The 144,179-nt window shown below is 41.9% G+C and overlaps 1 protein-coding gene, 1 long non-coding RNA gene and 1 other non-coding gene across 3 annotated transcripts; all 3 read left to right on the top strand.

Annotated features, from left to right (window-relative positions):
* The first annotated feature begins 43,774 nt into the window (after window positions 1–43,774).
* gsg1l2b (gsg1-like 2b) lies at window positions 43,775–136,480 on the top strand. The gene is made up of 5 exons (XM_069929472.1): window positions 43,775–44,287; window positions 45,021–45,068; window positions 59,508–59,660; window positions 127,188–127,299; window positions 130,288–136,480. The coding sequence occupies exons 1-5, from the start codon at window positions 43,999–44,001 to the stop codon at window positions 130,589–130,591; spliced, it is 906 nt and encodes a 301-aa protein (XP_069785573.1). The 5' UTR covers window positions 43,775–43,998; the 3' UTR covers window positions 130,592–136,480.
* Window positions 104,974–120,175, top strand: LOC138759285 (uncharacterized). The gene is made up of 4 exons (XR_011354695.1): window positions 104,974–105,148; window positions 108,773–109,083; window positions 113,977–114,151; window positions 119,978–120,175. It is a non-coding gene; the product is annotated as an uncharacterized lncRNA (long non-coding RNA).
* Window positions 123,524–123,685, top strand: LOC138759645 (U1 spliceosomal RNA). Its single transcript, XR_011355002.1, has one exon. It is a non-coding gene; the product is annotated as a U1 spliceosomal RNA (small nuclear RNA).
* Window positions 136,481–144,179: the final 7,699 nt, after the last annotated feature.

Here is a 144,179-nt window from a genome sequence, read left to right as displayed (position 1 = left end):
CAGTGCCAAAGGAAATGATTTGTGGGAATTGTGCCTTGCAAGTGCACAGAATAATTCAGCATTTTGGCACATCCTTAGTTTGTCCAAAATCACTGCCAACCACATCAAGATGGTGAGAGATTATGGTTAGAAATTAGAATGCTTCAATTCTTCTACAAACTAAAATGTTATGAACCGAGGAATGGTTGAAGCAAGTCGTTACTTGCCTCACAGCTTCAGTCTACGCATTTATTAGTTCACTGCTGACGCCACAGTTGTTGGCAGAATAACTGGAAATGATGAGTCAGGATGGAGGATGGAGATCAAGGACCTGGCTGGATGGTGGCAGAACAATCATCTTCCTCACAGCATCACCAAGACGATTATGACCTTTCGTTTGTCTTAACAAGCATTTCAGATGGATTCATCTATCCATCAGAATAATGGCATGGATACATGCGAACCCTCTGCAGTTTCAGTCGTTAATTTTTGGCATTATTCTGACAACAATGACTATCCTTGACCTGAAACAAAACCTATGTTGATCTGGCTGAATTCCTCACGAGAAATGACCCACCCATTGAAAAGAATTCACTCTTAACATTTCCTGCAGATCCTCCAAATAAATCGAATGCCTGGGTCAGATAGACACATGAATATGCAGCGAATAGAGGAGTATGAAGTATGAAGAGACAAAAGGGATTTCATTTAAGTAGGATATTGTGTTCAGTGACATACTGGAGGACCTATTCCTGTGCTATATTGTTCGACCTTTTATGGGGAGTGGACTGTCTCTTCACTCTTGCGGATGGCACAGTTAACGAGGCAGTAAGTGCAACATTAGAGCACCAGCGACCCAGGTTCGAATCCTGTAAGGAGTTTGTACATTCTCCCTGTGACCTGCATGGGTTTTCTCTGGCTTCTCTAGTTTCCTCCCACCACGCCTCCCAAAATGCAGGGGGTTGGTCGGTTAATTTGGTGTGATTGGGCGGCATGTGTTTCATGAGCTAGAAGGGCCTTCTGCCATGCTGAATCATTAACTTAATAGCTCAGCTGGTGTGAAATAAAAATAGGAAATTCCAGAAACACTGAGCAAGTTGGACAGCATTTATGAAGAGAGAAAAAGAGTTAATGTTTCAGGCCGAAGGCTCTCTCGGGACTGTCTCCAACCTGACACATTAACTTTTATTTTCTCTCCACGGGTGCTGCTCGACTTGCTGAATGTTTCCAAGACTTGATGCTCAGGTTTTCAACAATGGCAGTTTATTTTTGATTTTCATTACGTTGTGAGTGGTTTTTCCTCATGACTTTTGGAATGCATGATCTGACACCAAGCACAGGAAGCCAAGCCTCTATTTGCCAGTTATTATGACTCCATTGAGACAATAAACCTTTGATGCATGAGCTTAGCTAAATGGGCCATCCAACAACTCACTTTTCAATGCAGCGATTTTTATAATAAACTGCTTTGTGGTTCCACGAACATCACTCACTCCTCCATTCGACAGAGGAAGGAAATGTATGAATAAATTATCTATTCATCAGCCTCAGAAAGGAAAACAATTTGGACATGTCATGCATAGGTTGGCAGCATATCATTTAGCTGTTCGATTTCGTAACACCAATAGGTTGATTTTGATGACACTGCACGTAGTCAGTCACTGTGAAGACTTTTTTTTTGCCATGTCCCACAGACATGTTGCATTCCTGTTCTCCTATTTACCACATTGAGACATTTTTCTACTATTTTTCAACCTGCTCAAGTGCAGACATACTTTGCCAGCCCTTGCCCACTATATGAGGAGTTTATCTTCATGTAAGCAAGTACAATGTACGGATGAACCAAAACTGTTATTTTCTGGAGCCAAACAGACTCATCACCAACAATGGCTACAACTGGGCTCTCAGCAGTAAGGAGGCCCAAAACAACCAATTCTGACACCCAGTTTTCAAAGGTTTTATTGAACTGCTTTTAATTTCTAAAGCATTTGAAAACAAAGCTAATTTTTCTTTTCACATTGGCTAATCGGTAAATTGGCGGTCCAACGAACAGGTTCAAAATAGTGTTTTTGCCGTTCTCACTGTTAACCAGTTCTCTGCACCCTTTCACCCTCACCTCCCAGCATCCCAGAGCAAAGGGGCACCTATCCTCCAGCGGTGACGTCCCTTTCACACTGGGCCTACCGGTACTCTGATTCAAAATGAATCAGCAATGATGCACCCTCCATAGGCAGTTCACCCCAAGGCGATTTGACCCCTGCGTGCTCATTCGCGAGCATTCACACTGCCACGTGAACTGGTAGATTGGAGGTTAATTACTGGATTAAAGTGCCAGTGTGGATGGGGCATTTGAAAATGGACAAAATGTGATCAAAATACCAATTTTAAAAAATGGAAATCATTAAAATAAATTATGATGTCAAGGAAGGACACTGCATTTAGCTTCTTGGATGGGGTCAGATGATTGGTCACCATTGCCAATCACTTCTTTTAGTCCAATGTGAATTCATTTCCTGGTGTGGAGCAGAGGGTAGGAAGACAAGATTCACTCGAGGCTGAACTGAGTCCTGAGGTCAGTGATGGACCAGACAGTCCAATTTAGAACCACCAGCTATCCCTCAGCAAGATTCAGTCCATTGGCCATGAATAGTTGTGAGGCTACTTTTAAACAGCTTAAACCATGGTTAGTGCAATGCCTTTACAGCACCAGCGATCAGGACTGGGGTTCGAATCCCGCACTGTCTGTAAGGAGCTGATACGTTCTCCCCGTGTCTGCATGGGTTTCCCCAGGGGCTCCAGTTTCCTGCCACAATTTGAAATGTACCAGAGAGTGTAAGTTAATCAGGTGTAAATTGGGCACCATGGCCTCTTGGACTGAAATGGTCTGTTACCGTAATGCATATCTAAATTTAAAAAAAGATTCAGATTGGGAAAGACCACAAGAGACCACAGAATAAAAATTAAAAGTAAAAACACAGAAAGGCAGAAAGAGCGAAGCACAGAAGTCTACAGAGGCTATGATTGTAGTAAAAAACACAGAAATTCTGGATGAAATCTGCAGGTCTTGCATGCCAATATAAAACGCTAAACCCCCCCTCCCATACTACCCCTAACCCCCGAAGAGAGAAGGAGATTATCAAAAATACATACGTAACCGAATCGACTGCCGTGTAGCCGAAAATCACCACCTGGATGAGATATGAGTTCTAAATCTTCAGACCAACATACTGTAAATATTGGCTCCACATTAAAAAAAAATTTAGCACATAAACTATGTTTTTTTTTTCAAGTGGAATACAAGATCTCAACTCTGTATGCCATTTTTGCATTCCTAAATCCATATCAGATTTCCAAGTCCAATAGAGGAATCTTAAATCTTGAAATTTAACCGATGTTTCAGGCCTAAGGGCTTCTTCAAGGTATGAGAAAAGAAAGCTGGCAGATGCTGAATTAAAAGGGCATGGGGAGGAGTACAGACCAACAGACAAAGAAGTTAATTGGGTATAATATGTGGACAGGAGAGAGGAAAAGTGAGAATTGGTTGGTGGAGGAGGGAGTTGGCCAAGGTGAGAGTTTACGATCGAAGCTTGGTCTTTTCAGCCACCGGGACCAATTTATCGACCTGTGTTGGAGACTCAGTCCTGTGGGACTCCAGGGATGAGGCAGATACACGTGCCCAAGGCTCTGACTGCAAGTCACCAAGGACAGGGTAGGAGTTTGCAATGAAGGATTGGTCCTATTGGCCGTTGGGTCCAGGGTGATAGTTTGCAACAGAGGTTCTGTACAGAGTGGAGAGCCATGTCTGAGGCTCATTCCTCTTGGCCACTGAGCCAATGTGGGGACCCAGAGCAGAGGGTCAGCTCTATAGGCCACTGGCACCAGGGTGCAGGCCTGCATGGGAAGTCGCAGAGGTGGCAGTCTCCAGGAAGACAGGCTTCTGATCCTCGATGGAAACCAAACGAGTGTAGAATTGGCAGATGAAGATGCAGATGATAGAAGAGAAAGTGATGGGGGAAAGGGAAGAAGGCTGAGAGATTCAGAAGAGAATGAAGTGGAGCAGTGATGGGGGAGAGGGCAAAGGGCTAAGAGATTCATATCAAACATTTTGGTACCTTGACCATGAAGTAAACTGTGAGAAGTTTTGTTCTTCTTGTTCATGATTGTTCATCTTGAAGAGGTGGCAGGCATATGAACTCCTCTTCAAGAACTTACAGCTAATCATTGCAGCATTACAAATGGCCAACAATACCTCTCCAAAGATTGTACTTTGATTATGGTGCGAAAAGAACAAATAGCTTTATAGAATCTTAAAAATGTCACCCCAAAACCATGAGTCGTCTTATCCGCCAAGTATAAAATCCGAACCTTAATAGCAAAATCTAAGCACTCCCCCGCTCCAAGTATAAAATCCCACCCGTACCAGCCAAGTCTCAGCGCTCCCCCGTGGGATCCATCTGCCCAGTCCAACTGCTGTCGGCTCTGTACAGGCTTTAAACAGCCTGTTAAAGGAGCTGATGGTTAATAAAATGCAAACTTTTACTGAGTAATTTTCTTTTAAAATATTGTGAATTAGTATATTACATGTGCCTCGCAGCATCACTCGACTGGTCAGCAGTAAGTGTCAGATTTGGGGTAATCTTTTATATAGAGTATCACTCAAAATCTACATTTTAGGTGGAAATTCTGGGGTCATCTTATACAGAGTTGCCTTATACACTGACATATACAGTATTTTGCAGTTCTCCATATCTCTTCATGATTCATGATATTCCTGGCACTATGTGAAGTTGGAATAAAAATGCATCCATCAACTATATAGGTGCTCCTCAACTTACGATGGGGTTATGTTTCAGCAAACTCATCACAAGTCATAAAAGAATACAGGTGTACCTTGTATAACACTGACAGCATTGTATCAGTCCCAACACTGATCCCACTGCCCCGCTCTCCCTAATCAGTGCTGTATCATTCCCAACACTGATCCCACTGCCCCGCTCTCCCTAATCAGTGCTGTATCATTCCCCACACTGATCCCACTGCCCCGCTCTCCCTAATCAGTGCTGTATCATTCCCCACACTGATCCCACTCCCCCGCTCTCCCTAGTCAGTGCTGTGTCAGTCCCCACACTGATCCCACTGCCCCACTCTCCCTAGTCAGTGCTGTGTCAGTCCCCACACTGATCCCACTGCCCCGCTCTCCCTAGTCAGTGCTGTGTCAGTCCCCACACTGATCCCACTGCCCCGCTCTCCCTAGTCAGTGCTGTATCAGTCCCCACACTGATTCCACTGCCCCGCTCTCCCTAATCAGTGCTGTATCATTCCCAACACTGATCCCACAGCCCCGCTCTCCCTAATCAGTGCTGTATCATTCCCCACACTGATCCCACTCCCCCGCTCTCCCTAGTCAGTGCTGTGTCAGTCCCCACACTGATCCCACTGCCCCGCTCTCCCTAGTCAGTGCTGTGTCAGTCCCCACACTGATCCCACTGCCCTGCTCTCCCTAGTCAGTGCTGTGTCAGTCCCCACACTGATTCCACTGCCCCGCTCTTCCTAATCAGTGCTGTATCATTCCCAACACTGATCCCACTGCCCCGCTCTCCCTAATCAGTGCTGTATCATTCCCCACACTGATCCCACTCCCCCGCTCTCCCTAGTCAGTGCTGTGTCAGTCCCCACACTGATCCCGCTGCCCTGCTCTCTCCTGACAGTGCTGTATCATTCCCCACATTAATCCCACTGCCCCGCTCTCCCTAATCAGTGCTGTATCATTCCCCACACTGATCTCACTCCCCCGCTCTCCCTAGTCAGTGCTGTGTCAGTCCCCACACTGATCCCGCTGCCCTGCTCTCTCCTGACAGTGCTGTATCATTCCCCACACTGATTCCACTGCCCTGCCCTCTCCAGTCAGCCCCTGAAAGCTTTCCAACTGAACTAAAAGAAGTGATTGACGAAGGAGGCTACAAAGAACCACCTTAGAGGAATTTTCAACGTTTATTGGAAAAATCAACGATGCTTGCGGTGACCTCACTTTAACATATTACATGAAAGTAAATCGAGAATCACACTATTTTACCATTGTAAACTTTGTAAAATTGAAAGTCGGCCAATGTAAGTAGGGGAGCACTTGTATAGGGCTAACAATTACTTGAGAGTTACAAAAGGTAATTTCAGTCCAAAAATTCCTGTGCCTCAGCCAGATATTCTGATCACGGGCGTGAAGAATGGCGTTAGTGCAAGGATAAGGTCAGCCATGAGGGGTCTATTATATTCTTATTTTTCTTGGCAAATGAATCTGTCTCGGGTCACTTGGGCAAGTTACCAAGGCAACTCAAAACATGCCAAAGAGCAGCTAACATCAGTATAAGCTGGAAGAATTCATATTTTATTACAAATAAAATAAAAATATTTTGAACAAAAAGACTGATATTTCAAAGACTTAAGTCTTAGCATTAACTGACATAGCCAGTTGTGTAAATTGTAGGCCGCTTTCTAATTTGGTGCCGCATATATTTTTTCCCCCAAGGTTAGACATTGGCCCTTTTCATTTTAAATGGCTTTTGTATCAGTAATTTCCAACCTATTACTAATTATTCTGCATCAAGTCATTTTTATCTCTAACTTTGCTCTGGCCTACTTCTTCATTCCTTTAACACTCCGTACTGCCTTTGTAAATATAAATTTCTATTAAAAGGGATGGCTTCCTTTTGTACGGATATCAATTGGAATAAATCACCAACCGTTTGCTTTTTTTTCCTGGGTCAGCCCACAACCTGTACAGATTTTTATCATTTTAATCTTAAAAACGCAAACGGCCACTGAAAAAAAGCACCAATTTTTTGTATCCATTCCAGCTAAGAAATCTTTATTCTCCAGCTATATAAAATGATAGTGAGAAAAGCTCTTGGAAATTTAAAAGAAAAAAAGAGTAAGTGCTGGAAAAAGTGCTGTTTGACCAACTGAGCTTCTCCAGTATTTTTTTTTGAGGAAAATCTTAGCAGGACAGGCCCACCGTGGAGAGAGAAAAAGTTATTGCTTCCGATATAAAAGTCTCAGACCAGAAATCTTGACAGAATAGTCTGTTGTGATGTGTACCAAGATACAGTGTAAATCTTTATATTGTGTACTCTCCAGGGCTGGTCTGAAGGTAATGTATTTACTTATAAACTCAACCCATGCTTCATTACAACAAGAAATTCCAGATAAAGCAACTTTGCAGATTATAGCATTACAGAGGGCAAGTTTAGTTGAACAGTACAAAAGCATCATTGTTTTATAAATAAGAAATTTGTTCAATAGACTGTACAGAATGGAGAAGACCCTTTCCTTTAATCTGTAACTCTTTCCACAGATATTGCTGGGCCTAGTTTTTTAATATTTCATCTTAAAATATCATCTTTAAATAACCTAAAGACTAATAACATGGCTAGACCTTAGAAAATAAAATTTAAATCAAGGACATAATCCTCATTCAGCTTTGACCGTTGATATTTGAAGCACTGTTGATCTTCCACCTTCCTCGACCGTCAAACTCAGAGACGACAGAGAGGATAAGGACAAAAATTATGGGAGGATAATGGAAAAATGACAACGTGTTTCGGAAGACACAGCCTCCATATTATTTGGGAAAAGGCAGAAAAAAAAAGATTTAAATTTGAAAATTTTAAAAATACCAATGTGGGAAATCAGAAACAAAATACTGAACACACACTATAGGTCAGGCATTATCTGTAGAAAGAGAAACAGCATGACTGCTTCAGCTCAAAGACCCTTGATCAGATCTTGGAAAGAGAGGAAAAAATGTTCGTTTTTTGTGGTAGAATACAAAGTCAATTTTTACTCTTCATAAGTTCTGAGGAAAGTTCTTCCATCTGCAATATTAACTATGCTTGCCTTTCTACTGATGCTGCATGAGAATAGACAGTAGGTGATGGAGTAGGCCAAATTGACCCCTCGTGTTTTTCAGATCATCATTCTCTGTCAGTATCCATTCCTTGCCTTATCCCCATAACCTTTAACTCCCCTGCCCACAAGAGCCTTATCTAACTCCCTTTTGAACATATCCAGTGAATCTACCCCTACCACTCTTTGTGGCAAAGCATTCCACAGATCCATACTTCTCTGGGTAAAAAAAATTCTCCTCATCTCTGCCCTAAAGGGCCTTCCCTGTATTCTTAAACTATGTCCCCTAGTCCCAGTCTTTCCTAACATTGGGAACATGTAATCTGAATTCACCCTACCTAGCCCCTTGATAATCTTATATACCTCAATCATGTCACCCCTCATCCTTCTAAACTCCATCACATAGAAGCCCAGTCTTTCTAACCTTTCAGAGTATGTCAACCCTGCCATCCCAGGAACCAACTTTGTAAATCTGCGCTGCACTCCCTCTATAGCAAGTGTGTCCTTCCTTAAATTATGGGACCAGAACTTGTCACAGTATTCCAGGAGAGGTCTCACCAGGGCCCTGTACAACTGGAGGAGGGCAGCTCTGCTCCTATACTCCAATCCCCTCTTTATGAAAGCCAACATGCCATTTACCCTCTTCACAGCTTGCTAAACCTGCATGCTAGCTTTTAGTGACTGGTGTACGTGTCCACACAGATCCCTTTGCACTACCCCACTCCCTAGCTTGACTCCATTTACATTTCCAGCATTTTCTGCTTTTATGTTGCAGGCATAAATTTGATCAATTAAAAACATCTTTGCAGGTATGTGTTGAATTGTCTGCATAGTACACACGACAAAGTTTTTCACTGTATCTTGTAAACAATTCAATGTAGTCAAGATTTCAAATCTGAGGCATTCAGATCTGGACCTTTAACTGTTTCTTCTTTCATTGCTGCAACATGACTTGCCAAGATTTTCCAGCATTTTTATTTTTAATTCAGAATCCCAGAGTCTTCATTCATTATTGTTACAATTTTATTACATGAAAAATATCTTAAATAATCTGGCAGCAGTAAAAGAGCCAAACGTTCATTTGAAATCCCCAAGGGTCAAGCTCCATGTTCAGGATAATTTGGCTTCACATATATATTTCTCCTTGTGATCTTTATCTCAGTTAACAACTAGAAGCTTTATCTCATCTTCTTGTCTTGCTTAGTTTTATTGAATACCTCCAGCCCCGAGGAAGTTTCTTAGGTTTCATAATAATTTGGATTCATTATCTATCAAGTGAAAAATAAGGAAATGAATTAATAACTAATTAAACTGTTGGAGGAAGAGATATTGCTGGAACACAGTGGTGACTACCTTTAAGTAGTGTTAGAATATACAGATACTTTCCCTGTTCTGACCAACCAGTCATATCTCGAAATGGACCCAAGTTGGAAGAATGTTGCCATGGCATGTAGTCCTCATGCTATCAGTCCCCACACTGATCCCACAGTCCTGTGCTCCCCTGACAGCCCACTAAAAGTCCCCACGTGATCCCACTGCCCCATGTTCTCCTCACAGCCCACTATAAGTTCCCAACTGATCCCACTGCCCCGCGCTCTCCTGACAGCCCACTACAAGTCCCCACGTGATCCCACTGCCCCGCGCTCACCTGACAGCCCACTACAAGTCCCCACATGATCCCACTGCCCCACGCTCTCCTGACAGCCCACTACGTTCCCCATGTGATCCCACTGCCCCGCGCTCTCCTGACAGCCTACTACAAGTCCCCACATGATCCCACTGCCCCGCGCTCTTCTGACAGCCCACTACAAGTCCCCACATGATCCCACTGCCCCGCGCTCTCCTGACATCCCACTACGTCCCCACGTGATCCCACTGCCCCACGCTCTCCTGACATCCTGCTGTACTGCATTCTTTTATCCTGAGAACTGAGAGATGCTGTGATGTACGCAATGCCAGGATATTATCTAACGGTCATTAACGTAGGCACGCAGTTGTTAGCACTGGTGAATGCACAACCAAGTTAAATTTTTATATTTACATATACAGTAATTTTTTCTTTATTTTTAAAATATTTATACAGTATTATTTGGTCATATGTATGGATGGTTGAAAGTTGCATTGGTCTTAAGTCGGGGAGCATCTGTACTATAACCTGGAGATTATTTTGACGAGTAATTGAAGAAGCTATAACAATCATGTAAAGATGCATGTTCAAATTCCACCATGGCAGGTGTGAATTTAAATAAGGCTGGAACACATAGCTGCACCAGGGCTGGTTCGGGTAGTTAGGTCTACTCACCAAAGTTCCTCAAAGACCAATCCGGACCACGTGTGACTTCAGATGCGCTTCTCTTTCACATCTGGATCAAGAAGTGGCTCCAATAAGCCAAACATTTGAGATGAAGTGTGATTATTCTGAAGGTGATTCAACTCACAAAGATAAGCGTATACAGAGCCGTTGTCATACCCACACTCCTGTTCGGCTCCGAATCATGGGTCCTCTACCGGCATCACCTACGGCTCCTAGAACGCTTCCACCAGCGTTGTCTCCGCTCCATCCTCAACATCCATTGGAGCGCTTTCATCCCTAACGTCGAAGTACTCGAGATGGCAGAGGTCGACAGCATCGAGTCCACGCTGCTGAAGATCCAGCTGCGCTGGGTGGGTCACGTCTCCAGAATGGAGGACCATCGCCTTCCCAAGATCGTGTTATATGGCGAGCTCTCCACTGGCCACCGTGACAGAGGTGCACCAAAGAAAAGGTACAAGGACTGCCTAAAGAAATCTCTTGGTGCCTGCCACATTGACCACCGCCAGTGGGCTGATATCGCCTCCAACCGTGCATCTTGGCGCCTCACAGTTTGGCGGGCAGCAACCTCCTTTGAAGAAGACCGCAGAGCCCACCTCACTGACAAAAGGCAAAGGAGGAAAAACCCAACACCCAACCCCAACCAACCAATTTTCCCCTGCAGCCGCTGCAACCGTGTCTGCCTGTCCGGCATCGGACTTGTCAGCCACAAACGAGCCTGCAGCTGACGTGGACTTTTACCCCCTCCATAAATCTTCGTCCGCGAAGCCAAGCCAAAGAAGAAGATTCAACTCATGAACCTTTAGCCGCTGATCCTCACCATTTCAAAGCCATCAGAGAATTTAGAGTTGGCAAAATCCATTGGCCTGGTCAGAAATAACCACTTCCTGATTAGATTGAAATAAGACAAGCAGAATAATGGAATTTCTTCCAAAGAATCGCTTTATCTAATTTGATGCCTATTTAATAAATATCATATTCAAACATGCTTTAGAACATTTGTTTGTGTTTGTCAGTTGCATCCAAAGAAAATGAAACAGCATGTTGGGTAACAAAGCAGACAGATAAAATCAAAGTGAGTTGGGGTTCTTGTGATGCCTTAAATGGCAAGGATGTATTATTGGAAGCCTGTTGAAACACCTTAAGCATTGATTGTTTAGCTGTTAATTTCCCTTCAGTTTAAAACAAGTGGCAGTCCACATTTTTCTGTTGTAAGGGTGGGACCACAGAGCTAAAGTCAACAGATACGTTCGGAGACAGAGATAGTTGGTTTTAGAAAGGGCAAGTAATATTGATCTTGGATAATTCAGTGAATCTTTGACTTCAACAGTTCAGTTATTGTTGGTCCCAAGCGGTACAGACACCATTGCTACTGGACAGAAAGAAACACTTAATTTGAGGTCTTTGGCCTTGAGGCAATGAGATACTATTGGCCTTTGGTGTAATAGAAACCATTGACCTTGGGGGGAAAAAAAAATCAGTCAACATGGGTTAGGAACAGTATGGAAGACTGGTCTGGATAACTGCCAAGAGATCTGGGGGACAACATGCACCACCCAAAACCCATGGACTGTTCAGAGCAGCACTAGTACTCTATAACAGGGATCTGTCAGGGATACAGCATAATTCAGCCAGATTTAAAATTGCTATGGGAAAGGACAAAATAAACAAGGAGAAATGTTTTAAATTTCAATTAGATAAGATAGCAAAGGTGCACAAGAAATGGTTACTTTGAGTTAGTATTCAAGGTGGAGATAATAAATATGTCCTCAATGCAGTATTCTAAAAAAAGAAACTTCCTGTGAGTGTTTGGCCACAGGGCCTGTATCTATGACATAGTGTTCAATGGTTTTATGGCTGAGGAAAATAACAGGTTAACCATAATAAGGATGTTTCTACTCAATAGCTGGAGCCCAATGCAGTGGAAGGGGTATGAAGAGCAGAGTAGAACTGAAAAAGAAATTACGAAGGCTCTGCTGGAGGAGTGAAAGGTAACAAATCTTTTGCAAGAATAAACGTAGAAACAGGTTCTCCATCTGGCACAAACTGTGTTGGTCGTTAGGCCACTTTGCACCGAAATGCACCCAATTTGCACCATCTTGCTCATACCACACTTATTACAATTACAACTCAAATTCTACTCATTTGTGATTGCAGCAATACAATCATTTGGCGGACACAGTGATCACGGGGAGCAATCAAAGAGTAATTAATGAAAATCAGATTACAAACCAATAAATCCATAATTAATGTCTCTCGATTTGAAGCTGTTGGATAATTAACCTGATGTGCCAATATAAATAAAAATGGCAACAAAAATAAGAAACAAAATTAGCTTATTTTATTTAATTGGAATCCTGATTGAATTTTCACATCCCCCTACAAAGTGGTCACAGAAATGGTCAATTAAAAAGATCTTTGGAATTCAGAGGTTGCGACATTCCATAAACAGTTGACTCACTGTCTGCGTTTTTCACTACTGTCTCTTATAAAGTCACAGGGTGATTTCAAGTACAAGTGTCTTTCATATTCTCGTTTCACTGCAATCTGAAACTGGTTCTCATCTACAACTTTGAAACAAGAATGACTTTACCTCCATAGTGATTTCCAGATTAAAATAACTCCCTACTCAAAATATTGTTGGCATAGCAGTTAGTGCAATGCTAGCAATGCAGGTTCGAACCCAGTGCTGCTGTCAGGAGTTTGTATTCTCTCGTGACCTGCGTGGGTTTTCTCCAGGTGCTCTGGTTTCATCCCACCTTCCAAAATGTACGGAGTTGGGTGGCACAAGTTTCAATGGCTGGAATTGGCTTCTACCTTGTTGCAAACAATTTTAAATTTATATTTAAATCTTTCATATTTGCCCTCTAACATTTATCAATAATTTAATATCTGTTCCCTCTGGTTAGTATTTGTCCTCAGAGTGGAAACAGCTTCTTTAAATCCAAAAATAGACTTTATTCACAATAAATTATTTACGAAATAAACCGTTTAAAGACTCTTCACAGCTTTAGTGTCATGTCCATACGTTCCCATCTTTCTACATTGTTACATACTCTCTCTCTCCCTCTGTTTACCCCATTCCCACCACTTTGGCAATTTATTGTAAGCAGCTTCTAACTTTCTGCTCTTGCAAAACCTTCTCTGCATCGAAGATCTCCATCAAATCTCTGGCTGACGGCTTAGGTGGGGTGGGGGTAATGGAGTGTATTGTTGGTAGTTCATAGTTCACTCCTTACACACCTTATGCTTAGCTCCTGGCTCTTCCTGATGCATTCAAAGTAATGTTTGCCATCCTTCTCCAGTTTGAGGACATCACAAATCTGTGATTCCAGGAGGCAGAAGGAATGCTGTACTTCTTCCCCGCCCCCCACTCCCGCCACCCCCAACCCCCAACCATTTTTGCCTCAAGCAATAAACTTGCTTTGAGATGACACACTCAGTTCTAAACTCCAGGAGGAATTGTTCAACAAAGTGTAAAGAAGATTCTTTATAATTTTCTTTCTATTGAAGAGTCAAATGGCAATGGTACCTGACACATGAGTGAAGGTGGGGAAATTTTGAACAGTATTGAACAAAACATAAGTTTAGAGTCGGGGATGAGCTTAAAAAAAAAATGACCAATTTCTTCAGTTGCAAAGTGACCTTTTTTTTTTGTTTGGTTTCGTGTGGGTCCCACAGGTTAAATCAGACCAAAGTGGAGGTACAAGCCAAGAAAGACCTCAACAATGAAGACGCTGTTTACATCCGGTACCGCACGGATGGCAGTCTCTTCAATCTGAGGCGCCTGAAAGCTCACACCAAGACACAAGAGAAACTTGTCCGTGAACTACTCTTTGCAGACGATGCCGCTTTAGTTGCCCATTCAGAGCCAGCTCTTCAGCGCTTGACGTCCTGTTTTGCAGAAACTGCCAAAATGTTTGGCCTGGAAGTCAGCCTGAAGAAAACTGAGGTCCTCCATCAGCCAGCTCCCCACCATGACTACCAACCCCCCCACATCTCCATTGGGCACACAAAACTCAAAACGGTCAACCAGTTTACCTATCTCGGCTGCACCATTTCATCAGATGCAAGGATCGACAACGAGATAGACAACAGATAGCGGCTTTGGAAGACTACACAAAAGAGTCTGGAAAAACAACCAAATGAAAAACTGCACAAAGATAAGCGTATACAGAGCCGTTGTCATACCCACACTCCTGCTCGGCTCCGAATCATGGGACCTCTACCACCATCACCTACGGCTCCTAGAACGCTTCCACAAGCGTTGTCTTCGCTCCATCCTCAACATTCATTGGAGCAACTTCATCCCTAACATCGAAGTACTCGAGATGGCAGAGGCCGACAGCATCGAACCCACGCTGTTGAAGATCCAACTGCGCTGGGTAGGTCACGTCTCCAGAATGGAGGACCATCGCCTTCCCAAGATCGTGTTATATGGCGAGCTCTCCACTGGCCACCGAGACAGAGGTGCACCAAAGAAGAGGTACAAGGACTGCCTAAAGAAATCTCTTGGTTCCTGCCACATTGACCACCGCCAGTGGGCTGATATCGCCTCCAACCATGCATCTTGGCGCCTCACAGTTTGGCGGGCAGCAACCTCCTTTGAAGAAGACCGCAGAGCCCACCTCACTGACAAAAGACAAAGGAGGAAAAACCCAACACCCAACCCCAACCAACCAATTTTTCCCTGCAACCGTGCCTGCCTGTCCCGGATCGGACTTGTCAGCCACAAACGAGCCTGCAGCTGACGTGGACATTTACCCCTCCATGAATCTTCGTCCACGAAGCCAAGCCAAAGAAAGAAAGGAGGTACAAAGCACACGTTCATTTCAGGGATTGAAATGGGACAACAGGGTCGATATGTTAGGCAAACCTCTACACACACAATGAACTGGTACATACAATGATCAGGGAAAGATCACTACAATGGCCCCCCCTTGTCTCAGTGGCTCACTGCTCTATGCTACAAGGGTCACTAATTAAACACTCCCAACCCTTTTAACGGTGCACATCTTACCAACAGTTTCTCCAGTGCCCTTCCACATTTCTAGGCCTGGAGTGAAGCAAGGTGGTCCCAAGCTGGCAAAGAGAGAGAACAAAAGGCACATGGCACCTTTATCGTGCTGGAGGGACAAGCCCACATCATTTACTGGGGGCCTATAGCTCAGTGGCAGAAGGGTTAATCTAATTACAACAGCCAATGGCCCAAAGCTAAGTACAGGCAGGCTGGAGAATGCAGTCCAGGTAATTTACCTGTGGCCAGCAGCAAGGTGTGCACTAATAGGTGGGGCGGAACCAAACCTTGATTGACAGCTGGTGTGTCCTCCAACTGGGTTGGGGGCAGTGCTGTCACATGACAGCCACAACTCTTCCCAATGCAACTGCATGTGGAGAATGGGGTAAATTCCAAACCTTAGTTCGTGTTAATATTTGAAATGGAACTTTGATGAATGTGCCACTAATTGAGTGGGGAGGTGGAAGCAAAAAAAAAAAATCTGAGGTCATTTAGGACACAGAGAGACCATTGAGATGATTGATTAGATTTCAACCGAGAAGCAGATTGGATGGGCTCTGCAGGCTTCTTCATTTAACCCTTTGATAATGCATGTCCCATAGCTGGAGCCACACAGGCAAGAAAGCAGGGGGATTTTGAGGATTTCATTGCAGAATACCTTCAGAGGAAAAAGAAACTTTTCAATAAACCTGCAGAATTGATACCTTGCCAAAAAATGGATTCGAAGATACTGTTAGAAATCTGATCGAGAGTGAAAGAAATTGGGTGTATGTACAAATTAGTAGATGTGCAATCCCGGTTAACAGATTTCCAGGTGCAAAATTCTGACTTCTACATTATACAAAGGCATATAGAAAAGCCCAGAAGAGATGAGGCTACAGAGTTTGGAGATTAATTTCCATGTGCTCCACAATCTCGACAAAAATAAGAGATAATTTGAAACTATTTATCTGAGCACCCTTGCCTGATCTTGTCCTGAAAAATAAAGATTTCACTTCTTTGCATCCCACAGTCCTTCTGGATAATTAGTGGGTGTTCTGGGTGAGTGGGGGTGCATTCTGCGATCTGTCTAAATACCTGCAACTGTGTTTGCAAAGCAGTGACTCAGCTTTGCAAACCACAATACCAATACTTTTGACCCCTTTCTCACTCAGAAGCGGAAAAACATCCATGTGTCGGATTTTCCAACTGCAGGATCCTCAAGATTGGCTCTTTAGGTCTTTCTAGTGTTGAGAGGGCAGCGAACTGTGAAGAGACTGTTTTGTCTATTCTTCCCGCTTCCACGAGATTTGTACGTCGGATCTAAAATCAGCCAGAATGCAAAGATTTTCAATTATCCAATTTCCAGGCATTTAACTGTTTCAACTAATCGACAGAAAGACAAAAGAAATGTTCCAGTATTCTTGTATCGCGATTAAAAATTCTCTTTGATATTGTAATAACCATCTGCTCATCTACTCCTGCATTGATTTATTTTCAAATGATCAACATGACTATCAATTAAGGCAGAGCAGACACTAGGCCATTTCACACCGCTGTGTAAAATGAGGATCTGGCAGTGTGAAAATGTCATCCCAGGAAAATTACCCGGGTCCGTGACCCTACCAAAGAGGTCACTTCCCCGGGCCGCCCTCTCTCTGCATTCTGAATCAGCAAATGGCCAAGCAGACAAAGCGTCGTGAAGTCAGCGCTTGCATGCTGCGTCACCAATCAACGAACAAGAAATATGGGGGAGAGGTGTTTGTGCAGTCGAATGGTGGATTGAATTACTTAATTTATTTAGGCATACAGGCATTAGTTTTATTTATTTTTGGCAAAGCCTCGTCCACCATTACTGTGCAATCTGACTTCCAGTCGGATTTCCTGTGACTGAGTAATGCGACACACACTACATCATCACTGGGGGTGAGACACCCCCACCCCCCCTCCCCCCCGTAAATTGCTGGGGAGAGAAAATTACGTGGAAAGGCCCAGGAGGTCCTGCCTTCCCGGGAATTTCACCTGGGTCCAAGTGGGGTCACCACTCACCCAAAATGTGAAAAGGCCTAGTGAGAAGTGAGAAGGTCTGAATAGGTCAGGCAATAGCCCTGAAAAGAATGGATATTCAACCTTTGTTTGTCACTAAGCCGAGAAGGAAAGAGAGTAAACACAAAAAGGAGGAAGGGCTCACGTGGGATAAGACAGTGTTAATCAGGGATTAGATTACAATACAGGAAATGCGACCAATTTCAGCTTTGCAAGTACCACAAATAGTTGGTGGAAAGGTGCATGATGACCTGAACACTGGGGGGACCTCATCATGATAGTTTTGTGGAAGTGTAAATAGTCCTCTAAGAGAGTAGGAGGTGATGCACCTTAATATTCCTTTCATTTTAACGACCCTGCCGGCTTTTGGAAAAAGAATCTCACTGCTCATAGTCAATTTAATTGTGGAATTGACAGGTTTTTTTTTGCACCTCCTAGCCCAAAGGAAAAAAAGAATCTCAGGGCTGTATGTACATTCCAATTATGTATGTAGTCCGACAATAAATCTGACATGATTGCAACAATATAGCAGTAAATTAAATATTTTATTTTCGCTAAGGAAAGGAAGCATCCATAGAAAGAGATTACAGTTAATGTTTCAGGTCCAAGCCCCTTCAGAGTCCTCATGAAGTGCTCAATCTGTTTCTCATTCCACAGATGCTGCCCTGACCAACTGAGTATTTCCAGCATTTGATGGTTCAATTTCACATTTACAGCACATTTTCAAGAAAGCATAAGCCCTAGAGCAAGATACATTCCCATAGGACAGGAAAGCATGAATGATACATTTACTTCCATTCATGAGATTGGCAGGGGGTGGGGGGGGTGTGGGGGGGGAGGGGAAGGAATATGATCAAACAACCACAAGAATGCAAGCCACAGAAACTCAGCTACCCGAACCTCTCCCCAATGAGATGAAATGGGTGTCCCTTGCTCTACTCTATGACTTGTGCCACATTGCCAACTGGCTAGCCAGATTATGAAATGTCTTCAGATCCAAGACCTCAACCTTTGTAAATGTGAGGGAGTTGATCAAATGTTTTCTGGAAGTTTATATCAAACACATCTATTGATGTTGCCCCCATCCCCATTAAATCAACACAGGATCTTTCCAATCAGCTGAAATATTCAACCATTTTAGATTTTATTAAGACTTGAGCTATTTCTTTATCTTTTTTTTTAGGGTAATGTACACCAACCAGGCTGCGGTCTGCTGGAGACTGGCCGAGTATTAATTGAAACTGGGATGCGAGAGGCTACCGAAGGCCCTGTGAAGGGTTCCAGATTGGGTCGGAGGTTTGGATCAGGAGCTTGGGCTGCTAATGGTTGGACTTGCCTTTGTGTGGCTACAGGGGCTGTAGAAGCACTGGAGGTGAATCCGTGGACACACGGTGACTCTGGAGGGGACTCTCTTTCTCTGATTGTAAGAGGTATGTCACCAATTTCTGCTAATGGCAAATCTGTCTGTGTATTAACTTTATCACCATGCAGTGACTTGAATCTTGAAGAGTTCAAATCTTTCCATTCAAGAATTACTCTACCTTACCCTCTTGGCCACCAGTTCAAAGCCTGACATTGTTTATTTTACCCTGAGGATCTGCCCTGGGTGAGTCACCAGGGCATGGAGAGAAGCTCGAACTGATCTACCTCCCCAAAGGGCTATTAGAGTTTGATAGCCCAGGCTACAGAAAATCCTGATGTCTGCACACCACCAAACACTTGTGTAACAGATCTGTGTTAATATTAATCCTTAGTTTAATGTTAAAACTATATTTTATTTCCATGTGGTTTAACAAGTTAGTTTTGGGTGGGTCACTGGGGCACAAAGACATTAGCATTTTAAAAACACATGGTTCTTTGAGATGGAAGACAGAAGCCAGTTAGAGATGAAAATGGCAGCTAATTGATGTTGGTCAAAAATATTGAATGATTAATGATGGTTTTGAGATACTGCAAACGATAGGTGTTATCTCAGAGCATCTGTGTAAATATACAGCTATTTTTCTGTCCATGTAGGCAGACAGGCCAGAACCAGAAGAGAACCATCCAATAAAGTTGATTCACTGAGTAAGTGGACTTAAATGCTTTAGCATATCAGTGTGAAAATACCTTCTGAATACCTTCAGACAGAAATAATGTCACATACCATGTGACATGAGATTTGCCAAAAATATATTATTGAAATCTGAGTCAAGGAAGTTGAAGGAAACTCCCCATTCTGTTCAGATATAGAATTGACCACCTGTAATTTTTCCTGCAAAAGGTGAAAAGCTGCCTGTGTGTTACTCCAAACAAAAAGGGAGATACAGAATAAGTAGATTTCAAAAGAGAAACCTACTTAAGATCAAGAGAACTTTTTCATCATTTGGAAAACAAAGTCTTCATTCAAAAGATTTGATCCTGGGAATGCAGGTATTATCCCTTTGATTCAGAGAATTTTGGATCTGGAGTGATGACCAGGGCCTGAGTTGCTGGAACAGGAGCAAGTTAGATCAGCCTTTCACCTGGACAAGTTGGTGTCGGGCCAAGGAAAATAATTCTCTAAGTAAGATCAAATTATTGAATTTGAGCAAGACGACTGATTTCACTGACGAAAGGAAGTTTTCTTCCTGGTTTCGTCATTTTATGGAGAATTTGAAAATTATTTTGCAAGAATTATGAAATGAGGATAAGAGGGCAAGGGATACAAGTTTATGTTCGTTACCCAGCGATGATGGAAATTGTACTATCAGATGATAAAATTATTTTTTTATAACAGGCATTAGATAATGTGGGAACTCTGCATTTTAATAGGCTGAGTTAATAAGAAGGAATTATTTGGAATGAGGCAATGGACTAGAAAATTGGTAAATCTCTTTTGATGTAATACCTGCGAAGAGTGTTGGAGTCCATCGACCACTGTTCATGGGTTCATTGTGGCAATGAGCCACATCCCGTATGGGGGGGGGGGGTGGTGCTATAAGCACCAATAAGGGGGGGATTTATTTTCTTTTTCTCAGGGTTTCGGGGGATTGAGTGGTTTAGGGGGTGCTCTTTCTTTCTCTTTCTTTTTTTTTCTATTTTTTCTTTTCAACTTGTAAAAGCCATGTATGATTGATTGTAATATAATGTAATTGATTGTATGGCATCTGTAAATAAAATATTGAGATTTAAAAAAAGATTTGATCCTGGGAAGACAGGACTTTTATTATCCCTTTCATAGGTGATACATATACAGCCAGAAGATGGTCACTTCAGCTTGAAGAATATCTCGAGAACAACACATCAAAAGAATTGTGTTAAAAAAGGCCTGAAGATATGATGTTTAAAAGCACTGCATAATTATTTTTGAACTGAAAATTTAAGAGCTTCAAGCAAGATGCTGAAGTTTTAAAATGGACTTTTCAGAGGTTGGGAATTTAATTACACACACAGATTTACATTTGTGAGTAGTGGGATTAAAGTTAGAGATAAGTAAGAAATGTTATGTTATTAATAGTTTAATAAAAACTATTTTTTGACTTTATTATTGTTTGGTAAATTTTCCATGGCTGTTCTAACAAAGTTCTAACAAAATTCCTGAAGTCCCAAACAAAATTAAAAAGGTTGTTAGTTTGCAATGCTTGGAAAAAAACGTAAAAATAGCTGCTTTGACTTCAAAGCACACCATGTATGTAGACTGAAATCATCGTCAATGTTCTCCATTCTCCATTGACGGGCATACGCTATTTGTGTGAGCTGTTATCCGAGACGTTTATGTGCATGTTGGTATCTTGGTGTTGTTCCAAAAACAAGCATAGCCCAATTTCTCTTCCAATTTAAATTAAACGGATTGATTAGAACTGGAAAGCTCCACTGGACTTCACATTATTAATAAATAATACAGTGATCTCCACTGACTTAAATGATCATATCCCAATTTTTAAAAGGCAGTAGTTCAAAAATATTCACTTTCCACAATAGCTAATTATATTTGAGATGGTCGAAACTTGGGGTGAGCCGTCCTAAAGGGTCACTTTTATACCAAATAGTGTTGAATTTAAGGCAAAATGATGAACTATGTCAGCAGTGCTCCGTCCCAGACAACAAGAACCCTAAAGTTGCCCAGAGTGGTTTGTTCTCTACGCTGTCAGCCTTCGACCTGCAAGCAACGAAAAAAAATGTCAACATTGATATGAATTTTGAACCATTGCATATTTTGATTAGGCACGTCTCTGAGCATTGTTTCTCAGCCTGCATTTCCTTTCTAATCAGAAAATTAAAATGCTCTGGTGACTCTTAATTTTACAATCAATTGAAATGAGCAAAACTATAATGGACTTAAATTAAGATGAAAGGTTTTATAATTGTCAAATGACAAATGCTTCTATTTTCATGCTCAACGTGGAGGCAAAAGCATGAATTACACCAGTGAAATTAAAGTGCAAAAATAAATCAAACCAGTTAAAATTCACATCAAATTCAGAATCGTTAATTAAGACACTGCTACAATATTTTAACAAAAAAAGTAACAATGGCAGCAGATTTATTTCAACTCCCACTTCAATTTCAAATTGCTTTAAACGACACATGTCAAACCCAGGCCCGCGGGCCAAATTTGGCCTGTGATATAATTATATTTGGCCCGTAAGATCATATCAAATATGTATTAGAGCTGGCCCGCTGGCAACCGCGCCAGTAGAGCGCATGCACAGCTAATACTACAAATCCCAGAATGCTTTGCAAATGCATTGGTGCCAGCCCGCTAATCGCCCCCACCTCCTCTCTTTACTTTCATTAGTATCTGAGACCTGTCGCCCAACTCACATGTAATAAACCCCTTACGAAAAATGGCCAAACGAAAGACAGAAAACAGGACCTTTCAAGACAGGTGGGAGGCAGACTATATGTTCATCATTTTAAAAGACAAACCTGTTTGTCATTGAAGCAAGTTGTATTTTTTTGACTTGTTGGCTTGTGAAAAAAAAATACATTTAAAAGGAACTTAAAGGCTAGAGAGAAATATTATTTATTGAATATTTTATTTCTCATTTGTTAATGTTTCTTCTGGAAAGAGTTTAACCAAAACTATTATTAAACATTTATTTTAATAAGAAAAAGTTTAACATTACATATGTTGAAAGAAGAGAAAACATGCAGATGTTGTTCAAAATTTTCAATAAATATTTAGTTTGGCCCACGACTTAGTCCAAGTTTTTAATTTTGGCCCTCAGTGAATTTGAGTTTGACACCCCTGCTTTAAACTGACGAAAAAAGGGGGTTTGTTAATTATCAGTCACTATGTGGTCAACCAGTTTACCTATCTCGGCTGCACCATTTCATCAGATGCAAGGATCGACAATGAGATAGACAACAGACTCGCCAAGGCAAATAGCGCCTTTGGAAGACTACACAGAGTCTGGAAAAACAACCAACTGAAAAACCTCACAAAGATAAGCGTATACAGAGCCGTTGTCATTCGGCTCCGAATCATGGATCCTCTACCGGCATCACCTACAGCTCCTAGAACGCTTCCACCAGCGTTGTCTCCGCTCCATCCTCAACATCCATTGGAGCGCTTTCATCCCTAACGTCGAAGTACTCGAGATGGCAGAGGTCGACAGCATCGAATCCACGCTGCTGAAGATCCAGTTGCGCTGGGTGGGTCACGTCTCCAGAATGGAGGACCATCGCCTTCCCAAGATCGTGTTATATGGCGAGCTCTCCACTGGCCACCGTGACAGAGGTGCACCAAAGAAAAGGTACAAGGACTGCCTAAAGAAATCTCTTGGTGCCTGCCACATTGACCACCGCTAGTGGGCTGATATCGCCTTAAACCGTGCATCTTGGCGCCTCACAGTTTGGCGGGCAGCAACCTCCTTTGAAGAAGACCGCAGAGCCCACCTCACTGACAAAAGGCAAAGGAGGAAAAACCCAACACCCAACCCCAACCAACCAATTTTCCCCTGCAGCCACTGCAACCGTGTCTGCCTGTCCGGCATCGGACTTGTCAGCCACAAACGAGCCGGCAGCTGACGTGGACTTTTACCCCCTCCATAAATCTTCGTCCGCGAAGCCAAGTCAAAGAAATGTGGAAACATCACATATATATCAAATACAGCACGATAACACTTGACAGTGAGGTGCACTGTGTAACGTTGCTGGGATAATACTCTACATCATGGCACTCAGCTATACCGTGAAATATACAACATCAAAATGCCTGTATACAGTAAAATTCTGGTATGCCAACCCCCTCCGGAATTTGGTGATGCAGGATTTTCCAGACCATTGAATGTTATTCCAATTTAAATCCTAGGGCACTTTTAATTCATTTTCTCAGGTATAATGCAATGATCACAGTGGACAACATTTTTTTTCCCCAAATACTTGCCTTTTGAAAAAATATTGGGGATTATGATAAACAACCTCAAGCTGAGCACAAATTTCAGATTTGGTGTATCACGTTGGAGAAACATTATATTAACCTTTATTGAATTTAGTACGTTTAATTGGATAATGACGCTGACACATTGTGTTAGTTCTACAGACCTAAAAATGTTTTGCCGCTGATTTTCATTCGTACTCCACATCTCGTGTCAGTGACCAGCATTGATGGATTCCAATTACCCTGATTCTGCTTTTCCATAGTCACAATGTACTGGTGAACCTTTCACCATGTTCGTCACTGACTGCACCAAGATCGGCAGAGAAGTGTAAGTGAGAATGCAGAAAAAATGAATGCATGCCATGGTTTTGTATCCTTGAACGTGGGTTCAATCTATAAAAGTATAATGCACAGTATCTGTATATGTGAGCTGCTTTTATAGCCTGACTGCATGGATCCTGACTAAGCATGACCAGGTCTAAGACAACATTTGCAAAGCACCTGCACTGAGTGCAAGCCCAAGCATGCTTGGACTTACCAAAACAGTTGGCTTGAAAAAACACACAAATGCTGGAGAAACTCAGCAGGTCAAACAGTGCCCTTATGTTGCAAAGGTGAAGATACATCACTAACATTTTGGGCTTGAGCCCTTCATCAAGTTGTGGGGGACCATGACAGTTGTCTGAACAAAAGGGGGAAGTGGGATTGGCGAGGGTGGGAGATGATAGGTAGAGGGGGGTGGGGGAACACTGCGGGGGGAGGAGTCTAGGCTAGCTGGAGAGAAAAAAGGAAGTGAGAACTGGAATAACTAGTTAAGGGGGGAGGGGAAAAAGCAAGCTGATTAGTTGAATGCAGTGAAATCAATGTTCATGCCCTGGGGTTGGAGAGTGCCCAGATGTAAAATGAGGTGTTGATCCTGCAATCTGCAGGTGGTCACAGTGGGGTATTGCGAAAGGCCTTGGACAGACATGTGAACTTGAGAGTGTGACTCAGGATTGAAATGGTTGGCTATGGTGAGGTCGCTTTTTTTTTGAGGACAGAGAGGAGGTGCTGGGCGAAGTGATCTCCTAATCTGCAACCAGTCTCTCTGATGTAGGGAAGACCACAGAGGGTGCAGTAAATGAGTTCTTTCAAGGTACAAGTGAAGTTTTGCTTCAGTGAAAGTTGCTGGGGGGACAATGGGTAGGGAGGGAAGAGTGCACAGGGAGCGGTCCCTACAGAAGGCTGAGAGGGGAGGAGAAGGAAAAATATGTCTGGTGGTGAGGTCCTGTAGTAAGTGGCGGAAATATCAACGGTAATGTGTTGGATGCGGAGGCTGGTGGGGTGGTAGGTGAGGACAAGGGGGATTCTGTGTTTATTGTTTCAGGGGCAGGGTGGACTAGGGCAGATGAGTGGGGAATGGAGAAGATGTGGGTGAGGGCTGAGAATAGTGGTGGAGGGGAAGCCACGTTTGTGGAAGAAGGCAGACATTTCAGAGGCTCTGGACTAGAAAACCTCATCTTGGGAGCAGATGTGGTGGAGACGGAGAAATTGAGAGAAGGGGATGGAGTCCTTGCAGGGGACAGGGTGTGAGGACGTGTAGTTCAGGTAGTTGTGGGAGTTAAGAGGGTTTTAATAAATGTCAGTGGAGAGTCTGTCTCCTGAGATGGAGACAGAGAGATCCTGAAAAGGGAGAATGTCATTGGAGATGGACCAGGTGAGTTTGAGGTCCGGGTGGAAATTGGCTGCAAAATTGATGAAATTGACGAGCTCATTGCGGGTGCATGTGGCAGCCCTGATGTAGTCGTCGATGTACCAGAGAAAGAGTTGAGGTGGGGGGGTCCTTGCTCCACAAAACCCACAGACAGGCAAGCATAGCTGGGTCCCATCAAGGAAAAATTGTTTGGCCCACTAAAGCAGTTTGCTTTGTGGGCAATATATTCGTAGACTTAAAATATGACAGGAAATCACAAAAATGTTATATCTAAAATACGGTTTTATGATAGGATGGTTTTAAGGAATCAGCTGCCCAAAATCCATAAAATAGAACCAATGTGTTCAAGAAACAAAATCCTCATTGTCCAGTGTATTGGGTTTTCACTCGCACTCCTGGTTTCCTCCACCCATGGGGGTGCAGCTCCCTGAAAGAACTTATCTGTGACAGTGCTACTGCTCAGCTTAAGTGTAGTGCACACCTTTACCCGTGACACTTCCAGCGATGTCCACAGTAGATTTCGCAGCATAAAGCAATATCCAGGGCTTGGATCACGAGGCAGAGAGAAAGAATGTGCTCTGTGTTGATATATGCAGTTCTGATCTGGGCGCCTAGCTAATAATAACCCTAGGTAATTTAAATGAGCTAACGGCAAGGTGTGCACTAATAGGTGGCCAGAATCCAACTTTGATTGACAGGTGATGAGCCTGCCGAATAAGTTTCGGACAAGGAGGTCATCAACAATATTCCAGACAGGTAGGGAGGCTGCGTGTTTCTCATGATCCACATATTACAATTGTTAAAGTTATTCAGCCCATTGTGGCTAGTATCTGGCTGCTGCTGTGGTAGCTGTACCCATCAAAATGACTGATCCATATTTCCAGGATCTTTATCTCAACTACTCTATCTGGCTGCACATCAATTCAAAATTGCTGTTTATCAATTTGTACTCAACCACTTTTGCCCTAATTCAACAGAAGTAGCTTTCTAGTTGATAATTGACCATACATAATCTATCTGTCAGATATGAGGCTATTAGGGTGAAAGAAATCCTCAATATTTTCCAATCATATCCTACCATTAAATACTTTGGTCAAAATTTTCTGGTGCTCGGGAAAAATATGCCAAAAGGTGACTGTATGATGGACTAACAACCATTTTGTTCACAGATTTTCAACACCAATATGACAGAATGTCAAATTTGCAAAGCAGGTGAATCCAAAATCAAAGTATGTGTCGTTGGAGCTGTGAGGTCCAAGAATCAAATGGGGTTTGGTCAGGGGTTTGGATCAAAATAGGCTCTCGAGTGAGTGTCTGATCAAGTCAAGGGATGTTCCTCAGCTTGGGGCCTTATTAGAGGTGGTCACGATTCGGACTGGAGAACAGGAGAAACTGAGAATTTGAGAGTGAATTGGTTATAGCAGTGGGGGATCCAAAGAAGGTGGAACCCTCTCATTTGTGTTATTGTGATAGATTGCAGCTCTTTCGTGAGCAATGCTCTAGGTGTAATTGTTCCAAGACTGCCTCACAGATGACCTCAGTACAAATTGATCGAGTATAATATCCCAAATGAGCTCCAGAGGAGCATGTCCTGGGGGCTCCATCAAGCCTGTATCGACCACACCAGCCTTCTGGTCAATTCAGTCCAACCAAAAAATCATTCCACTCCTGACATGATTATTTTTTTTTAATGTAGGCTTAGTGATGAAGAAAATATTACTGCTCAGACAAATTTCCAGGTCACTATCCTCTGTAAAAGAAGATTTGATATCCTTATCTGATTTGCCTATGGATGACTTCAGACATTCAGTGGCGTGCCAGGCCCCTTCACCATCTTCTGAAATGCTTTCCAAGCCAGTCAGAAGGCAGCTGTGGACAAGAATAAGGCCTTGGCATTACCATCCACATGCTGAAAAAGTGAAGGCCAGGACATTGGAATCAAGTCCGTCTCCGGAGCACCAAGGCTGACAATAGAGAGTGTTTTCAGATCGAACAGTAAAGTACAGGTGCGCTTGTCCTGTCTGATAGACAAGAATTCCCATACCTCTGTTTAATGAAAAACAGGTCAATGATCCTGGCCAATATAAATCCCTCAACAAAGTGCTTTGTATAAACAATTAACTAGTTACTCAAAGCTGCTTCTGGGAATGAGTGCACAAATTTGCTGCAGGATTTGCTTTCATAAATACAGCAAAATCAGACTCGGTGTATGAGGGTCTGAACTTTCCCCTTTCTTATCAACTCATTCAGGTTCAATTTGGGACTTAATATACAGATAGCAACATTTCAGGTATTTTGCAGGCAGAGAGCTGGGACGCAAAGGACTTTAACATAATGCAAGAAATATGATCGTTGTTTGAAAATGTTATTCCTCCACAATAAGAAAGAAAACTCAAGTAAGCTTTAATTACTGGGGATTTATATAAGCCTGGGTTGACTGAAAGCTACCAAAAATAAATTCAAACCACTACAAGCTTATCTCAGTTGAATATTCCAAGTTCTGTATATTGTAATCTCTGAGCATTACAATATATCATATTCTGTGCACCCACTAAACACATCAAGCTCACTATCTGATCATCAGTGTCTTGGTTAAAGCAAAGGAGCTGTAACGTTCTCCAATTGTACTTCCTCACAAACCAGAACTTGTCGATGCAATCGTGTAGAAGGCATGCCAGCGGCTATAGTTCTTTTGAAGTTTTGGGAGCTTTGTTATGCCGCCAAAGACTCTTGCAAATGTCTACATGTGTATCATAGCGAGCACTCGGACTGGTTGCTTCACTGTCTGGTAGGAGTTGCCAATACACAGGACAGGAACAGGCAACAGAGAGTTGTAAACACAGCTAGCACCATCAAGGGCATTATTAAAGGAATTTATAAGAGGCAGTGCTTCAGGAGGAGAATGTCTATCATTAAGGACCCTCACCACCCTTTTCTCACTGCTACCATCAGGAAGGAGATAAAGGATCAGATTTCTTTACAAACTATAATCCTATGGACACGACCTCACCTTTTCTCTCTTTGTTTTTCCGTTGTAATTATTATTTTTTTTATCTTGCATTTATGAAATTGTAAATAATAGCAATTTTGGACCTTGTTCTGCCCCAAAACAAACAAATTTCATGACGTGAGCTCATGACAATAAACCTGATTCTAATTCTATTAGTTTGCCTGGTTAAAGGTCTCCATTCAATTTTTTTTTAATTTCAAAGAAGTTGCCTGCTGTAAAAAATGAAACGATTTGAGAGTTCCTTGTACTTGCTGGTGAGTGAGAGTTTTAAATCCGTAGTCTCACGCTGAATGCACACTTAATGATGGATCATATTTTCCAGGTGTATTCATAAATGGTAGGACCCTTTAGGAACACTGACATACAGAGAGATATCTCTGAGGAAACTGTACAGTTCCATGAGAGTGGCAACACAAGGGAATGGGTGGTAAAAGAGGCATGCAGCATGCTTATCTTTATCAGTCAGGGCATTGAATATAAAAGTTAGCCAGGCATGTTATCAAAGATATGTTGGTTAGAACTCTGGTCCGGGTACCTGTGCACTGTAGGAGGGATACGGAGGTTTTAAAGAAGTTGTAGAACAGGTTCCTGGATTGAAGTTTATGAGAGATTAGGAAAGATTGGACCTCTCGTATCTGTCACCTATGGGGATTGGTAGATCAGTGTATTTTCCAGTTGCTTAAGATTTCTTCTTACAATGCCTAACTAAACACCTTCATTAAGAATTAACAGCTTAAAAGACTATACTATACTGTACAGACACTGAACAAACTTCACTTGCTTGAATTAACAATTCTTGAAGCATTTTACTTTATTTTCAGTCACATTCTTGGAAAATATTTAACCATCGCTGCATCTGCAGGTTCCTCCCCTTCCACGGAGCCGCCCGAAAGTTTTAATTAATCCCACCTCCTCCAAGTTTACGGATAAAGCCTCTGATCGGGGCGGCAGCTCTTATTAAGCAGGAATAAGGAGGCACTTTAAGAGAGTCACCACACGGCGGGCGGCATCAATCAGCTCTTCATCCTGGGCGACACCATTGTATTCAAACAGCTGCTATGAGCAAAACACGACCAAGGCCCTCCGCTGGCTGAATATTTGCTCTCACCATCACTAAAGTTAAATATGCTACTTCAGAGAACATTCTAAATTTTAAACTTATGTATTTTTACCTATTATTTAATTCTTATTTATTTTAAATTTTAAAATGTATTTTCCTTAAGGCTGCTGATTGTTTGAATACCCGATTCCAGGGGTTTTACTCTATTTAGATGAATTTCTTTGCGGCATTCAGAGGCTGATGGGGTGACCTGTTAGATGCATATAAAAGGGCCAGTAGCCAGAATCTTTTTTTCCCCCCCAGGGAATTCTCAATAGCAGAGACTATATGTTTAAGTGAGAGGGGGAAAGTGTGAGGTAGGTGCCTGTAATACATTGCCAGAGAAGATGATGGAAGCAGGCTTGCCAGCGAGGTGTTTGAGGAGATTTGGTAGGCCACCAAAGACTCTCAAAAACTTCTACGGGTATACCACGGAGAGCATTCTGGCTAGTTACATCACTGTCTTGTACTGAGGTACCAACACTCAGGACAAAAACAAACTCTAGAGAGTTGTTAACTCGGCCTGCGGCATCACGGGCACCAGACTTCAGTTCTCTGAGGACATCTATAAGAGGCGGTGTCTCATGAAAGCAGCCTCTATTCTCAAGGACCCCCACCACCCAGGCCATACCTCCTCACTCTTCTATCTTTGGGAAAAAGGTACCGGAGCCTGAAGCCAAACCCTCGGCGGCCCAAGGACAGCTTCTTTCCCGCTGCCATCAGATTCCTGAATGATCAAGGAACCAAAGACACTGCCGCACTTTGACTGTTCGTGCAGTATTTTTATTTATTTTTTGAATGGGGGTTCACATTTGCATTGTGATGCTGTTACAAAACAACAAATTTCATGATTTTCTCATGAGAATAAATTCTGATTCTGAGAAAAAATAGCAACTTTATGATGCATTAGAGGGACAACTCATGAACAGGCAGGAACAGGGAGCTATGGACACTGTGCAGGCAGGTGGGATTAGTTTTGTTCGGCATCGTAGGTATCGGGGGGGGTGGGGGTGGGAGCTGCTCCTCTACAGTACTTTTCGGTGTTTCTATGGTGGTGTCCAATAGTTTAGGACCAGCGTCAAAAGTAAATGTTCAGAGGAGTATTCGCATTCTTCAATAACTAAAGGATCAAATTCAAAGGAAACATTTTATTAAGAGAACATTGATGAATTAAGAAAGCTTTTCTCTCTGGTTTCTTTGGAAAATTTCTCAGAATTCAGTCAAAATAAAAAGAAAACCACTTAAAAATTCATCAGTACAAAATCAGATAATAAAAAAAAACATAAAATATTTGAAGAGAAAAGCTGCAAATGCAAGAAAGAGAACACAGAGAAGTGCTTGGCAGCTCAGGCAGTATCTGTGGGGAGGAAAATAGAGTTCACGTTTTGGGGAAAGAATCGACTTTTCATCAGGACAAAAAAAATGTGATAAAACAGGCAGGTGAGAGGTGGAAAGAAGGAAGGGGATGTCTGCGGTCGGGGGAAAGACACTTAATTGTTACCTTTTCAACAGGGTCGGCACCAGAACGTATGGGTTGGGGGGGGGCGGGGGTCATCAGCATCTTATGTTCACGGTTTCATGACTCCAAAGGAAATGGGCCAATGGCAATTCTTCTTAAGCAAAATACTTCAGTGACAATTGGGTCTAGAGCAAAGATTCTCAACCTTCCTTTCCCACTCACAGACCACCTTATGCAATCCCTTACTAATCACAGAGCACCGATGGCATAGGGATTACTTAAAGTGGTCTGTGAGTGGAAAGAAAAAAGATTGAGAGCTACTGCCTAATTATTTTAAGCAATATATTTATACGCCTATTTTAACTATTATATTCAGGCAGACACAAACCTGATGCATGCAATCTTTTTGTTTAGCAAACATAATCTTTTTGCACTAGTGTCATTCTGTTGATTTTGAAAAGGGAAGAAGTAACCAACACAGCACAACAAAAAAGTTAACAGGATCAGAGAAACCTGAAGCTCCAGGTGGTGACAATGGCTCAGACATGTTTGTCAGTGAGATAGATATAAAGCCATGATAGGTGTCAGTAGTGCCTTTATATCGGTGGTTTTCAAACATTTTCTTTTCACTCACAGACCACCTTAAGCAATCCCTTACTAATTACAGAGCACCTATGGCATAGGGATTACTTAAGGTAGTTCGTGAGTGGAAAGAAAATCTTTGAAAACCACCGATATAAAGGCACTGGTGACACCTATCATACCAGAAGCTGAAGATCTGGAGTTCAAAGGAAAACCTGGAATGGGGAGACCATAGAAGCTGAAGTCTCAGAAAAATACGATGAAAGTAAAACTTGAAGACACAAAAATGAGGAAAACATCACTATTGCATGATGCACAGGTAAAGCTAAAGGAGATCCCATCTCCAAAAAGACAGCAGCGATGAATGGAAGCTGAGTGTGAAACATCAGTAAAGGCACAGTCTTGGGGTAATGTATGGACATTTGTTTGAAATCTCCAAATGCACTAGATGACTGATTTTATAAAGAGTAGACCGGGAGATGAGATGGGATCAGTGCTTTTATGCACTGAAGCTATCATAATGCATTGACTAAAATGGAAAAGTCAAGGTACAACCATCACTTCTGAAGAAAATCTAATAAATGGAAAAAAGGAAAATATTCTATGAGCATGAGAAAGTTATAATGAGTTAACTCTGTTTCAAAAAACTAAAAGACTTTCTTCTGTGTGATACCACTGAATCAATAATTGGTATATTTAATAGGGCTCACACCAGCTGCAATGTAACAGCATCAGGCAGGAAAACAAACAATTGTCCATCTGAAAGACATTATAAACACTGAGTTTGACAAGACTCATTTAAGATTTCTGATGCACCATCAATCTCTCAAAAGACTATTGTAGAAAAACAGTAGACTTTTATTCACTTGAGAATTGACCATATTCCTACACTTCAGTTGACCTGCACTGAGTAACGGGGCTGTGGAACAGTCACCTTTATACAGGAGCCTGTGGGGAAGAGGGGGAGGGGTGGGGGGCACAGGTACAACCGGCCAATAGGTGTGCTTGACCAGATAATTATACATAGCAGTGATTTACCTTAATTTCCATTCTTGCAATAATTTTTAATTATCAATTGTGTGTGGGCAGGGTGAATAGTCAGTTCACTCAACAAAGTCTTGCACTACAATGTAACAATATTCAAGCAATATTCAAGCAAGAACTTACCAGGTTGGGGAAGCTTGTGGTTTTAACGGTGCGACTGCAGCTCAACTCTGTAAACGTGTCAGATTCAGTATTTGTGAGAGAAGATCAGATACCTGAGTAATTGATTCACCATGTGGCGGAACTTCACAATTACAATTATTTCCAGAGATTTCTTTTCACGAAAAGGCACATTGATATAGTTAGTGTTTGTTAACATTTTATGGTGAAAAGAAGAAACCTCAAATTTCAGTCAGGCCAGTGGGATCACAGCAACTGATATATACACTGTGAACATAATTGTTATCACATAGTCAACAACAGCATGTGTCTGAGTCGATTTCATTAGACTGTAGGGGTGTAGCTGTGGGAATGTCACAGTGCCCTCCACAAATAGAAGCAGTCTTATAAATGGACTGATGAAGCTGGAGGCTTCATAATTAACTAACAGCCTTCTTCATGAAGCAGAGGTGACTGAGAACATGCTCCGCAGAGATGTTCATGAGAGACCCAATGCAGTCACAGATGCCTGTGCTGTTCCCTGGACTCCCTCCAGCCCAACACTGTCCCAACTCCTCATTGCTGCAGAATTCCTGGTCAGAAGGGCTGAATCTTCTCAGCCCCCAGCTTACTCGATCAGAAAGCAGTTCAATGGATAATGACAAGTTTGTAAAAGTTTCAAATTACCAACCAGAAGATCATCCTTAAGAGGTGGGCAGGCCTTGAAACAACAGCACTGAAGAGATATTCTCCCTGTAAGTAGCACAAGTTGCTGGATGAGTTCATCTAACAAGGAATCAGGTGTTAAGGCCGATAGGAATCAAATACCAACAACCAGCACAGCACTCCTGTTTAAGTTGCTTTAAGAAAGTCTGCCATGTGCCCAGAATGTGTACAATGCAGTCTGGTGAATGAATTGTGGAGGGTTGTGGCTGTCACATGACAACACTGCGCATGACACCATCTGCCAATCAAAGTTTCACGCCACCCCACCCATCAGTGACCATTTAAGTACCCTTGTGCTTGGCCTCAGGCCATTGTAATCAATTAGACCTTCCTGGGATGGAGTCATTGGAACCCTGTAAATGACCTGGGCTGGAACTCCTAACCCTCCGGTACTATGAAGGGCTCCATGTGTGCTCAGTTCTTCCTCTTTGCCATCTTCGAGGGACCACCTGCTTCAGTCCAGGCCAAACACCGTGGAACAGCACTGGAGAAATTGTTGGTGAAGTGTGCATGGTTATAGGGTTGAGAGCATCTTAGTTAGTGCTGTGCCTGCACTGAGTCAAGGGTGGCAGGTATCATTTTTTTTTCATTGATGGTATGTAACTAATCCGTTATGTGTATGCATGAGCTCTATTCCTGTTGTGATTTTTCCTTTGCTCGTCTTCAGTAAATAAAATCATTTACTGTCAGATTGTATTCAGTGTCCTTGCTTTTGAGACCTATCAAATCTCTTCTCTCACAAAATCAAGGCACACTTTTAGCTGTTTGAAATGGATGCTTCAACATACAATTGGCACCTGAGAATCTGGTTTGCTGCTACATGCTTATCATATTTTTCCTGCACAGGCAAGACGACAAGGACATACTGGTCATCTCTCCCAAAGGGAATGGCTACCTGGAGAATTCCCATGTCTGCACCAATCCTGTCCAGATACTGACAGCCATTCCCACAGCCTCTCCACATCCCAAAGCCCGGTGATGTGCTCTCACTACTAACGGAGCAGAATGAGCTGGCACCAGCCCTAAATTCTCCTCATGGAAGTCAGCCGTAAATTTAGGCAAAGAAAAGTCAAGTTCCAAATTAGTTGGTAAAACACGAAAGAAATAAAGTTAACCGAAAACAGATGAAAAAAATAGGCTAATATCTGCCAGATTTGACCTGCAGCTTAATTTCTTTTCACTGTGGTTCCTTCCTGATGCGTTGGCTCAGATGTAATGGGTCAAACGAGATGAGTCAGTGAAGCATCTGGCAAGATCTCAGAGGTGACTTGGCCTCAGCTGTCACACCATTTCTCAAAACAATTTCAATGATACAGCCAATTCCGCCCATTTAAACCCGTGCCACCCAATCGCACAATTAACTTATCAACCCCTGGAACTGTCTTTCGGTCATTATCAGGAGAAATGAGGTGGCACTGCTTTTTTTTTTGCTTTTAAACATCATTGGGAGATATCTAAAAGCTTGTTTTAACAAATAAAATGTCAAATGGAAACACAGGAGACTGTATATGCCAGAGTCCAAACCAAAACTAAACCACTGGGACAACTCAACTGAATGGGCAGCGTCTAGAGACGGAAAAGGATTGTGACCCTGCTTCAGGAGTGAGCACCAAAACTAAAGTCAAAGTTGTTTTAGTTGCGTCAGTTCAGCAGGTTCCACAGTGCATTGCTGAGGAATCACAGCATGATCTCATTTCACTATGGAGTCCAACGATGGTTTCGAGTGAGAGATCCTTCAGATTATAGTGCCACTACAAAAGTCCTCTGCTAATTTATCCATGAGCAGCTGAACGCTGGCAATTCCCTTCAGCATTGCAAGCTATGGATGGTCCAACATTCACTCGACAGAAAGTTTCATTTTAAATGCAAGAATTTGGCTTATGTTCAAAGAGAATGTGTGAATTTGTAGAAACTCGAGTCTCTATCTGATTATTCCTGAGTTACTATCAGTTTGAAATGTTGCATTATGTGTCATTAATCTTGGTCAAGTCTTTGCATTTCTCTTAATTTTGGTTGCTGTAAAGCTTAATTTTTAATTTTTTAAATAAATAAAGACATACATACAGCACAGCAACAGGCCATTTCAGCCCTTGAATCTGTGCCGCTCAATTTACACCCAATTAACCTACAACCCCCGGAGTATGTTTTGAACGGTGGGAGGATACCGGAGCCCCCGGAGAAAACCAACACAGACACAGGGAGAACATACAAACTCCTTATAGACAGCCCCGGATTCGAACCCTGGTCCTGATTGCTGCCATTGAAAGGCATTGTGCTAACTGCTACGCCAACCATGCCACCCCCTTTTTGATAATTATTTATTTCCTTCACTTCAAACTCCCATCAGATTGCAGAGACTGGAATAGAGAAGCTTAATGATAAATCAATTCCACACACACTAAGTTGGAGATCCAATTTCAGGACTCGGAACAATATCTTCTCCACGTGAAAAGACATTTCCCCCACGTCTGCCTGAGTTTCCTCCAGATGCTCCAGTTCCCTCTCACTCTCCAAAGTGTTTGGGGATTTTAAGTAAAATGGGGTATTTAGGATGCATGGGCTCATGTACCAGAAAAGCCTGTTATTGTGCTACAGATATAAATTGTAAAAGTAAATTAAATTAAATTTACAAACTCCTTAAAGGCACTGCTGGATTCATACCCAAGTTGATGGCCCTGTGCTAGTGCTGTGCTAATTTCTACCTCATTTCATCTCTTTATTTAGACATATAGCACGGTAACAGGCCATTTTGTCCCACAAGTCTCTGCTGCCCAATTTTCCCCCAATTAACCTACACCCCCGGTACGTTTTTGAATGTTGGGAGGAAACCGGAGCCCCCAGAAAAAACTCATTGTGATATTTATACCTTCAGATGTCAAGGTGGAGTGATTTTTTTTGTATTTTTGCCCACTTTTATACTGAAGTATAATTCAAAATGTCCCAAATGTCAATCACTTTCAAGATGAATTATTCCATCATGGATGCACACCACATGATTCGACAGGTCACCAAAATTCTGCACACAAGGAAAAGACCGGCTCTCCTTTTTCTTGAGTGCGTAGCAATAAACAGGAGGAATCAAATGACTTATTCCATTTGGGGCATCTCAAAGGTTCAGGATAAAGCTGTTGTGTTTCAGGCTCACCTGGAGAACCAAGTCTCACATCAGTTACAAGGGCTATAAACAACCAGCATATGACCTTGAGAAAAACAAGTCTCATTGTCGTGGACATGAATGTCACTCAGAATGGGGTAAATCAGAGCAAATTCTTCTTCCCTAGTTCTTGATTTCAGTCCAAGTTGTGACCAATGCAGCAGAGTGCCTTTGACCACCTGGTGAAGAGAATCATCTGTGTCCTCCTGATGAATATCTGCACCTCTTGGGGATGTCCTACAGTGTCCTTCCAGAAAGCCTGATTGCTTCACTGTCATTTGCTACATCCTTTATAGCCTTGCCATGCACAGCAGTTTCTGTATGGGGAAACTGTTGGTAACACCATACTTGGTATTGTGTGCAATTCTGGTCACCTTGTCGCTGGAAAGGGTGGAGAAAAGATTCACAATGATGTTAACGGAATTGGAGGGTTTGAGTTAAAAGGGGACACTGGATAGGTTGGAGCTTTTCTCTGTGCAACGTAGCAAGCTGAAGGGAGCCTTATAACAGTATATAAAATCATAAGGTGTATTAATAAGATTAATGATTACAATCTTTTTTCTCACGAGTGAGGAGAGTAAAAGTTGAAAGGTGCCGAGGAACCTGAGGCGCAACTTTTTCACGTAGAGAGTGGAAGGTCCATGGAATTAACTGCCTAAGAAAGTGGCAGGTATAATTACACCACTTAAAATATATTTAGACAGGTACATTGATAGGAGAGGTTTAGAGGGATATAGGTGAAAACCCAGGCTCAGGTAGGCAACTTAGATGGTGCAGATGGGTTGGGCTGTAAAATCTTTCGGCTCTAGTTTTTCTGTATAACCAGAAGACATCGATTAAGGATTCTTGGGGAGCAATGGCACATTTTATGTACTTGATCCAAATGATCATGAACACACTTGACGTCCTTGTTACTGGGCAGAGCAGGCAAGTATTAGTGTGACTCTCTTAGCCTGACCACAGCACACTCTGTTGTTTGGCATGTCATTGGCTGCTGTCTGAAACCTGAGGTACTTCTTAACAGAGAGAGCACTTCCTCGACGTTGGCGAATTAATGCAGCTGCGCTGAACACTCGGGCTTAGGATAGTTCTAAGTTAATCATGCATAGACTCTAAAGCCTTGCTTGTGGAAGGAATGGAGACCATGAGGACTGCAAGCCACAGAACTCCTTGAAGCATCTTTAATGTCTTCTTCACAATTACATGACAGACTGGAATATTGTCAGTTGCTCCATCATTACATGTTGCAGGACCCAATAATGGTAAATCATGAAAAGATTATAACTCAGTAGTCAGGGCAATTTGAGCTGTGAATTGAATTGCTTGCTCTACATAATGCAAACGAGTCCCCTCTTCCTATAGCGGCTGAAATCATCCTCATGAAGCCTTCACCTACGCTACTCTATGTTTTCTATCTACACGAGACTCCCTCACAATGTTGGCTGATGGTGCCGATTCAGACAAGGCCCTATGTGATGAGGTTCCTCTGGTTTTCTCCTAAAGTAATACATTACTTGAAGAAAATTCAGTTTCTTCAGTTAATGGCACGCAGTGAGATTCTGGCCCCTGGTCCCTTTGTGCACATCCACGCTCTATCCCCTCACCTCATTTGCTGAAGATGGTCCAGATGCTTTTTAACAATATTGTTCATGGTGTGTAAATATCGCCGGTAATGTTTGCATCGTCTTCTTCTGGCCGTCCATTTCACAGGATGATGACGGTTCCTTTCAGCCATTTTGTAGGGTTTGGTATGAGGATACCTCACTCCTCAGAAAGGAACAGCATGTGCGTGAATGGATTTAGGTGAGTAAGGGTTTCTCAGGTCCAGATCCACCCTCTCGATATCCCTTCCCAGATCAAGATGGCTTGGGGTGGGGGGGGGGGAATTCTGTTGCAGTGAATGGGCAGACCAAGTTTTGAGGCAAGGGATGCGCTTTCTGTGTTTCACGGCAGATATTTGACCCTACGAGAGGGTTCATCCACCCTTTGACAGGTCTTGGTTTTCATCCTGCAGGGTGTCTAGCCACCCTCCGCACCAGACAAAGCTGGTGGGGGAGTCAACTTGGTTGCCAACCACCCGACCATGCGACAGGTAGTACTGGGTTACATGGTGCCAGTAGCACTCAGACGAGTGACCTGACATGCATAGTATAATCTGTTCTTTAAATGCCCTTGAACTGAGAAGACAGATACGAGTCAATCACATTAGTTAGCTTGGAGTAACATGTTGGCCATACTAGGCCAGGAGAGCAGTTTTTCTCCCCTAAAGAACTTTAATGAGCCAGATTGGTTTTTGACCACAAGCCAGTTGGTTCGTGGCTACCTCCTTTACTAAATATAAGAACTATTTTATTCCCTGAATTTAAATTCCCAGTTCTGCTGGATAAATTACACCTCATGTTTCTGGATCAAGAGGCTAGAATTCTGGCAGTTTGTCTGAAAGTTTAAACTAGTCTGGCATAGTATCCATCTGCAGATGCTGAACAGAAATGTCACAGTCACAGTGTGTCTGCTCCTTCAAATGCATGTTAATTATGATAAAGGTCATAATGTAGGTCCTCATCCTCCTCCCACCACCCCCTTCCAAAGCTTCCCTTATCCACCCCCCCACCCCACACCATTATTTGCATAATTTATGGAAGTGCTTAGTCAGGAAGAAATCACGGAAGATTTTAATGAATGGACTTAGTTTTCACCATTAACTCAAATGAAACGAATTAACTCAGAAATAATATTAACTAAGCATTCCTCTGTTCCACTTGGTGGCAGCTTTCCCACCAAGTTCCTTGACACGGCTTCTTCTACACAATGCACTCAGTGTGGGTGCGGCCAACCTGATGGAAAACTACACTCTTCTCAAGTGAATGAGTCAGTTCAAAATCTTAAAGATCCACCTGCCAATCTGCACCAGTTTGAGGTTCAGTCTGGGGCAGATTATTGTGGGATACATGGGAGTACAGCACCAGCTTCACAATGCCACTGTCAATCTTCCAGATCCATGCATCTAACAGGTTCCACGTTTGGTGTGACCTGGACCGCCCTGATGCTGTCACTGCTTCCAGACTCTCAAGGGGACTGATGGTCAGCTTTGCCACTGCAGCAGACCACTTTCTAATGGCACTAGGAAAGGAGGTGATTTGTGTAACGGTGGTGTGCAAAAGGCAGAATTTTCAAACGTACCAATGTTTATAACCAGAACAGTGCCTCTTCTGCATGTTGGGACTGTTGCAGTCCACATTACCTTGCAAGAACATATGTAAATTTCATATAAAATAGATTTAGATTCAGATTTAGTGTCAGGGTACATATATGACATCACATACAACCCTGTGATTCTTGTTTCCTGCAGGTGAGGCCGAATTGTTAGTGCAAAAAAAATCCAACTCAAGTACTCAATGTAAACAAATAAAGAAATGTAAACAAACTGACTGTGCAATGTAGAGAGAAAAAAAGAGTCCTTAAATAAGTCCCTGAATGAGTTTGTTGTTGAAGAGTCTGATGGTTGATGGTTGAGGAGTAGCAGCTGTTCCTGAACCTGGTGGTGTGAGACTTGTGGCACAAATAGAGCAAGTTCTCAATACTTAGTTCTGTTGATGTGATTAATTGAATGAGTGATGTTTTTGGAGGATTCTGTGGGCTCCAACTTGGTTAATTCTTGTTTTCAGCATCCCTTCAACCAGGCCATCATATATACCAGATATATGCTTGGAAATCAGAGAGAGAAAAGGCTTTATTTTGAGAAAGTTAATTGAAGGGAAAAATATATGTATGTGAAGGAAAACAGAATAGAACACTTGGGAGGGGGATAGTTTATAAACACTGTGGTAAATCCTAAATTCCTTATTCTTTTTTTAAAAATTAAACATACAGCACAATAACAACCCCTCATGGCCCATGAACCTATGCCGCCCGATTACACTCAATAATCCTTCAGCCCTGTTCTGTGCCATTAATTCTGTATACTTCTCCATTCTGCATCTTTTAGAAAATATGACTCATTTTGCTGGTAGCAGAAAAAAAAACGAAAAAGCTTTTCTTGCCTTCTCTCTCAGCTCTAGCCTAGTTGGTAGCATCCTTACCTGATCACGTAAAGGCTCTAGATTCGAATACATTTGAAGATTCCAACACATGCATCCGGGTCTGAAAGACACCGCTGCAATGGGTTTGGATGATGTTGGGATGTGCTGGCAGAATCCTATTTGTGCATCAAAATATGTGTATTAGGTATAAATATGGTGTATAAAGGTACTGAAAAACTTTTTTTGTTGCTGTTGCTACATAGGTCCATAAAATAAACTAAAACCAATAAGTATAAATAATTTACCACATGAACGAAGAAAGACAATAAATGTAAAAGAATGGGTAAATATTGACAGTTGCAGTTAGTGCAAAGAATAATGTGATGTTGCAATGCAGATTTTTGGTCCTGGAGTAATTCTGGTAAGGGCAGTAGAGAAAGGTTCAAGAACCTGATTACTGTTAAGAAAAAAAATATTTTGAAGCTAGAGGTGCCGGCTTTGGCCTTCTGTACCTACTGCCTGACGTTAGCCACAAGAAGATAGTGTGACCAGGGTGATAAGTATCCTTTATGCTTTTTAAATTAAATTTTACATTTAAATGTATTTACAATATGGAAGAATCAGATTCTGGCCACTTGCTGCCCAAATACACCCAATTAACCTTCCAAATCTGTCAGTTTTTGGAAGGTGGTAGGACACCAGAGCACCCAGGGAAAACTTACACAGGTCACAGGGAGATTGCTGGCTACTTTCTTGAGGGGTCAATGGGTGGTAAGTCCTAAACCTCTGCACAGAGTAAGTGATTTACTGAGAGGGAGAGTGCACCATTCAGGGTGCTAATCTAATCTTACACAAGGGATTTCTGGTTCAGGATGCAACCTCACTCTTTGCCACCTGCAGCCCATCACTCTTTGGACTTTGAAATAGAAACATAGGATGTCAACGAGTCAAACAACATAGAAAAGGCCCTCCTGCCCAACACAACAATGTTGACCAAGATAGCATTCTGGGCTGGTCACATTTACTTGCATTTAATCCATATCCTTCAAAGCCTTTCCTATCCATATACAGGTATCCCCCGCTATCTGAAAGTAGGGCATTCCTATGAAACCTTTCATAAGCCGAAATGGCATAAAATGAAGTATCAATCACCATTAATTTATATGGGAAGAATTTCTGAGTGTTCCCAAACACAAAAAAAACAACCAAATAACACTTAATACCTAAAATAACACTAACATAGAGTAAAAGCAGGAATGAAATACACAGCCTATATAGAGATCAAGCATGTACAGCGTAGCTTCACTGACCAGAATAAAGAAGTCAGCAATCACACTGGAAGGCTGAGAGCAGATGGTGGTGATATGTTAGGCAGCATCTGAGGTTGGGGTGGTGAGAGGCACAGGAAACTGGGGTGTAGGAGAGAGAGGAAGAGGGTCATCAACAGTTCCAAGCTATGGCGGCTTGATGCTGAGATGCTGAAGGAGAAGGAGCTTGGTGGTGCCACTCTCACTGCTCGGGGTACCTTTTTCAGTGAAAGTGAAATCCCTCTTTGGATTTCTTTCAGTTAGCAAAAACAGGTAATAATTTAGGTCTTTCGTAAAAGCGAAATGCCGTTAATGTGAATTTTCGAAAAGCGGGGGATACCTGCATATTCTAATGACTTTTGAACATTATAATTGTGCCCATTTCTACATGCCAAGGAAGTTGAGGTAGGCCTTCTTAAAATGGCTTCCAGGTGGGGGCTGGTATAGGTAAAGATTCTTATACACTCAATATCCCAACATCCTCAGCCCAATCATTTTGAAGAGGTGGAGGTATCTCTTCAGTATCCCTCTTGACATTTTTCAATCATATTGCTTCACTAACCCAGACTATCTGGTCATCATCACACTATTGTTTGTGAGAACTTGTTTTTTTAAAAATATGCCTTCTAGATTTTCCTGCAGGGGTTTCATGGAAAGGAATTACCAGGCCAACAGAGGGGGGAAAAAATAATGAATGAAACATTACACTGACTTCCAGGAATCTCAGGCCTAAGATTGATCAGAGAATCAGCATCTGGAGTGGTATTGGGATGCTCAATCCCATGAGTTCAGAAGAAGTGGACCAACTCACATACAATCCACCCACCCATCTGGCATGACACTTCCAACCCCATCTTTGGCCTCTCCCTCCACCAACTCCCCCTCCCCCCCATACCTTCTCTCTTTATCACCTCCCCAGAGCTCCCAGGTTTTCACTCCAAATATCCACTGACCATTTTCACCCCTGCAGGCAGCCTGAACCAGCCAAATTCCTCCAGCAGTCATCTGGGGCAGAGAGCCCGGGCACACGTTGTTCAAAGGCCAGAATGGAAGCAAACTTGCTGCGCCCTCAGGTTTGAAGAATAGGGGTAACTTGTATCACTGATTTTTTTTTTAATCCCTCCAATTCAATTTATGGATTTGAGTAATGGTTATTTTTGATGCAGGTTGCCCACAACAATTAAAATATTCAAAAGTAAAAGAAGTTTCCTCCCCCCAAAAAAAGTGACAGTACTTTAAAAAGCAAGTGTGTTCACTAGCTGCAGAGCGCTCTGGCCGCACCCCCACCCCCCAACCACACAACCTACCCCCCCACCACCCCAGACTGGGAAATGGGCTTAAGTTGGTCTGGACCTCTTGGCGACAAAGAGAGACGAGGAGAGCGGTAGGAAACTCATCTCTCCCCCTCCTTAGTGAACAGCACGACCCAGCGTCGAAACTGGAACTCAGATCCAGCCATTTCCAATAAACTAATATTTATCTGCAGGGTTGTTTAAAAAAAGAAGCAGAAGCTTCTCCTAATTGCCCATACAGACTTGATCCGTTTTAGATTTGGGAGGTGCATGATATATATGGAGGGGGGTGGGAGAGGGGAGAGGGGAGAGGGGAGAGGGGAGAGGGGAGGGGGGGAGAGGGGAGGGGGAGGGGGGAGGGAGAGAGGGGAGGGAGAGGGGAGGGAGAGGGGAGGAGGGGGGTGGGAGAGGGGAGGAGGGGGTAGGAGAGGGGAGGAGGGGGTGGGAGGGGGAGGGGGGGTGGGAGAGGGGAGGGGGGGTGGTTCACCCCTTTCGGGATGTTGCAACTGAACAGTTACACTTGGGAGTTTTTTTTTAAAGGGCTGCCTTGAAATTAGAGGGGACTTGCTTGCCTGAGCCCATGATTAATGGGGGGGGGGGGGGGAAGGGTTGATGGGGGGAGGAGTGGGGCTGGGCGATAGGTGGTGCGACTTGTTGCACCGAACTGAAATTCATTGGAATGAACATTGCGCGCTGATGGGTCGAATGAACAGCGTGTGAATTGGCTGGGAGAGCAGAGAGGGGGGGAGTTTGGAGCTGCCTCCTCACCGCAAGCCCAGGGTCATACACAGCATTGACGGAGCTGCAGGGTAACCGAGGCTTGAAGGGGGGGCTGGCGAAGTGGTGGACGATGGGCTCCGAAGCCCTGGGCGGAGCGGCGGCGGCCAGTTCACAAAGTGCAGACCCGGTGCCCTGAGATTCGCTGCCACCTTACAACATGGGAATCGACCGGAGGCACCGGGCGTCCTTCGCTCTCGCCCTCAACTTTATCGCGCTGGTCTTCGGGGTCACCGCGTTCAGCACCAGCTACTGGTGCGAAGGGAGCCGGAAGGTGGTGAAGCCGTTCTGTCAAAGCAACTTCAGGGGGAAGCAGAGCAACTGCATCGAGTCCGGGAACGGCAGCCGCCCGGTCCAGTACAGCTGGGAAACCGGCGATGATAAGTATGTCATCTGTTACTTCCACGCTGGCATCTGGGTTTCCTGCGAAGAGAACATCAGCGGCCCAGGTAACCCCCGACCTTGTGCCCCCCTCCCCCGGGTGCCCAGATTACCTGGGCATTTCTGCATGCACGGATGTGGCTGTGAATCTAATACTTATTGGTCTTTAATTTGAACGCCCGGCAATAAATCTGCTTTCCTTTTCTCTATGCATTATTTCCTTAACGTTTGACCCCAAATCTTGGTCCACCCCTCTCTGCCCAGACGCCAGGTGTGTGTTCAAAGGTTGAGACTTTGCACCCCCCCCCCCCCCAAACAACAGCATCTGAAACAACTCTTCCAAAGGGGCCGCTTCCCCCCCCCCTCCCCAAGTTATTTGCTGACCATTGCCCAGGAGGGTTCCCCACTCCTGACAGCTTGGGAGGGGTGTGTTGGTCCCCACTTCTGACAGCGTGTTGGTCCACCCCCCGTCCGGCTGCAAAGCGGGGGATTGACAAATGGAGCTCGAACTTGGAAGATTTTAAATTATTTTGCTCGCTTTCCCCAAGTTTAATGTCCCACCTTGTGAAATCCCTGCATTACTAGATGTTGGGGGCCAGGAGTGAGGGGGAGAATTGTTGGGAGGGAAAAGAACCAGCTCTGGGAACCTTTGGGGGACCTGGATCCAAATCACTCGTCTTAAAGAAAGGAAACACTGGGGGGGGGGGGTATTTTGCGAATACATCTTGACTTCTACATCTTGAAACGGACGCTCTGCATCCGTATTGAAAGGACATTATTTGTTTTCTGTTGTTTCCGCAGGGGAAAAATGCAGAAGTTTCATTCATCTGACGCCACCTGCCGAACGAGGTTAGTTTCGGGTGCCTTTCCCGAAGTCGCAGCTCCGGGAATCTCACGGCGACCTTTACAAATCCTAATGCAAATCCCAGTCCCCTCCTCTTATCAAGGCAGTCCAAGCCCCTGTCCACATCATGCATTTGGAGCTGCCCTCCAGAGCTTCAGCTGAGGCTGCACAGGATTCCTCTGGCTGATCGATCACGGTGATCCAAGGAGGAGACTAGCCTAGTGTAGTGAATGGTAGTTTTGCCACCAATCCTACATCCCAAGATTGATTATTTTAAAACCAATATCTTTGGAGTAAAGGATTTCCATCTTGGGAGTTGTACCTACTGGGAACATAACTCAAGAATTTAAGGGAGCTTTGGTGCCAGAGATGCCAGTTGGAAAAGGGTTAATTTCCAAGTTTCTTCAGTGTGGGCATGCTGTTCCACAATCTCTTTTAACAGACCTATTAAATTTGTATTAAATGAGCATTATTGTCTCCATTTTTTTTTAAAAAGCACCAAGAATAAATTAAATAAACATCTATGTGTAACATTGTACTCACAATAAGTTATCCAGCTAAATAGTTTTATCCATTATTTTCCAATATTAAAATTCTGCCCCTCTGGTAATCCCTAGAAGGATATTCTATCTACTCCTTAATTACAACACTCCTCAAATCTACTGGAGAATGAAGTTTCACACCAAGTGTGAAAACTGTAAAATGTCTTCTGTGTCCTTGCGTAGTCAATCAAGATGGAATCTTTCAATTGTGAGGAAGGTTGTCAAAGTTCGCTTGCCCCTTGGAGCTTCTCACATTGCCAGAGAAAGGATATGACTCACCGTAATTGTTGGCTTGCTCTCCACGTAGTTGATGATTGGAAATCAAACACCCTGGTGTCCTTTTTGTCCACTGTCAATGTCCTTCTGATGGGATGGGCTACAGATTTGGAGATTTTTAAATTAAAAAAAAATGTAGACATAGAGGATGGTGACCGGCCCTTTCAGCCCACGAGCTCGTGTCGCCCAATTACACCCAATTGACCTGCACCCCTGGTATGTTTTGAACAGTGGGAGGAAACTGCAGCACCCAGAGGAAGCAGACACGGGCAGTATGTACAAACTCAGTGCCAGATTCAAACCCTGGTCACTGGCACCGTAACACCATTGTGTCAACTGTTCCATCCTTCGGTAATTAAGGAGAGGGTATATCTCTATTCCTTGATGTTCGTACACCATTGTCCAAGCATGCTGTCTGAATCTCTAATATTCCTTTGATGTGGCATTCTTAGTCCTCACCTGATTACTTCTGCTGTCTTTTCCAAGCTTTCAATCAATTCATTTTTGATCCTGGCATCTATTCCTCCAACCCAGTCAATATATAGTGCCGTGGACTTCCGCTAGACTGTTTTTGAGTATGACCATTCTCAGGCCTAACTTTGAATGTATCTCCTTGTCTACTGTAAACTGCTTGTGAATTATATTTTTCCCATATTATGAAACATTAGCAGAAATACACCATGCTTTGTGAAGTGTCTTCATTTCTTTACAGAGACTAGGAAACCACATTGATTTATCTCTACATTTTAGACAAAAGCAATCCATTGGTCTTGGGATGCATAAGCCAATCCTTAAAAGAATCCTTTTCCCAACCAACAGTACTTTGCTTTATTTTCTTGCATTGTTAACCATTTCAAATTTTGCAATTGACATACAAAGAATACCAACTGTATCCTCTCCCAAATGGTTCCCAATTTAGGAGTACGTGATTATCTTGACTGAACTCCTGTGTGATCTTTCTCAAAATTATTTACATTTGAACATCTAGCATCAAACCTGTAACTCTTCCTCCTTAGCTGCTTACCCACTGTTCTTTTTTCACTTTCCATTGCACCATCTTATATATGCACTTATAATTTTATTCTTTTGCTACCTGGATAGCATGCAAAGCAATTTCTTCGTACCTCAGTGCTTGTGACCATAAACCTTTCAATTTAATGCTTGCAACCAGTTGATGACTCTTTAGCTTATTCAGATGTTTCCTCAATTGTATATAGTTATCATTGTCGGTTGTATATATGGAGCTGGCCCAGCCACGGAGGACTCATACCCTATGACTCCTCCCCCGTGGTCCTGGGCCATAAAGGTCGTCACCTTTCCCTTGCCGCCATTCCTATTCTGGGATCTGGGCCAGCAAGATTCTTCTGTGTATTTAAAGCCTATCATTTCCTCAGCTTCTCTCTGTAGTTACTGGTAGTGCCCTACATGTGCTTACCTTGCAGTTTCACCATCTCTCCCTGACCCACCTCTGTATCTTGTCTGGTCCACTCAAATTTCTGCCCCGGCTTCCCTTGCTGCCCCACACAGGCTCAGAATTCTGCATGTCATTCTGACTCTGAGGGTCAGGATCTATCGGCATTTGGATGTGCATGGACGGATTAGATGTACCCAGCATGGCTTTGTGGTGGGAGATTGTATCTTGGGAACTTGACAGAGTCTTTTGAAGAGGTGACCATGATGAATGTTGATGGCAGACTTTAGAATGTGGAAATCTACAGCACAGAACAGGCCCCTTCAGCCCACAGTGTAGTGGTGACATGATAACCTACTATACCATATGACACTGCATCATCCTCCATTTTTCTCAGTTGCACCTACCTAAAGGTCTTTTCAAAGATCCTATTGGATCTGCTTCCACCACTGTTACTGGCACCCACCACTCTCAGTATGAAGAACTTGCCTCTTACATCCCCCCTGTACTTACTCCCAAGCACCTTAGATTTCCCCCCCCCCCCCCCCACCTGATGTTACCCATTTCAGCCCAGCCCAGGGGAAAAAGCCTCTAGCCATCCACACAATCGATGCCTCATCATCTTGTACACCTCTATCAGGTTACTCCTCCTCCTCCATCACTCCAAGGAGAAAAGACCAAGTTCATTCCACCTATTGTCACAAAGCATGCTCTGCAGTCCAGGTGGCACCCTTGTAAATCTCCTCTGCACTCTCTCCGTCTGGACAAGATCCCGCAGGGCAGGCTAGCCTGTAGGGTGAAATCCAAGTGGTGCTGGCCCATTGAGTTAAAAACTGACTTACTGGAAGGAGTCATAGTCGTGGAGGGATGTTTTTCTGATTGGTGGCCTATGAGCCGTAGTGTGCCACAGGGGTTGGTGCTGCGTCCACTGCTGTTTGATAGCTATGTCAATGAGTTGGATGGCAATGTACTTATTGTGATTAGGAAATGTGTGGATGACTCCAAAACTGATGGTGTAGTGGACAGTCAGTAAGGATATCAAAGTTTACAACTGGATCTAGATCAGTTTGGGAGACTCGCACCACCAGGTTCAGGAACAGCTGCTCCCACTCCACCATCAGACTTAACAACAAACTCAATCAGGGACTCATTTAAGGATTCTTATTTTTGCATTTCATTCATTTTTAAAATTTTCTCTATATTGTACAGTTAGTTTATTTACATTTCTTTACACATTTGCACATCTTCATTTGTTTACATGAGCATATTTGAGTTCTTGGGAATCACTCTCTCTGAGGATCTTTCCTGGACCCAACACACTAATGGCATCATGAAGAAAGTACGTCAGTGCCTCTACTTCCTTGAGAGTTTGCCAAGTTTTGGTATGACACCAAGAAACCCTGGAAAATTTCTATAGGTGTGCAGTGGAAAGTGTGCTGACCAGCTGCATTACAATCTAGTGTGGGGACACCAATACCCCTGAGTATAAAGCCCTCCAAAAGATAGTGAACACAGCCCAGGATATCACAAGCAAAACCCTCCCCACTATTGAGAACATCTACAGGGAACGCTGCCATCGGAGAGCAGCAGCAATCATCAAGGATCCACACCACTCAGGATGTGCTCTGTTCTTACTGCTGACATCAGGAAAAAAGGTATAGGTGCCACAAGACTTGGACCATCAGGTTCAGGAACAGCTGGTACCCCTCCACCATCAGACTTCTCAACCAGGGACTCATTTAACATCTCTGACTAGTGCACTTTAGTGATTTCATTCTATTCTCTATATTGCACAGTCAGTTTGGTTACATTTGTTATCTGTTATAGTTCTTTATTTACATATGTACATGATGTACAGTTTTATTGGCACTACCTAGAAGTGGTCAATATGCCTGAGATAGTCTGATCTTGGAAGTTAAGCAGGCTCAGGCATGGTCAGGTGAGACTGCCTTGGAACACCAAGTGCTGTAGGTTTCTTTGAGGGGCGCTGGACAAAGTGGTGCCTTGAGGTACACAAAAGTTACAGAATTTCATGTATGTTACATTCTAAATGTAACATGACAATAATGGAACCTTTACCTTTAATTCTGCCTCGCCCGTATGAAAAAAAATCTCGCAGGTGTATGTGATGTCATGTATGCCCTCTGACAATAAATCTGAAATCTGTTGTTCAATTTTTCTGAACTTTTTCAGTTTTCAACTTGAAATTATCTTCTTTAAACATTAAAGAACATTTTTTTTAAATGATCGAAGTTCGTAGATCAATCCAGTTTCTTTTATCTCTTGTGCAAAACACAGCCTGCTGGAGAACTCAGTGGGTCAAACAGCATCAGTGAGAGAAAAAGAACTGTCAACATTTCCGACCGTAACCGTAGTGCCAAGGGGAGATTATTTTTTTTTCTTGTGGAGTGCATAGTCGTATACCGCAAATCTTCAAGGCTATATCTGATATTCGTACAATCTCCCAATGGAACATAAAATGTACAGCTCATGTCCGTGCAAACACGATAGCGTGTATGGTTGGTGTAGCGGTTAACACAACGCCTTTACAGCACCAGTGATCGGAACCGGGGTTCGAATCCCACGCTGTGCAGAATTTGTATGCTCTCCCCGTGTTTGCGTGGGTTTTCTTCTGGTGCTCCGGTTTCCTCCCACCATTTAAAATGTACTGGAGGTTTATCTTAATGGGGTGTAAATTGGGCGGCGTGGACTCGTGGGCTGAAATTTTAAATTTAATGTCCAACTAAAATTTTGCTGCTTGCATGTGATAAATATCCCTCTATTCCTTTCAAATTGATTTGTCCATCCTGAAGTCTCTTAAAGGCAACTATTGTATCTGCTTCTAACACTACACATGGCAGCCTGTTCCAGGCACCAATTCACTCTCTGTGTAAAATATTTGTCCCACACATCACCTTTAAACATCCCCACCCCACACCTTAAATGCATCACCTTTAGTGTGTGATGCTTTTATCCTGCGGAAAAGATTCTGTTGCTCACCCTATCAATGCCCTCATGATCTTGTAAACTTGTAGCAAGTTTCCCCTCAGCTACCTACACTCCATAGAAAAAATAACCCAATTTTTTTTTTTATGGAGCATGGTAACAGACCCTTCCAGCACATGAGTCTACTCCAACCAAATACAACCATGTGACCAATTAAGCTAAGAACGTCATACTTTCTTCCAATGTGGGAAGAAAACCGAAGCACCTGGAGGACGTGGGGAGAACATAGAAGCTCCTTATAGACAGTGACAGATTCGAACCTGGTCACTTGCAATGGTGTTGTGCTCACTGCTGCACTTAATATTCTGCCTTCAAGTTTGTCCAACTTTTCCTGCTAACATCTTGGTGGAGCACCTTCTATATCTGCATATTAATTTGAATATTACCTGCGATTTGTGATGAATTAATCACAGGCATATTCTCCATTCAGGTTACATGGCAAAGACCTTCTCTACATCTTCAAGGTTAAAATAAACATGCAGGCAGAATGAGAAATGAAAAGAAATATAAATTGCCTGGTTAGTGATGATCAGCTTATTGGAATGAGACCATTTTTGGGCCCACAAACCATCTTGTCTTAATTTACAAGATAAATACTAATTTTAAATTAATTTCATTCCTACTTGGGATGGAACAACATTGTGAAATGAGGGTCTGTGCTGTAATGTTTTTTTGTTCTATGTACTTTAACACCATGTAAATAATATTTTTATTTAAATTCTGAGCATCCACTACGCTCTATTAAGCTAAACACGATCTGCTGGAGGAACGCGTCAAGTTGAGCAACATTAGAGGAAGAGAGAGAATGGTCAATGTTTCAGCTCAAGCCCTTCTCCAAGACTTTGTGTTAATGCCTTCTGCATCCCTTTAAGTAGGGATGTAAACGGCTGTGGTGTTGATGATGAAAGGTTGAGCTGGGATGGAAACGCAATCTAATTGCTGTTTACCAGGCTATGGCAAATGAGGCATCGGTCTTCATCGATCTTTACCTACTCTCATCTACCTGAGGGATCGGAGCAGAATCGGGACACAAACTAAGGAAGATGAATGGTTGTGGGAAGTCCTCCCCACTATCGTCAACATTCTGTATGGATTATCTGGTGCTAGCTTGAGCATAGCTTGGCTTTTTTTGTGCTGGGATGGTATGCTCCTCTCATCTTTTGATAGAAATTGAGGGTCTTGGAGATAGACCCTAAATTTCCAATAATAATAGTTATATACCAGATGTTTCTGGAAATCTTTTATCTCTATAGTGTGGCATGTTGCTGTAAACAAGTGTTTGCTTCATGGTCCTCTCTGACTGCCACCCTTGCCTTTTTTATAAGCTCCTCTCCCATTATTTCAAGTTTGGCTTGCTTGTGAAGGGAGATTGACCTCATTGTCCCCTGCTGTTGAGGATGATTGAATGTCATTCTCTCTCAACCATATTAAGACCGCAATTTTAGCAGTGAAAAATCAAGTTTAACAGTATCTCTCTCCAACATTGTACCTGGATCCAGCCAAATCCTATCGAACTGCAGTGAGGCAGTAAAGGCGAGAATTACTTAACCATATTGTTGCCTTTTTGGAACCATCCGTTCTTAGCTGCAGAATGAATAATTTATGAATTATCTGATTGATTCTTCATTCAGAGGTTTTTTTTTCTCTGTCACAACAGTATTATTGAAGTATCTGACACCCTTAAAACCCCTCTCATTCAGATGTACCTGCCATTTCATTGTTGTTACGTAAAATATAGTCACCACAAATTCATCTACTGCATCCTCTACATTGGACATACTGGGCGCAGACTGGGAGAATGCTCCTTTAAGCACCTCTGCTCTGTCTGCTACAATAGCTTGGATCTCCCATTGGCCACTCATTTCAATTCCCCTTCCCTTGCTGACATATTTATCCATGGTGTCATGCTCTGCCAGCCTTCCACAAATTGGAGGAACAACACCTCATCTTCCATCTGGGCACCCTCCAACCGATGGTATTAACATCAATTTCTGTTAAACCTAGCCCTCCCCCCCCCCCCCCCCACCCATGCTGTCAACATTCCCCAAGTGCGCTGGCTGTCTCTTTCGCTTCCTCCCGCGCTTTGCTCTGTCGTTCTCTTTGCTCTATCTCTCATTTCACAGAGCCAAAATCAATTCTCACTTCTCTTATCATATCCAATTAACACATTTTGGACTCCTTCCCATGCTAGTCTTCAGTCTTTATTCTGATATCTTGTTCTTTGCTTATAACTTGAAGAAGGGCTCAGGCCCAAAACATTGGCAATATATCTTTACCTCCTATGGACACATCTAGACCAGCTGAGTTCCTCCAGCATTTCTGTGTGTGTTTTCCTACAAACACCATGTCTGCGGACTTCTTGTGTTTCACTACATTTAATGAACTGCCTTGGTAAAATGAACCCAAATTTTGGTCGGTGGATAGTTTGTGAGGCTCCCATCACTGTTTCTGCTTGGTTTATTTCTGAATACTCCTTCTCTCAACAATAATAGGCTGAGCATTCCCTGGAATCAGCAAGGATGCTAGACTTTTTCAATGAGGCTTTGAGAACGTCTGAGAATCTTTTCCTTAAACTGCCTGGTAATCGCTTCCATTACCTACAATAACAGAGACGTCCCAGCAGCCAACCATTTCAGTTCTGTGTCACATTCCACACTCACATGGCTGTCCATGGCCTCATGCACTGTCCCACCAAGACTACCTGCAAATTGGAGGAACAGCTCCTTATTTTCCGTCTGGGCACTCTCTAGCCAGATGGCATTCACATCGATTTTTCCGGTTTCCAGTTCTCCCTCCCTCCCTCCAACCAGCCATCCCTCCACCCTTGATCGCTGCTGTCCCCTCCCTCCTTTCTCCACCTGTCACCTCCTGCCTTGTGAACACCCCTCCCCACCCCCCACTCTTTTTCAGACACCTACCGACATTTTCCCATAACTTGATGAAGGACTCAAGCCCAAAGCATCAGTTATGTATTTTTACCTTTGTTACATAAAGGGCTTCAGTGTCGATGTTGCACAATTATCGGCGAAAGGAGGTGTAATGCTCTCCTTCCATCCGATAGCCTATAGGTCACCCTTGGGCAAGGTGTAGGACATGTTTAGCCTCCCAGTTAGGGTCATGTGAAGCCATGGATTACAAATGGTTTTTGCAAGCAGATTCTACAAATTGGAATTCATGGTTGTGAAACTAAACACGCTGGACAGATGAATCTGTTGATCAATGGCCAGGGTCACCCATCCAATGTGGATACTGCAATTGAAGAAGACAACAGGAAACCACTTCAGTATTTTTTTTCCCTTGTATAACCACGAACTCAACATTGACTAAGGTCTCAGCTCAAAGATGGAGCCTTCACCGAAGGGGAGGCAACAACTGCAATTTGGAAGGTCAGAGACCACACCGAACGGCAAGGCATCTGAATAATAATATGAAGGGCACTTCTTGACCTGCTGAGTTTCTCCAGCTTTGTCTGTTTTTACTTCATCCACGGTGCTTGCCGATTTTTGTTTTACTTCACTAGAGACTGTCCATTGAGCTGTATTAATACAATGTGTGTCATTCTGAATGATTAAACAACAGTTACTGTACACAATCCTTTACAAACCGCTTAGGTGGTTATTAATTAATTTATTCCTGATTAAGGCACTAATTTGAAATTTAAGAGCTAGAAAATGATATTATGAACCAGGAGCTCGACATGGTCAACGACAGGAAACACTGACAAATCTATTATTGAATTAGAGCAACTCAAAGTTTCTCTTAATGACAGCAGTGTGTGATTTAAGATAATTGTGATAAAGCAGCAGTTCTCACCATAAGTCAAACGTTCTTCTGTTTTGAATATTTTACTGGCATTATTTCAGAAAAACACCTGGTAGGTTATTCATGACCTCCTTATTTCTATCCAGCCCCATAAATAATCAACTCTGCACTGTAGTTAGATTCTGTAAGTAAGAAATTCTGCCTTGTTCAAAATCTGATTATTTCAAACACAGACAGTCCCCAGGTAATGAATGAACTCCATTCCTAAGACTGTCTTTAAGTCAAAATTGTAGGTAAGTCAGAATGGTGTTATTATAGGATCAGTCAGTCATAATGCATATACACTTAGTATAGAGTATATATTTCACCTTCCAATGCAAAAAAAAAACATGATTAAAAGTTGACACTTACTCTCGTTCCATCGATGTTATGCATACTGGAAGGGTCATTCGTAAGGTAAAATTATGCTCATGTGCAAATTGGGGAACAATTTGTTCGTAAGTACAGGTTGTCCGTAAGTCGGCATTCGTAACCCGGGAACTGCCTGCATGTTGAGATGTTCACGCAGTACAAGACGGTGACATGATCTCTCTTTCTTTCTAATTCAATGATATAAACTGCCACTGAGCGTGTTAGTTTTCTCTTGGAGACTGGGTTTCTCCCCTTTACTCTTCATCTAAGTGTCTTTGCTCAGTTACTTTATCTCCATGTGCCCCAACACTACTGCATTATATCATAGTCCTTGAAGTTACTTAGTAAGTATCCTCATGTGTCCGGTGTGCAGCTGTGTCTCCAAAGTTTTATCTTCCCCATAAGCTCTAATTGTAACTACTTTGGGACAGAGCAAATGGAGCTCACAACTTTCCTTCGGTCTTAATAGACACACATGGAACATTGGACACAGGAGCCCCTTAAAACATTCTGCCCCTTGAGACTTCTCTGCAATTGAGATAAAAGTTGATTTTTTACTTTAACACCAATTTCCTGCACTAACCCCATATCACTTCATTCCCTTAATATCTATAAACCTATTGATTTTTTTCCCCAAATATATTCATCCTTTGATCCTTCATAGCTCTGCTACGTAAAGAAATTTAAAGATTTACAAGCCTCCCGATGAATAATTTTTTTCCCATCCCTTGTCATTCGATTGTACAAGTACAACCTGACAAAACAGTGTTCTCTATTCCTCGGCACAAAACACGCAGATATACAACCAGACATAACTCTCATACAGACAATACATATGCAGGACAAGTATTTAATCTTTACAAATAAATATTGTTTCATCAATATGAGAGTCTCAGGTGGTCAGTGTGAGCAGTTCCTTTGGTCGTTCACCATTCTCACTGCCCACAGGCTGTTCCTCAGCTTGGTGGTGCTGGCTCTGATCCTCCTGTATCTCTTCCCTGACGGTTGCAGCTGAAGGATGCCGTGCATAGGGTGGAAGGGGTCCTCAATGATTTTGTTCTTGTATATTTTTGTGAACCTGTCATTGAATTTCCTATGTGCTCTCTAGGTCACCTCCGCATTTTAAAGCCATGTACCTTTTATAATGGGGGGAAAAAAGCCATCAAACAGCAGTAAATAAAGCCAGACAGGGAAGGAGGGATGTTCAGATTTTACTTCTGGTTTTTTAACCCGGGTTTGCAAAAAGAAAAAAACTGTAATTTGTTACTAAATGAACATTAAAGCGGTGTATCCACTCGGTGTCCATGAAGATCACTTAGAGCAGAATTATTATACTATTATACAATTGCAGATAAATTGAAGCTTTAATGATTTCTTTCTGCCAGTGCTGTCAGGTTGTCACTCTTCCGGCCTTTCCCACTGCCAATACATCTCCATCCACCCTCCAAAGAAGCAGTATAGGTCAGAATCTGTATGCATATTTCGGGGGTTATATGTGTACCTTAAAGCTAAATATAAATCCTGCATTATTAACTGTCTGGCATTTGTTTTTATCAGTGAAAGTCAATTTTATATTGCAGGGTGTGTTTTTTTTCTTCCTTTCTTGTTTGAAATTACAAGGTTCAAGCACAACATTGAGATAAAACTTCAATTTCATTTCAATGGTTGTAAAACTTAACCTGTTCAATTTTCTTGTTCGGAAGAGAATATCCCTGGTTTTCTGCAGAAATGAAACACCCTGATTCCATGCTGCTAAGTATCTTGCACTTCTGCATTCTTCTTAAAATGCAGTGCCCAAAATTTTAACATAACAGCCACACCCAATGCTTTGTGAAAATTACTTCCTTACTTTTATACTTTGTCTCAATTAATAAACAAATGGATGCCTTTTTAAAAAGGTTGGTTCTGTCCCCTTCAAAAGCCGCTGTGTGCAAATGCCCCCATGGGTTGTCTCTGCCAACTTCACCGGTCTCCTGAAGTCTTTTAATCTTTTCACTAGACGCAACAGTTGTACGATCTGTTTCAGAGGGCTGAGAGATCCCTGGATATTTATTTTCCACATGACGCATTACTATCAGCAGAAAGTGAAAGAAAATAGAAAGAATTTTAAAGAACAACTCGTATTATTATGCAGGATAAGATACGCATACGTTGTTAAGATAGCGGTGTTTCTTTTACAAAGTGAAGTTAGCTTGGCAGATTCACAGAATCTCTTGAGTGCAGTACTGAGGATGCTACCTTGTCAGCATTTCACCTTTCAGCCGAGGATCTTTTTGATTGTTCAAGTGGATACAAAAGACCCCGTCGCACGGCTCAAGCAGGACCATTAGAGCAGGAGAATGTCATTATTTACTTGACATCATTTCTCCTCTGATGGACACAATCAATGGTCTCATTTTAATACTCTTGGTGACATACTGCGTGAACAAATTAGATGCTGCATTTTCCTGCATAACAAGAGTGATAAATCTGTGGGAATTCAATGGTTGTGAAATATTTTAGGATGTCCTTTTAATCTGGATGATTAGAACTATTAATGCACATCCAAAGTTAAACCCGATCAGTTACTTATGCACCAGCTATTACCTTGTACACAGAGATGGTGATACCATGTTCCTTGTTTTACCATCATCTGCACAATATAATAATACACTTACGGGGTTCAGTAATGATTCAAGCCTCAGGTACTGGGATGCTGAGGTCAGCTTTGTTCACAGATGTGCCAAATCAACCAGAGCCACCACCAAGGAGTCCAAAGGCTCCATCTTCCACCCCACAAACTCTATCCTCAGACTCCCTCCCAGAAACCTCACCTACACCTTGCCTCACAAGCTTCTCTCCACTTGACCTCAACCACATTCAAATCATACCAATAGCCTCCCACTTTACCATTCCTCCAAATTTTTCCTTGACCACCTCTCAAAACCATTCCCTCCCCACTGGCCTCGGCCAACTACCCTGACAGACCTTTGCCTCATCTCCTAGCTCACCATCCATCCTCTTTCAAATTACCCCATCACTTCCCAAGATTAATTCTCCTGCTCAATATCCACTTCCATCCTTCAAACCACATCCCATTAACTCCCTGAATGACTTGCCCAAATCAATATAGCAGACATCACATTATCTTCCTTTACACTTCTCCCCAACTATCTTTCAAATCATGCACTCCAATTATCTCAACCTATTTCTCTAACTACTTACACCAAGGATTGCTTACTTCTAAACTCCTTTGTCACATTCCCTCTCCCAATCATCTGTCTGCCCCAACCCCATAATCTCCCTGAGTGGCTCTCTGATCCTCTTCCAACCTACATTCTACCCTGACTGGCTTCTTGATTGATCCTTGCTCCAATCCACCAGAAAGCCTTGTGACTAATAGGGTATCAAAGCTAGGGAGTCTTTGACAAAGCAGGGCAGACTCCCCTGGTAGTGCTGTCATAACATGCATTGTAAGATCTATTCTTTTCAGGTTCATGATAAAAAGAGAACCCAACTCAGGAGAATATGTTTGGAATTCCATACCCAATGTCAATGATCAATCGCTTATGAAACCCAATTCCTTCCTCGTGGAGGAAAAAAAATAGATGACAGCTCCTGGCATCCTGTTGATGCAACAGTACAGCAGGGCTTCCTGTCAATTTGAAGACACAGGCCTTTGCCCAGCCTACCTTCCGATATACTCTGCCAAGAGACATGGTGTGAAACAACAAGAAATTGATTGAGAAGAGATTTGACACCAAGCCATTTCAAGCTAACAACCAGTGTGATGTGATTCATTTTTAAAAGAATCCATTCAGATTTTGCCTAGGAGGTATCGCTTTCACTTATGTTTGCACAGTTAATTCTGTGTTTTAAAAAAATCTCAGAAGTTCTGGTCTCACTGGCTCTTTAATCATATAAAGTTACTTTTCTTTCCAAGAGGTAGCACATGTTTATGTGACATGCTTCTGACTGATACCATATGCTCTGGGAACATCTGAGGTACATTGGACCATTCAATGAACAATGAATTTTACAATTTCAAGTAACCCACGTCCAATATTTTCCTCCTACATATCCTCACACGTCTACCTTGTTTACTTCACCCTTTTTGATCTCCTATTCCCTTCCCTATCTGATTCCACTTTGCCAAGAATCTCTTTCTGTCTGGCTCCATCTATCACCTACTTGCCTCTGCCCCTGTCGACTTGTACCTTTTTCCTCCACTGATATGAGGCCTAAAGCCTTCATGCTTGCTATCTTTCCCACGTTGCAAGGCCTCAGAGTCTTGCATTGGGGAGATTATGATTGCCTGATGTTCGTCTCCAAACATTAGTCCTGAGTTTAGCAAAAGCTCATTACATCTGAGGGCATGCAATGGCTGTAATATCCGGTTGTGTTTCTGGAATGCAAACCTGCCTTGGAGATTGCAAGGCTGTACACCTGCAGCTGCAATATATAATGCAGTGCCACGTGCTGAAACTACAATAGTGTAAGGTCACACAGGGCATCTCATTCTTTTCATAGGTTTTTTTTACGAACACTGCTGGAGTCATACATAATTCCAGTGTGTAAAACAAAAGAAAGTAATTTACAGTTTCATGTAATTTTGCTATATTTTTTCCCCAGTGATTTTCTTTCTGTTCTCTTCTCAATGATAATGAGCAATGTTGCTGCACGATTCAACAGACTCTGTCACCTATTTTGTGGAGCATTAGCTTAGGCAGCTCATGGTGACAGTTTATGAGGGGCATCACAGCCAAGGTCAACCCACATCTAACAAAATCCCCTGAAAATGTAAATAACCAGCAGATCAAAAAAAAATCGGACATCATCTGCCGAGTGAGAAAAACATTAACATCCCCATCAAATTTCACCAGTGGATTTAACAACTTTGCATTTGGAATAAGGCTTTATAATCATAAATCTCAGGTCAGGAAGGATTGTCCCTTTGGTTAGTAGTTGAGGCCGTTTTGATTAGCGGCGGCTGTTAATATGATGTCTCCCTGCACTGCAGGTAGATTTATTTATTTCATTGATCTGTTTCTCTCTAGGTGTCCTCTGGTTGTCCATTGTGGCTGAAATTCTTTATATTCTCTTGTTGATTGTTGGCCTTAGCCTCATGTGTGTAGAGATCTGCCACTATACAAATGTGATCGATGGGTTAAAGCTGAACGCCTTTGCTGCTATCTTTACAGTTCTCTCAGGTATTTCTTTTAGATTATTCTGCATGTGTCCCTTGGAAAATACTGTGTTCAGTATATGCTTTATTTGTGATCTGAGTCTGAAGATTGGCATGGTTCTGGACAGGTTAGAACAGTATTATCACCCTGAATCTGTTGCTTGTGTTTTAGCGAGGTTCTACAAGTTAATGAGATGTGCTCACCCTACAAACGAACTTGTACAATTGAAAGCAACATGGAACATTACATGGTCAGAATACCAAGACATAAATTAAAATGTTTAATACTAAACAGAGTTTACAGCAATGTGTTAACTGAGAATATGTATAAATTGTGTGCTTTTAATGAGATTCTCCATGAAACCTGGCAACTTCACCTAATTGCAATCTGATAATGGAATGCTGAGAATTGATGTATTAATGGAGAAAGCTGTGGACAGAAATATAAGATGAACTGCTTAATGAGAAATATTTCCAGTATTGCAATCATAAATTTTTGTAGATGAGTGATCTGTATTATGTTTTTGGCCCATTTTATTATATTGAGTGAATCTAAATCAGCTTGTTAAGCTAAAAGCAAAAGAAAATGCTGAAATTCTGAAATACAGTGAAACACCGATTTAACGCAAATTCAGATATAATGTGGAGTCGTTGGACTCTGGCATCGGGCTGCCGGCAGGAGCGGGGATGTCAGGCTCCTGACAGGATTGGGGACATCAGGCTCCAAGCACGATTGGGGACATCAGACTCCCAGCAGGAGTGGGGACATCAGGCTCCCGACAAGAGTGGGGACATCAGGCTCCCAACAGGAGTGGGGACATCGGGCACCCGGGCAGGAGTGGGAACATCGGGCTCCCGGCAGGAGTAGGGGCGTCGGGCTCCCGGCAGGAGCAGGGACATTGGGCTCCCAGCAGGAGTGGTGACATCAGGCTCCCAGCAGGAATGGGGACCTCAGGCTGCCGGCAGAAGTGGAAGCGTCAGGCTCCTGGCAGGTGTGAGCACCTCGGGCTGCAAGCAGGAGTGTGGACCTTGGGCTCCTAGATCGATTTAAAATGGATACAGAATAGCTGGGATGTTCCAAATGAAGGAGAAATGCAAATTAAACAGGGAAGTACAGTGAAACCCTGATTTAGCACGAGCCTGCTTTTTTTGCAATGAGGTTTTATGGACCCCAATGATCACGTTGTAATGGGGTTTCACTGTTTAAACAGATAATGCTGGAAGTACTCAGCAGGTCAGGCAATATCTGTGGAGAGAGAAAGAGTTAACTCTGTTTCGCTCACCATAGATGTGACCTGATCTGCTGAGAATCTCCAGCACTTCATATTTTTTCTTTCAGTTTGTTGAATCTTGGAAAATCAATTAAACTTGCATTTTCTTTTCAAAATTAGTTTACTATTTTTTATGGGACTTTCTCTTTCTCTCAGTAAAATACTGGCAATCGGCAGTGTCCTAGCTCAATTAAGTGTAGTTTAATATATATAAGTAGAGCTTTTAACATCCATAAAGTGATAGCATCTTTGTCAATTTGCATTGGATAAGTTCTACTTACTGGAGGGCACTTTTGGATCAGCGTGTTTCCCTCACCTTGTGGTTTTCCGAGATTAGCTGTGGTTCCCAAAGCCTCTCTGTCCCAGGAAGGCTGGTTGCCCACTCTTGGCACCCAGAACATGCTGTCCACTTCTTTTCCTCTAAGTGTCCCTTTGAATTGGATCATTTGAAGTTATGGAATTTTTATCTCTCCCATTCCACATTGAATGACGTTGCTTGCTCAAAGATTATTCCTTTCAGGAACCCAAATTCTTTCAGCGTTTTTGGGGAATGCCTAAGTGGTGTGATAGTAACTAGTTTGGGCTTGAAGTTGTGGATTTGTTTGTCGCCACTTTTTTTCTGATTTCGATTGTCATTTCATTTCTTTGGGAACTGACACAACACAGATGCAACACAGAGTTTTTGTGAACTCGTCTGCTCTCTCGGTTACCTTCCATGAAATGAATGTTGTGAATATTTTTCCATTATTCCTTTTACTACTGCCTTGGCACTTTCTCCAAGGGCTTTCAAGATGCACATCTTCTCCCACTGGTTAATCTCATATTATAGAGTTTGATCTGAACATAAGGCACTTTTTTTTTCCCTGTGTCCTTTCTTTCATTTCTTTTGTCTATAGAATATGCTATTAAGCGTGAGGGGGTGCAGAGAAGATTAACGAGAATGTTGCTAGGACTTGGGATCCTGAGCTATAGGGAGTGGCTGACCAGGTTAGGGCTTTAATCCTTGGAGCTCAGGAGGATGAGAGGTGATCTCATAGAGGGGTACATAATCATGGGAGAAATAGACTGGTTGAATGCAAAGAGTTTTTTGCTTTGAGTATGGGAATTGGTAACCAGAGAACTCTATAATGATTGGAACAAAGACACATTTTTCCTTTATTTTCCCCTGTTCTCCACGGATTTAAATTTGCATTCAAATAATTCATATGTGATTAAAGTGTACATTCCAGATTTTATTTGTATACATTTTGGTTTGACCATGTATAAATGACCACACTTTATATGCATAGTTCTCCTGTTTCAGGACACCATAATGCTTGGGACATTTTGATTCACAGATTCACAGAGTACTCAGCTATGTTTAATTGCTTTGTTAGTGCCACTATAAGAGAGCGAGGCTTGCTTCTAAGTTGTTGATCACCTTTGGAGTCTGTAGTTGCCATTCTTCAACACAAGGACCAAAGTTTTGCCAATGAAGTCCTGCCTATTATGAGGCTGAAGAGCAGGAACAAAACCATAAGAGCTACTGGCCAAACTTTAGGATTATCAAAGTCTTACTGTTTGGAACACCATTGAGAAGAAAGAGTGTACTAACGAGCTCACTAATCGCAAAGGGACTGGCCGGCCAAGGAAAACCTCCACTGCAGATTACAGAAGAATTCTCATTAAAGGGAAGAGAAATCCCCAAACACCTGTTGGATTGATTAGAAACTCTCTTCAGGAGACAGATGTTGATATGTAAATGACTACTGTCCGCGGAAGACTTCATTAAATAATTTTTATTTTGAAGATTTCACTTATTTGTATCATTACAGAAAAAAAGCAATGAATGAAACATTAATCAAATATCCATGTCCAATGATACAAAAAAAATACTTTGAAAATTTTTCTCCCCAGCCCCCCCTCCCTCCCAAAAGTAAGAAAAAGAAAGAAAATCAGAAAACGCCCACTATTTAATATACAAGAGGAGCGGATAAGGTAGAAGAGGTGGACAGAAAATTATTCATAAAATCCATATATGGTTTCCAAATACTATAAAAAATTTTCAACTGGATTACTTAAACTCTATGTAATTTTTTTCCAAAGGTATACAATTTTGCATCTCACTATACTATCTACCTAATGGCACTTCCTTATCATCTTTCCATGACATCGCTATCCATTTCTTTGTAGTTGCAATACTTTAAATTTTTTCTCGATATTTATCCAATTTCATTTTTGCATCCTTTTCGTATATATCCACAAGTAAAAAATATTCTTGGATCCTTCTGTATCTTTACATTCATAATTTGTCCTAGTTCTCCATTGAACAATTTTATATAACCTGCCATCATGTGCCTCGACTCCAGCAAATGTTTTCAGGTCCAGCCCAAACACCAGTCAGATTTATACTTGCCATGATTTCCTCAGAGATTCGGAATGTCCATGGTCAAACCATCTTTGACTGAAAGCAAATTGCTGTGGAGAGAGAGCAAAATATCTGAGTATACACCCACTCTCATTAATCAAATCAATTGGAACCAAATAGATATTATATTTGGTTAAACAATTTTCATCAAAGTTGAATAAAATTAGAATAACCTCCACTGGATACTGGATATCTAAAATAAAACAGTCAGCAGGTCAGGCTTCCATTGGTGTAAAAAGAAACACTTAACATTTCAGATCAAAGGCACATGAAAGAGAGGGATAGAAGTCTCCTCAATCTGAAACATGAACTCTGTCTTACTGCAGATACATGCTTAGCATTTCCAGCATTTTTGGTCTTTGTGATTGAAGAAAAAGACTTGAATAGTGTTACCTTTTTCAATTTAGCTGCACTATGGGTGGTCTGGAAGGATTCACTGTGCTTAAGATGATGGGAGGGACTTGGGGTTTCCCTTCTGGTATCTATTCAAGGAGTCCTGCTACGAAATGAATTAGACTTTGAAGCTGTGAATCTCTGGCAGAGCTGAAATTAGCCTTTAATTTCTCGCGTGAGGTAGAATTTTCAGCAGTTGAATTGTTTTTGCTTAACTTGTCATTGAGTGAAAACTTTACGATCTCCATCTGGCAAGACAACCTCCATTATTCAGGTCTGACCAATGACACCCCAGAGGCTTTCACCTGGCTATTCCAGTTTCGGTCCCAATGCTAACAATATTTTATAGGCACTAAAGGTTGCTGTTCGATCTCATCGGTTTTCAGTGCAGTGGAATGAAGGATTTAGAGGGTAGTTGACTGTCGCTTCATTTCTTAGATATCAAATGTTCTATCAATGAGTGTTTATTCCCTTGTGTTTGGAGCCAGCACATCACCACATGATTATTTCAGATTACAACCATGCTCCAAATCACATTCCAATTTAATTCTTGAGTTATTTTCTCTGCCGGGAGGGTTGTTGAATTCTCGTTTTCCTGTTGGAAGGTTGTGGGTCAAAGTCCCATTCCAGAGTCACGATCCTGGGTTTCCCTTCAAGGGAATATTGAAGCAATGCTGTGTGAGACATGATTGTCCAGCAGCCCTTGACAGATGGATACAAGAGTGGAGGCTGGTCTCCAAGCCACTATTTGTTTGAGCACCTGCACAAGAACTAGTTCATGCAAAAGCAATCACCTTGCTTTTTTGGTGCTGTGCACAAAATGGCAGCTAGCTTCTGTCCAAACATCTATGCTTCATGAAGTACAGAAATGTTTGAAAAACACTTTAAAATATCCTGCTGTTAAAAGTGCTCTAAAAGTGAGAGATGACGGAAATGTATTTATTTCTTTCCCATCCCTTCATGCTTGAGGGATAAGTGTCACCATTTCCATAGCTACTTGCACTCAAGAATCTGAATGACCCATTGTAATCCTTCATGCCTCAATGTCTCACTTCTTGCCATTCCATCACCACTGTCAAGTGTTGTCATCGGCAAATCGCCCAGCAAATACCGTAATACTTTTAAGTCAGAGCTTCGTGTCATTTTTGTTTTCTCATGGTCTTCCCTTCATCAATGGCATGAAGTAGTAGAAGGATTATCAGACAGATTGATGACCCGATACCCATGATATGCAGGGTGCTGGTCACTGCCAATATTACAACAACCTGAAAAGTGACGATTGTGGGGTTATGGGATGGTGAGTGAATACCTCTCATATGCCATCAAGGGATGAAGATTTTCCAACAGTGCATGAACCCCACCAAAAATGAAAATAGAACTTGGAGTGGGAATCAACCCCCATATCTTGTTTGGCAGATGTGAGAATGGTACCATTCTCCTCTACCTGAGCTGAACACGGTGACTGGGGTTCTTCCCTATCTCGGTTCTATTTTCCCACAGCGTGCCCCTGCCTATTCCCTGATAGTTTGGTGCTAGTTCATAGCAAGCATATCAGGTCCTGACTGAGTGGCAACATCGATCTTTTCCAGTTCGCCGATCACAGCAACAGATCTAGAGCGATGCCATCTTAGGACAGCAAAGGTGCACATTTGGACAGCAAAGGTGCACACGTCATGATGATCTTTATTGACTAAGTTCATCCCCTCAAAATTGACCAGCTAATTTCTCTCTCTGTATTGCACAGTCAGTTGTTTACATTTCTTTATTTGTTCACAGGCGTACGTGGAGTCAGGTTTTCTTCTTGCATTTCCAATAAGTGATAATTCTGCCTCACTCCCAGGGAAAAAGTATCTCAGGGTTGTATGTGCTCTGACAATAAATCTGAATCTAGAATATTTTAAACTAAATGAGTCTGGATAACTCAGGTGAAAATATTAAATTGACAAAAATGTTGAATTCTTGACGCTGACCAGCCCCATTATTGTTTTAAATTCAGCAGAAACTAAACTGGAATGCAAATTGGAATTCCTTTTTATATGCTAATTCATCTTGTTCATTAGAAAGATCCGCCGATCTGTCAGGAACGAGCTCATCGCCAATGAACAAAGAATCATTTCAAGCGTGCCATCAGGATGTCTGTGGTCAAGGTTTTTTTCATATGTCAGATTTACATTCCCATGTATTTTTCTTCAGTATTAATGAAAAGCTGATGAAAAATTAAAAGTGGCGGATGCTTAGTGAGTCTACAACAAAAGAAAAACATTTTAAAAAAGATTTATTCACTCCTTCTGATAAATGACGAGCACGTTCATGATATTAGACATATCTTTAACCCTTTGAAGAAATAAAATATTCTGGAGCTTCCATCCTTTGTTTTAATTCCTCCGCATTAATTGTTCATTCATTTGGAAAATAAAGCAAAATAACGCGTCATAAGCGGCTGTTATAACCATATATAGCTCAGAACAGGCCAGTTTGGCCCTACTAGTCCATGCTGTATTAGTTTTATAATTCCTTTAGACTCTTTCAAAGGACCTGGTGTCAATGGCAGGACCATCATTGTTGCCATTCACTGATTGCCTGGGGGAAAGGAGTAGTGAATTCATTGGTTTGTGGCTGAGTTGCGATAATGATCGGGGAGGCATGTCTTCAGAGAAGCTTTGCAGATTCTAGGGATGAAGGGGGTAGCTTTTGAGGCGGTATTGAGCATCCTGGGATTGTAGACAAGGGGCGATCATGTAGAAGCAAATAAAATTATGCTGTTTCCACTAATAGGTGAGACAAGAACAAGAGGATGTCAAGATTCAGGGGAGTAGATTTATGGTTGAGATGAGGAGGAACTATTTCTCCCAGGGAATCTGCGCAGTTCTCTGCCCCAGGAAGCCGTAGCGGGTGCTCCATTAAATGTATTTTTGCATAAAAGAATAAAGGGTTCTGGGGAACAGGCGAGTAAGTGGAATTGAGTCTATGACTAGATCAGGTTCGATGAGACAGGTAACCTACCCTTGCTTCAATTCCTGCTGTTCTCATGTACATTAGAGTTTAATTGAATAGATCTGTAACGATAAGCTAGGTTCAGTAATGACACTATACAATTGCTTTTTTTTAAAATCAAAACGTGCTTCAATGATTCCCTTCAGGGCAAGAAATACATTATCTTAGATGTTATCGATGTATGATTTCAGTTCCCTACAGAGTGGTTAACTCTGTGGCTGAGGACTTGTCAGTTACTTCCAAATAACTATGCATGTCGTAGGCATATCCGCATCTCCTGCTCTACAATGGTTCAAGAAAGCTCTACATTTGCAGCGTTTTGAAGGGCAAATAAGGGCAGATAATACAGGTTGAACTTGTCAGTGATATCCATATACCTGTAACATCATAAAATACCCATCACATTCTGCTGAAACATGTATCATCGGTCTACTCTCACAGCACTGTCAGATAGGAAGACCAGGGATCGTCGCCCAGCAATGATGAAGGAATTATTCTGAAGAACACTGAAACTACTGAGAAAAGACTAGGCTGCTCAGGAACCCTGTGAGCAAGTGCATGAGCGAAGAGATGAGAGTTTATCATTCGCATAAATACAGTGTACAGACGCGATAAAATTCTTTGTTGCTGCAGCTACACTAATACAGGCAACCTCCAACCGCATATACGTCCGTTCAGAAATCCAAATCAGAGAACGGGACACAGCAGACATACCTCTCGTAACTGAACTTGCTCAATTCACAGTCACGGTTTGTCATTACTGCAAAATGCTTCTTGTCACATACACTGGCACAAGACTGAAGAACTCCGGACACCCAGCAAAAGTGTTGCAGAAAATGACCTCGAGTCCATTTCTTCAGGCACCATGTTCCAGTGGAAAATTAATGATGCTCGAAAATATGCAGGTGAAAATATGCTGCAACAATTATTCTAATGCGGGAATACCGCAGCACCAAATTTTGCTGTCACAGACTGGTTTAATTCCCCTGGTGCCCATGCCTCTTCTAATCATCCTAGTACATAATATGTTGTTCCCACGGCGTACAAATGTAGAACCACCTATTTCACAGAACATATCGTGGACATTAAGTAACACATTCAAGGTAAATTTATGTGTAGGCTTTGCATGGTAAGCTGATAAAGCTGGCATGTATACGGGAGGCACTTGCACAGTACATAGAACATTCAAGCACAGGAACATGCCCTTCGTCCCACAAGTCTGTTCTGAACGTAATGTCCAAATCAAGCTAAAAGTCTGCTGTGTGCACCTGATCGATATCCCTCTATTCCCTTCATATCACATGTTCATCTGGGAGCCTCTTCAATGCAACTATTTTATCTGCTTCCTCCACTACTCCTGGCAGCCCGCTCCAGGCACCCACCAATCTCTGTGTAAAATATTTGCCTTGTACACCGCAGTTAGCATAGCATTTAGTGCAATGCTATTTCAGCGCTGTCTGTTTCTTTGTTCTTCCCGTGACCTCATAGGTTTTCCCCAGGCCTCAAGTTTCCTACCACTCTCTAAAACATTTGGGGTTAATTTGGTGCAATTGGGCCTTCTACCATCCCATATCGTATTATAATAATATATAACAATAAACCCTACAACTCAAATTAAATGTATTAGGGGTAGTTATCCTAACAGTTTACAGATGTTATCTTTCTGTACTGGAAACCGGTACATATTGATTATTCTTGACAGCATTCACTCTCACCTCTTTGGGGGACCATTTTTCTCTCTGATGGCCTCTGATCAGTGCTGAAAATTATAGCCCTCTTCTTGTTTCAAACAATTGATTGTTTAACTGCAGGCAAAATGTCTGTTGGACTTTGTCAAACACCTAAGGCCTGTTCCACTAAGATCAGCTCTGTAGAAAATAGGACATTGGGAGATTGTGTAGACATGGTGCCACTTCACATCAAATCAATTCTGCATGTAAAGTGGAATATTGCCTCCAGTTTTGGCTCATATATATACAGGCATACCCTATATAACACGGTTAATACTTTCCAAGCAAATTCAGTGTAATGGAAAACTTCACTGTTCAAAGTGTTATGACAATGTACTTTAATGTAATACATTCCAATCTTATAATTATTTATGCTTTACCTAGAACTCGTATGCAAACAAAAATACAAAAGGGATATAAAAAACTAAAAAAAATGACAAAGATCTTTATTGGGAATATGAACATTGCTTATTTAAGATAATATTTGTCTAATATAGTTTGCATTTTTTTCTTCATGCACCGAATAGCATTTTGCAATTCTTGCCGAACTCTAATGCTTCTCTCGATGTTTGGTTCTACATCCATAAGGTTGATTTTTTCCAATAAATGTTGATAAAGTCCTCTAAGACGAATTCTTTCGTTGGCACTTCATTAACATCTTCATTTTAGGAGCTCCACTTCATATAAACATTGTTGATCCATTTCAATGAGAGTTTCAAGTTCACATTGTCACAGTCCAAAGTTTCAAATCCTAGATCAGCGAACATTGTTAAATTATTGTGCCACTGTTGGTAACACAATATTAATAAAATTTAACAATTTTTTGGTGATTACTATATTAAAATTATAAACCATGTTAAATCAAAACCTGCACGATACAAAACCATTGTATGTCTGTACTTGTTTTGCATTATATCTGTATTTCTCTGATGACTATGTGTTGTGGATTATTTCTGTGAATTGCTCCATGGTCTGGAGAAATTCTGTTCTCTGGTTGTTATGTTGTTACATCTCAAACCAGCAATAACAGAAGATGCAGTTCAAAAGGGTTAAATATTAACTCTATATTTATGAATGTAATGTCGTAACACAATTAACCCCACTACAAGAATCTATAGCAAATATACAGATATCATCTATTTACAAACAGCATGTATGTGGAAAATCCCAGACCATTACAGTCTGTGCCCAATATTCAAAAATGAAAAATCCCCCCCCAAAACCCCAGGTCAGCCAGACAAGTAAGTCAGTCCAAAAATCACAGTCCGCAGAATTCAATCTCCAAGTTTAATGTCCAAGTTCAGTTCTTTAACTGATAACAAAGGACGTCCTATTGAACATTGGAGAGAGAAATGACGGATGTTGCGCTGCAGTAAACTTACAAATCCTCACTTCTGAGGCACGTGCATTTCACACAGCTCTCCAGCTGCCCTCTGCTTGCCGCTCTCTGCTTCACAGCTGGATTCTCCCTCTGTTCTCAAAAGTTCCAAGCAATTGGCGAGTCAGCACTCAGCTGTTCCACGAGTTGCACAGAGTTCTTAGCAGAAATCCATCCGTTATAATGACAGTCCACGGTCCAAAAGGTCAGTCCATGGTCAATAACAATGTACAGTCAGACAGTAATAAACCTAAACTTGAAAAGGACATTGCGGCATGAGAGAGAGCACAGCAAAGAACAATAAACATAGGGAGTGATTTTAACCAAAAATTTCATGTGAAAGAACACCAATTTTATATTCAATCTAAAGTCTTCATTGTCTTCAATGGGAAAACTAACTAGACTGTGTAAAATTGGCAGTTTAAAAAAAAAGAACAGTCTGATCGTGGCTGATCAAAGGCAACAAAATCATACAATTTTAATCATATCCAGTTGTAAATGTCACATTTTAAAAAGGGTGTAGAAGTGATTGACCAAAATTATTCTCCTGGGAGCAGGGGCATTTGTTATGTTACTGGGGAAAAAAAATGATTGTTCTGTGTGGACAGAGGAGTTTGCAAGGAGACATGACAGAGGATGGAGTTATAACAGCTTTACCAGCTGCACAATCTGCCTGGATTTTCATTCAGATGCTCCATTAATCTGATGAAGTTTCCCCGACTCATTGACATCCAACGTGCAAATCCCCCCTTGGCCCTATAATGTTCAAGAGTGAGGAGTTATACCGGATGTCCAACAGACACAGCCAGTTAACAAACATCAAGATTCCTCTGCAACTCAACAAAGTTCGGAAAAGCACAGTTTTGTTAAGAGATATTTCTCAATGGGTTGGAGGTTTAAAAGGGAGTCAAACAATTTGACATCGACAGCAATACAAGCAAAAAAGATGAGGGGAACACAGTTAAACAATAAAGCCTGAAGATACTGGGGTCGAGTCCATTACACAAATGTACTCACCTAGCACATTTATGATTGGACCACAGATGTTTTAAGTTTGAAAATAAGGTGTTTGTCCATAATCCAGTATCCCAATACAGGAGCACTTTGGTCAGAAAGGGGATAACCAAACTCACCATATTTTGTTGATTTTTTTGACCTGGCATGTTTGACAATAGAATCGGCAATAAACCTATTGGCTTACAATACTTGATAAACCCTGTAAGCATGGAATACTGTGTGTGTTTGCAGAAAGCAAAAGTGGGATGCAATAGACAAAAATAAATCATCAACGAGAGAAAAGAATGTGTATAATTATGAACAATCACTCCCAGGTTTTTCCCCACTCATTCCTGGCCTCCCTCCACTCCCAGTCTGACCTCTCCCCTCCCACTCTGACCTCTTTTTCCTCCTACTGGACCCCTTCCCTCCCACTCCAGCCTTCCTCCCCTCCCACTCTAACCTACCTCCTCTCCCACTCCAGCACCCCTCCGATTGCACTCTGGGCTCCCTCTACTCACCGTCCAGCCTCTCTCCCCTCCCACACTGCACCATTCCTTCCCACTGTAGCCTCTCTCCCCTTCCACTCTGACCTCTCTTCCCTCCCACTCCGCTCCCTCTCCCTTCTCACTCTGACCTCTCTCCCCTCCACTCCAGGCCTTACTTTTTCACTCTCAACTTCCCACAACCTCCAACACCAGTTCTGCCATTTTCTGTCCATTGTACCTTTGTAGTCCTCTCACTAGCCATGACCCTGAACATCTTGAACATAAATTAAGCTAGATGACACCCAAACACCACAGTCATAAGACTTGAAAACCCTTATTGAACCGCAATATATCTAACTTCCAATTCACCTCAATATCTCGAACTTCCAATTGAATGGATGAGCAACGTGCAGAATTCCTGTTGCATGTTTAACTTGCTTTTGAACTTGAAGAGCACATCACCTTCATAGAGAACAAATGCCATTGATTGAATTTAATGAAGTGAAACATGCATTCACTTCAAAATATAACTGATAGATGTTATCACTGCGTTAAAACTGCAGCAGATATGTATTTCATTTGGGTCATGGATGTGTCATTACTGCAATTACAGATCTGAATAATATCAAGGCATAAACTGGGAGCAGAGAGAAGATCCAATGATTTTTCATGTCTCCCCAGTTTAAATGGAATATATTTTTTCAGAATAAGTTTAATTCCATGATTAGTGAAACACAAAAGTCTTCAGAGTGTAGTAAAACACTGAAATGATAGAGAAACTCAGGAGGTTGGGCAGCGTCCATAGGAGGTAAAGATATATTAATGATGTTTCGGACCTGAGCCATTCTTCAAGTACAAAGTACAAAGCAGACAGGCTCCTGAATAAAAGGCTGGGGAGGGAAGAATGGGCAGGGGGATGAGTACAGACAAACAAACAGAAGGGGTTAATAGGATATGAATGGAACACAGGAAAGAGGAAAGGTGAGAAGTGACTGAGGGAGAGGGTTGTTTGGGGGTCTGTGAAAGCAGAGCTAGGGGAAAAGTTACAGAGGGAAAAAGGAGGGGGGTGGAGAGGGAGAGAAACGGAGAGAGAAAGAAAGACAACATAGGAACAGATAATGGAAATCAGAAAAGTTGAGGTTAATGTCATCTGGTTGCAGGATGCCCAGTCAGAAGATTAAGAGGGGTTCCTCCAATCTGCGGATGGTCTCAGCCTGGCAGTGCATGAAACCATGGACAGACATGTCGGCAAGGGAATGGAGTGAGGAATTGAAATAGGAACCCACAGACTGCTGGAAACCCGTGGAAGCTATTGAGCCGAATGTTACTGATATGTGCCTACCACTTGCAGTCACTGACGTGGTCCAGATGTGGAGGGAGTGGATCCTGCTGCCCCAGATGCCAGCAGGTTGCCCCGAGGGGCGATAATGCCACCAGTGGTTACCTGGGGAGTCCTACCGCAACACTCTCTGAAAATTTTACCAACTGTAAGAGTATTAATTAAGGGTGCCTGTTGGCCACAGTCTTTAAATAAATTAAAAGTGAACATGATTCCTCTTTGACCACACAATATTGTTCTGATTGTGCCCATATATCATGCACCAAGTCTCCCTTACTTACAGCTCAGCACGTTACAAAGCAGTGAGTCTGTATACTGTGCATTATTGGAAATGCACACAAAGATATAGAATAACTACATGACAGATTCCATAGAATTCTTTGGAACATGCATCATTCTGTGATTGAGATATTGGCCAATATTTACCTCTCAACTGCTAAAACTGTTGGGGAACAGTGGGACTACAGGAGAAAGTTTGAAAACCACTGATTTAATCGTACCTAATTGACTCGTTATGTGCACGGTTTCATTACTCTAAAGGAAATGGGCCAATTACAATTTTTCTCAAGCAAAATATTTCAGTAACAATTGGGTCTAGAACCTTCCCTTCCCACCTTAAGCAATCCCTTACTAATCACAGAGCACCGATGGCATAGAGATGACTTAAAGTGGAATGTAAGTTTAGGGGGGCAGATTGAAAACCATTAATTTAAGTTATCCTGGACTTTTGAATGAAAATACAGAAATCCTATTTTAATGTGTAAGGAGATGTTCTCTGGAAGTAAATGCACAAAAGTACTAGAGAAACTCAGTAGGTCCCGCAGCATTGGTAGAAGGCAAAGAAATGTAACCAATGTTTCAGGACTTCGTCAGGTATAAGCCACAAGCAGGCAAGAGGCCGAGTAAAAAGGTAGAGGCTGGATGGAGGTAGAGGCGGGGGAGGAGCAAAAGCCAACAGTGAAGGGGCCTTAGGAGGACATGGATAGAAGGACAGGAGAGAAAAGCTGAGAGTTCTCTTTAAAATATTTTTATTGAGTTCAACATAAGAATCCATATACAAGTTATTAATATAGCGAAACAATATAGATAGCATATAATTAAAGTAAATGTACAATGCAACAAATTTTTAATTTCGTCCCTAATTGCTAAATGTGATTGTTTGTTGAAATGTGTGGCCTTGTACATTACTATGCCTCTAGGATATTGCTGCAACGTACTTAGCTGCCCTGCACCCACATTACAATATTAAACATCAAAGAACAGTATGAGATATTAATCCTCTTCCTTGCATTGCTTCTGTAAAAAGTGGCACTATTTATAGCTACTATTATAAAATATTTTGCTATAGAAAGATGATTGTGTCTGAGATAAATTTTGAGTTGTGAAATGGAAATTTAAATTCACAACCACAGTCTGCCTCTCAACTACACTATTGAACACAAATACCACTTACAACTTAAACACACATCCAATTTTTTTTCCAAAGATAATTGAGTTGAATAAAGTAGTGAGGAGAACTTCATGGTGGAGGTTCAGATCTTATGCAACAAAGTGTTCAAGACTAGCTCATTGATGGCTCTGGATCATTCGATGTTTTAGGGCACTCTGTAAGGTATGGGTTTAATAATCTTACTTAAACATGTATAATACGAACCAGACTGAAGTTGAAAAGTTAAATTTACATTTTTCAATTCAAGAAAGGTAAAGGTACAGGTTCCACTATTGTTATGTAATACTACATTTAGAATGTAACATGCATGAAAATTCTTTAACTTTTGTCTACTGTAAGGCAGACAGAGAATTGCCACTTGTCCAGCGCCCCCTCACAGAAACCCTGTGTTCCTAGGCGGTCTCCCCTCCATGTATTGACCAGGCCCCAGCCTGCTTAGCTTTCGAGATCAGACAATAACTTTTTTTTAATTAAGGATTTTCAATCAACATAGAGCTACAAAACAAACGAAGACACATCTCAGATATAAAACAATGAAATACCAAAACCGAACTACATGTTGATATATAAAGAAGGAAGAATCAACACATTACCACAACAATCAAATTCTGTTCATAAATACAAAATTACACACCATGCCGATCCTTGAAAGAAAAGTCTGGAAAAAAAGAAAAGGAGGAAGACCCCCCTTCCCCCAAAGGAAAAAGATAAAGAGGTAATTCTCCCAAAGATGTGACAAAATTATCTGTTTTCCAAAAGCATTAATTACATACAGATGAAACATTAAGTGATTCATCCAGAGCTCACTTCCTCCCTTAAGGGATAAATGTCTTGACAGAGATATCGCTTGGGACACTGGAGATAGTGGTACTGGAGACTGGAGGTGTGGGGGGGGGGGGGGGGGGAGATGATCATTAAATGTTAACCCCCCTATATCTTAAATACAGGTTCATTATTCTTAAAAACATTAGGAAGTTTCTGCGGAAGGATAAATTTCCCAGAGTCTCTATTGATAAATTAACTTGGAATTATGAACTGGGAGGATTAAAGCTCCCAGACGTCAAAAAATATTATGGGGCATTCCAAAAGAATTTTGTCACCAACTCCCTCTTTAACGGAGGAGACAAGTCTTCTTGGGTAAAATTGGAACTGCATAAGGTTAAAGAGAGAAGATAGCAGAAAATTTTATACATAAATGGAATTCTAAATTATTATCTGGTCCTAAGGAAGCCCCTTACTAAAACATTTTATTACAATTTGGAATAAACTCAATGGGAAAATTGGTATTAGGGAGGGGGTGCTCTCACAACACCCCTAGCTCAAAATAAATTAATTCCATTAACAATTGATAATAAAATTCTAGAAACTTGGTCTCAGAATGGGATCAAATATGTGGAAGATTGCTTTGAGCAGAGACATCTTAAGACATTTGAGCAAATCAGGAATTTTGCTATCTTCAGTTAAGATCTTATTTAAGGGATAAATTAGGACCAGCCCTGACCTTACCACTATGAACTGAAATAAAGACTCTGGTTCGAAAGGGGATCACAAAAAAATTTATTTCTTATTTCAAGCAGAAGCCCTAAACAAGCGATAGATAAGTCGAGAGAGAGAGAGAGAGAGAGAGAGAGAGAGAGAGAGAGAGAGAGAGAGAGATGGGAATCAGATATCAGATTTGGGTCTAGAAATGTATCCATTTTGCTGGTCTGACCTGTGTCGGGACAGCATGAGCAAATACAGTTAATGTAAGGTATAGGCTGGTGCAATTTAATTTTTCGTATCTGTTGTTCCTTACTCCGCAAAAATCAAATAAATTGAAATCTGAATGATCCAATTTATGTTTATAATGCGGTCAGGATCTTTTTGCATTCGACTTGGTCATGACCTAAGGTGAGATTTCTTCTGGGAAGATTTGGAGAAATTCCTGAAACAAATGACCAGAATTTGATACCCTCAGGTCTTCATTGGGGAAATTAGCAGATATATCAATTGAAATTTGTTAAACTTGCTTTAGCAGTGGCCAGGAAATGCATAGCCTTTACTTGGAAATCTGATTGCTAACTGAGCCTGACGTGCTGGAAGTCAGAAATGGATGGTTGTGTTCCCCTGGAGAAGATTACTTACAACCGCAGAAATTGTTGCAGTGTTTTTAAGAGTATGAGGTCACAAAATCTCGGGCATATTCAGGTTATTAATAAATCGCAACTTCCATCATCTTGATAAAATAATATATTTGTTCAATAATAATTTTAAAAGTGCTACTAGTGCTACAGTTTGTTAATTCTGCTATTCTGACGCATCTAATTATTGTTGAAAGGAGGCTTGACATCTCATACACTTGATGGATAATTATGTTATTTCTGTTGGTCTAGATTGCATAGCTAAAAATAGCAGTTACACTTGCGAGCATCCAAAATACAGGGCCACAACAGCTATGCAATAAAGCAATTCATTATGTGTGGATTCAAATACTTTCATTTTATGGTAAGCAATGTTGAATCAGCTTATCTATGCATCTTTCTAAATAGACACTTCATCATAAATTGCTTAATGGCAGATATATTGCAGTTAACAATACCTCTTCACCCTCCCTTGTTGTTGCTTGACCCTTGTGTTTAAAGAAAATCAAAGATCTTCTCATTACCTCGTCACTGTTCGCTGGATTTTGCAGGCCGTAATTGTCTGCTCACTACTGTGCAAATTTAATGGATTTGAATGAATTTGTTTGCTGATGTTGATCAAGGAAGATTTACTGCAAATTTTATTCCACCATGATAAATTATGGCAAGAAAAAAAACACACACACAATTAACTAACTTCTCATCCACCTTTATGTACCACATTTCCTGAGACCTGCTGGTTGTCAGATATTCAGCATCAAAACAGGCCCTTCAGCCCATTGTATTCCATGTTAATGATCAAATACTCACTTTTGTACTAATCCTGCTCTAACCCATTATATTTTCTACATATTCCCATCAACCCCCCCCACCCCCCCCCCCCCCCCACACACACACACACACACACACACACACACACACACACAAATTGTATCACTCATCTGCATCTGTGGCCAATTAACCTACAGAATTTTGGCATGTGGGAAGAAACCAGGGGGCTTGGAGGAAACACACGAGGTCAGAGGGAGAACAAGCTGGATGCTGACCAGAACCTGAGGTTGGGGTTGGAACTGTCACTGGAGCTGTGAGGCAACAGCTTTTCAAGCTGTGTCACCATTGGCCCCACTGTCCATTTAAAAAAATGGAGGCCCACATCTTCACACATTTGGGCATTATTTCAACAGTGTTATGGGCAAAATATGATCTTTATAACATGGTTGATCATCCAACTGAAAAACACCTTGGAAAATGCATTTGATATATTTACTTTTTTTGGAGTCCAATTAACTCTGCAAAGTTCAGATAAGCAAACTGCCATCATTGTCTTTTGATAAATTTTCTAAGGTAGATGGGTTATAGGGAGGATTAGGGCATATATTCAACAGGAAGAGGTGAGGAGAAACATGTTTGGTACTTGAATCTTCTTCAGATTCAGTTCACTCCATGTATTTAGTTTCACTATATCAACTGTAAGTACAACCTGGAGTCATGTCCCATGGGCTCCTGGTGCAGATAATTGAGGATGAACGAATCCCTGATCATTTTGGGAAATACCTGTGAGCCGAGTGCTTGAATCAAAAATCTTCCACCTCAGATATGAGCAGTCAAGAGGGTTATTGCAGATTTGATTAAAAAATAATTCAGATTCTTAAAACGCCAAGGTTGCTCAGATTCCAGGTAACATTACTTGAAGACAAATAATAAATGGCCAATTCGAGCCTCTCATGTATTTTAGTACTGGGGGAATGTTTCTCATTATTGGCTGCAACTTTTTTGGAAGTTGAGAAAAGTTGTGGGAATGAGTTAGAATGATTAAAATTGCAGTGAAACCTCAGAAAGGTGCAATAACCACAAATTAATGAAAATGGACAACTGAAGTTATCGTTCTGTAGACTGGGGGGGGGGTAAGAACCACATAAAAAGGTGGCGCAGTTAGCAAAGCAGTTAGCTCAGCGCTATTACAATAGGCTCTTTCAAATTGCCTTGTAAAATCGGGTTAACCAGGTAATTTACTAAGTTGAAGACCCAGGTACAGGGCTATTTGAAAGGGCCAAAATGTGCAAGCCTCAGAGGTGGTCAGGGAATGGTAAAACTTACCCGAGTGTCCTCCTCTGCTTATTTGAGAGGGGTAATGGCTCACCCGGTTACTTTAAACAGAAAGGGAACAGAAAGAACAATGGCCAGGTTGGAAGTTTAACAGGTACGTCAGGCTGCTCTTTGAAAGGTGCAGGAGGTCCACGTGACCCAGTAATCTCACCTGGGCCACAGGAGGGCTATCCAAGTGCTGCAATTTGAAAGCGCCTAGTGTCTGCGAACCTGCCACTGTCTGAAAGGAATTTGTACATTCTCCCAGTGACCTGCATAGGTTCCCTATGGATACTCTGGCTTTCTCCAGCCCTCCAAAGATATAGAGGGTTAATTGGTCACATGGGTGTATTTGGTCAGTGTTGGGCTCATTTGCTGGAAGGGCCTGTTACCTTCCGTATCTATAAATGAAATAAATTTTAAACATTAAAAAAGCACAAGAAGACAAAGACATTCTGAAATATCCAAAGGGGGATGTTTGGAGCTCCCATGGATGGGAGTAGCATGAGATCTAATTCCAGATAAAAAGTGGGACAGGTAAATTTTGATTCAAAACAGGAAACCACACAAACCAATATCTATAGGGCTGGAACAGCAATGAACGGACAAAAATGCAGTGTTAAAATAATGAACTGGAAAACTCCTTTGGATGAATTAAAACTGCATCTGGCACAAACGCAGCAGCATCAAACACTGGCCATTAGTAGAACAAATTATGAAAGCTGGCCTTCAAATTGAGAGATAATTAAGTACAAGCTTTGACCCATTTTCCTGTCTTGAAAAGGACGTCAAAATGATAGCTGCCTGGATGACCAATGGGGCAGAAATTCAGATGAAATGAAAGGAAATTCATGGCAGGAGAGCAAATCCTTTTGCAGAGGAGAAGGAACGAAACAAAATGAGAGGCCAATGAGCACATATGGAACGTATACAAGGGAACACCCTTTCATCAATTTGAAAGGAACATGGTAGCCGATGAAAGGGTGGAATAGAATAGGCTTCAGAGAAGTAATCCCTCTGTGGAAACAAATGGAATGATTGAGTTGCTGAATGAACTTACCCTATTTTCCTTTACAAAATTAACAAATGATTCCAGTGTCAAAATGAGGGGGAGGCCAATCGATGTGAAAGGTTGATAACACCTAAAGATAGGAATGCTTAACAGTTCAGAGAAAATATACCTTAATTTTTTGTGAAAGAAGTCAATCTAGGTAACCAGCCAGTCCACCTGAGATGAGGGAGTGGTGTCAGAGGAATGAAAGTTTACTAATGACACCATGGCAATAATCCAAAACCAAATTGTTACTTGGAAAAACATGGTGAATCAATGACAGAAGGTAAATTTGTTAATGGCAAATTGCATTTGATTAAATTCGTTGATGGCGTAATAGAGAGGTTGATGAAGCTCGTACAATTAATATTATGCATATTGACCATGGAATCTCATCTGACACAGTTGCACCTGAAAACATTATCAGCAAAGAAGATGCTTCATTGAATTAAAAGAACAACAGTTGCCTGGGTCGGAATGTGTTTTACATATCTATTAATGACAAGGAGAGCATCAACCCCATGCTGGCGTGAGCTGGATTCAGTTCCTGTTTGTCGCTGTCTGCGTGATGTTCGCCCGGTGCACTCCTGAGTTTTCTCCAGGTGCTCCAGTTTCCTTCCATGCGGGTTGGGAGACTAATTGGCCACTGTAATTTGTCTCTAGTGTGTAGGTAAGTGGAAGAATTGAAGGAGCTGATGATAAACTAAGATAGGATTGGTGTAAGTGGGTGCTTAATGGTCAGTAGAAATGGTGTCTTCAAGCTAGGACGCCACTGTTTGCAACAGTAAGATAGTCTCAGATATCAAGGTGCTGCAGATCGACAGTCACAGGCCGGGTTAGGTTCAAAGCAGTGATATGAGGTGAAGTATTTTGACAGGAGGGCTTATACGATTGATAATGTGCAATGTTAATAAGGCCGCCAGAACAGAGAGGCAAGAGCAACGTTTAGTGCTGAAAGAAAGTTGGAATTTTCCCAATTCTGTTTGCTCTGCTGGGCGTGAAATCTATCACAATTTCCTTGACACTTGAGGAAAGGTATCAGTTCTCTGTTTTTGCAACATCAAAGTTTTAAGTAGGCTGTGTTCCAGCACCAAGTCCCAGAGTTAGTCACTGACATTTAGAGTGGCAGCCATTTCTCCCCCACTGACTCAACTGCCCTCCTAATTATGACTCTGGCTCTCCAGATTTCATTCTGTGGTTGGAGAAATAATTTCACAGTGGCAGAGAGCATTTGCAATAAGATGTACCAAGTAATGGAACATTCGATACAAGAAAGGGAAAGCGCTGCAATCTGGGGAAGATCAGAGCGGCAGCTACAATTCTCACTGAAAAACAGAAGAGGAAAGTCACCGTCGTCAGAGAAACGCGATTTCACTAACTTGTGTATGTAATAGCAAATGATAATAAACTTGAACTGGAAATTGAATGAAGGGACGTTGAAGAGGCTCTGATGTAGGCCAAGGATGAAATGTTTTGATGTTTCTGGAGGTATAATTATTGATCAGGGTCCCTTGCTCTTCTTCAAGTGACCTTTATCGCTCTGAGGGAAGAAAGGATCTTGATTGTATAGTTCAGCTGAAAGTTGCCCCCACTGTCTGAACTCCAACGTGGTGATGAATTGTTCATGTGAGTGCCTGCTCTTGAGGTGACTTGAAAGCATCGAACTGAGATAAAAGTGTTCAGCTATAAGGGATTTAGAGGACAAGATGGAGAAAATGAGTGCTCTATTTAAATTCAGCAATAGATTTAAAAGGAAAGGTTTCAAAAGGTATGGGTCAAAACCATACAAATGAGACCAGCTGGGGTTGACAAGTTAGTGAGCATGGACAAGATGGACTGAAGAGCTTTTTCCTTGCTAAAAATCTTGATGATTCTAAAAACATACGAGGTTGGTTAGTTAATTAGGTAGAATTTGGTGGCAAAGGTTTCATGGGCCAGAACATTTAGGCACTGGCGAGCGGCAGTGCAGAAAGAGTGGTGGTATTTAGTGCGCTGGGGTGGGGGGAATAATGAATACATTTTTTAAAAAGTTTAGCATGGTAATGGGCCCACAAGCCTGTGCCACCCAAGTATACCAATTAACCTACAACCCCTGTACATTTTGAAGGGTGGGAGGAAACCAGAGCACCCAGAGGTAACCCACGCAGATGCAGGGAGAACATACAAGCTCCTTACAGACATTCTTGGATTCGGAGCCGGGTGGGTAGCACCTGTAACAGTGTTCCACTAACTGCCTCGTTGACCATGCCGCTAAAGCAATTGTGTTGTAAATCGTCTTTATTGAATTTAATATTCCGATTTGCCAAGGGGTGCTGCACACCAAACTCATTCATTGTCGGTAGGTTGGCCCTGAAGCTTCAGAGTTACAACAAGCCACTAATCTCTGCCACAGGTGATATCGCGCTCATTGTGTAACTTCCAGAAAGCCAGTACCGCAGTTTAAAACCCATAAAAGAAGCAAATGTTTTAAAGCAATCTGAAACGGTTAGTGCAGAGGGTTAGATATTGTTATTACAGCGATAGCAACCCTGGCTCGAATCTGCCGTTCTCTGTAAGGTGCTTGCGCCTTCTCCCTGAATCCTGGTGCTTCAGCTCCCTCCCACATTCCTCTTTCAATATTTTTATTAGTTTCATCCTATCAATGTTACAGAGATATATGAGAATAAAATAGAATAATTACAAATCTTATCCAATAACACAGATAGTATTGTATCCTATGTTACATTAAAAAATGGTCTAACCCCACCTGACAGAGGCTATTGGCAGAACATAGACAAACCTCCACTGAAAATTTAAAAAAATAAACAAGGTATCCAAAGGGATCACAGCAGAAAAGAATTAATCATACAAATTTTGAAAATATTTGAGAAAATAACCCCATAAAGAAACAAAGTTAAGATTCATTTCAGTCGTAGAACATCTAATTTTTTTTCTCCCAAAGTCAGACGTGCCTTCATGTCAGACACCCATTGAGTGCGATTGGGAGGGACAGCATCTTTCCATCTCCTTGATATGGCCCCTCTAGCGATAAGGGCAGCTACGTGATATGGTGACGCATCACAACATCAAACCTGTTGGGCCATTTATTTGAAAGAGAGCGAGGAAAGGATTTGGACTCAAATTGATATTAAAAACTAAAGACAAGGTATGAAATAGTTTCCTCCCACATTTGAAAGATGTTCCCGGGTTTTGGTTAATTGGTTACATGGGTATATTTGGGCAGTGCGGGCTTGTGGGCCGGAAGGACCTGTATTTCTAAATTTAAAAAAAAAATCTTTTATCAAACATTACCCATGAAAGTTATACATAGCAAATCCAAATGTAAAACTTGTCTCAGATAAACAGCATATCCCTGTGTGGAGATCTTCAAGTAAAAAACACCAAAATGCTGAAGGAACTCAGCAGGTCTTTTCAGCGTCTATAGGAAACAAAGGTATATTTCCGATGATTTGGGCCTGAGCCCTTCTTCAAGGAAAAATCACGTCAGAAGCGGGATGTGTCAGAAAGTCTCAGAATTCCAAACAATGGGGGAGGAATCCAGACCAACAAATGGTGTTAATTGGATTTGATTAATGACTAGGTAAAATTGATCCTGTCTGAGTGAAAGGAGTCAGGGAATGGAGACATGATAAGGGTAAGAAGGTGGTGGGGGGCAGGAGGGGAGGTTTAATGAAAGCCAGAGAAGTTGATATTAATGACATCCGGTTGGAGGATGCTCATTTGTTCAACTGAGACCATGGACAGACATGTTAGCAAGGGAATGGGTTGGAGAATTGAAATAGGTGGCCACTGGGAGAGCCACACTATTGTGATGGGGAGAGCTGAGGGGCTCAGCAAAGCAATCTCCCAGTTTGTGTCCAGTCTCTCCGACGTAGAGACCACAGTTGGAGCACTGGATGCAGTAGATGACATCTGCAGATTCACAAGTGAAATGTGGTTTCACTTGGAAGGACTTTTTGGGGCCCTGAATGTGCTGAAGGAGGAGGTGTGGTCGCAAGTGGAACATCTCCTCTGGTCACAGGTGTAGGTCGCAAAGGGATGATTGGTTGAGAGGGAGGAGTCAAGAAGGGAGTAACGGAGAGAGCAGTCACTGCTAAAGGAGGAGAGGGGAATATGTGTCTAGTGGTGGGATCACGAGGTAGGTGGTGGAATTGGCAGAGTAGGATGTGTTGGATATGGAGGCTGGTGCAATGGTAGGTGAGGACAAGAGGAATCTTGTCCTTGTTACGCGTAGGGGTGGAGTGGGCCAGGGCAGATGTGAGGGTAATGGAGATAAGCAGGTCAGTGCAAGTTGATGGTGGTAGAGTGAAGGCCACATTGTTTGTAGAAGGAGGACATCTCTGATGATCTGGCATGGATGTCCTCATCCTGGGTGCAGATGCGACGGAGACGGAGGAATGGAGAGAATGGGACAGGGAGGGAAGAGGTGTCATCGAGGTTGCTGTGGGAGTTGATGGGTTTTTAGAAGACGTCTGTCGGGAGTTTGTCTCCTGAGATAGAGACAGGGATCGAGGAAAGGGAGAGTGTTGCTAGAGATGGACCAAGTGAATTTGAGGTTGGCGTGAAAGTTGGCAGCAAAATGGATCAAGTCAACGAGCTCATCTTGGGTACATGAGGCAGCACCAAAACAATCATCGATGTAGTGGAGGAAGAGTTGAGGGGTCTTGACCCTGTCGGCTTGCAGTATTGGATTGCTCCACGTAACCAACAAAAAGGCAGGCAAAGCTGGGGCCCATATGGGTACCCATGGCTACCCGTTTAATCTGGAGAAAGTGCCATGAGTCAAAGGAGAAATTAGTGAGGGTGAGGACAAGTTCTGCCAGCCGAAGGAGGGTAGTGGTGGAGTGTGACTAGTTGGTTCTATTGTCCAGAAGGAACAAAGGGCTTTGAAGCCTTCAGTATGGGGAATGGAAGTGTATAGGGATTGCATATCCATGCGATGATTGAGTTCGGGGAACTGGAAGTTGTTGAAGTGATGTGTGAGGTGTCCCAGATGTAGGTGTGGAGGGACTGGACCAGAGGGACAAAGCAGAATCAGGATAAGCATAGACCATTTTGGCAGGGCAGAAGCACACGGATTTGATGAATCCTCCGGGACAATTGTCGATCTTGGGTAGGAGGTAGAAATGGGCAGAGTGGGGGTGGGAAATAAAAAGGATGGCGTTCGTGCCAGGGAGGTGACCAGATTGATGAGTTCAGAAATGGTGCATGATACAGTGGTTTGATGAGTTTTGTTGGAAGGGTAAGTAAGAATCGGTGTCTGAGAGTTGTCATCTGGCTTTGGGCAGATAGAGGTCAGTGTGCCAGACATCTCCTCTACATTAAAGATACTGGACGCAGACTGGGAAATCCCCTTGTTGAGCACCTCAGCTCTTGTCCGCCACAATAGCGTAGATCTCCCAGTGGCCACCCATTTCAATTCTCCAACATGACAACATGTCTGTCCATGGTCTCATGTACTGCCAGTCTGAGACCACCTGTAAACTGGAGGAACATTTGGAGCACTCTCCAACCAGATAGCATTAATATCAACTTCTCTGGCTTTCATTAAACCTCCCACCCTCCCCCCCTCCCCCTCCTTCCCCCGTCATCTCTCCATTCCCTGATTACTTTCGCACAGACATGAAATATTACCTAGTCCTTTATCACATCCAATTAACACCTTTTGTTAGTCTGGATTCCTCCTCCCTTATTTGAATTCTGAGACTTTCAGATGCATCCCACTTCTGACTTTTCTGATGTTCCCTTGAAGAAGGGCTCAGGGCCGAAACCTCGGCGATATATCTTTGTCTCCTTAGGAGACCAGCTGAGATCCTCCAGCATTTTGATGTTTCAATTACAATCACAGTGTCTGCAGCCTATCATGTTACTCAGAGATCTTCAGCTGTCACATTGCTTAACCCCTGTTTTTCCTCGATGCTTACGATAGTAATTCGTTATTTATTCCATGACTTATTCCATTCGGTGTAAGAGATATTTGACCAGGATTGTCATTTAGAGCATGCTGTTCACTATAATTTTATTTGCATCAATTCACAAAATTATTCAATCCCTTTGGTGCTAAGGTATATTCATGAAAATCCCTTAAGACAGTGGTTCTCAACCATTTTTCCCTCATAGACCATTGTAGATATTTGTTTACTTACCGCAGACAAACCCATGGACCATCACTCAGGAGCCATACAGCTGCAGGGGAGCTCGAGCCCTTCCCTACACCAACAACACAATTTCTGTTTTTTTTTATTTGCTGGGAAATTTTCTGAGAATTTGGGGGGGTTTTTGTGGTCAAATTTACAGCCTTGTTTTATGTATCTCTTGTTTATTATATTAGGAATGTTTGTCTTCATTGTTTCACCGCCCACAACAAGCCCACAGACCACAGGTTTATAGAGACTGTCTTAAGACATTCAAATTGCAATCAAAAACTGATTATTTTCTAGCAAGTAATATTTCCCTGATCTGACTATACCGTGGAGAAAAGGTACCATGACACTTTCAGTTTTTATTCATCACTCGAAGTCCTTTTAGTCACGGATTCAAACTTTTATCTACCTCCCTGGTGATTGTCTTTAGGTTTCAGCGGTATGGTGTCAGTTTCTGATCTCGCCTTTTATATTTTTTTACACAGTTGTTGCATTCCAGGAAATTATTGGCATTTTCCCAGAATGCAGACTGTGTAAAAATGAGGGATCCACTCCCGTTCTGACATATTACCTCCTAGGCCATCAGTAAATTTCCCAGATTGCCTGCAGTCTAAAGTTAACTGCAGGTGACCCATGAGCAACAGGCTAATTAATATGTATCGATGACACGCGTTGTAAGTGCCACCTCTTTAATTATCACACCTCGTATGTTGTCTAAACTTGCACAAGGAAATGGAGATTTCGAGTTTTGGTCGTACGCATGCCGAGACCGCCAACATTCTTTAGACCGGTAAAACCATGCAAATTATATCTAAAAAACATTTTTGGTTCATTAATTCTCTCGGTCCTTTGCTAATTTCTTGTAGGTTTTCAGTATCCCAAAGCATCACTCACTTTCAGTAACGAGCTGCTTACCTTGTGTCCCATGGGTCAGATCCGTCTGTTCATTTGTAATTTGCTGCTTATGCTCCATTTCATTTGCTCTCTCTGCCTATTCAAGGAATTATAGAGGCATGCATCTCTGGCCCAATACCAAGTAATCATTTACACTCATCTCATTTTATTTTCCCCACACTCAACTGGTCAATGCATTGGTGGAGAATAGGAGCAAGGTGCACACCCTCGACATCTTGGTGAATCTCCTCTCTACCCATTCCAACTCATTGATATCCTTCCTATAGCTGGGTGACCAGAAATGCATTCAATACTCCAAGTGTGATTTCATCCATGCTCTAAAAACACACCAAAATACTGGAGGAACTCAGCCCGTCCTGCAGTGTAGGAGACAAAGATACACCCACCCTTCAGGAGGTCAGTAGGATGGAGACCATGCCCCATTACTCATTCCATCCAAAGCAATAATGCATTTTGTTTTAATTTGCACTACCTGTTGCTCCCCAGGCTAGGTCGACTTACCTGGATAGCACGCACAACATAGTTTCTCACTGCTTAAGGGTGCACGTGACAACAAACAATTCAATTCAGTTCGATTCACAGCAGGAACTCACAACTCCATAACAGGATCACAGGCAAAGGATTGGTCAGAGCCATCAAAACAAAACACAGCAGGTTGACACAGTGTAAGAGGAATTGTACTCAGGTAGGCTGTTATGCCTTCAATATCTTTATCATCGTTAGTGAACATTCGAGCATTCTGACTTTCGTGAGCATAAATGACAAAAACACAGGAAAGTTTTTTACTCATTAAAAAACCCCAAAAACTTCATCTTTTGGAAGTGTGAACTAAAAACAAAAAAAATGTGCTAGAAACACTCATAAGTTTGCAATGACTTTGACATAAAATATTAACATTGGGCAGAGTATTGAGTACAAAAAGTTGGGACTTCAAGATACAGTTGAATAGAGCATTGATGCAATTCATATGCAATTAACACCTTTTGTTGCTCTGGACTCCTCCCCCAGCCAGCATGCTCTCTAATCTGACCTTTCCTGTTTTTTACTCATTCTATGCTTGAAGAAGGGCTCAGGGCCTGAAATGTCGGGAATATATCTTTATCTCCTATGGACACTGCAAGACGGGCTGAGTTCCTCCAGTATTTCGGCGTCTTTTTAGAATATTGATGAAACCACATGGAGTATTGAATACAATTCTGGTCACCCAGCTATAGGAAAGATATCAATAAGTTGGAATGGGTGCAGAGGAGATTCAGCAAGATGTTGCAAGGACTGGAGAGCCTGAGTTATAGGGAAAGGATGGGTGACCTTGCCTTTATTCGCAAAAGTGTAGGAAGCTGAGGAGTGTACTTGTGGAGGTTTGTAATCTCATGAGGTGCATGAATAAAATGAATGCTCACTGTATTTCCCGGGTAGATGATTGTCGAACTAAAGGGCACAGTATTAAGGTGAGAGGGGAGATATTTAAGAGGGTCCTGAGGGGTCATTTAGTCCATGGATGGTATCTGGAATGAGCTACCAAAGGAATCTATAGAGCCGGACACAATTATGGCATTCAAAAGGCATTTAGACAGATAGGTCAATAGGCCAGGTTTGGAAGGACATGGAGCAACTGGAGGGAAGTGGGACTAGCCCAGAACGCCAACTCAGTCGGCATGGATGAGCACTGGCAAAGGGCCTGCTCCATGCCATATGACCACATGACTCAATAATTCTGCTTATTTCTTTCCATAGAGAGCATATTTTCTGTTAATGTTTTTACACATACCCCTCATTTCCAAAAGGCATTAGAGTTCAAACTGGAGCTGTAACTGGGCCAAGTCAGGTGAATGCAAGATGTTTCCTTCCTAACGAAACATTTTAACAATTTACCATCTTTCTTAGTCGCTTTCTGACCTCAACCTGAGTTCATTGAATTCGATGTCGCATCTTGTGGTGAAAGTCCAGTCTGTGGCTTGCCAGGCCAATTCCGTAATCATAGGCCACATAAGTATAAACTTAGTTGAAAACCAAATGATCCATTCAACCTTTAGTGTGCAAAAATGAAAGGAATCCTTGCAAGAACGGTGAAGCATCCATCGGGATGCAGTGAGCAGAGAACCAACAGCAATCTTGACAGCCAAGTTTTAAGTTAATTTACTTTTTTTAAAATTTAGACATTACCACACGGTAACAGGCCCTTCTGGCCCTTAAGCCTATCAAATGCACCAATTAACTAAGAAATCTCGTATGTTTTTGAAGGGTGGGATGAAACCAGGGCTCCTGGTGGATAACAATGCAGACCACAGGGAGAACCTACAAACTCCTTACGGATTTGTACCTGGTTCACTGGCGCTGTAACAGCGATGCTTAATATTTTGAAGATTGCACTCAGGTATCATTCCCCTTCAAACTGAAAGATCACAGATCACAGGGAAGGTGGTAGTTAATCCCGATCACCCAGTAATCTCTGCTCCGATTCCATGGATGCCACCTAACCTGTCATGTCGCAGTTGTCTCCGGCAGATTTACAGACAGCTTCCAATCTCCTTTCGGCTGAACTGTCTTTGATTCATCGATCGATCCTTCAGCCCAACTCGTCTATGCCAACCAAGATGACATTCTGAGCTAGTCCCATTTACCTGCATTTGGTTCATATCCTTTGAACCCTACCTGCCCTCTATATCTCTCTTGCTTCTTGACAGAATAAATATTTCCTTTGGTCCATGAAGGACAGTGTTCATCCTGCCCTCATTCAGAGTAGATGGCAAGCATTCCTTCTTGTGGCATTGCTGAACAGAAAATGGGAGCAGCAGTCGGCCATCTGCCCCCTTCAAGCCAGCCCCATTGTTTTACATGATCTGTGTTGGCTCAACTTTTCTTCCGAGGCTTTTTTCCCTCATTCCTTTCATTTTAAATGCTCCAAATGATCCAGTTGCCGTCATCTACCAGGGAGGAGAGTTCCAAAAATATAAATGCGACCTGAAAGTAGTATCACCAGATTCACTTCCAGTTATTTGTACTCAAACTCTGGTTAGCTGGAGAAAAAAAAATGTCAAGAGTGGTTCAGACACCAAAAAGGGAAGAAGATTAAAAATTTTTTAAAAACTTTTAGCGCTGAAATATAAACAAAATAACTCTGGAAACATTTTGCATCTGTGAAGAGATAAACAATGTTGATTCTTCAGTTTGATGACGCCCACCTCCCCCCCCTCCTCCCACCATTAGAGCAAGAGAATGAATTGAAGATTGAGTTAGTGGTCGTGTGGTGGTGGTGGCGGTGTTGTTTATATATATACAAATATAAAATTCAATTTAAAAAAAAAATTGATGTTTTTCCACGCTATTGTAAAGCTACCAAATTACTTCGAGACATCAGCAGGTTTACTTGCTCTGTCAATTGGACTTGCTCCCAGGGAAACAATGGTTGGTGGAATCACAGGGGTCAGGGGAAAACTAAAGTGAATCTGCTTCAGACGTCTCATTAACAATAAAAAAAATCACTCAAAAGCAGAAGAATCATTTATTTCAAATTGACACAGGTAATGTCTGTGAATCTTCCAAGTGTATGTAAAAACAAAATTAACAATCCAAAAACAAAAGGCTCAGATTTTGTTAGCGTACATGCATAACATCTCATACAACCCTGAGATTCCTTTTTCCTGCAGGTGTGGCAGAATTGGGAGTGCAAAAATAAACTGCGCCCAGCTTTTGAGTGATTTTTTTTATTGTTAATGAGCCCATTCAGAGCCAGCTCTTCAGTGCTTGACGTCCTGTTTTGCGGAAACTGCCAAAATGTTTGGCCTGGAAGTCAGCCTGAAGAAAACTGAGGTCCTCCATCAGCCAGCTCCCCACCATGACTACCAGCCCCCCCACATCTCCAACAGGCACACAAAACTCAAAACGGTCAACCAGTTTACCTATCTCGGCTGTGCCATTTCATCGGATGCAAGGATCGACAACGAGATAGACAACAGACTCGCCAAGGCAAATAGCACCTTTGGAAGACTACACAAAAGAGTCTGGAAAAACAACCAACTGAAAAACCTCATAAAGATTAGCGTATACAGAACCGTTGTCATACCCACACTCCTATTCGGCTCCGAATCATGGTTCCTCTACTGGCATCACCTACGGCTCCTAGAACGCTTCCACCAGCATTGTCTCCGCTCCATCCTCAACATTCATTGGAGCGAATTCATCCCTAACATCGAAGTACTCAAGATGGCAGAGGCCGACAGCATCGAATCCACGCTGCTGAAGATCCAACTGCGCTGGGTAGGTCACGTATCCAGAATGGAGGACCATCGCCTTCCCAAGATCATGTTATATGGCGAGCTCTCCACTGGCAACCGTGACAGAGGTGCACCAAAGAAGAGGTACAAGGACTGCCTAAAGAAATCTCTTGGTGCCTGCCACATTGACCACCGCCAGTGGGCTGATATCGCCTCAAACCGTGCATCTTGGTGCCTCACAGTTTGGCGGGCAGCAACCTCCTTTGAAGAAGACCGCAGAGCCCACCTCACTGACAAAAGGCAAAGGAGGAAAAACCCAACACCCAACCCCAACCCACCAATTTTCCCCTGCAGCCGCTGCAACCGTGTCTGCCTGTCCCGCATCGGACTTGTCAGCCACAAACGAGCCTGCAGCTGATGTGGACATTTACCCCTCCATAAATCTTCATCTGCGAAGCCAAGCCAAAGAATGAGACGTCTGAAGCAGATTCACTTTAGTTTTCCCCTGACCCCTGTGATTCCACCAACCATTTTTTCCCTGGGAGCAAGTCCAATTGACAGAGCAAGTAAACCTGCTGATGTCTCGAAGTAATTTAGTAGCTTTACAATAGCGTGGAAATACATCAAAGAACTGTAAAAGGATAATTAAGGTAAACAAACTGTGCAATACAGAGAGAACAAAAATAAAATCAATATCGGGCACAAGTGAGAGACCTTAAATGAGTCCCTGATTGAGTTTATTGTTGAGGAGTCTGATGGCGGAGGGGGAGCTGAACCTGGTGGTGCGAGTCTTGTGGCACCGATACCTCTTTCCTGATGTCAGCAGTGAGAACAGAGCGTGTGGTGGGTGGTGTGGGTCTTTGATGATCGTTGCTTCTCTCTGATGGCAGCGTTCCCTGTAGATGTACTCAATAGTGGGGAGGCTTTTGTGATGTCCTGGGCTGTGTCCACTACCTTTTGGAGGGCTTTACACTCAGGGGTATTGGTGTTTCCATACCAGACGTGATGCAGCCAAGTACCGAAATTGAACCCAAGTCCAACCTTCCAGAATTAATATTGTCACCCATCTATTTTAAGCTTTCTTCTTTGAAAGCGGGCCACACAGAATGCCTTTTATGGTGGTATAAGGTGGAAATGCCCATATGGAATAGAGTGCAGGGATTGAAATTCTGACCAATCACAATGCAGAAGGTAGATTGTCATTTGGGTTACATCCTTCTTCTTTAGGACCACTTTGCTTCCAAACATTTCTGCTGAACGTTCAGAAACAGGAAGCTAGTTTCAAGGTCAACCCCGTTGAGGATCTGGGTGTAGCCCAATGGTGTACTGGATAAACTGGAGCTTGACCTGCAAAACAAAGCTTTGAGAGAACAGGCGAGAAGTATGTACCAATTCTGAGAGAGAATCTGGAATAGAATAATCACCGTGACATGGTCCATCAGACCTGAAGCGGAAAAGGCAGAGGGTCGGGATGGGGTGGGCGAAAGAGGACCTGGAACTGAAACAGTAGTGGCACTGATGCGGACATGAAAGAATGAAGGCAAAGTGGTCTGTGTAAGAGGAGCCATGAAGGAAATGGAGACAACTAACCCATGGACTGTAAAAGTAGCAGAGAGGATCACTAGAGTCTTTCTCCTCCCCCCCCCCCAGCCCCACCACCACCCCCCACCCATATTGATGTGATCTATCGGGATTGTTGTCTAAAGAGGGCACTCCAAATCATTGAAGACTCCTTCCACACCACACACACACAGCATCTTTCAGCTGCTCCCATCAGGAAAGAGATATAGGAGTATCAGAGCCATCGCCACCAACTAAAGAATAGCTTCTTCCCGTGTGAAGTGAGAAAGCTGAATAACCAAAGGATCTGCTCACACAAACATCCGAGATTCTCCTATTTACAAAATCGTATTTATTTGAACTGCATTTGTATTGTTTGTCCTGTATATGTCTTATGCCTGACTGTGAGTCTGCAAGTTTTGCACCGAGGACCGTAGAACACTGCCCGGTTGTACTTGTGCAATTGGATGATAATAAACAACTTGCTTTGACTTGACTTGGATGTGCAACAGTAATAGGGTGCAGCGAGAGCTGAATAATTGGAAGTAGACCACGGCATGTGGCGAGGCGTTGGTTTACGAGCTGGCACACCAGGCAGCGTGAAGCGTGGATGGGTCGAGATGGTAGAGTGAACAACATTGGACCCGAAGGCGGTGGTCGGTCAGGAGAAGCACAGAAGCTGCAGAATGACCTGGAGTGGAGCTGGTAAACTGGTTGCGGACCAGGCAGGGTGGAGTTAAGTCAGACCTGGAAGGGAAATGGCTCTGAGCTGATGTGGACCTGAAAGTGTGACTTTTGCAGGGTGAACCAGAAGCAGTGGTGGAGAGACTGAATTTGCTCTTAACCAAAGAATGCTCAATTATCTGTTATAGGGTGATAGGAACTGGGCCCTGAAAATTGAATACAAGCACTAGATGGGATACATGTAGGCCAGTGCAAGGGGACATAGACAAGAAGAACAAGAGGGCCTCTTTTGGTGCTGTCTAATCACATCAAGATACAACAAACCTTGCCAAGCGTGGCTGAGCTCTTGCTTTAGACTCTGCAGTTGGAAGACAAGGGACGTGCGTACAGTGGGAGTGGACTGCAGGAAGGTCCATGCAGGCAGCAATGAGGCTTGCATGGATTGTCAGGGCCAATCTGAAATCCCTCAAGATTTTCTTGAAGACCCTGCTCGATGAGGTCCATCCCCAGGCAACAATGTCATACAGATGGAAGCTGCATATTCCAGACTGGCCAGCAGACCTCATTTGCTAAGCACCCCTGGTTAAGGAATATTGTTGTGGTGAACTCCAGCAGTCATCATGTGCAAATACTCCTGAATATCCAAACCTTTATTTGTAATAACAGGTATAAAACTGTTTATGATCAGTTGAACAGTTCAGGACATTGGATCAATGCTCAACCATTGTTGTAGGTTCATAGTGAATGAAACACTGTGTTATCTTGCACCCTTAGCATACAAAAATATTTCTTTTAGATCAATCATGGGGATTGATTAAGGATCCCTGCAGATTTCAACCAGAATCATGAACAATTTTTATGCAGAGATTGAAGTATGAATAGCTAAACAATCAATACCATGGATGTAATATGTGGTTATCGGAACTGCAGCTTGCTCAGAGCAAACTGTCCACCTGGCCAACCATGCTTTTTGTTATTTATACCCAAAGAGCCTGTGATTTGAAAAATTTTGTACTTTTCGCAATTAAAGTGCAAGTTCAAGTTGATTATCAGCTGGGATTTTACAACCCGATGGTGTAAAACATGCAGAAATACAATCAGACAGAACACACATACTGACAAACACCACATATGTTGGACAAGTATTCATCTGTACAATTACATATTTTTTAATGGATATGAGAATCTCGAATGGTCGTTCAGCATTCTCACAGCCCATGGGAAGAAGCTGTTCCACAGCCTGGTGGTGGTGGGTTGGATAATTCTGTATTTCTTTGCCGAGCAACTGAAAGATGTGTGCAGGGTGGAAGGGGTCCTCAATGATTTTGCGCACCCTCTTCAGACATTGATCAATGGAGGCTAAATATAAAGAAAGAGATTCTTCTTATTATTTGGTTCAACAGGATTCCTATTCAGGAATAGATTATTTTTTGGGGATCGATACATTTACACAATAGGATTATGTGGATTGAATATAAAGCCAGGTTAATATCAGATCATTTACCTCTTGTACATACTATTGAGATGTCAGACAAGCAAAAGATGGTTCATAAATGGTGTTCATAAATTGTTGTTGAGAAGAAGAGATTTTTGTAGATTTATTAGAACTGAAATTGAATTTTTTTTGTGAGGGTAATTAGGATTCCACTGCTAATAAACTTTGTCTTTTGGGATGCATTAAAAGCAAATTGTTACTTTCTCCTCCAAAATGATAAAAGACTATGTAAGGGAGGTGGGAAAACTGGAACAGGAGATAACAGTATAAGAAAAGGATCTACAAAAAAGGAGCTCAAATAATACCTATCACATTGATGAATAACGTTAAGTGATAAATGAAGATGAAATTTATCTCAATTGCAAACCATCATTTTCATTACAATATTTAACTCAAATTCTTTTGTAGTTGTTTTATGTTCCTGTTATGATCCATAATAAGAGCAAAACCTATTTGATTGATAGATTTATGAACATTGATGCCATCAAGAGCTATGGGATTCTTTTTCAGGTTTTCAGCCTGACTGTTAGGTTAATGAACAGGCTTATTGGAGAAGACTGCCACAGAAGCAGTCTCCGTAGATTGTTTGGCGTTGCTGTTCACTAAAGTGAGCTCTGGCAAAAAAAAAGCTTCCATCAAAGGGAAAGCTAAACTGCTGGAAGAACTCAGCAGGTCAAAGCAGAATCATGGAAGCAAAGGAGTGGTTGGTGTTTCAACTCAAGGTACTGCAAATATCAAGTGGTATCCATTTTCAACCAGCTGAGCATCTTTTTAATCACTGAGTGTGCGAAATCCGAAAAGACACGAGTAGGAATTGAGATTCCCCCCTAGATCATCTATCTGAGTGCCATATTTTCAATTAAGTGATTCTGAAAATATTCTATAACCTGTTAGCAGCTATTTTAATGTTAGTCCAGACCGAATCTGGCAGTCGCTGTACATTGTTCACAGTTTGAGCCCAGATATTTGGGTATGCATTCCACATCCTCAGCTAGAGTAGAATATTGCTCAGGTTACACCTCAGTAAGAAGGTAATGCTGTTGAGGAGAATGCTAAAGAAGTCCCATGAAAAAAAAATTAAGTGCTCTACTCATCACAATTCTCAGAGAATTAACCACACACATAATAAATCCAGCCATATGTTGGATATTTATATAGCTCCATACATACACTTAATGATTGTCCAGATTTTTAAATGTGTTTTGTTCTATTGAGGAGCAGTTGCCTTCCGTAAGTCAAGCTTGCAACCAATTTGTGTGTAATAAATGTCTGCTCATAAAGATGGAAAGATCATCCTTTTTTTCAGGTGTTGGTTAAGAAGGGGTGGGGGTTTAACGTAAGCCAGAGAAGTCAATATTAATGCCATCCAGTTGGAGGGTGCCCATTTGGAAAATGAGGTGTTGTTCCTCCAATTTATGGGTGGCAGTACATGTGTACACGAGCACTGAAACAAGCCCTTGCAGGAGGAGAACGTTTGCTCTTCACTATTCTACACGGGAAGCAGTGAAAGTGGACATTCCCCACATAGTTTACCCACCCTGGCCTCGCAAAGGATGAGTATGGACAGTGTCTTTTCCAGCAAATCTATATGTTCAAATAAGACCATTCTTGCTCAGGAGATCCTTTGAGACTGAGGATGTTTAATTCAATCAGTTCTGTAGCTGATGGAGCTTGTATGGGAGCTGCAGACTCTAAATCAGGGGTTCCCAACCTGGGCTACATGGTACATTTGCACTTTTCAGGGGGTACATTGGGACTGAGAGAATAACCACTACTGTACAATACATGGTGTTGTAATCTGCAGTCAGATTGCACAATGTTATGTTTTTTTTTAATCCTTAATTTTTAGGGGTACACGGGAACCAATAAAATGCCCAAGGGATACAGAGGAACAAAAAGATTGGGAAACCCTCCTCTAAATCAATTGTAGTTAGAGGTCCTAGAATCTGTAAATTTATAACCATTATTTCCAGAGCTGTTCCTTTATTACTCAATGGTGCAAATTATTGGGTCCTGGGGATTTATTAACATTCAATGTCATTAATTTCTTCAACATCTTGCTTTAACTATTATTGATTTCCTTCAACTCATCTTTTCCTTTTGACTCGTGGTTCACTGGCATACCTGGGAATTTATTAGTGTTGTTTTCTGTAAAGATTAAATATTTGTTTAATTTTTTTTCATTTTCTTTCTTATAAATTCTTCCATCTTCGAACATAAGGGACATAGAACAATGTTCATAATGCTCTCAGGGTGTAACAGGAAAGGAACATGGTAATTTTATTCTTGGGGAACTGTTGCAATAGGTGTTGCGTGGCCCCTGTGGAACCCCAACAACACAAGCAATGTCTCCATACTAGGATTCTTAGCCGATCTTGCGAAAGACATGATTTACTGTTCAAAGAAAATGAATGCTTTCATTGCAATGAAAATCAGAATCCAAATTTATTCTCATGAACAAGTCATGAAATTCGTTGCTCAGGTCAGGGCCCGATTAACGTAGCAGCAAAAGTTGCATATGCTACAGGCCCTAGATTTTCAAGGGCCCCCATGTTTATGTACTATGAATTATGAGAAGCATTTTTGTTTTCATCTTTGTGCAGCGGCAATGAGATGCCACATTGATAGTCTGTGTTAATAACCCCGATTAAAGGTGTTTAGCCAATAATCACCTTTAACTGGATTAGTGATTTTAGCCAAATATTACCTTTAATCAGAGTTATTACCACAGTCTATGGGTGTTTTGCATCTCTTAACCACAGCACAATAGTCTGATTAAAGATGATAATAGGCTAAAATCGCTAACCTTATCAATTAGCGGCAGAGCAATGGCCATCTTCCCTACCCATAATACCCCATGCAGCCATTGCTCTGCCGTGTATTGATAACGGGTGGCGCTACGGCACCAGTCGCCCCACCTTCGTCGGATCCGGAAGGCGCTATGAGGCATCTCTGGATATGAATGGGACGCTGGAGTAGCCTTTTAGGGCTGCTGTCTGAAAGGTAAGTTCCCATTTTTCCATCCGCTCCGTAGCCGGTCTCAAGGCGGAGGCTCGAAATGAAATGGCCTACAGTCTGAGTGGTGTCTTTATAGGCAACTGCCAGTTTAGTAGCAAACTCTTCCTCCTGTTGGAGAGAAAACCTTGGGATGGAAGGTAGCATCTGGTAAAATTGAAAGAATCCCCACCTACTCAACCAATGGGACGAGAGAATGATGAATTGGAAATGATACTGGAAACTGGAAATGATATGTTTCATCTGAACTCATTCATTTGCACGAGGATCTAGTGTATCAATGACAGCCAGCAATCCAAACAAATGAGAGAGGGGAATTGTACACTTGGATCAAAGGGGCATTTTCTTCGTAAATGACAGAGCTGCAACACTGAGATCTTAAAACGCTGATCACTTTTGGTGTCTGTTCCTTGCCTAGGGCTGCAATTCCAATCATAATAAACAGATTTTTATTCCCTTCAGCTAAAATTGAAGGACTAGAAGAGGACACGGTTTTAGTTTTATAGTCATTGAAAGGTAGTGGATGTTATATTTTTTAACTTATTCTCCACATGTGAGAATTAAGTGGCAAATCCAACATTAATCATGAGCCTGGTGCAAGATAGATTGCTTCCTTGAGTTAGTTTTTGATTAAATTAAATGGTTTCTCAAACCAATGCAGAAGAGGCTTTCAAGTGTAGCCTGTTGCTGGGGGCTTGGAGCAATGAATGCTCCAGACGAGGCAAGCGCAGCATGAAATGTCTGGCTGATTTGAGACAGTCCCACAGGTTTCTGGTACTTGCTTTAAGGCGAAGAGGTTGAGAAGGGATCTGAAGAATTGGGTGTTAACAGTTCCCTGATTGTGTTGAAACTTCAGAACCAGCAAGCCCGGGTTCACCACTGGAACAAACGGAAGGTCGTGTGGCTGCACAGTTTACAGGAGTTTGACTCTGCAGACAGCCGACTAGTGGTCCCCCTTCGAGTGCCTTTATGGCAAACTTCAGTAAACAAGGCTCCTCCCCCTACTGCCATTAACACTTACCTCTCATCTACTTGCCGCACATCTCCCTAGGCCCTCACCCCTCACCCTCACACCATCCCCCCCACCCTCCAGACATAACAAGAACTTACCTACCACCCAACCCGCCTCCACATCCAGCATACTGTTCTCAGCATTTTCCGCCGCCTACAATGGGATCCAGCTGCCATACACTTTCTGTCGGGATTGCTCCTTCCACGACTCCTTCATCCACTCATCCCTTCCCATCATCCTACCCCTGTGATGGTTAAGAAGTGTTATACTTGAACGTACAGCTTCTCCTTCAGGGCGCGCCGAACAGTCTTTCCAAGTAAAGCAACGGTTCACTTGTGAATATGTAGCAATCATTTACTGCACTCAGCGTTCCTAATGTGACCCTCCACCCACCCACCCGCCCCCTGCACCCCGTTTACATCAGGGAGACTGGACACGCACTGGGAGATAGTTTTTTGAGAGCATTTGTTCTGCCTGTTACAACAGCAAGGGCCTTCTAGTGGTCAACCATTTTATTTCCCCACATCATTGCTGGACTGACTTGTCTGCCCATGTTCTCACGTACTGCCAAACTGAGGCTACTCAAAATGGAGGAACAACACAGTTATCTGTCACCAACCAGGTGGCATCAATATCAACTTGTCCAATTTCCATCAACCCCCCGCTCATGGTCTCTCTATTTCCCTACCCCATGTCTTTACTCCTTCCCTTTCTTCTCCACTCAGAGATCTACCCTACCTAGCCCTCTGCCCTCTCCCCTTATCACTTCTTTCTCTTCTATCCTCCCACTTGTATCCACCTCTTACTTGGTGCCTTGTGCTCCTCCCCCTGTCCCTTCTTCATCCTCACTTCCCCAACCTTGGATTTTGGGCATCTGCCAGACGACATTCATGACGAAGGGCTCAGGCCTGAAATGTTGACTGCCTTTTACTTCATATGGATGCTGCCTGATCCGAGTTTCTCTAGCACTCCTATTTAATGTATTTGCTTTTAAACTCCCTTTCAATAAGCCATGCGTGGAAACTCCCAACACTTAATTTTGATTGAGAAACTGCAAGGGAAAATATGGTAAATGATTGCATCTTATTATCTGGATAAAATGTACAATGACTCCCAAAGCAACAACTGAAGCTTCAGATTGAACACTACAAGATCTTAGACACGCTAAATTAATAGGAGATCTCACTTTACTGCTAGCTGTAGATTTTCAAACATTACCAAAATTCCATGAGATACTAAAGCAGATGAGTTGAAAGCCTGTATTAAAACATCACATATTTGGGAAAATTTTAAATGAGTACACTTGAAAACCAATATGTGAGCACATTTGACAGGTAATCTGTCAGGAAATTAAACATAAGAAATCAACAGGAATGATTCTGGTCAAATATTTGCATCAAAATTGTTACATTGCTGTATGATCAGATGCCAGCTGTTTTCCCAAATGTTGCTCGACACTTGCCAATGGTTGGATAAAAGAGTAAGGTTAGCATCGGAGGATGTTATAGTGAATAAAGGCATCCTTTATAAGGTGCCTGGACAACCTGTGCAATACAAATTCATCAACAGTGGAGCAGACATTGATGAGACTGTACCATTTCATGTTAATTTTTAAAAATTCTCTGCCAAGTGCTGTCACATCATTTTCAAAGAAGGAGCGCCGATCATGCGGCTTTGGATCGACCAATACCATGGAACGGGACAAAATTATCCATTCAGAAAATACTACTACGTGTCGCAAAGGTTTCCTTAATGATGGGTAATGCTCTTGGCCCTCAGATCCAAATTATCCCATCTGATCTACCTTTGCAATTCAAGCATCTTCAGTTCCCTGCTAAAGTTGCTGTGTTTACTGACAAGGGACAAGTCTTCATTAAAATCCTGCAACCACAGGGTCTGTGCTCAAGATGGTGGCACTTGTGCTGAGCGGCGTACCATGAGGGTTTGCAGACTCTGAGGGAGCAGCATACTGATGCCGGGCACCAGAACTGAGAAAGAACTCCCGCCCCCTGTTGAGAAGAGAAGCACAGGGGACGACTCTACAGGACGGTGACCCCGGCAGCGGACCAGCGAGGGGATCAGCAGCTGAAGGACCCACAGATGCTGTGGGCAACTTGCAGTCGGGGGGCCCACACAGGCTGTGGGCTGCTGGAAACTCACTCATGGGTACCCGGTATCAGAACTGGGATTCATGAGGACGCTGAGGGCAAGAAGGCTCTCAGGGCCTTGGGCGCTGAAGGCTTTTTGATCATATCAGAGTTTTGGATCTCATGCTCAAGTTGCTGAACTGGAGGCTGGCTGCTGCAGAGTCTGTGGGAGTGCTGGAGATGAATCCACAGACCCTCAGTATCTCTGAAGGGACTCGCTTTTGCTTCTCTTTTTCCTAATGTTCAGGGCACTGGGCAATGCTCATAGTGACTTTTTGTTTGCCTTAAGTTGAAGTATATCATGTAAATTATATTTTAATGTATTACAGTGCATTTCCGATGATCTGAAAACCACTCAACCAAAATTCCCAGTTATCCGAAAAAATATTACACTGGCAACATGGTGTCACAAGTTGAAAAAAAAGATATTTTCTTAAATTTATGCATTTTGTATGCAGAGATCATATAGTTTTATTGTAAGAATTGTGGTGAACTGTTGTTTACTCGTTTATCTGGTTCCGCCCCCTTGCTGTGATTATCCCCATGGCTCCACCCACTTGGCCCAGTATAAAGGCTTCAATGCCTTAACCCCTCCCCCTAAAGTCTGGGTCACAGCATGGGATACACTTCAAATTTATCGTGAATAAAAGCCTGTCATCATGCAACTCCAGTTATTCGAGTTATTGATGGCGCGTCAGGAATTGAAAAGCCTGCCATTGTTTTTTTCTTGTTGTTTAACCGCTGATACAAGTTTTCTGCTGATGCTACTGGGCAGCTTAAAGCAATTTCTCAGTTATCCGAAAAATCTGGTTAACCGAAAAATGTCCGGTCCCAAGCATTTTGGATAATCGGAAATGCACTGTTCCTCGTGACAATAAGAGGAACCTTGAAGCATGAATATACAATGGTACCCACATCTGTCCTCTCCACAAAAAGAAGCACAGGGAAAATCCAGTGTGGCCAATTTCCACTCGATCTGTCTGGTTTCAGTCATCAAGAAGGTAATGGAAGATGCCATCAATAGTGCTATTAAGTGGGGTTTACTCTTTAATGAACTTTTCACAGAAGCCCAGTTTAAGTTACCTGCTGAAAAAGAAATGAATGCACTCCTTAGCAACTCTGGGAAGCTTATCTTCAGAGACAGTGGTATTTTAGCAGGGACAGCCCCTCGGGAGCTGATTGCACTAATGTAGCATAAGCTTAAGTCTCCCAGAAAAGGTGAGATTATCTCCTTCTATACCAGAATACATGATCTCCAAAAGAAACACGAGTTGGCCTATTTAGTCATATATAAAATGCTGCAGGTAGCTTCTGAGAAATAAGTTGAGTCTTGCCACATCACTGGAAGTCTGATCACTTCCCTCAGTTGTTGGGAGTATCCTTTGGTCACTGTACTGGGCCAAGAGCCATGCTTAAATGGAGCTCAAAGGATTATTGAGGACTCTTTCCATCCAGTACACAATATTTTTGGCTTACTACCATTCAGAAGGAGGTGTAGAAGCATCAAAATCAGGACTGCCAGACTCAGAAATAGCTTTGTCCTGCAGGCTGTGATATTGATGAAAATTAGCCTGTAACTGAGTAAATCATCCGAATATATTTTGTATACATTTATTTTAAATTATGTGTGCATGTGATTATTCTGTGCTGCATAGGGTTAGGGTTAGGGTTAGGGGTTAAGGGTTAAGGGTTAGGGTTATGGATTAGGGTTAAGGGTTAGGGTTAGGGTTATATTGGATGGCACCATGGTGCGGAGAAACGCTGGCTCTCCACATACAGTCAGATGATAATAAACTTGATATTCATATTGAGATGTCAGCATCCAATTGGCAATAATACCAAGAGGTAGACCTTTGTAACCTGTGGTGTTATATATTTTAATTATAAATAATGCCCAAAATAATATTGGCGAGCACAGAAGAAATTATACTGAGTTAGGGAAAAATGCAGCTTTAGGGATTTTCATAGGAGTTACTTAATCACTCAGATTTTCTCTCGTAACATCATTGGACATGGCAGTTTATTTGCTTGTTCTGTTCACAGTGTCATCCTTCACCTTCTAGCAATTTAATAGCAGCTTATCTAGATAGAACAGGCACTGTTAGGAACAGAAGTTCTTCTCTTGATTTTTCAGCCCAGTGTTGGCACATTAAAATAAATATTTTGTGCATCTTCATTCTTGACTTGAAGATGTATGATAAGGGTTGAGGAAGAAATATTGGCAACAAGACAAGATAAATTTATCCTGATATTCTTCAAAATGGTGCCATGGAATGTATAGCTCAGTTCTGGGAAAGTAAGAGTCAATCAGATTTAGCATCTTAAAGTTCAGATTTATTGTACATACAGTATATGGCATCACATACAGCCTTGAGATTCTTTCTCCCTCAGGCAATGCAGAATTTCCATATGCCTGTATGGGAAGTGCAAAAAAAAACTACTCTAGATCAGTGGTTCTCAACCTTTTTCTTTCCACTCACATACCACTTTAAGTAATCCCTATGCCATCAGTGCTCTGTGATTAGTAAGGGATTGTTTAAGGTGGTGTATGCTTGGGAAGGGAAGGTTGAGAATCACTGCTGTAGACCCAATTGTTACTGAGACATTTTTCTTGATAAAAATTGTCATTGGCCCATTTCCTTTGGAGTTATGAAACCATGCACATAACGAGTCAATGAGGTACGATTAAAACAGTGGTTTTCAAACTTTTTCTTTCCACCCGCATACCACCTTAAGCAATCCTTTCCTAATCACAGAGCACTGATGGGATAGGGATTAGTTAAAGTGGTATGTGAGTGAAAAGAAAAAGGTTGAGAACCACTGCTTCAGAAGATAAGTACATATGTAAACAAACAAAGAAATGTAAATTAACGGACTGTTTAATACAAGACAAAGATAAATCAATAAAGAGAAAAAGAGCCTTAAATGAGTCCCTGATTGAGTTTGTCGTTAAGAAGTCTGATGGTGGAGGGGTAGCAGCTGTTCCTGAGGGCAGCACCTCAGACAACTCAGGCCTCCAGTGGCATTGTAGAGGAGTATCGGCCTCAATTCTTCACCATGGGATTTTGGAGAGAGGGATTCCTACCAAACAAGGATCGATCACTCCATTGTCCAAAAAAAATATTACACCCAGAATAATGCTTATTCCACCTTTAGATTTCAACAAAATGACCCTGGTCAATGGGAAGAAGCATGACAAAAATTCTACCCCAGGATACCTCAGAGATAATGTCATTTCAAACCTTTCAACTCACAGCAGGATTAGTGGAGGAACCAGTCCATGAAGTGGAAAAAAATGCCTGACAACATTGTTGCCAAGTTAATTCCTCAACTGCTCACAATTGAAATTTCTTGCACTTCCAATCATTCAAGCAAAGTCTGTGGTGAATGTCTGCCCAACTGCCTGTCTCCCCTCTGGCAAGCCTTGCTGTCCTAACATTGGCTGTGCATTATCTCTACTGTTAAGGGCACTCCCCTTGGGTATAACTGTATATGCATCTATTGTCTTTCATTATTGTACCATGAGTTTCTGCTAATAAAAGCCATGATTATTGTTTGACCACATCATCTTTGTCTACTTCATCATCATGGCCAATCCTCATTGCTCTTGTGACATCATGGACAGGCCTCATTGCTCTTGCGACATCATGGACAGGCCTCATCACCTCTTGTGACATCATGGTCTGTGGTGAATGTCTGCCAAGCTGTCTGATGAGCCTTGCTGTACTAACATTGGCTGTGCATTATCTCTACTGTTAAGGACACTCCCCTTGGGTATAACTGTATATGCATCTATTGTCTTTCATTATTGTACCATGAGTTTCTGCTAATAAAAGCCATGATTATTGTTTGACCACATCATCTTTGTCTACTTCATCATCATGGCCAGTCCTCATTGCTCTTGTGACATCATGGACAGGCCTCATTGCTCTTGTGACATCATGGACAGGCCTCATTGCTCTTGTGACATCGTGGACAGGCCTCATCACCTCTTGTGACATCATGGACAGGCCTCATTGCTCTTGTGACATCATGGACAGGCCTCATCACCTCTTGTGACATCATGGACAGGCCTCATCACCTCTTGTGACATCATGGACAGGCCTCATTGCTCTTGTGACATCATGGACAGGCCTCATTGCTCTTGTGACATCATGGACAGGCCTCATTGCTCTTGTAACATCATGGACAGGCCTCATTGCTCTTGTAACATCATGGACAGGCCTCATCACCTCTTGTGACATCATGGTCTGTGGTGAATGTCTGCCAAGCTGTCTGACGAGCCTTGCTGTACTAACATTGGCTGTGCATTATCTCTACTGTTAAGGACACTCCCCTTGGATATAACTGTATATGCATCTATTGTCTTTCATTATTGTACCATGAGTTTCTGCTAATAAATGATTGTTTGACCACATCGTCTTTGTCTACTTCATCAACTGGCACTTCAAGGTTATAGACAACAAGTATGAGTAAATGAGTAACTATCGCATTGGCACAGTATTTATGCTGAGCCTGTGTAGACAGCTGGGGCAGAATTTGCATCACCTGAACCAAGAGAATTTGATGTCTGTAGAAGATGCTCCATTTCTCAGAATTAATATCCTTCACACCAGTGAGCACAAAGTACACACAAAATAATTAAAAAACTAATTAGATTTTCACATAGGAATTCTAGTATGTTGTCAGTAAATTTTAATGAAATCTTACAGCTACAGCAAATAACTGGGAAGTGGGATTGCAAGAGGGAAAATTAAATGCATTTTTTTATTGCTTTGACCTCTTAAATTGGTGAGTGAGTGATAGATCACATGTTGTCTAATGGATGATAATTCTCTCACCTGTTGTCTTCAACCTCCCCCATTCTCTTACTTACCTCACCTCATGTGTTATATCTGCACAGCATGCTTTACTTTCGACCAGTTCACAGGTATTGAAATCAAGAAATATCACTTCAGCTTCTGAACAAACTTATTCTTACCCAAACCTTCAGGACTCTGGAATTCTTGACTTTCTCAGTCTTTCTCAGTCTTCCACAATATCACTATTACCGAAATGCTTCCCCACCGAGAGGTCTGCCACTTGATCAGGTTCCTCATCCTGTACTAGATCCAGTCTAGTCAGCTGGACCACACACTGTATCGGGATTCCTCCTTCGACACATCTGACAAATTCTGCCCCCACTTGCAGCAAATATTTGCGAAGTTAAAGTTTCCAGTTACAACAACCTTGCCATTCCAAAATCTGCCTACTTAATTGTTCCTTGTTGAGCGGGAGGATATCTGGGTGCTTATAGACTACTCCCAATACAGTAATGTCTTCCTTCCTATTTCTGACTTCCACCCACACCAACTCAGTCGAGACTCCCTCCACAGCGCCCTCCCTTTCTGCAACTGTGGTACTATCCCCTGCTCAGTATTGCTATCCCCCTCCTTTTACCTCCCATTCTTTCTCACTTAAAACATAAGCGACCCCCCCATGTCAGCCAATCCTGTCCTTCCATTGGGCAAGTCTCTGTAATGGCTACAACCTCGTCATCCCACGTCTTGAGGGGATCTGTGAATTGAGATTTGATATTTACAATGGACAGCCACGCCCTATAGTTCAGTGATATTCTACAAGTACAAATCAATATTATTGCATCCATCCATCATCAGTCTGATCGACAGCAGAAATACTGATCCCGCTAACATTGTGCATTGAAGCTCTGCCCAATCTAAGGAGCTATGCGAGCAGAATATTTTGGGTAGCACAGTGCCACAAAAGGTAGTGCTGTCGTCTCACAACTCCAGTGACCCAGGTTCAATCTTGACCTCCTGCTGCCTGTGTAGAATTTACATACTTTTTTTGTGATGGCATGGGTTTCTTCTGAGTTGTCCAGTTCCCTCCCACATATCAAAGATGTGTGGGCTTGAAAGTTAACTGGCCACTGTAAGTTGCCTTCACATGTGGATGAGCAGTAGAATCTAGGAGTTGTTAGGAATGTGTGGAGAATTAAATGTGTTTGCATAGGGTTAGAGTAAATGAGTGCTTGATGGTTGGCATGACTCGATGGGCTGAAGAGCCTGTTCCCATGTGAGTTACAATAACTCCCTTTATTCCAATGAGTTACTATGATACAACTTTGATGTTCTTTAACCAAATCCATTGGTCCAGTCTGGCTGTGATGCCCAAAGGGAGCAATGATTCATGGTTTGCAAGGGTAGAAACCCAACAAGGGAACATCCAAGGCTTCACTATTTTTCCCAGAGCACACTGTTTCCACCAATGGAAGTTGCAGTCACTACAGAGAAACAGACAAGAGTATTTTTTTTTCCAAATAGTTTCCTGTTGGTTGAATATATGTGAAACTAGATCATTCAGCGTTCAGAGAGAGAGAACACATTTTTCTCTGAACTGCCTAATAATGATAACGAGTTTATTGTCAAACGCATTGTCAAATGTGCAAATGCACCGAACTTCTTCTTACGTGCTCATCTGAGCAAGTTCTTGTAAAAAATAGTAAACTTAGTTGAATTTTTTTAAAAAAAAACAATAAATACTGTGCATGAAGATAGGTATAGATAATAAATATTCACACTTATCCATGTGCAAAAAAAGTGACTTGGAATAGTGCAGTTATTTTGTCGTATCAGAGTTGTCAATAATTAAGGAAACAAGGCTAAGTTAATTAGTCTGAAGGATTCATGTCTGATTGTCGACTGCCTTTTACTTTCTGCGTGACTTGCTGAGTTTCTCCAGCAAAGTTGTTCACTGTTCCTAACCTGGTCAGTTATGTATATAAATGGCATTACAATGACAAGCCTAGCCTACGTATAAAACATATGACAGCTGGCCTGACTGGCTGTCAAACCTTTAACCTACATATAAATGCTTCCGATTTTCACCTGCTTTCAAAATGTTAGAAAAATCATTCTTCAGATTTCAACTTCCTTTAAACAAATTAAAATATTTTGTTTAGGGCCCCCTTAGAAGGTTGTGTCCAATTCTGTTCACCGCATTACGGAAGGGACACAGAGGTTTTAATAAAGCTCCCAAAGAGATTTTGCCAGGATGTTGCTGGATTGGAGGATATATACCGGTTGGACAAACTTTGGCTGTTTTCCCTGCTGCCAGAGGCTGAGGGATGATCTGAAAGAATTTTATACAATTACGAGAGGCAATGAGATAGTAGATGTCTTTGTCTCAAGGTAAAAACTGACACACTAGAGGGTATGCATATGATATATATCATGTGCAAGTCACAACGTGTTTGTATAAACTGGGCATCATGTTCTGCAAAGATCAGTATGTGAGATGCAGGGAGACTTTAGCGACTATTCTGTTGTACTGTTCTATGTCCTCTAAGAAAATACAAAAATAATTGTGTTTGTGAGGTCAATATTACTTTCTGAAACCAGCCCCACCCCACTCCCTTCCGCATTCCATTCCATCCTTCTGCATTCAGGTGAATGATCCTAAGGCAGGACTGATGTGGCAGGTATCCAAGGCTGAGGAAACTTAAGGCTGTCAGTGCCTTGAGACCAAATTTTTACATGAGAAATCATCAACAAACACCCTTAGGATGTTGGAACTCGTACTCATGCAGATAGTGAGAGATGCTCACAGTACCACCTCCCCCCCCCCACCCCCACCCCTCACTCACCAGTGTGTTATTCCTTGGAGAAACTCTGCAATCTTTAGTCAGCTTAATCAACGGACAGCAGATAGGAATCATTTCTTTCTTGTAAATGCAAGCCCACCACATACCAGTTCAACATGGGATCTCTGCACTTATGGGGAGATTATCATAGAATATAGAAATCTACAGTAGGTGTGGGCTCTTTTACCACAGTGTTTGGCAACCTACTTTAACACCTGCTTTGAATTTACTTACTGCACTATCTCATGGCTCTTGAAAGCAACCCCACAGTTAATGAAGGCCAACTCACTGTACATCTTCTTAACAACATTATCAACTTGTGCAGGTGCTTTGAGTATCCTATGGACACAGACTCCAAGATCTCTCAATTCATCCACACTGCTCAGAATCTTCTGTTTAACATTATATTCTGCCTTTAAATTTGATCTACTAAAATGAACCACTTAACACATTTCTGGGTTAAACTCTATCTGCCAGTTCTCAGCCCAGCTCCACATCCTATCAATGTCCCTCGAAAATTTTGGGCATCCCTCCAGACTATCCACAATGCCACTCCCCTTCATGTCATCTGCAAACTTACTAATCCACCTTTCCACTTCCTCATCCAGGTCATTTATAAAAATCACAAAGAGGAGTGGTCCCAGAACAGAACACTGCAGAACTCCACTGGTCCCTGACCTCCACACAGAATACCAACAATCTACAACCTTCTCAAGGCAAGCCAATTCTGCATCCACAAAGCAAGGCCTCCTTGAATTCCATGTGTCCTTGCATTCTGAATGAGCCTTGCATGGAAACGTTGGTTCCATCCTAACCCCAAGTGTTCAAAGTGAATGGCCAGTCTTAGCTGACTGCACTCCCTCCATCTCCAATACATGAAGCTCAATTCACATTCAGACAGGGAAACAGCCTGTCGGAGGTGAGACTGTTGAACAATTCTAGAAATCTGTAGATTAGTTTTATATGTATTTATTTTGAATTGAAATATATATATGTCATTTGTGTCTTGGGTGTATTATATGTCTGTGTGTGAACTATAGTCTAGTGATACACTGTTTCGTCAGGTTATATATGTACATTCAGATGCAATAAACTTGGAACTTGAATTCCCCAAAAAATATACAAACCCTAATGAACTAGAGTAGATTAACCATAGTGTGATGATAGAGTCTTAGTTTAGAAGATTAATGGGGTATAAATCAAGACATTTAAATGGAAGGAATGCATAAAGATAAGCAAATTATTTCTATTGATGTAGAATTCCAGATTAAAAGGAAAGAGGAAGAGTAATATTTTTTCCAAGATCAGTGTCTAGCCAGCAACATATTGCCATGTGATCTGTCTGGTCCTATCATTCATTACTTCCTTCTCTTGACGAATTTTGAATCACCCATGGGTGAATGGGAACTTACCTTGACAGGAATCTCCCACTTCAATTGCAACCTCATCCAACCCGCTCTCCACCTCTACACATTAACTCCACATCTTTTTCTCACTTCAACTTCATTACCAAGTCTTGCAACTCACTTCACACAGAATACGCCACAATTCCAGATCTTACTTTGGATTAAGGGAGAAGAAATAGATTGATAATGGACTGAATGACCTTCCTGTCTCCTTGGTTCTCTGATTCCGGCTTTAGTTTCCACCAGTGCCTTTAACAGAGCAATGAATCTGTCACTGGTGCTGGAACAGCATGATTGTTAAATCCGTGATTCATGAAAGTACATAAAAGGGAAGTAAACAAGTAAATCTGCAGATGCCAGGGTCTAGTGCAGTGCACCAAATGCTGAGGAAACTGCAGGTCATGCAACATCCGTCGGAAGTAAAAGACCGTTGACGCTTCTGACTGAGTCTGATGTTTCAGGAACACTGAAAAGCAGGCAGACACCCCAATTCTACTCTGTCAAATACTTTTTTAGTGTCTAAGGATAAAATACATTCATTGATACATGTAGTAGGTGTATACATGATATTCAGTAATCTTTGGATGTTACAATAAGAATGTCTATTTTTAATGAAAGCTGCTTGATCCAAATTTATTATACCTGGTAAGACATTCTCCAACTGATACGCTAAAACTTTAGATAAAATCTTAACATCTTCTGAGTCTTTGCCTTTTTTTTTAAGATCACCGAAATAGCTGCTTCATTAAAAGTATGAGGTAATTTTCCTTCTCGTAAAGAGTTGTTTAATACCAAGTTTAAATATGGGACTAGTTGTTAATGTTTTGTAAAACTCAACTGCATAGCCATCCAGCCCTGGAGCTTTACTTGATTGTAATGAAAATACTGCTTTATGCAATTCTTCTTGTGAAATTAGAGCTTCTAGACATTCTTAATTTTTCTGAGAAATTATTGGTATATTTAAATGGTTAAAAATTCTTTAATTAAATTGTGATTGTTATTCAATTCAGAGGAATATAAATTAGTATAGAAATCTTTAAAAATATTATTTATTTTGTATTGATCAGTAGTATCAGGGAGACAAAATTTTTAGAACTTTTTCAACCCTTTAGATCCATGCGTGGTAATTGCACTATTTAGTTTTTCTAAAGATATAAATTTCATTTTATTTTCTAATCAAAGACGGGCTATAGCATTTTTCACTCTGTTAGCAAGAAGAGTGATTCTGTTAAAATGGAAAGATGAGTTCCCACCGACATAATTAATGGCTATTAGATATTACGTCCTTTTTAAATCTGGAGAAAATTAGGAATTATGTCATGAAAATCAAGATTTCTTTTGATAACATTTATACTTCACTTCCATATTTTGGCTAATTAGGTGCAATAATGACTAGCACTGGACATGTTTGTCTGGATGTCTGAGGCCACGTGTTTGGACTTAACACTACACACAATATGAATTGTAACCTGGATTGCTGTGGGTTTGAATTTTTTATCTTCTTATTTTTTCTTACTACCTCCTACAATATTGTATGTTATTTTCATTTATTAGATTTAGAATTAAGTCTATTGCTACTGTACCAGATGCTATTATTTGTAAATCTGCAAAGGTTTCATTGTAATTGATTTTCTGCTTTCTTGTTTGTTTTTCTGATAAAACACAATAAAAATAATTTTAAAAGAAAATATGCAGATAATAAATATTCAGGTTGAAATATCTTTTTAGAAATACTCATCCCTGCAGCAAAATATTCATCCTTTTTTATCACTTTCTCATTGACACTGAAATTTTATGTCAACTCCCCCAACCTGCGGAAACAGATGTTCATATTTCATGCTATCAAACGCCATCATCTGTTAAAAATCATCAATTAACTCTCCTCTAATCATAATGTGGAAATAATCCCTGCTTCTCTCTTCAATGGTTTCTCCTCCTAGCCAAAATCTTGGAGAGTCAGTGCAGGATGTACTGTGGATTTCATGTCTCTCTTGCAATTGGGTAAGCTCAACTGCATACAGTTCTCCATTTGCTGAATAAATCTTAATTGCTACAAATTTATCATAGTTAGTCCCCTATAAATCCGCAAAGCCATTGACTTTGTTGTGGATTCTTTTAGTACCACACTTTCAAAGATCGAGGGGTGTCCGTCAGTAACAAGCTACCTGAGAAAACTGTAGAAACAGACACAATAACAACCTTTAAAAGACATTCAAACAGATTTATAGATAGGAAAGGTTTGAATGTGGTCGAAATACAGGCAAATGGGACAAGTTCAAAATGCCAATTTGGTCCAACATGGATGGGTTGGACCGATTGGCCTGTTCTATGCTGTTGGTCTCTTTGACTGGAACACCTTTCACACCATTTTTAACATATTTCCCAAAGTTTCTATTCTCTGTTGCCTGCTTTACCAAAATGCCTTCTCCTGCATATTCTCAATATTTGCCACCAGTTTGTTCTGTATTATTTTGAACCCTTTTACAGTCTTTATTGTTTATCAGACCTGATCATTTTATTTCATCAGCGTATCTGGACAGTTTTTTCCTTTGCCCCAAAGACCAAAATGATGGTCACACCCTTTTTCTTGGAAACTCCATTTAGATTGATCAGCAAACAAATCAGCCATTGTGTTTATTCTGATTTAATTAAGTACCGAAGGATTTATGCCATTATTTAGCAATGGGTAAAGTATATGAGTGTGAACAACTGAGTGAAATCTGACTAAAAATGATCAAACATTTTGGTCCATTGAATCTGTGCTGCCCAATTAAAGTACACTCCTGGTACGTTTTGAATAGTGGGAAGAAATCGGAGCCCCTGGGGAAAACCCACGCAAGCATGCGGAGAACATACAAACTCCTTACAGACAGCGCGGGATTCGAACCCAAGTCCAGTCCCGATCTCTGGTGCTGTAAAGCCATTGTGCTAACCGCTACCCAAACCATGTGGGGAAGTTACATTCTCATACCCCGTAAGCAGCTCCTGATATTTTAATGTTCTGGTTGTATCCACACCCAGTGATCAAGCACCATGCCTTTGATGTGGTAAGGTTAGTGGCACAAATACCTTTCCTGCTACATTTCAGGTGATCGTGGTTGGACTGCAATGTTTTGTACTTCTGATGGCATTAAGTGGCTGAATCAGTCTGCCCTCCACTATCACACACCACCCAGCTGAAAGGAAGAAAAGTTAAGACTAAAGCAGGAGACTTTCTCTGCTGCGCCCTTGACATATTAGTGGTGATAACATCTGTTCATCTTCAAGATGTGAATACTTATGCATATAGAAGCAGAATTAAGCCTCAAGATTAACAATCAAGCCTCCTGATGTTTGACCAAAGCAGAAATAAATGCCAAAGTTTGTAGAGAGGCATTAGTACAGAGACCCCCTACATCCTTATTCTGTGCATAGCATGCTACTCTTGAAATCCATGGGCTGCTGTATAAGAAACTGCAGCAGTTATGATGAATCGCAAATCTCACACAGCTTTGTGACGTCAGTGACTAGTTCCTTGCTGGGCATTATCAAAGAACACGTATTGTTCAGGACATTGAGAACAGTGTGTGTTTAGTTTCAGGTAGCAAGGGTATCATTTAATGCCTAGGCGGGGTCTACAGTAGTCAATTACAGTAACGCAGAGCTTTAAAAACAGCACTACTGTCAAAACTGCAACACTCCAGCAATGCTGCGTGGACCTGACAACCAGGATTGTGTGCTGGAAATTTTGGTATGCACAATTTTGGATGAAATTGATCAAACAGTTACAAGTAGGAAATAGGACACAGACAATGGAGTGATACAATAAAATCTGCAGAAGCTGTGATTGCCTCCTACGGACTCTCTGGGACCCGTTGAGTTTCTCCAGCAGTTTTTGTGTGTGCGACACGTCCAATTGACCTGCTCCAGAGATCCCAATTCAATCTTGATCTCCAGTGCTGTCCTGGTGGAGTTTACACATTCCTTGAAGTGCTCTGTTCCACATCCCAAAGGCCTGCGGGTAAACAGTTTACAAATGTAAGTCACCTCTAGTATAATATGGGTCGTTGGAATGTGAGGTCATAAAGAAAATTACCAGAAGAATTGGATTGGTTTGTGAGCCAGCATGGCCTTGGTGGACTAAATGGCCGTCTATGTCGTAAGGAAATGTGCAATAATATCACATTGGTGCTACAAATTAACACACAAAGGGCACACACAAGCACATGCAAACACACACTTAAAACTTACATATGTGTACCCTGCACATACATAGATATACATACACATACTGTACATATATATCAACGCACACATGCACACTAGAAAGGCAAATAATCTAGAAACTGGTCATCTGAAATAAAATCAAAAAATGTGTATAAGGTGAAGCAGTAGCTGAGGTGAAAGAAACGTATCTTGTGTTTCAGGTTGACAACTTTTCATCAGAACTACTGAAGACAAAACAGGATCTAAGATGTGGAGAAGATGGAGATGGGCGAGAATAGGGATGGAGAGATCAAAGTGCTTGATTAATAATAAGCAAGAAAGATTAAATAGCAAAAGAGGTGGCATTACAAGGAGGCACAAGGAAGGGATCAATAGGTCAGTCTTGCACAGGTGTAAAAACAGGATAATTATCTGGGGTTACCAAAGGAAAATGGAATGATTGCTAGAAATCAGGGCCCAACCTGCAATGTTGACTTCCATCATTTGCCTCCACGGATGCTGCTTGACCGTCTGAGTTCTTCCAGCATTTTGATGCAGATTCCAACATTTGCACTTTATTACTGAGGATGTTGGCCAAAGCATACCCGGGTTTGAGACAGATGGATTGGCCTCGTGCCCTGATTAATTCATCGCACATTTACAGTCTGGTCAAATGCTTATTCTGTACTCCAGACCTTGCAGTTTTATACTGAACAATTAGTTTAGGAGAAAACAAATGGTGAAATCAGATATTAAAAAAAAGCCTCCGTTGAATTTAGAATGGCCTCAAAATGTGGCAATAATAATTTAAGCTGAAAATTGTTTACAGTGCGCTACTGGTTTTGAATTGTGGCTTTTAGTCCTAACCAATGAGTAGTAATGGGCAGATCCATTCTGTTAAGTGAAGATCTGTGGTACCCCAGTGGTGAAGAAGGTAGTCACATCCCACCACACCCGACATGGTCATGGTCCAGTTGGTGCATGTGCTCACTGGAAGTTTCCCAGATTGTGCCTCTTCTTGCTGCTGTGACAAACATTGAAGGAGAGGCATGGAATTCCTTAGAAAAGAATGGTGGTGGAAAGAGAGATATGCACACAGAATTAGTCAGATAGTTAGGTAGGCAACAGGATGGGAAACCCATGGAGAGGAAGGATTATAAAAGTAATTCCACATTGTGCAATTTGCGTCATTAATAATCACATACTATTTTAATCACAGATGGGGCTTACTATCATATTTTGTATTGCTGTCCAATAGAAACTGTAAAAATAATTATTTTGGCATAATTTTGTAAGACCGCCATTTGTTGATCAACATTGGACAATACTCCTTAAAAATATATATATTACCTGAATGGCTCAACCACTGTTATTTCCAATATTGTTGCATCAGGTAAATGACCGCAAATGCATCAACATTAACTTTAAATCAAATTTATATTAAAATTTGGACAAACAACTCAGTTACGGGTCCTTTCAGCCCAGGAGCCTGTGACACACAAATACATCAAACCCCATATATTTTGTCAAGGGTGGGAGGAAATCAAAGTGGGGAGAACATACAAACTCCTTACAGATTCAAACCTGGGTCACTGGCACTATAACAGCACTATACTAACCATCTGCCCCATGCCTGCTAACTGTAGTCAAGCGAAGAGATATAAATGGCTCCTAGAATCTACAGGTGGGTGTTTTGGTCACAACTTCTGTTGCATCCTTAGAAATCACTCTTGGGCACATTACCCAATTCATCCACTATGAGTACTGACGCAAAATAGATGTTCAAAGCTTCGGGCTTCTCTGTCTTAACTCTCTAACTTCTACTTTCCAGATGAATAAAATAATAGAAATAAATATGGAAAAGAACAGCAGGTAGCGAGCAGGAAGAAATGAAGAAAGCATGGGAAGTAAAGGATAAGAAAGGGAGAGAGAGAGAAAGATAAAAGAGAGATAGAAAGGATAAAAGGAAAGCTGGTTTAATTAATTCAGACCTGTAGATTCCAGGAGCCATTTATATCTTTTTCCCTTGGGTAGCAACCGCAGCTGTGACAGAAAACATCTGACATTCTCTATAAAGTTATTATAGACATTTGAATGAAATGAATTCAATAATAAGGAATCTCTTGATAGATGCTTGAAACTACACTGGTATATTGCAGGACTGGAAATTAATGAGATTGAAGATTTAGATTTGCTTATGGTTATTTCTTGCACTTTCTGAACAGTCTCTCAATGTTCAGATTATTAGCAGGTCTGCAAATTCAGGACGTTGGTTGCAGCAGGACTCCTCTTGGGAATCTCAAAATGTTGGCTCAGTAGAAAATGACTACAGTTAGGGTAGCACAATTAGCGTGTGGCAGCATTCTTAGCCTACAGCGGATGGTTAGCAGAGTGGATAGTGTAACACCGTTACAGCACCAGTGAGCCAGGTTCGAAGACAGCGCTGCCTGCAAGGAGTTTATATGTTCTCTCCATCTGTGTGGGGTTCCTCCGAATGCTCTGGTTTCCTCCCCCCTTCAAAATGTATGGGGATTGTAGGTTAATTGGGTGTAATTGGGAAGCACAAGTTCATGGGCCTGTTACTTATCCTGTAAGATTGTTAAAATTTAATAGTTAAAGAATTTTTTAAATGGCAGCATGTTCAGAAAGGTCATCAACATCATGACTTATTGTGTGTCACTGCTTTGAAGTCCACAGTGACACCTAAGATACAGATAATGATTCATTTTGTACAGCAGGTGCCCCCCGTTCTAGGATTACACCTGGGCTCCTTGACAACTCCTTTCACACTGTACATCAGACGCTGATGCAATTTGCATAGTATCATGGAGCAAACTGAAAAGGTGTTGCTACTAGGACAATAACTCAAATACCAGAAGACTAAACTTCAAGATTAGGAGCTGGTTGTTAGAGAATCTGTGTCGGTGTTTCTTTGCAACTAAGACATTCCAAGGAACAAGGACAGGAACACAAGGAAAAGGGATTGAAAGATATAGAGAAACAAATGATTCCATTCAATCCAAAAATCTTGATGCCATTAATATCATCATTAAAACTGACAGACACGATGCAATGCTTTAGAGCGGTGGTTTAAAAACTTTTTATTTCCACTCACATTCCACCTTAAGCGATCCCCATGCCATAAGTGCTCTGTGATTGGTAAGGGATCGCTTAAGGTGATATGTAGGTGGGAAGGGAAGGTTGAGAATCACTGCTCTAGACCCAATTGATACTGAGATATTTTGCTTGAGAACAATTTTCATTGGTCCGTTCTGAAACGTTGCACATAACAAATGAGGTATGATTAAAACAGTGGTTTCCAAATTTTTTCTTTCCACCCACATGCCACCTTCAGTCATCCCTGACTAATCACAGAGCACCTCTGGCAAAAGGATGACTGAAGGCGGTATGTGACTGGAAAGAAAAAGTTTGAAAACCACTGCTTTAGAGGAACAAACAGGCTATCCATGCGGCACATTGGTGAAGCTTGGGGAGAATTGCTGACTTATGATTCTAGTTGGCACCTCCAAGTTCAGTGACATCTGGTGCTGTCTGTGGGGAGTTTGCATATTCTCCCCATAAATGTCTGCGTTTCCATCAGTTGCTCTGGTTTCCTCCCACATCCTCAAGATACGTGAATTATTCAGTTAACTGACCGTTGAAAATTGACCCTCGTGGGTAGATGAGTGGTAGAATCTAGGAGGAGCTGATGGAAGTGTTGGGAAGATGGAACGGGATCAGTGTACATGGCGTGTTGGCATGGGCTTAGTGGGCCAAAGGGCTGGCTTCATTTTCGAGACAGAATCACCACGCTAAAAGCAAGAATCTGCACCAGCCAGCATAGATCGACGCCACTGAATTCAGAAACCAATCATGGCTCTGCTGACATCATATATTTCTTGGCACGTGGATTCTTAATTAACCAGTAGATTATTTGCCAGTTTCAGGTTCAACTGAATAGTGTTTCAAAGGCCTATGCTAGTTTAAAAGGTCTGCATTTTCCAGATTAAAAGTCTGCCTCCTCAAAGTCCCAGTCAGTACAGGAACTATACAAGGAGGAATTAATTAACTACAGTAACACAGGGAGAGTGCATTTATTACAGTCATAGTACATTAGCATTACTTTAGCCACAGGAAGATTATATTAATCATTCTGTCTGCAGTTATAGTACATTAATACTGTGATAAACTGAAGTTAGAACGTGGAAAGAGAGCAGTAATTCCAATAAGAAGACATGAATAATCCATTATTGAAAAGTACAGTGCAACAATATTGCATTAACTCCAACTGGAGAATAGTGTAGTATCAACAGTATTGATCTTGAATGATCTTGGAGTGCAGATCCAGTGAGCCTGTGGACAATGGAATAGACATTGTGGTGTGGAAGACACATGCCTGCCTGCCATTTTTGGCTGAGATGAAGGAAACAAGAGCTTGGCCACCTGCTTACAGTTCTGACTACCTAATGAAAGAAGGATGGGATACCACTTGAGTAATTTACAAGGATGCTGCCATTACTAATTTTAGTTATGAAAAGGGACTGATAGGAACCACATTCTTTCAATCAAAGGAGAATTAATGAAGATTTGAGTGAGTTGTATATAATGATGAAAGGCCTGGGTTAGTGCCATAAAGCCAGACAAATGATTCATCATCAGCAGAAATTGCCCTGTGCCCCTTACAGTGAGAGAAAGAGTTGTCTTTCCTCCTCCCCACTCCCCTATCCACAGAGTCACTAAGTGTCTATGGATTCACCTCCTGCTCCCGTAGCCTCCCCAACCACACAGACGTCAGTCCCAACCATCGGCAACCCGAGCTCCAGATCCAAGCCTCAGGCACCCTCTCAATTCCCAGTTCTGATACACCTGGTACCCTTTCAGCCAGTCTCAGGGCAGTCCCTAGCAGTCTTCAGCCTGGCGTGAGTCCTTTGACCGCAGTCGCCAGCAGTCCACAGCCTGCGTGGATTTGTCGCCTTGAGTCACCAACAGCCCGCCGCCTGTGCGATCTTCAGCCAAGGAGGTCCTCACTGGTCCACTGCTGTAGTCACTGTTCCATAGGGTCATCTCCTCTGCTTCTTCTCAAATGAGGAGCTGACCTCTCTGTTTGTTTCTTGAGCACAGGTGCTGCCAACTTGGGCCTGGACCCTGCGGTAGCAGGATTTTAAAACACCATCAGCTCCTTTAACAGGACCCTGTGGAGGAGTGCTTTTGTCTCCTCTCCCCCCTCTCCACAGAGTATTGTTACCTCCTGTGGACACTGCCAGCATTCCTCTGTTTTTATTACAATCACGCCTGCAGTTTTTGTCTTTCCATCGGCATTCGTGGCTATCCCTTAGGGTCGAGGATGATGGACTTTGTTCCATTTTCCACAGAGTGAAGATGCTTGTGCATGTATTTATTTAAAGTGTACTTGATGTTGCACTCCAAAAAGTGCTCAATACTTCAAAAATCAATCAAATAATTCCAATGGCATGGAAACCACGACGATTGGAGCTGATGGATTTGTGGCAGCCTTCGTCCGCCTTCACAGCCATTGTTCATAGTAACTTCATTTGCCTCCTCCACCGTTGAGGTCTTGGTTGGATTGTTCATTGTCAGGGACCTCATCCTTGACTTTACCACTATGGGCGACTCTACCGGTTGCACAGCTCCAGACGGCATCGCTCTCAGGATCTCAGGACCACAGGAGCTTCCCCACCATGACACTGTGACAATCAACCTATGCTACATAACTATATACTCTCAATTCCCTGTGAAACTACTCTGGTCATGAACCAGTCCATGCTTGGAAGGTACAAGATATGGTCAATATTTAGCAAGTACTAGCAAGTGGCGAGTATCATTCACACTTCACATACAGTAGTGCCTTGACTTTAAGTGACATCTCCAAGATCCCCATCAGTAACACCCTGATGTCATCATTGTCGCAATAAATCTGCTCACTGACGTCAAGATAAGATCACTTGCTTTTCTTATGCTGCTTTCAAAGAAACCACATCAGATAAGAATAAATTGAAACTACAAGAGTAAATATTTTGCAGTCAAGAACTTCACCTGCATTAAAGGTTACCTCAACATGTACAACATCAAAATAGTAATATGTTCAGTTCTATGGAAACCATGCTACTAAGTGCTTAATAACATGGCTGATTTTTCTGCAGAGTGTATAGTTTTGCAGTCTATGCATACAAGTAATTATTGATTCTATTTTCATTTTTTTAGAAACATTACGTTAATACTTACAGCACAAGAATGAACTTGCTCGGGATCAGGCATGACACAAGAGCAAATGGCCGGCAAAACCTCCCTGCCTGGGGCACCAAATGCATCAAAGATTGACGTGATCGGCCAAAATCACTAGACTTTTAATGTGCAAAAAGGATTTGAGCTAACTTTTAATAAACAGTAACAAGTGTTACGTCGCAGACCAGCAGCAATAGAAATTCACCAAAACATTTTTAAAGCAATATATTTATTATTAACTACTAACAATATTACACATTCATTAGCTTAACTCCAACTATGCATGAAAATGTGTGTATATATCTGTGTATGTGTGAGATAGCCAAACCATGACAGCTTAGGCACAATTCTGGAAAGTTAATTCAAAGTTTAGAAATCCTCTGTTGAAACTCAGACTTTTAAACTGATGCACAGAAGTAGTCACAAAGGAGATAAGAGAGAGACTGTGTGATCAGACTGCTGAAAACTTGCAAATCCTTGTTGAGTTGCTTCCAGAGAAATGTCTTTTCATACAAAAGGTTGTCACAACTTCCCTCTTCCTTGTGTCGCGGAAACTAAATGTGTGACTTCCACGATGCTTCCAAAACCCAGGCCCAGGTCAAAAGAAATGACCATCAAAATGGTCACGATCCAAAGGCAGGAATAATCCCAGACATGGGTCAATCAAAATGGCCATTACAATGGTCATGGTGATTTTTCCCCTGACAAGGAGAATCAGCAAAATTGTTCATCTCACACACAGTCACTCCATATTTCTGTTGCAGATCTCTACTTGCTAATTAATTAATCAATTCTGCTTCTTCAAATCTCCCAATCACATGACTTTCAATCACATGCCTCACTCGCAATGTTTTTTTCATCAAATGGCTGTCTGATCAATAATGAACCCTGTATAAACAACCATTGTTCTTTTGTTCTGCCAGAGTATCAACTTTGGGTAATTTTGTTTTAACTGTGCCACTGCTCTCTGTGAGCTGTGAATGGCTTGCAGCATGTTTTAACTCTTAAAGTGTGGTTACTAACTGAAATGCGAGCTTGTAATACAAGGGCAGGGTGAACAGGGAAGGGAAAAGCAGTGAGAATGTGGGCTGAAAAGCTCGGAAGGTAATCATCCTTTATGCAGTAGGGACACAAAGAAATGGAAAAGAGACAATTAGAATAGAAGAAAAAGGGGCACAAAAAGGGAATTGGTTGCAAAACATTCACTTTATAGTTGTTAAGATAATAAAAGATATGCAATGACTCTACGCCAAGCCGAGAGTCATTTTGCTGCTGTGTTAACTGATGGACTACAGTGAGGCACAAAGAGAATCAGATGAAAACGCACAACTCTGTGCAGCCATGAGAGACTGGGATTTTCTGTTTGAGAAAGAACTTTCATTCACACACCAGTAAATCAGAACTGTTTGGAAACGCTCAGCAAGTCAAGCAGTGCCAATGAGGAGTGAGAAAGAGCACAAATCATGCCAACTGGTGTTTATTTATTTTAATTTAGAGATACAGCACAGTAATACCCCTTCCAGTCCACAGGCCTGTACCGCACAGCTACGCCAATTAACCTAACAACCATATGTGTTTTATGGAGGGTGGATAAAAACCGGAACCTCCAGAGGAAACCCACACAGGTCACATGCAGAACGTGTAAACTCCTTACAGTCAGCGCCGGATTCAGACCCAGGTCACTAGCATTGTAATAATGTTGCGCTAACCACTTCGCAGCACCAATGGTTCTGAAGCTGATGGTTCCCTTTGTCCCGGGCTTCTACCTAAAGCATCTGATCAAGGGTCCAACTACATTCCCATTATCTGAAACCTATTTTCATTCACAAACATAGAGTTATTTATTGAGGCACTTATCAAAGTAAGAAAGCCTTACCTTCTGACCATTTGGACATCCATCGGCCGGGATGTAGACACCTGATGCAAATTCCTAACTAACTTCTTTGGAAAAGGACAATTTGCTGCAAGATTCAGGTAAACTAATCCAGAGATGAAACTCAGCCATTCTCATTATGAACCCCAATTGACAGACCATAAGCATAAATCCATATTAACACTAGGTGTTCTTTAATGAACTTTAATCAGATGGCTGCATTAGTCTGAGGAGACTGCACATGGATCCACCAATAAATCCCAGATACCATAAAACAATAGCATCGTGAAAAAAGCACGTCAGCACCTCTACTTCTTCAGGAATTTGCGGAAGTTTGGCATGACATCGGAAACCCTGGCAAATTTCTGCAGATGTTTGGTGAAATGTGTGCTGACCAGCTCCATTACGGTCTGGAATGGGGACATTAATATGCCTGAATGTAAAGGCCTGCAAAAGGTAGTGGACACAGCCCAGGACACCAGAGGTAAAACCCTCCCCACCTTTGAGAACATTTACAAAGAACGCTGCCGTTAAACACCAGCAGCGATCATCAAGGATCCACATGCTCTGCTCTCGCTGGTACCATAAGGAAAGAGGTGTAGGTGCTACAAGACTCGCACCACCAGGTTCAGGAAAAGCTGCTATCCCTCCACCATCAGACTCCTCAATGACAAACTCAATCAGGGACTCATTTAAGGACTCTTGCTTTTGCACTTCATTGATATTTTTTTTCTCTCATTAGTGCACAGTTTGTTTACATCTCTTTACATGTTTACATGTGTATGTGAGTACATTTTTGTTTGCACTGCCAGTAAGTGGCAATTTTGCCTCGCCTGCATGAAAAAAAGAATTTCAGGGTTGCATGTGATGTCATTCATGCACTCTGACAATAAATCTGAAATCTGAAACATGAGGCAATAGTCTTAACCTTTGGAGATCAAATACAGTAATGGAAACTGTGCTCAGTAAGAATGAAGTATGCTCTTATAGAACTTTTCATCTATTCCCCGTGACTTCATTCTATCAATACAGTGCTCTTGACATATGTGGAAAAGCGGAGAATAGCAGCAATTAATTTGCAGGCAGCAGGGAATTACAAATCTGGTGTGAAAAGACTAAATCGTTTTCAGTGATGTGCATTGAAGGCTAAAAAGTGGAGACAACATTGAGAGGAGCTGCTCTGCTTATGGGGTTGTACAGCCCAGAAGCAGACCCTGCAGTCCAACTTGTCCATGGTGATCAAGGTGTCTTCCTTTCTTTGCCCCATCTGCCTGCCAACATTGCTCTGACCCTTTCCTATTCACTAACCTGTCCAAATGTTTTATCAATATTGTCATCGTATTCACCTCTACCACTTCCTCCAGCAGGCTTGCTCTGTACGCTGTGTGGAAAAGGCGCAACTCAAATCTACTTTAAATCTTCCTCCTCTTGCCGTAAACCCACGCGCTCCAATTTTAGATTCCCCTACCCTGGGGAGAGAGAACAAAATACAACTAAAGACAGCACAGTTGGCGTAGCCTTTACAACACCAGCGATCTGGACCTGACCTGGGTTCAAATCCCGTGCTGTCTGTAAGGAGTTTGTACGTTCTCCCTGTGTCTGCGTGGGTTTTCTCCGGGGCTCCAGTTCATCCTTCAAAAACGTACCAGGGTATGCTTACCTGGCAGGGAGAATAGGTGGTCAGGATGGCTGATCTCCCGGGATGAGGCTATCCCATTGCACTTTGGGTGCTTTGACGGCTGCGATGTCCTTAAATGGAGAACACTCGACTGCAAAAATTGTGGTGGGGGCGACTGCGTTTGCACTCTCCCCTTAAAAAAAATAGGTTAATGGGGTGTAAAATTGGCGGCATGGATTCGATGGGCCGAATTGGCTCTATGTCTAATTTAACATTTTTGTGTGTGATATTGCACAAAATTTCCTTTAGTCTTCCATAAGGCAGACGAAGATTTACTATCAACAGAATTTGCCCAGTTAGAGTGATTAAGGTGTCAGAGAAAGTGAGCCTCTCCCCACCCCACCCCCCACCAGAGTCGCTGAATGTCCATGGATTCACCTCCAGCACTCTCGCAACTTCTGTAGCCACATGGACTTCAGTTCAAGCCATTAGTGACCCGAGCTCCAGTTGCAAACCTCTGACAAGATCAGGAAGCCTCTAGAACTCTTGGCACCTCTTGTACCCCGGTTCCGATACCTGGTACCCCTTCAGCCTGTCTGGAGCCAGTTTCCAGAAGCCCAGAGCCTGTGGTGAGTCCATTGCCTTGACTCACCAACAGACCACTTTCAGGCTCAAAGCCCCTTGCTGTTCCGCTGCCCTGGTCATCACCTCTGCTTCTCCTTCGCAAATGGGAGTGGGGGGTTCCCACTGGTGCCCTGCACCAGTCCTCCACTTCCCTGGAATCTGCAACCCCTCGTGGCCGCTGCCGATCAGAAGTGCCACCATCTTGGGCACAGACCATGTGGTCACAGGATTTTAAGATAAACCAGCGATGGCCCCTTCAGCAGGCTGTTTTAAGCCTGCACAAACCCGCTGGTAGTGAGACTGGGCGGTTGAACCCTGTGCGGAGGGCTGTGTCTCTATTACCTGCTCTGCCATACAGCAGCTCCGTCCATTGTATCCCCTTGGCCAGAGGCCCCCAAGAACCTTTGGAAATTTTTATTTCTTTACAGTCTTTGAGCACATCTTTTAACTCTTTAATCTATTTGGTAATCTCATGATATTGCTTCGACTAGAACGTCTGCTTTAGCAATCTGGTATCAAGCATACAAGCAATGCACCTGACCAATAAAGCCAACTAAGTATACTAAGACCTCAGTGTTGGGCTTGGGCTTGGAGAGGACTCTGATTTTGGTTCACTTATCCATCTAGGATTTAGATTTCCAGCATCTGATTTTTTTTAAATTTACATATGCAAATTAAGTAAAAATACTGTAGATATGAAGCCAACAGAGAAGTTAATGATCTGGACAAACTGCTTTTCAAAGGTGAAAAGTATAAAAAGAATTCCAATCATTTTAATAGATCATAACACAGAAGGAAAAGCTTAAAGCAGTGGTTCTCAACCTTTTTCTTTCCACTCACCTACCAACTTAAGCAATCTTGAGCACCTATGGCATAGGGATTGCTAAAGCTGGTAGGTGAGTGGAAAGAAAAAGGTTGAGAACCACTGCTTTAATCAAACTAACTGTCTGCAGCCTTGGTGAGATATTTTATCTTATTTTATCTCAAGGGGAGCTGTCAGTTGCTTGCCTGCACCATCATAAAAATCTGCTGTTGGCGTCCAAGTGCACACTATTGTTCCCTGTAGACTTGATTACTCCACCACACTTACAGCCAGTATCCCTCGTTCAATCTGCCACAAGCATGAAGCTCCTCACATTGTCCTCGCTGTCTCTCCCCTTGCACCGACCCCAGTTCATCCCATCACCCTTGTGCCTGTGGAACTGCATGGATGGCGGGTTAAACACTGCCTCAATTTTAAAATACCATTTTCAAATTCTGGTAAACAGATTCAGGAATAGGCCATTCTGTCCTTCATGCCTGCACTTCCATTGAAGAAGATCAGGGCTCCGCCACCTCTCTGTGCAAACCTGAAACCCCTCAATTTTCCCATCAATTTCTGTTTTGAATTGGCTCGGGTCAAACCTCTGCCACAATTTTGTGGGGAGAATTCCAAAGACTGACCGGACTTCGGAGCAAGAAGAGCGATTGATATGTCAATCCAAGGAGGTTCTGGATATTCTCTTGTGTTCTGTGCAATAGTTTGCTCCGTGGATTTATTTATTTATTTAAAAAGTGTACCTGTTTCCTTGTCCCTATGGCTCCCAGCGATATGCTGCATCTCAGTACTGGCCCTAAGATTATGTTGGAACTGAAGCCGGAACAATTCATTGTCACCCTAAATTGCAGACAGGAACTGATTCCAGCCATTGATCAAAATTAACGCAGTGTCTAGGCTAACACTGAGACGCATTCCGAGGATTTGGCAAGGTTACAACTGGCCAGTTACTTGGAGGTTACTCAAAGCAGTTCCAGAAAAGTCAGACAACTGTGTGATTTGAATCCGAGCATCTATCAGCGACAACTCTCAGAGGTCACACAGAGAATTGCATCCAGGTATTAAGCTGGCAAGATGGACTGAATCCAAGAATCTGCCAACACTAACAGTGGGAGATCATACACACGGATTGAACTCATACTGCCATCTAATGCTGGGAGACTACAAATGATCCAACTACTGACAGTACTCACCGGGAGACATATTTTAAAAATAACTGGATGTATATCTAATAAACTGAAAATGATACTTCGAACCTATCAGGGCTAGAAATTGAAAGAAGACAGAAGTGCTCATTGATCACCTTTTCCTCTGAATGCGGAGATTTTCCAGCACTAAGTTCAAAGTTCAACTGTATTGTCAGAGTTCATACATAACATCATATACAACCCTGAGATTCTATTTCTTGCGGGCCAGGCAGAATTTCTAACTTCCAACTCCAATCAAGAAGAAAGTAATGTAAACAACTGACAGTGCAATAAACAAATTTAAGAAAATAAATATTTAATAATTAATAATGGGCAAAGTAAGAGTCCTTAAATGTGTCCCTGATTGAGTTTGTTGTTGAGGAGTCTGATGGTGGAGGGATAGCAGCTGCTCCTGAGGCTGGTGGTGCAAGTCTTGTGGCACCGATACCTCTTTCCTGATGGCTGCATTGAGAACTGAGCAAGTCTTGGGTGGTGTGGATCCTTGATAATTGCTGCTGCTCTCCAATGGCAGTGTTCCATGTAGATTTTCTCGATGGTTGGGTAGAGTTTTGCCTGTGACATACTGGGCTCTGTCTAGAATCTTTTACAGGGCTTTACGCCCAGGGATATTGGTGTCCCCATACCAGGCCATGATGCAGCTGGTCCCCACACCTTCTACTACCCATCTGTAGAAATTTGCCAAGGTTTCCATTCACATACCAAGCCTCCACAACCTCCTGAGGAAGTAGAGGCACTGACATGCTTCCTTCACAATGACATTGGTATGATGAGTCCAGGAAAGGACCTCCAAGTTAGTGACTCCCAGGATTTTAAATTGACTCACCCTCTCCAGCTCTGATTCCCCCCAATGATTACTTTGAAAACCTTTTGGTTTCTCTTCCTGAAGTTCCCAATTAGCTCATTGGTCTTGGTGACATTGACTACGAGGTTGATAGTACACCATTCAGCCAGGTTATTACATATTGTACTTGACCCCAGCAACTTCACTCACTCCTTCCCAGTTTGAATCTTTGCTTACTTCCCAATGTCTTTGTGACTTGGTGTTGCAGGTCTCCTGGGAATGGTAGCGCACATGATGTATACGACTGTGTTTCAGATGACTGTCAACCTCGGCCCTGAAGACTGGAGGCCACAGACCTGGGATTATGGGTGGTCATACTGGTAAGTGGCATTGTGCAAGTTGGTAAAAGGTGGCACTTCACATCCAATTATTGTGCAATTAGAATGTAGCTGTTCTGTGAAGGAGATTGAGCATCAGAATAACCATCTACATCCTTTTCTTCAGCTCTCCCTTTAATCTCTCTCTGCAACAAGTGCTCCTTCTGGTACTGTTGCACTTTCTAACCATTCACTTGTGACCTGAACATTAAACCTGTTTAATTCCAATTTTACTCCATTTATAAATTATACTGGGGTTTCTTTCCAATCGTATAGAGCAAATATTTGGGAAATAATAAATGCTGCTTAGGGAGTGTGTATATTTAAATGTCATGAATTCAAGCCCACCAACCTGTAGCCCCATCCCAACTGACTCATCCAGGACACAACCCCATGATTTCAATATTTCTGGGGAGGGATACTAAATTCCTGGTGCCTGTTGTGTCAGTAATTAATGAGCTTGGAATGGTGTAGATTTCATTCCAAATCCAGTTAACAATGACCTGCTGCCTCACTCTGCTGTTCAACCTATGACCTAGAGGCTAAACTGGCTGTGAGTTCAGTCAATAATTGAGCTGAATCTAACTGCCTCTCTCTACTTGAGATTGCTCCAGTTATACTCTTAAAGCTGGCTTCCATTGATCTTTGCAAGAGTTGTTTTCATTGATCAATTCCATTCCCTTCAAATTAAAGCATAAACTCAGGGAGGTCACCTAACAAGATTTAACTCATGCCAGCTCTGTAAATGTAAGACCAAAAAAAGCCTGCTGGAATGAAGTGGTCTTTGAAAGTCGGCTTAACATAGTACTTTTATGGTGTAGGTACGGTAATGGTTTGGGGAAAACAAGAGAGGGAATTTGTAACATCCTTATCTAAAAATCTGTCTCCTGCTTTTCCTCTCCGGAGATCAGCTCAGAACATTGGCCACCGGGGAGAGGGTTAAGGTAAGGGGTTGACATTGGAGCGTAGAATTCAGGCATGAGTGCCGTGCAAAGGATTGGGGAGATGGAGACTAGTTTTCATGGAAGGAATCAGGAAAGCGTAAAGTCCATCATTTGTGCAATAAGGAAAGTATGAACAACATTAAAATTTGGGGTTTAAATCCTGAATGTGAGAATGTCAACGGATGAAGATTCAACAAAACCTATCTTTCCACTAAAAATGTTATTCACCAAGCTTCTGGGAGCATGAAATGTGTCTGAAAGGTCTGATTGTTCCAAAAAAGTACTTGAAATTCATCCAGCATGTTGTCAAGAATGAGCTGAGTTCCTTCAGCTCATTCTTGACAACATGCTGGATGAAGTTCATGATAAGCTCAGTCCTTGGCAGAGAAAGGATCATGTGGCAGGAACAGGGGACCAGTAGGTTTAATGTGTTCTCAAAGGATTGTTTACAAAATCAACAAAGTGCCTTGCTTGTACCTGTAACATAAAGAACTTTAAATGTCACACAGCAATGTAAACAGAACTAAAACTGGTTTCAAGTATGAAAGCTCCTCCAATCGGCTATGAATTTGCACTCCGTGAAATCCTTGCACATCAATGCATTGGTCCCACCAGAATTTAGCAACTCAAAGTGCATTACCTCACACTTTCCTGGATTAAGTTCTGTCTGCCACCTCTCTGCCCAATATACCAGGTGATCTATTCTATATCCCACTCCATTCTGGAAGAGATAGTTCCATAGAAAGAGGTATGATTTAAAGGGGATCTGAGGAAGAATTTCTTCTCCCAGAGGGTGGCTTGAATCTGGAACACACTGCCCATGAAGGGTAATGGGCTCTCGCATCAAACCGGACACTTTAACTCTGTTTCTCTTCCCATGGATGCATCCTGACCCCCTGAGTGTTTTTTTTTTAGCATTCTCTTCTTTTAGATTTACAACATCGGCAGCGGTTTTTAGATGAAGATTTTAATCACAAGGTATTAAAGGCTCCAGACCAACCGGATGGTAAATAGAATGAATATAGAAAGGTTTGGCATGAACATTGTGGGTTGAAGGGCCCGTTTCTGCATAACACAGGTAGAGGAAGTAGAACAGTTACAACAATTGGTGTATTTATAATGGGCATTTCTGAAGACAAAGGGGATTGAGAAAGTACGTCCGATTTATTTTGCTTTTCTTAAAGGGTTGTGGGGTGGAAATTTGTCTTCTGTCATTACTGTCACCTGGATGCTCGAGCAGCCTTATGGATCGCCCTTAGCAACATTCAGATACATTGGTTATGAGACCAAATGTGGTGTCCGGGACAGTGGATGACTTTTCACCTTCTAGAATCTAGATCACCAGTGATTGCATAATATCTCACAGCCATGCTCTTAACAACCCCTAAAATAAAAAGCTTTAAAATCTCACGCCACATTGTTTACTTGCCATATCAGAGGTATTCCCTGTGCCCTGCCACTCATCCTGCCATCTTATCTACTACTAAAAGTTACTTCTTTTCTCTCTATCCCAATTCTGATGAAAAGCCTTGAAGCTGAAACATTAACTGTTGATTCCTTCACAGATGTTGTCTGACCTGTTGCATTATCTGTTTTTGTTTCAGAGTTCCAGCATCTGCGGTTTATTTTGGTTTTGATGATCGCATAGTGGTTAAACCACTTCTCTTATATGCAGGGGCCAGGTCTGTTGATTCCTGAAGCTATGGCTGGAAAATTTAAATTCACTAGTAAATAAATTCAGGTATTATATGGCTTGTTTCAATAATGGTGACTATAAAACTAGTGAAATATTGTAATAACCCGTCTGGTTTACTAACATTGTGAAAAGAAAACTGATTCTACATGTGACCCCAGACCTACTGCTGTGGTTGACTGTTAATTTTTTAGTGAAATAGCCTTGCAGGCTTCTAACTTGGATCAGCAAGTTAAGCGCTTGCCAAAGATGTTGACATCCACAAATAACCCAAACATCCTTGAATTCTTCAAGGGGATTTTAACCTGCATGTGAGATTTATATTTAATTTGTTCACTTTACATTTTCCCTCAGTCTAGCTTGGGGATCGTTTACGTGTTGTATGGCTGCATCAGTGACCACAATAAACACTTACACAAAGACCATCCTTGAGTTCAAGCACAAAAGGAAGAACTTGGAGCGAAGCTTAAAAATAAAGCCCAAACTCATCGAGCATGAAGTGCCAGCAGAACGAGTCTGGGACAGGTACATTAGCTCGGTACCCAGCTCCACAGAGGAGTTTCTCGACCTCTCAAGCAATGGTCGTAAGATGTCTAGTGGCTCCGTCTTTGCAGATCTGAATGACATCCTGGAGGCACAGGGTGAAGAATACTGTTAGATTCCTGGGACATCATTGATATTACTTGTGCATTCTGGGAGGTCTTCTCTCCATTGTTTCCTTTTCTCCACAAGTTTATGATGGACAGTATCACAATGGAAGGCACCGAGCTTCCCTAATCAATTGTTGTGTTTTGTTTGGTAAAGAGCTCTGTTAAACAGGGAGATGGTCACATCTTACACAATTCCTGGCCTACTGTTTACACATAGTGTAAAAGCGATTGCCGTCCCTTTTGTTTCAATGCCATATTCCATAAGCCATTAAAACTATTAAATCATGGAATCCCATTCCCCCTGATCATTGGGACCTCTGAGGCGCACACTTATCTTGTTGGAGACAGAGCTAACAAGCACTTTATGGGAAAGTGTATAAGTTAAATAGATTTATAAATGCAAATAGCATTGGAAGGTTAAACTCTAACCTTGTATAACTGGGATCCAAACAAAGCAATTAATTTAGCTGCCTGTGAATGTCCTATGCTAAAAGGAATTTGGTTATAACTTCTAAGCACAAGTTTTTGGCATTTAGCAGTGGAGCGCCTAACCATCAACAGTTATTAGCCACACACAAAAAAAGCCTTGGGTAACAAATTGATTCATAAAGACCACAGTTGATGAAGGTGTGGCTTTTAAAAAAATGCCTGTTGAGGTGTTGTGGTAAGGCAGAGAGGGATGCTGCTGTACACACCTTGAACACACATAATGCTCGTCCTGGTGATCTGAAATAATGTTTATCCTTATTGTTCATGGATTGAAAGGCTTGCAAGGAAGATGTGGACCTTTTGCAAAATTTGTTTCCAAACACATCTTGAAATGCCTCCCAAAAAATGGCTTTGTTGCATTTACCCAGAGACAGCACTTGTCTTTCTTCCTTCAGATATTCTCTGGTCTAGATTCCTGAAAAGTTAAGTCCACGTTATTCCACATCACTGAAGAGGAAAGTCAGATTATCATCTTCGACTGGATTACAGGTGTAGATTGAATGTTTTTGGCACAGATAATTTGGTCAATGTCTGCAATAGACTTGCCTTTATTTGATCCCCATGATGGTGGAACTGTAATATATTTCCACTTCTTTTTTATGTATCTGTAATTTTTTTTTTAAAAAGATACAAAATTCCTGTCGCAGATAATGAAAATCCTCAGAGAGAAAGTCAAGCAGAAAATGAAAGCAAAATCCCATCAGGACGATGGAACAATTGAGACCCAAGAACATGGGGAGAAACTTCGAACCGGTCTGATGTGACTGATCTGGCTATAAACGTCACAGCTCACCTCTCAGTCCTTAATTGCCATTGGCTACTCTGCTCTCTTTCCCTAATACTGATGATGGCAGTGGTACATCTACAGCCTATTCTTTTCATTCTTACTTTATCTTCTTCTTCTTTTCTTTGGCTCGGCTTCGCGGACGAAGATTTATGGAGGGGGTAAAAAGTCCACGTCAGCTGCAGGCTCGTTTGTGGCTGACAAGTCCGATGCGGGACAGGCAGACACGATAGCAGCGGTTGCAGGGGAAAATTGGTGGGTTGGGGTTGGGTTACGGTGCATTACTTAATGCACTTTCTCTGTTCATTTACAGCATTGTCGATTCATATTGTTTCTGAGCACTCAAATGTCGCTGAAATCAACTTGTAATATAAGCTTAGCAACAATTTCAGACCTGAAAGTCCATCACTCATGGGAACCAAAGTATTACTGGGAATTTCCACATAGTATCTCTGTCTTATGTAAAATATGCCAAGGATGAGAGCTCTCTCTGCACACTGCGCCTAAAATTGAGCTTTTTATCAGATGTATTATTGGAAAAGCAGATTACTCTCAACTCTATCTGGAATGTGTCTGGATTCATATGTTCTTTGAATCTTTTTATAAGATTTTAATATCTGATATAGCTAAAGATCATGAAAAAGAGGAATAAATATCAGGATCCTTCAATAATCATTGATTTGAACTGTTGTGCTGTCATAGTGTACAAATAGTGCTGAGATAGTGTACAAATCTTTGATTTGTGTACTATTCAGACAAGTTAACACATAGAGCAATTAGTGTGAAAATAACAAATGAAGAACAGCGAGGGGATTTTGCTACAACAAGCCATATAGTCCAGGGTTGATAGAAAATAACAGTTAAAAAAAATGCAAAGGCATCATCTTTTTTCCCCAGTGAGAGGTCCATTTAAGAGTCTGATAACAGCAGGAAACAATCCTTGAATCTGGAGGTTTATGTTTTCAACCTGGAGTTGCTTATTTTATCAACCAAGAAGTATTTATTTAATTATTGTGATATACCAAAATCAACCAAGGCCCTTCACCAAGAGGAATTAGATATTAGGATCAAAGAGGTAGCTTTGAAAAGTTGAACAAGAGTAGAGCGGGAAATGTTTGAAGAGGAAATGCCAGAGTTTCAGGCTTGGCAGCTGCTAATGTTGAAGGAATTAACTTTACAGGGGACAAAGGAGGGAGAGAAAGCTGAATTGGGGGAAGTCAGAATGCAGGTTAAAGAGTTTTGGATCATATCAAATTTCTGGATACAAAAAAATTGTGCAACCTGCCTTCAATACATTTTAATTATTACATGTTTGAGATGACCAAAAAATGAATGAAAGTTACAGCAGAAGAAATTTGATTCATATGTGGTGTTAGGGAAGTAGCGTGGAGATATGATCCCAGAGTTAAAGGTGGCACAAAGTTTAAAGCTGGTTAGCCCACAGGAAGTGAGCTAGAGTTAGTGGCTGAGGGATGGAGGATGTGATGAGGAGAAGAGAGAGTGGTTTTGGTCTTTGTTTATCACCTACTATTCTAACAGCTTAGAGGCAGGGTAAAGGTTAAATGATGAGGTAGTGTTGTAGGAGCAGGTGACGCCAGCATATAGAGCGAAACCAAGGCTGTGCTTGCTGCTGACGTCCTGAGATTGTAGCTGGTTTAAAAGGAAGGGGGCAAAGAACAGTTTGCAATAAAGGTAACCTTGCTATTTGAGTCCTTATCCACAAATGGATAAAATTAGAACTTGGGGAGTGCAATTTTTTAAACTTACCCGAACTCTGCTCCACTTTTGCCACCCACAAATTCATCCTCATTTTCCCTGGCTTGAATCCCTCCAATCAGATTTCTCCCAAAGTCTTCAGGACACCTCTTCATTTTAAATTTGACCAATTTGCCACCATTAACTTTATCAGCTGTCTGAGTGACCTTCTTACATTTAGCAAAGAGGAAACTGCCTCTTTCCCTTTAAGCAAATGAAGCTGATTTTTATCCTGTGTGGTAAAGAGAGTGAACTTGATTTGAAGGAAAGACAAAGGTTTGTCAACCATGGTGTACACATCTAGGATCTGAAGAGAAAGAGAAAGATTGTGTCCCAATGTCCTATCGATGATGCTGAACAGCCAATGTACCAAGTAACATCTACTTTTCCCTCTGGAAATATGTCTCCCAACACAAACTGGGAACTCCTTTGAGTCCCATTGTTTCAAGGGAGTGTGACTTACCATACAACACATCAGCTCAGTCGCACAAAATCTCTAAAACTTCTTCTTTTACAGTAGTCTTGTACATTTGATTGAGTTAACATTTTTGAGAAAGAATGGAGCAAAGAATATTTTTTGGTTGCAAATAACTGTTGTAATCTGTGAACTAATACTACTTAGTGTGTGGTGATATAATTCTGTCAATCTGCTGCTGTTTAAGGCATTTCTCCACTCCTTGTTTGAAAGAAGTAGACCACTGTGGCTTTGTTAACTTTGGGAGAAGCAGTTTCCATCTGGGCCAACATTATCATTTCCTAAAATATTTAAATTCTATTGTGATTGGATTGGAAAATCTACTGCTGAGATTTGGAAAGAGGAGCTTTCTGTTGAATTCAACCGCTCTCCCTTCACAAGGGAACTTCTTCCGGTGTGTGTAGGACCAGCTCACACCTTATTTTTCTTTCTGGGCCTCACTGATAATATTTTCTACTTTGGTCACTCCATGTCTTTGTCTGAATCTCTGGAAGGTTCTTGGACACCCATGTCTTACCTGGAAGATTTTTATGTCCCTATTTGGCAAAATATTTTTTTTTCTGAGCTGTGCACAATGTGGACTTTGGAATTTGTATCAGTCCTATTGTAGATTCTCATTGATATGCAATATGGTGGAAATATTTATGTAACACCTTGATTTTGCAATTGGTTTCTTGCAATCCAGGCAAGTAGCATTGTATACACGCTGACAGACATGCAGTATGATTTTCATTAGGCTTTATATAATGTTTTGTGGAGAAGCACATACAGTTGGAAATGCTACTGGGTTAAACATATTAAGACTGCAAGAATCCAGATTGTACCTTTATGGTAAATCATCGGAAATACATCAGATCACCGTGTGCAACATCAGATAAAGGTAATATTTCTTTTGGTGTAGAATCCTTTGATTTTGTTCTATTCAATTGCACCCATTATCATTTTGCATTTACAGTCCGAGTCCATCATCCTAGTTTACATCAGTAGTAATCGTCGCTTTATAATGCATTTAAAGAGCAGTAGTCTTCAGTGGTCTTCCCAATATCTTAGAATGTGAGTGTAAATTGCACTATTCTATTCTGGAATAGTTCAAAATTAGATTTTGCAGGAATTCAAGTACAGAGTTGCATCCTGAGTGTGAAGTGGGGAAGATGTTTTTTCTTTCAGTCATTTTGGAGTCCCTGGTTGCAGAATGTGGGTTTACACCTCCAACTGCACCATTACTAAACACTGACTTTGACTGACATCACAATGTTTGAGGAGGACTCTTCTGCTCTTGTCATTGTGCGCTAATGAGTTTGAAAAAGCAACTGTTCTTATATCCAGCGTGGCTCATTGATTGCACACTCGCCTGCCAATCGGAGGGTTCTGGGTTTCAGCATCATTCCAAGAAAGGTAGGGGACGAAAATCGAAGCTGCCACTCAGAGAGAGAGCTGCACTGTGCCTGCAGCTGAATTATTGATGTAAAGCCTGTTTTACATTATTGATGTAAAGCCTGTTTTACCTTCATAAGTGAGTGGCAATGAACAGTGGCCTTATATAAAGAAGAGCAGGAAATACTCCAAGTCATCAAGTTGACATTTCTCTCTCAACCCATCTAAAATGGGAATTTTCACAATGATTTCGGAGAACGTTGACTTACTCTGGTCCCACTTTGGTGTAGAGCAAGTACCTAATCAGCATCATTTTGGCCATCCAGATTATGTTTGATGTTACAGAAGTGCAACTCCTTTGTGCTTTCACTCAGCACTGCTAGTAAAGGTAACAAAAATATTGAAAACATTAGTCCAACCATAAAACTTGCGATGCTGAAAATTTGAAACAAAGAGCAGTGCATTTAAGAAATAGTCAGGAGGCCAGGCAGCATCTATAGAAAGAACAAGAGTTAACAATTTGGAAAAGGTGATCTGATTGAACCTGTAACCTACAGTAATCCTGGCCTCACCCTGTCGGAGATATAAGCATCCCTGCCCACACTCTCTACGTTTTGTTTTCTCTCCTTCAGAATAAAGTCTTCAAGCTGGAACATTAACCTGCTTCTCTTTCCACAGATGCTGCCTGGCCTGCTGACTCTTTCCAGCATTTACTGGTTTTATTTCGATGGTCAGTGCACCTCTTTTTCTACAACATCTAAAATAGGGAAAGATCATAGGAAACATCCCTTCCCAAATCTCACCCAACTAATTAGAACTGGACAATCAGGTCCTCTTCTCCTCCCAGTCAAACTATGGTGGCGCAGACAAGTGCATCATATAAACATTATGAACTAGGTTCTTGTGTTTAAATTTCACTCTGTATTTTGAAATTGAATAATTATTTGAATCAACAAAAAAAATTTCATGATCTTTTTTTTGGAATTTAAATGGCAATGCATATATTTATGGCTTAAATGATTATATGTACTTTCTAAATATGAAATATGGTTTATAATCTATATAAATATTACTTTTGAGCAGTACATGTCACTGTAACTACATATTGACCAAACATTCACGTGAAAAAGTTTAAATGTTTTTATGTACAACTGTATATTTTTCAGCAAACAAGCTGTTAAGTTAATAAAGCATTTTCTACAGTAACCCTTTTCTTTTCCTTCTGTTACTTATTTTATACAAATTGGTGCCTTCCTCCATCCTCAGATTCTTCCTTTGTGTTTGGAAGAGTGTCAGGTTTGGTGGTTTCACAGAGAGATGATTCTGGGCACAATCACAGGTGACTTTATTGATCAAACAGGAGACAAACCGGGAGAACGTCAAACAATAATCAATTACTATATTACTAAACAACTACATTGGACCCAGGTTGGGCTCCGATACCAGTGGCCGCCTATATTCTACACGGTCACACAGGTGTACACACTTCAGACAAGGACTTGCATACACACTCCTGCTTCCCTGTACCCACAGGAGTGCGGCTCTCTGGAAGCACTGATCTATCTCAGTACTATGGCTCAGTTTAAGTGTGTTGCACACCTTACCCACGACACTCCCAGCAATGTCCACAGTAGCAATCTGGTGTGGAGCGATGTCCGGGGCATGAACCACATGAGAGAGAGAAAGAATGTGTTATGTGTTGGTGTTATATACCATTTTGAGCTGGGTGTCTTGCCAAAGATGACCTTAAGTAATTTAAATGAGCCAATGGCAAGGTGTGCACTAATGGGCGGCTGAAATCCAGTCTTGATTGACAGGTGATGTGTCTTCCGAATAAGTTGCAGACAGAGAGGACACGTGACCACCCACAATCCACCATATCCCAGACAGGCAGGGAAGTCGCGTGCTTCTCCACAATGCACATATAACACCTTCTTGGCTCAATAATCCTGTCATACCTCAGCCATGTGGCTGTATGTGACATTAATAATTCCATCGTTACCAGTGGCTTATAAAGAGCAGAATTCCAGACACATTTAACCAAACCATTTGCCTGGAGATTGTACAGCACCCATGAGCTCATCATCTTGAAGAGTATGAAGGAATTCTGCTAAGTAATCTAGCCAAGCATTCACTACATGGAATGATTAAAATCTAGGAAGGGTGCAAGTTATAAATGAACAAGGGAGCAGCAAAGGAGTTTCTCAGCAGGAACAACTCAAGACAGGAGGTAATAACTGATTTTGGTATAATTGGATTCATTTCTACATCAGGTGAAACATAGTGAGATTCAATTACTTAGGTGAGCAATATAAAAAGATAATTTTATCCATCTCATGTATTAAAAAATCACATTCTCTGTTGCTGTGGGCAGGCAGGAGAAGTAATGAACCAGTTAACATTTAGAAAACTTGAAACCCTGGTTGTTACACAGATCATAAATGTACTCCGAAAACAAAACACAAGCTACAGATACTGAACATCTGAAACACCTCAGAAAATGTGAGAAAAATGCAAATAGTTAAGCAGATTCTTGTCCATTCCCACCAAGTTGTCTTAGCATGCATTTAACCCCTATCCCTCTATCCATGTACTTGTCTAAAAATCTTTTAAACATGGTCAGTGTAGCCACTTCCACCACTTACTCTCTGTTTGTTCCACATACCAGACTGTGTGAACAAAATGTCCCTTGTGTCTCTTTAAAATCTTTCGCTTCTCACACTCTCTTCTAGCTTTAAACTCCCCTTACCCTGAGAAAAAGACATAACTATTTGCCTTATCCATACCACTCATGATTTTACACACCTCGATAACGTTACCTCTCAGCCTCCTATGTTCTAAGGTGTAAAGTCCCAGCCTATCCAGTCTCTCCTTATGAGGCAAGCCCAGTATCACTAGCATCTGACTGAATCATATTTTGCACCCCTATCAGTCAAATGACATAGTTTGTATTGCCAGATAACGAGAACTGGAAACAGTATTCCATATCTGCCTTACCGACGTCCTGCCCAGCTGTCACATGACATTCCAACTTCTCTATTCAATGTCCTGACAGATGTGCAAACACCTTTTTCGTTACCTTGTTTACCTGTGTCATGATTTTCAGAAAACCATGTGACTTGATTCCTCTGTTCTACAACAATATGCTGGGCCTTGCTATTTAATGTATCAGTCTTGTCTGGTTTGACTTATCAAAATGCAACGCCTTGTACTTATCCGAATTAAACTCCACCTCCCATTCCCTGTTTCATTGATCAAGATTCTATTTAATCTTGGATAACCAAGAGGACATGGGTTAAGAGTGAAAGGGGAAAAGTTCGGGGAACTTCTTCACACAGAGAGTGGTGTGAGTGTGGAATGAGCTGCCAGTTGAGACAGGCCTATACCTTTGCAACAGCTTCACCGCCGGAGGCCGATTCTGGTTTGAAATGGCCTCTCAGACTGGGACACATGAGTGCTCAACTTCTCAGCCCAGGGTGCTGTTTTGAGTCCAAATTCCAACATGGCAGGCTTTTGAACATACTGGTTTGGAAACTTGGAATGATTTCAAAACCTTGGCACTCTTTACTTCCCCCTGGGTGGATGGTTCCGATTCCTGTGGCAACCCTCTAAACCACCATAGGTTAAGACTTTATTTCACACTGAAGTGGCAGCAATGTTCATGTTTGGAACCTTCAAAGCGCAAGAAGAGAGATTATGTGTATGGAGCAGGAAATCAAAACCCATGCCTGACTTGCCCAAGGGAGACCCCTTGTGTTATTCATGGCTTGCAACAGATTTGCAAAACAAAGGGAGAGGCAGAGTTTTCAGTGAAGTAAGTGGGGAACTGCAGCAGTGAGAATTCAAGAGTTCACCCCAACTTCCCATGTGCATGTTCTTTCCCCATTGAAGCCAGGCAGAGTTACTCTGTTTTCAAACCAGGCAGTGGCGAGAAAATGAGAATGTTGCAACAGAGAATAAATGGCTTGACAACTATATCAATTGAACATGCCCAGGTATCAGCACTTGATCTGATTGAATTGGTGACAAAATTTGCAAAGGACAAGGCTCGTAAAGTGAGATTTTGAGGTGCCTGAAATTGAAATATTTATGACTTTAATTTAACAACACAATTCACAAGATTATTACTTCCAACAAGGAAGTTGCATTTTTAATCTTGTTTGTTTTTCTGTCTGACAATAAGCAAAATATAGTCCTAACATGACAGATTGGTTATACCAAGTAACCTTTAAAGGTATATAGATATAACAGAGTTAAGAATGGGTTTTAATAATTTCTATTCTCTATTCTATATTTGTGAATTTTATCTCAATGAGTTAGTTCTATTTACTGTCATTTTAATAATGTTTCTGGTGGGAATGTTTAATAATGTTTCTGGTGATGCACATCTCTTGTGCACCTTCTAAGTCTCTCACACTGCTGTTACGTTGCTAAGGGTAAGTGGAGGAGAAGATTTCTACTGGACTATTTTAAAAGTTTTCTTTAGAAAATGAATTGGTAATATCATCATTCTTAATGTATATTGTTACTGACATTATTATGCTCTACATTTGGTTTTATATTGTTTTAACCATTAATGTAAGTTTTACGGATGCTTTTATCTTATTGGTGTTTTGACTTTATTACCATGGTCTAGACATGAGATCAACATAGCTATCCTGAGATTTCACAGTGTAAATTCTGTAATTTTGCATGCTTTGGAGCAAAGGGGTTAAAAAAAAGTAGGAAACCTCAGATGACAATGTTGGTTGTATTATTTTTGTCTTCTAAAGGTACTGAATTTCCTTGTTAAATGTATGATTCTAGCAAGTTAATTTTTCTATGCTGTTTTTAACTTGACCACCAGGTGCCACTGTTTTCACCTTGTAAATATAGCTCTTTTTAAATAGTTTGAAAATATTTTAAAATGCAAAATGTTTTCCTGGGCAAATCTTAAAAGCTCCCAGCTATTGCCATGTACACTGAGTTGAGTACATATTGAAATGTTAAAATAAAGTATATGTGGGTAGTTGAGGAAGAGGATGAATGGGACTGACACTGCTGTCACCTTGCTAAAGGAGGAAAGAGGTAAGACAGGAAGAAAACCCAGAAGACAATGATGGTTATATTATTTTGTCTTCTGAAGGGAGTGAATAAATGCTGGAAAACAACTCCATGAGTCATCTCTTCTTCTTCTGGCTATCCATCCCACAGGATGGTTCCTTTCTGTTAGTTTGTGGGGTTTGATATGAGGATACCCCACACCTCAGAAAGGAATGGCATGTTTGTGAATGGATTTAGGTGAGCAGGGGGTTGCACAGGTCCAGATCCACCCTCTCAACATCCCCTCCTCGATCCAGTGACGTGGTGAGGTCTCTTCTTGTATGCCTTATGCAAACCCATTACATAGACTTAAAGGTGTGTGTTGTGTTGCCCTTGGTGGAGGGATGCAGTCTACCAAGAGCCCTTTAGTTCAAAATGATTTGGGCGCCAAAGTATTTTTCTTTTGTATCTGAGAAAGATCATCAAAGATCGATGCATTACTTGCAATTTAAAATAAGTTTCAAATTTTGTGCTTTTCATTTTTTCTGCGAAACCTGTTTTTGAAAATCGAAGGTGGCAATGTTTTTTTTGGGGGGGAGGGGTGGTGCAAGCAGCTGGCCTTGCCTGGGGCACAAAATAGTCTGGCACTGGCCCCGAGTGTGAGGTCATTGAACCTTTGCTGCCCTCTATCCAGATCCTCAAGGATTTTTGGTACTTAATGCCTCGGCAATCTCCTCCTGCCACCTTTGGTGAGTCTGTCTGGATGGCCATCTAACCTCTGTGAATATTCAAGACTCCAGCATTGAGAACCACTTTTCCCCTGTTCTGGGTCTTTCATAAACACTGCCCTTGTCATCAACAGCGTGCAAGTCCCTTATTAGCAGGGAGGTGTTTTAAGTAGTTAAGAAGATAAATGGCAGATTGACCTTTATTGCAAAGAAATTGGGTCATCCTCCAACCAGACAGCATTAACATCAACTTCTCCAGTTTTCGTTAAACCCCTCCCCCGAGTCTCCTTTCCTCCATCTCCCCACCCCTTTAACCTCTCCATTCAATGAGCTAGTCCCTCCCACCATCACTTTTCAGCTTTTTTCTCTTCTACCCTCTCACCCAAATCCACCCACCACCTCTTAGCCATTAGCCTTAACTCTTCCCTCTGTTCCCTGCTCTCCTCTCTTCTTCCACCTTTTTATTCAGGCACCCGCCCACCTTTCACTCGTATTTTGAAGGCCCCAGGCCCAAAACTTTGATTATCCTTGGTTCCTTTACCTCAGAAAGGATTTAATGGCATTGAAAGCAGCACAAAAGAGATTCATTGTGCTAATTCCTAGTGATGAAAGGATTATCTTGTCAAGGAAAAGTTAGACAGGTTGTATCTGTGTTATTGAAACATTTAAAATCCTAAGGGGACGCGATTGGACAGATGTCGGGATGTTTTCACTGATAGGAGAGGTTCAAATGAGGGGGCATCATTTTAAGATGTGGAGCTGGCCTTTTAAAAACCAAGGTAGAGAAGTTAATTCTTCTGAAAAGTAGTGAATGTCTGGAATCTTCTACCCCGGGGAGTTGAGAAGGCTGGCTCATTAGATGTATTGAAAGATCAGGGGGGTTGGAGGAGTATGGTGATTTGACACAGAGGAGGAGTTGAGACCTGGCATAGTTTATCCATGATCGTGCCAGATAGGGCAGGGTCAAAGGGCAAGGTGGTCTACTCCTGTTCCTTTTCTCGTGTCTTGTTGTGGATGCAATGAATCCTCTCGTTTAAGAGGCTGACTTTAAAGTTATGCGGCTGAGCTTTGACTGTTGTTAGCCCCTCATGACATGGTTCCTTGCTGAGACAGGAAAATCAATGAACAGCATGTTATTGTGAGCAGCAATGGTCTAATTGGATAAATAAACATGCAGTCCAAAACTGAAATGCTACCTGCAGTGTAAGTTGTGGATCTCATAAGAGTCCTGGAGGGATGTTAGAAAATATAAGTGCGTATGTATTACAGAAACATTCCTACATATATCAGTCAAAGCAAACTTTGGCAGATATTCTTCTATGTCTTGAAGTCGTCGTTGAGTTGAATTATGAACGATGTCCTGGGTTTATTTCCAAATATGGGTCTTCATTTCAGTTAATGACAAAATCAGTGTCTCCTTTTTTTTAGGTTTACAGTTAATTTCTTAAAATTAACCTGCAGAGGTACATGCAAGTCATCTGAAAATATCAAATGGCATGCATGCCATCCTCTGCGACTTGGTCCAAAGTGTGGTAAATTGGCGATAATTCAGAAACTTCTCACATGTTGTAGGGTTAATTGTTTCCACCAAGACTGTGTCTTCCAGATTCCAATCGTGCATTGCCAGAAAAGAAATTCTTCCTCAGATCCCCTCCCACATCACCTCCCTCACCATCGTTTGGGGCCCCAACTAGTCCTTCCAAGTGAAGCAACATTTCACTTGTGAATCTGCAACGGTCATTGAACCATTGTGTCCCCCTCTCTACCAGAAAGACTGGACACAGACTCGCACCATCACTCTATCTGCTGCCATAACAGTGACCTCCCAGAGGCCGATCATTTTAATTCCATGCATTATTCCCAAACCAACATGTCCATCCATGGCCTCATGCACTGTCAAACCAAAGGTACCTGCCAAATGGAGGAGCAACACCTAATATTCTTCCTGGGCATCCGCCAACCAGACAGCATTAACATCAACTTCTCCAGTTTTCGTTAAACCCCTCCCCCGAGTCTCCTTTCCTCCAGCTCCCCACCCCTTTAACCTCTCCATTCAATGAGCTAGTCCCTCCCACCATCACTTTTCAGCTTTTTTCTCTTCTACCATCTCACCCAAATCCACCCACCACCTCTTAGCCATTAGCCTTAACTCTTCCCTCTGTTCCCTGCTCTCCTCTCTTCTTCCACCTTTTTATTCAGGCGCCCGCCCACCTTTCACTCATATTTTGAAGAAGGCCCCAGGCCCAAAACTTTGATTATCCTTAACTTCCTAAAGGTTCCTAAATGTGCAGCGCCTGCACATTTTCCTATTTAACTCCTTTTATCCTATCCCTTTTGATTTTAGATATATCTGCTGTGGGGCAAACCCTCTAACCTTGAGAAATCCCAAAACAGCTCACAGGTACATCATGAAATATTGACACTGAACTAGAAATGGTGTTGAATTCTAAACTAGGACATTAGAAAGCCAGGAGCCATTTTAAGTTATTGATCAGGACAGGGAGAGGTTAGGGTAGGGTGGAGGGATTGGGAATTACGTAATGTGCTTCCGAAGCAACATGGAAGTCAGAGGAGTAACGTCACCTGTAATGATGGAGACAAGTGGTTAATTAGTAGGCTTTATCAATCCTTTTTGGGATGTAAAAAAAAATGCTCTGGAATTGGGAAGTGTCCTCAGAATAATCTGCTTCAGCCTCAGTTCAGTATCGAGAACATAAATAGGAAGCGGTGAGGGAAACTGAATTTCTGGAGGTGATGCAATCAATCACCAATCTTGATCAAGAATTAAGGGCGGCATGGTTGGTGTAGCGGTTAGCACCGCGCCTTTACAGCACCAGCAAATAGGACCGGACCTGGGTTCGAATCCCGCGCTCTCTGTAAGGAGTTTGTGCGTCCTCGCCGTGTCTGCGTGAGTTTTCTCAGGAGGTTCTGGTTTCCTCCCACCTTGGGGTGCAATTTGGCCTGTTACC

The sequence above is a fragment of the Narcine bancroftii genome, chromosome 3 (genome assembly GCF_036971445.1).
Source record: "Narcine bancroftii isolate sNarBan1 chromosome 3, sNarBan1.hap1, whole genome shotgun sequence".
In the NCBI taxonomy this organism is placed as follows: domain Eukaryota; kingdom Metazoa; phylum Chordata; class Chondrichthyes; order Torpediniformes; family Narcinidae; genus Narcine; species Narcine bancroftii.
This window is presented reverse-complemented; position numbering and strand designations above follow the sequence as displayed.

Excerpts from the sequence above, each read along its gene's own strand:
- gsg1l2b (XM_069929472.1), top strand. The coding sequence starts at position 43,999 with ATGGGAATCGACCGGAGGCACCGGGCGTCCTTCGCTCTCGCCCTCAAC. Across the intron at positions 44,288-45,020 it reads AGAGAACATCAGCGGCCCAG|GGGAAAAATGCAGAAGTTTC; the intron begins GTAACCCCCGAC and ends TTGTTTCCGCAG. Across the intron at positions 127,300-130,287 it reads GATTATGGGTGGTCATACTG|TCTAGCTTGGGGATCGTTTA; the intron begins GTAAGTGGCATT and ends ATTTTCCCTCAG.